This window comes from Amblyomma maculatum, chromosome 10 (genome assembly GCF_055883805.1).
Source record: "Amblyomma maculatum isolate TAMU_Amacu chromosome 10, ASM5588380v1, whole genome shotgun sequence".
NCBI lineage: Eukaryota > Metazoa > Arthropoda > Arachnida > Ixodida > Ixodidae > Amblyomma > Amblyomma maculatum.
Window position 1 is genome coordinate 73,374,461 of NC_139353.1, and position 121,896 is coordinate 73,496,356.

The following is a 121,896-nucleotide window of genomic DNA, read 5'->3' on the forward strand; positions in this document are numbered from 1 at the left end:
CGCCGAAGGCTGACGGGAGACGGTGATCCGGTCGTCGGCTGCGCCAGTAAACTTCTTTTTGATGTTTCTTGAAGTTCCTTTTTTTTTTTCTTCTTGTTTACGGTCCCGTCTCCTTGCTTCGCCGAAAGAATTTCAATGGGCCGAATTAAATTAACAAAGCGATTTAATTAAAATAATAGGTCGGATTGATGAACAAACACAGCACAGTTGAGAGAAAGAACAAATAAAACACAGAGTTGGGTCGCCCTCCGGCTTAGGACAGTCCGTCGTCCCAAGCGAGCGTACGGGAGAACGTCCATCTTCTCCTTCCCTCGGGCCGCAACTCCCCGGGCCACCCATCGCACCTCGTCGTTTTCGCGCGCTTTCCGTTTCCGTGAAAACGTCCTTGGTGTCCCCCCCCGTTCACACAGATTCGTGGAAAATCGTAGCCGAGGTCCAGGTCGCCGAAGCGTCCCAACCCCGGCCTTTCCACCACTGGCATTCCACTCTCGAGGACGCGCACGAGATTTACGACCGCGCTTTACACATACAAAATAAAAAACAACACCAAACGGACGCTCGACGGGGTCCGCCGACGGCGTTCGGAGCCTGGCGCGCTAACCACCAGGCCAAACACAGAACGGCAGAGTGCCTTTCAATGCGCGAGACCCCTCGCCCCTCAAGAAAGACACAAAACAGATAACGCGCACAAGCAGGGACACTTCACACTGTAACCCAAAAACAAGACAAAGCCCCCCCCTCCCTAGGTACGGGTGCCGCTCCGCCCGCGCGCCTCGAGGGCCGGCTGCCCGAAACTGTAGGAAACACAAACACACACAAAAAGAAAACTCGAGAAAAGATGCACTGTTGACGACCTTAAACGACAAATTTGAAAATGTACCATTAAATCTATTTTTTTCTACAAAATGGAACGACAGATATTTTTCCGCACAGAAACAATATCTGCTTACAGACAGTTCAAAGCCTTTAAAAGCCAAGGCTTTTTAATTGTGATAAGGTTACCACAACCGAAAGCACCCACAATGAAACGTAAGGTTTAAAAATACATTTTCAGAACATATCTCTCTATAAAGACATGCTTTATAAGCGGAAGTTTTAACTCACGTGCTGAGATTGCCCGAGCCTTTCTCCTCCGAAGAAAGTGTTTTTGGTGCAGTAAGTGTAGTTTTCTCGGACAAAATGTCCAGTAAAAACAATGGGATTTGATACCGCAAAAAGGATGATTGAGTCCCAAACCCGTCATCGAATTTCTCCGGATCTAGATCCCTACATACAGTGAAGGACGTCTGGGACTGAGCTCCGTTTTCGCTAAGAAAACATTCGTTGTATTTTGCTGGCATTAAAATTACAATGTTAGAGATGCGCCTATACACATGAAAGTGGGGATTTCATTTGTTTTTTTGTTGAACAACAGATAAATATTCTCATTATATTTAGCAAACCAATGTTGTTCCTAAAGCAATGACTCTCTGAAATTACTTTCTCACGAATGGGCGACGTCACATTTATTGTCATAACACAAGTATATAAACCTCGTACAATGTGGATGTACATACAACAAAATCCGAAGCAAGAGGATCAGGCAGCGCTCAGCACAATGCACCATACGAACGCGTATAATAAACTTAGCTGCCAATGACTGCACTAAAGGCGGAGTGCCATTCATTTACATAATAATAATAATAATAATAATAATAATAATAATAAGGGGTTCACAGGAAGGGAAAGGCGCAGTATCTGTCACACTTGTAGCTGTGGACACCTGAACCGCGCCGTAAGGGAAGGAAGAAAGGTGGGAGTGAAAGTGGACAGAGAGAGATAGGAGCCGTAGTGGAGGGCTACGGAGTAATTTCGACCACCTGGGGATGCGCTGACATCGCACAGCACACGGACGCCTCTTCGTTTCGCCTCCATCGAAACGCCATTCATTTACATGGGGCTGAGATTTAGTGAGCGCTTTGGGCTAAAAAAAATCAGTTGGTTTTAACCGATGAAGATTGAACTTCTTTTTTTATCCTGCTAAAGCTAGCTTTGAGCTTAAACTGAACAATAAAAAGACAAAGATCATGGCATCTTGCCCTATCAAGTCCTGGAGCATCAAGGGACAAGAAGTGGAAGCTGTGATAGATTTTCTCTACTTGGGCTCCAAGATCACCCCGGAACGAGACTGCAGCCATGAAATTAGGACACGCCTGCTTCTGGGAAAGAGAGCCATGGCTAGCCTTGACCGCTTAGTAAATAGCGGAAACCTTAGTCTGCCAACCAAGATCCGTATAACTCGTGCTATGATCTTTCCAGTAGTGATGTATGGATGCGAGAGTTGGACTGTGAAGAAGGCTGCCGGCGAAGAATTGACGCGTTTGAATTGTGGTGCTGGCGAAGACTCTTGAGAGTTCCTTGGACTGCCAGAAGATCAAATCAGTCGATATTGTCGACCATAAACCCTGAATGCTCATTGCAGGGTCAAATTCTAAAGTTAAAGCTCAGCTACGTTGGTCATCTGATGAGGAGAGAGGAGTCGCAGGAGAAGGGGTAGGCTGCGAACGCGATGGTTAGATGGCATCCTCGAGGCGTTGCAGATGAAGTTATGTGATGTTAGGAATATAGTGAGAGACCGGAAAGCGTAGCGTGACATGGTCCATAGGGTCACGAAGAGTCACTGCATTCGAGCGTAGATTTTAAGTTAGAGAAACAAGATTTATGTCATCATATTTATACAACTAACGCAAGGGAGCTCTCTGAAACACGGATTCAGGCCTGGACTATGCACACCTTCGAACACATACGAGCTAAGCTCTGCTTCGGTCCGGTAATATAGGGTCCATGGCAATCTTTCAGGCTTGTAGGAGTACGCACTTGACCTCTTTTAAGCTAAACAGGAACGCATGTTGTCAAAGGAATTCCGTAAGCGACAATAAAACGTTTTTCTTTACACCCGGCAGGCAAAGTTTGGTCCAGGAAGATGAATCGCGGCTTTATATCTCGAAGGTGCTCATTTCGGCTTCGAGTTGAGATTTTTTGTGTTCGTTGCTGTTTATGTATGGAACGGTATGGTGAATTTCGCTTAGTGGCATTCCATCACGTGGGTGTGACAGCGCATCAACTCAACTCAGCAGTAGACACCGATGTAGGAAGTCTCTATACTACGACTTTCATTTTTCTCACAACAAAAAACGACTATCACATACCTTAAGACATCACATGGATATTGATGTGCAATCGGTTTTAACGAGGCCAGTACCAAGAAGCCCAGCCATGAGCGAGAACGAGCGACGAGCGACGAGCACAAAAAAAAGCGGTGGTTCATACAGATTCAGTGCAGCCATTGAGAGAAAGAAAGTAGCTTGGGGCTTTTGTTTTGTCTCCTTAGTCTCCCAGAATAGCGTTTTAGAACAATTCAGTATAGACCTTGGCATTGGAGAAGCGTCCGAACAATGCTCGTGAATAAACATTATCAACAGAATAACTCGCTGGCTTCCACGTATCTGTAAACAAATGCGCACTGATATGGAAGTTTGTTTTGCCTTGGCTCCCTTAATATCTCACCCTTTTCATTTTCATGCAGTGCAAGAGCGCTAGCGTTTGTTATTTTTTATATCTTTATGTACGTGAATTCTTAAGTCAAGGACGGGAAAGGAAGAAAAAAAACGCCCACACGCTTCGTTTTTTTTTTTTTTTTTTTTTGTCAAGAAAGTAAAACGCTCAGTTAGTAAGAGAACGCGACTCGATATTTCCAAGTCACGAGTTCTGTTCCCACTATCGAGCATTGTTTTTTCTTCTACTTTGTATTTCAATATTTTAACCTAACTTGGTTAAGGTGCTAATTCTGGTCAATAGCCAATAAACAAATAATCTCTTACGCATTCTTTGGCCTTGCGGATAATTTGCTTGTTTCATTCGTGTATGATGAGGAGTCCCTCATTTTCCTTTCAGTTTTCTGGTTAATACCTGGCAAGTGTCTAAGTACTAGCAGTCCAGAATGCATAGATAGCGCAAGTGTGTTCTAGCTAAGCTACCGCCTTCCCTGTCGATCACGTCACACTCGCGGTAACCCAGAAAGTTACACATCGACCGCTAAGGAAGGGTGGCACTGGTGAACATTTTCAAGGCTCTGTTACTGGCAACATTAATACTCAGGAAAGTAGAAGGCTAGACACCCATCGATAAATCCCAGTTGGCATGACCACCGGACGCGATATTCGGAGGGCACGCGTTAGGTTTCCACCATCGGCGCGTTATTTTTCTATCTAGTTTGCAATTATCTTTCACCCTAAATTCAATGCAGAACTAATAAGGCTATTATCTAAAAATAAATTTTGTAAATTATCAAAGTTTTTTTGTGCTAGACCATTTTCGGCTTCTTTCATTCTTCAATCATAACGACCGCCTCTTTTCCTCTTCAATTTCTACTCAATTTTTTTGCAAAGGTCTCCGTTCTCGCGTTATTGAATAAATAGGTACAGCAAAAAAGTTCTCGCACAGCTTAATCTTTTTCTATCTATCATGTTTCAGTATATTCGGCGAGTACTTGACGTGCCAGTGCTTACACTTTGTTGCAAGAGCAGATTCACCGGAAAGTTCCACTAGTGGCAGCACAGAATATGCGGAGCGTGTTCTAGTGGTGTGCCCGGTGTATGCGCGCGAATGACTAACGCAGGCCGCTTCTTTGAATTCGTCAGACAAGAGGCCACTTTAGAAGAATTTGCCGACAGACGATTGGCCGGAGAGTGACAAGCTCTCCAAACAATATGGATTTTTTCAAGATTTTATTTGAATGACTCAAGTCGAGACTTGAGATTCTGATGCCAACAGTTGTACAAACAGCGCAAAAGCACGCTCGCCAGCACGGACCTAGAGTCTTCACCGATCTTATTTGTGTCGCCTCTCTGATTGGCTAAGCTGTTTTGTGAGGTCACAACCACGTGACCTTGCGCGGGTTATTCAAACTGGGGTCGGCATAGCGTCTTCACACATTATTCTCTCCGAGCAGTATTTACAGTTCATCAGACAACAGAGTGAGTGGTGGGGCATATTATTGAACAGCAATTGTCCATGATCTCTTGTTATGCTTTCACATTAGCAAAAACCGTCGGAATCGATTTGAACTGGTTGATTTTGGAACTTGAGTACTCGGATTCTCTACCCGAGCTCCTAAACTATTCAGCCACATTAACGCATATGTACGCTCACTGTAACCAGGTTTAAGTAGGGTTAAATGGTTAAACATTCACTATTTGAGGTGAATGAACAGCTTGAACAACGCCTTATTGTGTTTTCGCACTAATATTTAGTTTAACAAAGACACCCCTACTAACTTTTTCGTGTTCCGCTCAATTCGCAATTACTCATCACTAATCTATTCCTTCGGTTCCGCCTCTGTAGCTTGGAGTAACAGGCCAGAGATTCATATTTCCAGCCGACCTCACTACCCTACCGCCCTAAGATCTCTTTTATCAAGCCATTTATGATATGAATGAGTTCGGAGTATTCCGCCGTGAGGATGCCACTGCCTCTTCTTTCGTACAGAAAGGCTGAAATGACTGCCACAGCTATGCTTCAAGGTCCAAAACGCCCTTTCTTTTTACGCAGCCAATGCTCTCATGTGCATCGGCAAAACCGTTTGGCAGTACGAGAAAGTACCGCAGCTGGACCCGATCCCGGACACAGCGCTGGTAGTGGTCATGGGAGCAGCCCTATTGCAAGTGCACAAGGCCTGTCGAAGAGCGCGTGGTTCTGCGGATCCACATACGAGGAGAGAATATATTTAGTTCTGCGTATCTGGCATCGCAGCTTGATTGATCAAAGCCAGTAGACAACTCGTTCATAATGTCGCCAACAAACACTTTCTTTTTTCATCCTTGAGACAAACAGTATGAGTACGGAATAAATAGGTCTGCAAATTTCAGTGAGGGAGGCACACTAGAAGAATTCTAACCAGAATAGAGGGCGTTACTATTTCATGTGGCTACAACGAATCGCGCCATATTCAGGAACACAAAAATCTTCGGCCTTTAATATACGTCTGAAATAACAATGGCAATTTTGGCCGAAACAGAGGCAACATCGTTCTTTCTGCGCTAATGTCATTTTAGACAAACATTTTATTTGCTGAACAATAGTCACCCTCATCGTCATCAGCCTGCCTTAATCCACTGCAAGGTGAAAGTCTCCATCATCGTTCTCCAATTAACCCAGTCCTGTACTAGCTGCACGTACTTGATGTATGCATGCTTCATAACTTCATCCACCCGTCTACTTTTCTGCCGCTTCCTGCTATACAGAGAGCTATGGAACAGAAAATGTTTGGTGTAACTGTAAAAGATAAAATGCTTGAAGAATGGTTCAGAGAAATAACGCAAGTTATTGACATCCTAGTCGAAATCAAGAATAAATGATCATCGGCAGGTCATGTAGTGCTGAATTAGCATAACGGCGGCTAAGGGTAACGAATCGGATTCCAAGGGAAGGAGAACGTAGCTGGCGTGTGCAGAAAATTACGGGAACAAAACTGAACCCACTCTATACCTCTAAAGTTAGAGGCAGAGCCTATGACCTAGACAGAACTCAAAAAGAGGCAGCCAGCAATAAGTATATATGTTTTGTTGAGTATGCAATACAGTACATAAACAAAAATGCATATGCAATAAAATAGTTTTCTGGATTAAAATTCCTTGCAGTAATCCTCTGATCATTCCTGTTGCGCCCGTCGCGCCATCTTTAGTACGATGAATAAAAACGAATTTAACAATCACGAACAATCCGACCATTAGAGCATTCCTTAATTTAATTTCATGAATTTGCTTCCCAGCGTAATGGTTGCTTCAGATTTTACTGACCGCTCATAGTTACTAGGATTTATGCAGGAAGTTTATGCTTCGGTGCGGTTTTAGACAGTACGGTTCTCAAATGAGTACTTATATTCTGTTTCACGTAAGAGTCCATACAAGGGTTTGATAGCAATGCGTTTTACGCCACCGCTGTATCCTTCTTTATATTTTGGTCTTAAGGGCTATGATGTTCTAAAGAGGGTGCGCAAAATGCAGATTCCTCCTTGCACGAAAGCATTTTTCTTTAAATTACACTCCGAAGCTCTACTTGTTAGCACATGGCTCTATAGGAAAAATATTTTTGTATCTTCTGTAAACTGCCGACTGTGTGATGTGTCTGAAACAATTGGGCACTGTTTCATTAATTGCAAAGACGCAATTCTCTTTTAGGACGTGCTGCAAAGAATTCTAAAGAACGACTTTGTTCTAAATTCATACAGTGTTCGGTATCTTGCTATTACACTATCTGATTATGAACTTATGACATGTTTATCCATATTGGACTTCGTACCTTGTGGAAGACACGCATGTTGAATCGCAACACTAAACCTGTCGTTCAATCTAGATTCCACTTTAGCAGAATGATGTTGCAACTGATGGACATTTATGAAGAAAATGACTTTCAACCTGACTGGTTTCCGTCGGTGACACGGTGTTTATCTTTGCCTGCTTTTTAGGTGTGTGTTTTTTGTTCTGCAGCTCAGCAACGGCTGAGTGCTTTGTAAATAGTCTGTGTACATAACCCTTGCTGTACATAACCACGTGTAATAAATACCATGTCAGAAGAAAAAGAAAAAAAGCTTCTGTGGCGCAATAGGTTAACATCACAATCCTAAAACATGTTCGATCCCTGTATGTGCGATTAATTTTGTTTTTCATTCACAACATTAAAATAAATTACCAAAATATTTTTGAGGTGTTTTCTTTAGGTTCCCTAATGCGATGTTTTTTGTTCTGAATAGCAGCAAAACAAGCCGTTAAAAAAGACAGGATGTGACGGTGGGACAACGGTTATACTATACATATACACAGTTACCTTCATCCTAATCAATCCCTGCCTTCAGTGAGAGTATGTTAACTTTAGGTTACGTTCGCAGACTCCTCTCAAAGACAATCGCCGATTTTCCTCGCTTTAAACTCCTTTAACGGAATTACGCTTCGCCGATATTCAATTTAACTTATTCAACGTAGCAAAGATGGCGCTACGGACACCACCGATGTATTGACCTATTTACTGTAAGTATTCTATAATCCATAAAAGTATTTTAATAATATTACATTTCAGTTTCCGTTCTGCGCTTTATGTTCGAACAAAACGTTAAGTTGTCCTTTATTTTTTAGTGACGGCCCCGACACTTCTGTTGCTGGAGTTTTCAGGGAATGGCAATACGCTAGCAGAGTGCTTGCCAGTGTCGATGCATGCTTGTTTTCGCAGCCGTGGTATTCTTGACTGTTGTCTGTCTGTCGTCAAATATATAAAAGTGATAATAAACGCACTCATTTCACCTCTTGGACAACAGCTATCACTCAAAATTGATGGGGTAGGTTATTTCATAGTCATGCTGTGACCACTTGAGCAATGGCTTAAACGTCCGGAGTATCGGAGTAGCAGTCTGAGCGTTCGCTAAGCCAGCTGAAAAAAGCCGCAGTTGTCAGGAGTTACTATAATTGAAATATCCACATAGTATTAACATATATTGTCACGATATTGGCGACTAGGGCTAGGTTATCAGAGCCGGTGCAGGTGGAATTACAAGGTCCAAGCTTTAGGTACGTCCTTCTAGTCCGGAGCCGATTCACTTCGTCCTTTTTTTCTCCGAACCCCACTTCAACGTCTTTCGCTCCGAGCGCCCCCTGGCATTCCTCCCTCCTTAAGCGTGACGCACAAGGCACACGTGCATACGGGTGGACAAAAGCAAACGAAAAAAAACAGTTTGCAGATGCCGTCTTTCAGTTATCGCGTAAAATACGGCTTCATGCGTAGGACATGAACTGTCTCTGGACGAGGTAGCCGACGGTCTCTCTGCTCTGGGCCATCTGGGAGGACCTCATAGTTAACGTCGCTGAGGCGCCGCAAGACTTTATATGGTCCGAAGTAACGGCAAATCAGTTTTTTCTGATAGGCCACGGCGTCGAACAGGAGTCCACACCCACATCTGGTCCCCGGTGTTGTAGGAAGCTTGTTTGTGGCGGAGGTTGTACCGGCGTGAATCCTTGTCCTGTTGCTGAGCGATGTGGACGCGTGCTAGTTGACGTGCTTGCTCAGCATCTTGGGCAAAGTGTTCGGCGTCGGTAGAAAGCTCGGTATCTGTTTCGCAAGGGAGCATTGCGTCCAGCATCGTCCGAACCTCCCTGCCGTAAACTACGCGAAACGGCGTGAAGCGTGTCGTCTCTTGGACTGCCGTATTATACGCGAATGTCACATATGGTAGAATAGCATCCCAAGTCTTGTGCTGGGCATCGACATACATCGGCAGCATGTCCGCAATGGTCTTATTAAGCCTTTCCGTCAGCCCGTTGGTCTGCGGATGGTAAGCAGTAGCTTTTCGATGCGCCGTACCGCTGAGATGAAAAATTTCGGCCATCATTTGGGAAGTAAAGGCAGTCCCTCTGTCAGTAATAAATAATACAGGTCGGAGCAGCGTGCCGCAGCATGATCTGGTGTACAAAGAAATGGGCAACCTCCGATGCTGTACCACTAGGTAACGCTTTGGTCTCGGCATATCGAGTCAGGTAGTCTGTGGCGATGATTATCCAGCGGTTGCCCCCGGAGGATCGAGGGAAAGGACCGAGAAGGTCCATACCGACTTGATCAAACGGTGCGCGTGGTGGTATTATGGGCACGAGAAGGCCTGCAGGCTTTGATTGCGGAACCTTCCGACGCTGACATTGCCGACAGCTCTTAACATAGCGCTTAACGACAGTGGCAAGGTTGGGCCAGTAGAATGTCTTTCGTATTCTAGCAAGCGTACGAGTATAGCCCAAGTGGCCAGAAGTTGGTTCATCGTGGTACGCGGAAAGGATTTCCTCTCGCAGAGCTGCGGGTACCACGAGGAGGTAGGTTCTCGAATCGGATCTAGAGCTGTGCTTATAGAGTACACCACTTCTCAGGCAGAAAGTTGAGAGGCTCCGAGAAAAGCACTTAGTTATTGTGGCTGGCTGACCTTCTAAATAATCGATCAGGGCTCGTAACTCTGGATCAGCACGCTGCTGATGAGACATATCTGAAGCATCAAGAGCTCCGAGAAAACTGCCAGAGTCACCCGTGTGTGGCGAAGCGAGCTCGACGGGTGCACGAGAGAGCGCGTCAGCATCTTCATGCTTATGTCCGGACTTATAGACTATACTGAGGTCAAACTCCTGTAGGCGAAGGCTCCATCGCGCCAGGCGGCCGCATGGGTCACGCAGGTTGGCCAGCCAACACAAGGAATGGTGGTCAGTGACCACTTTAAATGGGCGACCATAAAGGTAGGGGCGAAATTTTGCAGCAGCCCAAATAATGGCGAGGCATTCCTTCTCAGTAGTTGAATAGTTCATCTCGGCGCGGGATAAAGTACGGCTGGCATAGGCGACGACTCGTTCCACACCCTCTTGACGTTCCACGAGAACCGCCCCAAGGCCAATGTTACTGGCGTCAGTGTGGATTTCTGTCTCACCGTGCTCATCGAAATGGGCTAGAATAGGCGGCGATTGGAGACGGAGACGCAACTCGGTAAATGCAGCTTCTTGCTCGTGACTCCAAACAAAAGGGGTGTCTCCCCGGGTGAGCCGAGTTAGCGGTTCAGCAAGATCAGCGAAGTTATCGATAAAACGGCGGTAATAACTGCACAAGCCGAGAAATCTGCGAACAGCTTTCTTGTCACGTGGAATCGGAAATTCCGCAACAGCAGTAAGCTTGTCAGGGTCGGGCTTCACGCCGGCAGCGCTTACAACATGACCGAGGAATTTAAGCTCTTGGTAGCCAAAGTGACATTTCTGTGGCTTAAGTGTCAATTTAGCGGATCAAAGGGCTTCGAGTACTGACCGCAGGCGCTTAAGATGTTGTGAAAACGATTCTGCGAAGACCACCACGTCATCTAGGTAGACTAGGCAACACTGCCATTTAAGCCCGGCGAGGACAGCGTCCATCATCCGCTGAAATGTGGCCGGCGCGGAACAAAGTCCGAAAGGTAGAACTTTAAATACGTAAAGTCCGTCGGGTGTGACAAAGGCCATTTTTTCACGATCTCGCTCATCTACCTCAATCTGCCAGTAGCCACTTTTCAGATCGATTGAGGAAAAGCACTTCGCACGCCGAAGGCGGTCGAGAGAGTCGTCAATCCGCGGCAAAGGGTAAACATCCTTCTTGGTTACGGCGTTCTGCTTGCGGTAATCGACGCAAAAACGTAACGTGCCGTCTTTCTTTTTAACTAGAACGACTGGGGAGGACCATGGGCTATTTGAAGGCTGGATAACATCATCTTCGAGCATTTGTTTAACTTGTGACTTAATAACTTCGCGCTCGGTCGAAGAGACGCGGTAGGGGTGCTGGTGAATTGGGCGCACATCATCGAACGTCACGATCTGGTGCTTGGCAATGGGAGTCTGATGCACTTTTGACGATAATGCAAAACATTCTCTGAATTCGAGTAACAATGAAAACAGCTGTTCACGCTGGCTCACCGATAGCTCTGAGCTAATATCGAGGTTGTCGATGGATGTGGGCGGTGGCATGGTTTCTGTGGACAAGCACTCGGAGACTTCAGATATGCGTTCCGCGAAAGCTACGGAAGTATTCCGAAAAAGGTTTCGATACTCGTGGGAAACATTGGTAACAAGTACCTTGGACTGACCACAGTTAAGATGGATCGAACTGCGAGCTACGCAGACTCCCTGCGTCAACAGTAACGAGAGGTTAGTTTCGGCTATTGCATCACCATCGTGAAGCACATTAACAAAGGTGCTGGTTCGGGGTGGCAATGTGACACTGTCCGCATAAACTCGAAGCACATTGAGTGGTCGCTGTGTACTGCTGAGGGCCACTGCTTTCTCAGTTGAAAACGAGACCTTAAAATCCCGGAGGTCAATAATTGCGCCATATTCACGAAGAAAATCTACGCCCAGAATTAGGTCACGTGAGCAGCTTTTCAGAACGAGGCAGCTTACCACAAATGTCGACTCTTGAATTTGAACCCTGGCCGTGCGCATGCCTAGAGGAGTAACCAGATGACCACCCGCTGTGCGAACGTGTGTGCCAGCCCACGGAGTCAAAACTTTCTTGAGAATTGCGGCGAACTGGCTGCTCAAAATAGAATAATCAGCGCCAGTATCCAACAAAGCTCGAACATGGCGACCATCCAGTATTACTGGTATGTCCAACGACAGCTTCTCGCGAATATCAGGCTTCTGAGTGCTTGACTGCTCTGCGTCGGTGTACGCGGTATGCTTCACCTGCAATTCGTCGTTGTTGCAGGCGCGTTGTTGCGGTGTCCGTTCTACCGGCAATTCTTCGTCGTTGCGGGTGCGTTGTCGCGTCATCTGTTCCACCGGCAATTCGTCGTTGTAGCGGGTGCATTGTTGCGTCGTCTGTTTCACCGGCAATTCGTCGTTGTTGCGGGTGCATTGTTGCGTCGTCTGTTTCACCGGCAATTCGTCGTTGTTGCGGGTGCGTTGGTGCGTCGTCGGTTCCACCGGCAATTCATCGTCGTTGCGGGTGCGTCGCGGTGGCGTCGAGGTAGCGTTATAATCGGCAACCGCGGACTTTTTCAATATCGATTCGTAGAGTTTGCGTGTCCGCGTCGATGGGGGGTCTCCCGCGCAGCGATGTCCAGCGAGCCTACCCCCGAAGGTCGCTGGTTTCAGTTTTCCCGCTGGGGGCTGGGTAATCGGCCCTGCGCTGCCCATGAGGACCTCGCAGCAAATGTCGAAGGGTGAACCCTGGGCGACGGTGATCGAGATTGCCGCAGACGAGACGGAACACCACGGCGCTGGTCATTGAGGAAATCTTCAACGGCTCGGGGCCGTTCGCCGTAGCGAGGCCGCGGAGAATCGGCGGAAAAACCTTCGAGGCCCAGTCGACGGTAGGGACAGCGCCGATATACATGTCCCGGTTCGGCGCAGTGAAAGCATAAAGGCCGTCGGTCGGGGGCACGCCACTCGTCTGCTTTCCGTCTAGACTGTCGGGAATCCGTTACGTACTGGATCACGGGGGCCGGTGTTGTTGGTGCAGCTACGTTAGCAGGAATGAGGGTCGGCGACTGGGGTGGCGAGTATTGTAGCACCTCGGCGTATGTGGGACGCTGGCACTTAGGTGGCGTAAGAGGAGGTGCAGGGTGATGTTCACCGCTTGGAAACGGAGGCCGGAGCGCTTGCTGCACTTCGTCGCGGACAACACTCGCAATGGAGGTAGAAGCTGGTTGATGTGCGCCATACAGCAGTCTGAGTTCGTCGCGCACAATCGAACGTACGAGCTCACGTAGAGCCCATGCGTCCATGTCATGCGATGGTAACTCGGCAGAGACGGAGGTGGCGTGGATGGTACGATTCTGTGCCGAAGCTCGCTGCCGAAGCACTTTTTCTATCGTGGATGTTTCCGTAAGGAATTCTGCGACAGTTTTCGGTGGGCTGCGCACCAGACCAGCAAAAAGCTGCTCTTTAACGCCAAGCATAAGGTAGCGCAGCTTTTTGTCCTCGGACATTGTAGGGTCTGCCCGCTTGAAGAGGCGTGTCATGTCTTCGATATATGCCGCGACGGTTTCGTTAGGCATTTGAACCCGAGATTGGAGAGCGCGTTCGGTCCGTTCGCGGCGATCTGAGCTACCGTAAGCAGCCGCAAGATGACGCTTGAACTCACTCCAGGAAGACAGCAGGTCTTCATGGTTCTCGAACCATGTCCGAGCGCCATCTTCAAGGCTGAAGTAGACGTTGCGAAGCCGGTCGGCGTCATCCCAGAGGTTGAAGGTAGCTACCCTTTCGTAGTGCTGCAACCAGTCGTCGACGTCTTCATAGGTGTCCCCGTGAAAGGTCTTTGGGACGCGGGGGTTCTGAAACGTCACGTAAGTAGGGGCCGCTCCAGGCATTGCGACGACGTCGTGGCTGCCGGTAGTCATAGCCGATGGGGAAAACTCAGGTGGTAGGCCTCGTTGCCTGCGGCTGGTGCGGTGAACAGGCGTTTCCTCGAATATATGACCAGCACTCCTGCTTAGCGGAGGGGTACGGGACATCAGACCTGACCTCCACCAGATTTGTCACGATATTGGCGACTAGGGCTAGGTTATCAGAGCCGGTGCAGGTGGAATTACAAGGTACAAGCTTTAGGTACGTCCTTCTAGTCCGGAGCCGATTCACTTCGTCCTTTTTTTTCTCCGAACCCCACTTCAACGTCTTTCGCTCCGAGCGCCCCCTGGCAATATTTATGTGGGCGAAATAAGAAAACAGTAGAGAAATGTATAAAGGTTCATTATTTTGAAGCTCGTTTTTATTAAACTGAGAGGTCCAGTGAAGAGATAGCACACTCTGGCAGTACTGCAGCGGTGACTTGGAGATTCAAGAATCTGCCTCGTACTTGAATGTACAAGGTATAGTGCGCACAGCCACTGCGTAGCCTATGGTAGTTTTTGTTTTCTTTTGCGCAAGTGCTTTTCCTCGGCATTCTGCTTCGAAGTACCAAACCTGCAATGCTTAGAAAAATGGGTCATTTGCAGCGCATCGTATTCACCAGAACATGTCAGCTGTGACACACGTTTAGTATTTTAGTACTTCAACATCAAGTCACCATCTGTCCTTGAGAAACTTTGAAGCCTCAAAACACTGTTCTTGTCGTTATACCTATTGACGAATGCACAGTGGTAAACGATCATTGGTTTTAAGGTACTGGTCTTTCCTCCCTCGCCTGTAGATGCTGTAATAGCCCATCTCTCCCCTCTGTAATAGTCTTGTCCAGCGCTTGCACAATCCGGATAAGTAGTCCTTCCATCCACCTCGGCAGCGATACGATGTGAATTTGCACCGGCGGTTGGTCAGAGACTCCGTGAACAACTGCGGGGCCCTACCGTGGCTGCAGCCGGTGATACCTGGGGGCAATAAGAAACGAAAAATTAATATTTCAGTTAATGGAAGTGACTAATTGAACACTCTGGCTCTCCATATTGAACGATGTCATTTTCCATGTGCTCAAGGAGAGAAATGCTGACGTCTATAGATGCACATGAAAGCACGCATAGGCACGCTCAGCTCTCCAAAGTATGTGTTTGCAACACATGCAGCTTCTCTGTCCTTGCAGTCAGTGTGGTATGTTTAATACACCTAGGCTGTCACATTTTTATGCTCTCCCTAATGAGTATTTCCTAGATATCCTAGGATGTCAAACTGCAGCCGCATCAGCACCAGTACATGTACACTATAAACCTTCAACTGGTATACGTCCTACGCACGTACCATGCCCCTTTAACATTTGACAAGCCACCAGGTATAACTTTAACCTCGCTCTTCCTGTAGACAGCTATTTGAAGTTTAAGACTAGCGCTTAAGACAATGACACAGCAAAAGGGACACACAAGCACTAGTCTTAAACTTCAAATGGATTCCAACCAACTAGCCCAGCTTTCTGCTTTGACTGTAGATAGCTACCATTATACTTCATGCATCTCGAGCATGCACCTTCTAGCTGAGAGCTGCCCGTCAATCAGCTCACGTTAAGCTCGGTCTCCTGCCGTGCGCTCTGGCGTGCGCTCTGGCGACTCCGTGCGCTCTGGCGACTCGCATGTTCATGCAGCCAGGCAGTGCGGGTGGTCTAAAATCAGGACGCTGATGGCACACCAAGCGAAAAATCCCCGCCTCACTTGAGCAGAGTGACACTTCCTTGAAGCTATCAAGAGTGATGGTTCTAGCGTCAAAAATTTATTCCCTGTACAAAATCCACACCCGTGCAACAGGAGAAGGTGGATTTATTGCACTCACTGAACTAATCCACTAGCGTTGAGCAACAAAGAGCTCGCAAACTCTCTATTCAACTTGATTGTTTACAGTCCCTTTTTCTGCGATCTTGCCTTGAGATGGCTGACAGTCGTTATCTGCATCCCTACCGGCATAAGGAGCGAGTCTAGCTGAATGGACTATAATCACACGCTGTACAGCAGACTGTTGTCCCTATCTAGTGTCCCTCACGCCATCATCTCAAACCTCGCGTGACAAATACGGCGGATACATAGATGCCTCTGGCAGTTTAATTTCAAGCAAAGTAACCTGTAAACACTGCCTTTCCACTGATTCTCACATTCAATGTACTTCACCCCTACCCCAATTCCTTCCCTGCCCTTACACTGCTCACGGCTTACACAATACATTCATTAGTCCAGCATAAAGTATATCATGTTATCATATAGTGTATTCGCAGCCATTCTGGTGTTTAAAATATTATTTGCGTGTACTGGAAACACCTTGACACATAACATCACCCACCGCCTTCCCATCTTCTGACATGTCTATTTTTACCCTATGTGCAAGAATCACGTACCTTACTCGCGCCCGCTACCTTTAAGGCATACTAGGTAGAACGAGGCCATCGTGCGCCAGATTTATGCATATATGGCACTGATGCTTTCTGTACGTCATCGGTGGCGTTATAAGCATTTGCCAGGGTCTGACACATGCAGGCTGTGGCGTTCCACAAGGGTGTTCAGCGGCAATTGAGTATTAGCACGGCAGGGCTTGCCTGCGGAAACGCTCATGAAAGTGGGCTGCAGTAGAACTGCGCAAACGACGGTGAAATTGGGCTATTGGACAACCGTTCACGGGTAATCTGCAATCTTTGCGACTATCGGAACAAAACTGATTTCCACTCCTTTCGTGCTTCTTCTACGTTTCTTTCTTATTTATGCAATATGCCTTATAGCAAATATTTAAAATAAAAACTATATATGGCAGGCTCGCATTCAATATCAGTTTTCGTGCAAACTTTCTCCGAATATATGAGTCACTGAACATTTTTCTTGCTGTTTGTTCGGAAACCTGCACCAACTAGTTTCAATTTTGGGATTTTTCTCGGAGGATGACTTTATTTATTGTTTAGAAATGTGAAATTCTTGTTGCCTATTTACACTTGGGCACATTTCGGAAGCTTTATGAAACGCTTTTGTGCTCTCAGCCGCCTTGAAAAAAAAAATGTTTACTTGTACCGTTTTGCTTGTGCGTGATTTCCTTGTAGCCCACCGTCTGATCGTCTGCTTGTTCCCACCTATATTATCTCTTCAGGCTTTGAACCTGTTTCCTAACCAAAGTTCAGGTATCTGACTCTTTGCACAGCTTAATTGTACTCCGTACATGTGCCCCCATAGTGCATTGTGTTTTTATGGCTGCAGTTCTTGTCGTTTTGAAAACACTTTCACACTTCTCTGTCACCTAAGCAACTTGTCTGTTTTCACTAAGTGCACATTCCTCATTTAGCTCAAAATTTTATCTCTACTTACTTAATGCCACGCAGCAACCCTGGGACAGGAATTTTAAGCTTTAGCTATGTCTGACGTCCCGAATATGTCCACTCTCATTACGTATGAAGAGTTCTTATCCATTTGATTGCTATAAAAAAACATTCGCACAGCCGTAAGACTAAAAAAAAACATAAAGCTAGGGCTCAGCTCTGAAATCTTTTCATTTCCTAAATCTAGTTCTTGTCTAGGAATAACTCGTGGCGTACACTTTTTCTTCCTCTTTCATTTTACACCTCATTCAGTACAAAAATACAAGACGGGGTAAAAAATATTGTCCAAACATCGTAATGTAAGCTATTTCGATAAAACCAAACTCTCACTCAGTCCACAGCCTGGCTGGTCATGTCCTCCATTTGGGTAAAAGTCGACGTGTCCGACGGACGCGTTGATTCCGAATCTCGCCGGCAATGGCATCAGCCTGCCGGCGTTGGTGTGAATTATGTCCACAAATTCGGCATCTCGTTTTGACACGCACGCATCAATGTCGTCGAAAAGAGGTCCAGCAGGATCTAAACCTAGAAAAAGGAGTGCATAGTAGACATTTAGTATCAACGCCCCACCCTAGCCTCAGGATGACGGGTACATAAAGCTCAGTGACTAAGTTGCGAAAACCTCTGTTTGCCTCCGTCGGAATAATCTACTCAAATTTATGTTAGAGATTGAATGTCCTTAAAATACGTTTCAAGAAAATTAGCTATCGGTTGCACCCACAGCCACTGCTGCCACTGCTTTCTTGGTCCACATCCACGCTTGGTAATCTACTCGGAAGCGGGCTACTCTGATTTCTCATTGTTCGATGGTCTCGGCAGCCTGTCTGACACGGCTACGGTCTCTCCTTTAGCGATATGGCGTATATATGTTAACGTTTTCGTCTTATTTAAATGAAAGAGCGGCAAAGATGGAACCAGACAACGTAATACCAGTGGTTAAGACACCCGGTTAAGGTATCGGATTACCCGGGTTCAAACCCAAACATGGGGAGCCGCGTTTCGATGGCGGTTAAACGGAGAGGCGTCTGTCTACTGTGCGATGCCAGTGTCGTTAAAAATCGCGAGTTGGTAGACAATACTCCTTTTCTCTCCATTACGAGACTTATTTTCACTTTCGTTTCCCCTCTCCTAACTTCCCTTACATTGCTGGTCAGGTGTCCGCGCAGGTGTCACAATACTGCTCCTTTCCTTGCCCGTAAACCAATTAAGATTTTAGAATGCTCAATGCACATCCCGAAATTTTTGCAGCTGGATCTTGAAGACATCAGTGTTTACTGCACAGCACATGAGTGAGTTGCAGTTATTCACTGCGGCGAGTGGATAGTGATCTCATGCTTGGACACAACAATGAAGACAACGATGTTTGCTGCGCGGCGCGACGGCTTGAGGTCAAACTTGCACCATTAAATTCATATTCGAGCAGGTATCTGCAAAAAGAATGAAGAGAAGGAAGACGAGGTCTAGGACTGGGTGCGCGCGGGGGTTTAAGTGCCATGTTGCTATATTGGAGGCCGTGGGGACAGCCGAGGACTAAACGCAATCAGGGGCGGGTTTGTGTCTGCCCAGCTTCTAAATGTTTAATGTCGATACCCAGAAAGGTATTGTGGACTCCTCCGTCTATCCTTCCTAAATACTAGGAGCTCCGCCAGCTAACCCCACCAGAGAAAGACAAAGAAGGCTTCAGCGTGACACCATGGACCACATCAAAAAGAACCGCGTCAATCAACGAGCTTTTCAGACCAGGCTGTGCCATGAGGCAAGTGAACGACTGAACTCGAACACAGCAACAATTCTAGCATTAATGATCATTCACGCGAGACTCGAAATCTGCAATGACAATTTACGCGTGCTAAATGAAAAGATGCTGGCTTTTAAAGTCATCGTTTCCGCAGAAAACGTCACAGCTATACAAGAGTAAGCGGAGACTGCCATACCAACCAGGACGCTACGAACTCTTACACATGTAAATTGTAATCTACAATGTAAATTTATTTACAGGAAATGGGAGACACTCTACCTGTCACATTTCTCGGTAGATATGGAAAGGAGGACAACAAGCAAAATGAGACGGATATAGAGGAAGGTGCGGGGTAGTGGACGACTCTGGAACAATTTCTACCACCTGAAGATCTTTGATGTGTAGTGACATCGCACAACACATATACGAATTTGCGCTTCCCCTCTATTGAAACGCAGTCGACGCGGTCGGGTCGAACCCGGGTACTCCGATTCTGTCATCATCATCAGCTGGAGTATACCCACTGCAGGGCGAAGGCCTCTCCTATATTTCTCCAATTAGCCGATTCCTGTGCTAGCTGCATCCACTTGACCCCTGCGAACTTCTTAACCTCCTCCACTCACCAAACTTTCTGCCGCCCCCTGCTATACTCTCCTTTCCTTGGAATTCAATTTGTTACCCTAAGCGACAGTCGGTTGTCGTCTCCTCTCTTTACATACCCTGCCCATGTACATTTCTTCTTGATTTCCACAAAATGTCAGGGACTTGAGTTATTTCTGTGACCCACTCTGCACGTTTCCTATCTCTTAACGTTATCCCTACCCCTTTTCTTTCCATAGCCCTCTGCGTTGTCATCAACTTAAGTAGAAGCCTCTTTGTTAGCCTCCACGTTTCAGCCCATAGGTGATTACCGGTAAGCTACAACTGTTATATACTTTCCTCTTGAGCGATACAAATAAGCTGCTAGTCATAATCCGACTAGGTAGTGATAGTTTTAACTACCCAGCCACTGCGGTGGGTCTTGTCTATAAAGGTCTGCAAATTAAATTGTAACTTGGCTTACAAGAAAGAAAAGGCGCAGTATCTATCACACATTTTCTTGGATGCCTGAACTATGCTGTGAGAGAAAGCAGGCAAAAGTGGATTAAAAGAAGATCAAGAAACAGGTGCCATAGTAAACGACTCGAAAATTATTTCGGCCGCTTAGGAATCTTTAACGTCACAATACTCGATTTTTATTGCCGAAGCAAACTCCTGCTATATGTTCTTTTAGAGGTACCCGATGGCACTAGAAATCGAAAGTGGCAGCTCCCGAATGCGAAGCGGAAGCTCATACACAAGACCGTTGCATCGGCATTGCATGATTCGAAGGGCATAATGCTAAACTGATAAAGGTCATCGAACGTTGTAAATGCAGTCTTCTCTTTGTCAGTTCGGTGCATTGGTATGTGCCAGTAATCTTATCTCCAGTCAACCGAGAAGTATGACGCTGAGTGAAGGTAGCGAAGCGTCGCCTATGCACTGAAGCAGAGACATCTTTTTGTTTACGGCCCCAAGTCGACGATAGTTTACTCATAACCACCATGGATTGTCACTATTTAACAAGGATAACTGGAGCCACCCTTAGACTTCAAAATTTGTGGACGCGCCACGTTGGCACATATCATGAACTTTATTGTTTAAACAGCTGAGTTTGGACGGCGACACACAGTTGGGCTGATCGGCCGAGTGGTCCCAGTATCAGTCGCATGAAGAATGCGATAACCTTCAATCACTGACGGCTGGCGTCATTTCACACCTGTAACGCACAGGTTGCGGGCGTCACCGATGAGATGAAAAGTTGCCAAGAACTTGTTCACGACGAAGACTAGAGTCGGACCTCCACTGCTAGTGAACCACCCTTTTGTGTAGACAGCTTTTTACCCATCCGCTGCGCCGAATAGAGCGGGTCGTATTGCATGCGGTCGTCTGAGTTCGACACCTTGTGAGCCGGAGTCCAAGAAATAGATTAGTACGGGGGCTCTGCCTGCAATGCGCAACCGCCAAGTTGGTCTTCATCTTGGCACAACTATAGTCCTCGTTACAGAACCGTTATTCTCGTACAATCCTGCTTGTCAGGTCAGTCATTAATGCAGGAATACCAGCATCTACACTCGGGACAGAAGTAACGTTGGTCACTCGCCCAAATTATCCAGTACGAAGGAGTTTGAAGCTTCGAACGTGCGGCAGTGCTTGATAACGTCAGCGATTGAGTTCAAATTATCTTTATCATCTGAAATGTCACATTCTTGTCCTGTTAAGGCATCTGTGGGTTCACTAGCTTGCACAGCTTTGCAATGTCATCTATATATGGCCGCAAGTTTCGAAGATACTTGGGCCCGCTGAAGAAATGTTTGCTGTCCGCACCTGTTCTGTGTAGCTGCATCGCCAAACCACTCTTCGAATTTCTCAGTGAAGCATTTCCATCTGGTTAGTGTTTTTTCAAGGTTTTCAAACCAAATTAGCGCAATTGCTTCCAAAAACAATGAAAAGTTTGTTTGTTTTATGGTAGAGTCCTATCGAGTTAACTGGATCACGCGTTCGTAAAGGGAGCGCCAATCATCGATATATCCATCAATTTAGCCAGAGAATGTCTGCAGCTCTACAAGGCGCTGCCCGTCATTCACCGCAGGCGTTGTTCGCTCCTGTTTAACAGAAAAGATGGTAAGCCAGTGAGTCAGCCGTACAATCAAATGCTAGAAGAGAGAGAAGATTGTTGGACTCCACAGCAAAACCCATCACAGCTATTGCGCAATACGTAGCGAGGTGTTTACACAATGGGAAACTGGGCGTCCCAGTAACACCACCAGCTTGTAATTCTTTCGCCGTTCTTCTTCAACGGCCCTTTCGGGACGACCTATTTCGACAACGTTTACTGATCTTCACTATACTAGACTGAACAACCTAACGAGCAGATATATCCGTCGCTCTTCGGCACCGCTCGTGTATCACCGGATGCCCGTTTCTGAGTTCGCGCCAGCTTAATGTATTAGAGGAATTTCAGCCCCCGAGGTGAGCGCTTTCTTCTTCTTGTCCCGGAAAATATGTGCACTCCTGTTCTTCAACTAAGACAGGATGACACCACTCTTGGTCCTTTGGGAGTAGCCCGGACATTCCGCCGCCCACAAGAAAGCTTTTACTGGCCAAAAATGCCCCATGCATTTTTATTAGTGGTGTGCAGTGCCAGCGGTATACGATTCATACATCACTTAGGCGAGGAACCCTATATCATGTAGCCCTTCCCGCTGGGTACCCCTTGCATAAGAATTTGCTTGACAAGTGACGCTCACATTTATATGCCTCATCAGTCTCAATGATACTGTGATTTTTATTACATATTTTTACATCTCTTTAAACCCTCTTAACCTGAGTTTATGGCTTTTATAGACGTTCTTGCGCGTCACGGAGATATTCGCGCAACGCAGCACTTGTGCGGTTGGACGCTTGCTCACCTATTCCTCGAGAAAAATGATAAAACACTGAGGGATCACTTAAACTGCGCCTTTCAGTGTTGTATGCGACGCTCCTTTAAGTATCCCCTGCAACTCCTCCAGCGGGCCCACTTTTGTATACATGCACTTTGCTACTCGCCTATTTTATTTTCTTACTTTGTGCCTAATTACTCGCACATGCTCCCTAGCATTCAGTCGTAAGCTACATTATTGTGTTAGCAACCACATGACAGAGTTGTAACGCCCTTCTTTAAACCGAGCCGTACAAAGTTTCCTCCGTGGCCTAGGGATGCAGTGTCTGGCCCGAGATCCAAGGACGGCGCTGAGTTTCATTTACGTTTAAACCTTCTGTGTAAAACACGTTGCCTGAAATTGCAGCTCCCTCTATGTAATGTGATCTCTAGACGTCACACAACCCGACATTGCTCGGTGCTCGCCCATTTCACCTGCCAGAGGAGAGGCGTGCCACAGATTTCTGCTCAGAACGCGATGCCGATTTCGGCAGCGCTAGCACCGCATTCTTTGGTGGATGGTGCCTTTAACTCTGCCGTCGTAATATGGTTGAAGTTAGCGTGAGCGATTAAAAAATAGAAACGAGAAAAATTTTGCCCAACTGGCACCACCAAAAGAGCAGCAGGCCTAATCAAATATAAAATAAAATAAGAGGCAAAAAAAAATTTATTCTAGAATAGAAAGAAAACGACAAAAAGCTTAAAAAGAAAGGGGGGATTGCATATCACAGCTATGAAGGTGTTTGAAACAGCGAAAAAATTTTGTTTCATTTCCTGGCACATCTTTATCCTCTCTCTTTTTCATATGAAAGTTACCTTCCCATTTGTTTATTTTACTGTTTCCATAATAATCGAAAATGGTATGAAAATTGAGTATTACTAATTGGAACGAAAGGCAATGGTTGAGTCATACACTCAGTTTTTAATTATTCTCCTATGATGTCTTGTTGCTTTCTTCTAATTGTATGACATAAGGTCTCAATCGTTAGTCATTACTGGATGTTATTTTCGACATTATAACCGCAATTGCGAAAAGGTTATGAGACAAGAATTTTTAGTTTTGTGACTTAGCTATTGCTACTTTACTGATCAAGACGCATGTCTGCCTCGGGGTTACTGCACATATTCATCCGCCCTGTAGGCTCAGGGTAACAATGGCCGCAACAGAGCTTGCTCGACCAGAGGGGAGTGAAATGATACCGACCAGTGCCTTGATGGCCCAATTTAGGAAGCAGAATAATGTATTGATTCGCTCTTAGGCGGAAATACGGTTGCCGGGGGAGGCAACCGCTTAATATCTCTTGCTCGTACCTGTGATTCTCCCGATCCTTCTTCCTGTGACCTTACGGTAGTGTCGGCCGCAGAATCCAGCGACCTGAGCACCCAGGCTGTATCCTATGACGTGCACTCTCCCGGGCGTCACCTGAGATGAGGAACGCCTGATGATCCTCCGAAGCAAAAGAGAAAGCTGAACGCCTGGCATAGGACTATTCCTGGCTGCTCTGTGGTAGCTGTTCCCTGCAGCCCCTTTTTTCCAGTCGACCATGATCACATTGCAGTCTACCTGAAAAAAAAAAATAATTTAAAAGCGTTTCACTATGTTCGAGCTTTCGGTACTCAGTCCACTTTTAAATAAGCAGGTGTGAAGTTAAGCAAACTGAATATTTGTTATTTCCCTACTAACGAGTTGTACTAGTATTCATGAGAGGGGGCAAGAATTCCTTCCTTACCTCATCAGCTGCTGCCAACCACCCTATTTCTATTTTTTTTCGCTCATTAGACTCCGATACGGTAAAGTTCATCAGCTGCTTTATCTCGTTGTAGCATGTTCTCTGCAAGATTTTCATTTCTTAATTTCATTGGAGGCATGATTTTATACGCTACGCGTTAACACGCCCTTCTTTCTCCTGCCTTACAGCTGCATTGCTTTCGTTTTCCTATGCATGGTTTAATGTATCACCATAAAGTCTCCCCAGACCCGCAGTTTCTGCATAAAAATTGTACTAGCAAAACACTTACATACAGGTCTTTCAATAGAGCCCACCACTAATTTTAATAGGCTTATTACAATATTAGGGCGGCTTCTACGGCAGAGTTATTCCAGTGCTGGAGGACATGAGAGAACGCGGAGTCATGGTAACTAGTAAGCCGATTAGCTAATTTCTGATAACTGGATTTTAACTATTAAAGTTTCTCATCTGATGCCAATAATACCTGTAGCCGGCCATTTGTGAGACACATCAGTTCTTAAAAATTCAAAAACGCATTACCCTCTATCCTCTCAGCAAAGTTTGACTCATCATCATCATGGTCATCAGCAGACTCATTGTATCAACTACAGGGCCAAGTCCTGCCAATATCAGTCCAATTATACCAATTAACCCAGTCCTCCGTAAGCTGTATCTACTTGATCCCCCAAGCTTCGTAATCTCTGCTCACGCTTTTTTTCACATGTAATCCAGTTTGTTACCCCTATTGACCGTCGATTAGCTTGCCTTTGTATTACATTCCCTGCCCAGACTCATTGCTTCTTGTCCCCTCCAAAATATTAACTCTTCTCTGTTCTCTGCCCAACTCTACATGCTTAGAGCCATATACCTGTCATTTCCGTTTATGAGCTCAGGGTTTTCCTCCCATTTAATCCTCGTCGTCAACTTCCAAATGTTTCCCTAAAGGAGAAGGCCAGTGGTATACAGCTCTTGTATATTTTCCTCTTGGTGGATACTGGTAAGCTTCGATTTAGGTTTCTGGGGTACGTACCCAACGCCCTCTTTCCAAAATGATTCCTCCTATTTTTCTCTTCTTTTGGTAAAGATCCGCGGCCACTACCTGTCCTAGACTTATTCCCTTCCACTTCCAGCGCCTTTGGCTACACGCTCAAAGACAAGCCTATTCGAAAAACCTGCGCTCTAAGCACTTTCCACCGCCGCCAGTAGATGACGTATATCCCACGCAGACTTATTAGGGCCACATGGACTCGGGAAGCTAGCAGCTGCGAGCACGTACCGCACCGAAAGAGGGATGGAGGAGAGGAAGTGGCATTTGTGATGTTATTACATCATCATCAGCCTGACTATACCCACTGCAGGGCGAAGGCCTCTCCCATATTTCTCCAATTAACCCGGTTCTGTGCTAGCTGCATCCACTTCACCCAATGTTAATACAGAGTTACAGCAAATAGCGCTCCGCGATCTGTTTTCATAATCTGCTTCCGCGCGTTCAATTACGCATTCTTGAACAATCTAGACGGCACCAGATGGCACGAGCCAGAGGACGGCGGCAAGTATGGCTGGCGTGTGGGACCTGTCATCGCGTGAACAGTGGCGACGCGCGGTAGCTGGTTACGTGGCAGATCGCGGATCGCACTATACCATGGCAGGGAATAGTGCTCTTCAGTGAGGCCTTTTGTGTGTTTATGAATGTCCAACACCTCATTGACTGACGGAGCCAGGCCGTCTTCACGCTTGATTCAGCCCAATGTTGCGGTGGCATATCGCATGGAGGCCCCTTGTCCGGATACGGCTCTCATAAGGCCCCTTGTACGGATAGGCTGTCATTTCCTTCCCTTTAACCTAAACGAATGCAGGTAGAAGTTTTCGTACTTTTGGCTTCGTTTTTTTTTTTGTGTGTGTGAATTCGTATTCATTTCTTGAATTTGTATTACTCGGTCATGATCATGTTGATGTTTCATGTATTTTTCAATGACATCATGAACTGCCTTGTTGTGATTTCGGCTCCTACATGCCTGTTTTTATATTTTTACTAACTGTACTATATCGCTTGCTTTTTACATTCATTTGCGTCTACTTTTCTCTCTCACAGCTATGCATATATAACTTAGAAGAATTGCGTTCTATTGCTGTATGCCATGATGCCATGTAGAAAAGAGCCGTGGGTCTAGTATCGGGCTTCATAAAGAAGACAGCAAAAAACTTTTATCTTACATGTTTGAGCAGAGCATCCCTCATTGCTAGTGCCCACGGTTCCCTGCCGCTTGAGATGTATCCGTGTATGATTGCAATCAGACGCCTGCGAAGGTTCACAGAATTCTTCGTCGCCATTTCTTCCCAATTATCAATGCTCACTTGTCGTCCCCAAGGAGTTTCTCTTGAGAAGAAAAAGAACCTTGTTCCGACCTCTTCTGGTGACTGGGGTCCACCGATGGATATTCTCATATTGTCTTTTAGCCTGAAACATCCCAATCCTCTGTAGCAAGGAGATCCACTTTCCCCTACGTGAATCCCCTGCACCTGTGTTAAATAAACGCAAAAACTAATGAAGTTAATCAAGAGCTTCGCATCACGTTCTTAACTTTTTATCAATTTTGCGCACCAAATTATCAGATAGGCCAACTTTCCCCCACATATGAAGGCAGATCAAGTACTCTGCCGCAATCCCCATAAACCGTAGGCGTTCCAATGCAGGTCCCTTCCTACCTTTCATGTATTCAACCTGCGCATTGTCCCTATTCCACGTGGCATGCCACGAACTGTCCACTAGGGACATAGGGTGGCATAGCTATGCATTCATAGTCCGCAACTAAGACGGGAAGAACTGCGGTCTCAGTTCACAGCCAACCAGCTTAACTTTAACTCGATCAACTCAGCTTTGGGAGTTCTTAGAGCATGCTTACATCCATCTTGTGGAAGATCTCGACATATATAGTTTACATCGGATCACAGGAGGCCCTTTAACATAGCACCTTCTTTTAGATCTTCGCTCGGCCCTAGAAGTTACTGCCGTGCCAATGCAATCACACCTGGTAACACATCGGTCGATTCCTGGCTATAAGATGTTCCCCTGCAGAGATCTTGCATATCAGTTCTCCCGCAAAATTCCTTACCAGGTGCCAGTGTCCCCGTGGTCAATCCCATCAACAGAAGACGAAAGCATAGTCATCAAAAAGATCACTAAGCTACACAACGAACGCATGCGACCACACCTAGCGAATCTCACTCTGCTGCATCCGCCCCTTCTAAACTAAGCTCACTGACACTATAGAATTCAAATGTATGTCTCCTAACCGCAACTAGGTTTTATTAAAACAAATTTGGGCAGCAGCTTGACTGCCCTAATTGATATTTCTCTTATGCTGACATAAAACGCAGTCTCTCTTCTCTCTTCCTGCCCCGTCTCCCTCACCTTTCAGAGCTCTCCGAAATTCCGTCGCCCATACCTGGGCCCCCTAGCTAGCGGACAGCATTGAGGACTCACAATTAGCCGTGGTCACCCTGGTCGACGATAGCTTACGCGGATAAATATTAAGACTCCCAATAAAAAGGTTTTACCTCCTCCCTCCTTCACTACTGCCGTTGCTTTGAATTATGCCGTTGTTTTGATAATATAAGCCCAAATAATAATGCCTGATATTGTCAGGAAATAGTAATAGCCTAGCGTAATTAAAGACTAGCGCATTATGCAGCATTTAAACTAATCTCCTATTAACAAAATAGTGTTAAACTGTCTTGTACAAAAAATTCAGTTAGCGTAGTCCGTATCATCGTTCTGAGCGGCAATTCACGAGGACCATGTAGCTGATGCCAGGTGGCATGTGGCATAGCTGGGCTTTGCTTATTACGCAGGTACTCTGACGTCACGAGACCCGGTTAGGTGTTTGGGATGAGAGGGTAAGATAAGAATTGAACCCTTCGAGAGTCTTGGATCTCGAATCGACATCCTGCCGCTAGGGTCCGCCACTGCTGCCAGTACCATGGCATGGTTTGGCTAAAGCGGTGCTGTATATCTCTGTAGAGTGGTCCTTCACAGAACGTAATAGCCTACGACTGTGTCGTAAATAGCATGCGTGGTATAATATCTGCTCAATCTAAGGGATTTTTCAATACTTAAGTAGAAATGCACACATACGCAAACGAACATTCAGAAAGAGAGCCGTACATGGAACCTGAGAGTGGTTTTGTTCCATGCCCTTAAAGGCGGAGTATAAAGGCCAAGCGAATTGTTTCGGGCTGGTTTACGGCCACACTTATAATTGAACAGCAGCGGGGTAGCAACAGGTGCTGATGGTCTTCGATGAGCGTAGTCACCACAGTTTGCGGTACCCTTAGAATAAAGGTAGCCAAAAGCGTTCGCGACAATGTAAAAAATCCCAATACATTCGAGACTATTATGGAACCACTACCGATAGTCTGCGAATATTTGGCTATCTGTCATCCCATCTCGTTCTTTGAAATACTGAAAGGCGTTCCGGCGACTTTAGACATAAATAAACAAACTTACGCTATTGTTTACACTATACAGAAAAATGGGCAAAAATGAACCGGCAATTACTCCTGACAGTTTACTCTAGAGAGAAAATGGGCGGAAATTATCCGGCCGTTATATCCAGAGATTTAGGCTCGACATAAAAATGGCGAAAAATGAACTGCTGCGTAAAAACAAACACAGCGCGCACATTGCTCACCAATATTGGTCTGCGCGGCGTCGCTGGAATTCTGTCGCTCCATCAGGACCTACTGTATAGACGAGTTTACCTTGCCGTGAAGTATTTTATATGACTCAAAATGTCACTGCATTAGTTTTTACCTCAGTCCGCAACGGCGAATGGGTGTCCACACCCAGTGTTTCGTATCTGGTTTGCATTGGTGGCAGAGGGGCTGCGCATTCCGCAGTCCCTCTGCCACCAATGCGAACCAGATACACCTACATCCACCCCAGATCACTTGTCACTCATTTCGCGGGCCACCGAACCTTGGTCGCTCGACGTATCTTGAGAGCAATCAGCAGTATTTTGCTCTTCTTCTTTGTTACGAAGTAGACTTGGTCCTTATTTCTCGCATTCCCGGTGTTGCTGGGCGTGCAGGGTGAGCAGTATGTTTCTGACTTAATTTGAGATGGCAGTGGCCCTTGTACAAAAACGACAAATATATGATGCAGCCACTTAGAGATGCTTCAGAAATGAGTAATGATTAATATGCATGTGCAAAATTACCTTCAGTGTTGACTGCACGGTGTACCAATTCCAGGCTTTAATATTGCCTCTATTTGGGTCCACTCTGCGTGCTCGAGAGCTCCCGACCCTGGGTGGTCTGTCGCGTTGGCCATCCGCGGTAAACACGCAAAGGAGAACAGTCGCCACTGCTGTGGAACCAGAAATTTGCATATTCCAGGTGAACATGAGCTGCCTCCAACACTGTTGCTATATTCACATCCTCTTTTGTAATTGAGCCCCTAGTCTATAATGTCGTTCTGACGATTTTTCGATTACCTATAGAGACAGCAGGCAGTGTAATCATATTTGTTTGTGACAAAATCACATTTTAAATGACCGCAGGAACGGAGTACATGTCAATAAAAAAATAAAAACAATAAAAGCAATCATATTCTGGAAACCACTCTAAGAAAATAGAAAAAATAGCGGCATGAAAGTAGGATATTATCGCTGATTCTGTGGCTAGAAAGAAGGCTACAATGAGAGGGCGTTGCTAAGCACTGTTATTCGAAATCCTCGAGCTATGCCGCGCAATTGATCCATCAAGTACAGAACCCGAATTTTGGTTCCTGGCAATACTTGTGGTGATCACCTGATGCATGTGGAGAAGACACTACCATACACGTTTCATTGCCGTCATTCAGGGCAGAAGATAGCGATGTGGGCTCTTCCTTGTGGTATGCATGGCGATGCCAGAACTAATCACAAGGACCCCTCACTGGTTGAAGTCCCTGAGATTTGAAACTTCGCGAGGACTTTGCGCACTTTCTATATTCACTTTTCGCATGGAGACCTGAACACTTTTACGAGTAATGACGAAATGACAGCTTTCTGAGAACCCTCTACAGAGCACAATCCCCACACGTTTCCCCTTAGCCTAGGTTACCATTCGTTCCTCATGAACGCCTGAGAAAATCTGATTTGTCATTAAAATTTTACAGTGATAAAAGAAATACAACGCAATATACTGAGTATTCTTTGCGGCTCTGATAATATAAGGTAAATATCCCGTCATTAAACTAGGATGAACTTACGTAAAATACGAGAAGCTAGCAGAGTCAGGCCTCCGCCTCGATTCCACTTCATGGTTTATGAGCATCGAAATGCAGCCTGAAATTTAGAGAGTGAATTGTGATTTCCGCTTGTTTTCCTGGCAGGGATTTTAAAATTTCCTTTCTCGAATCCCTTTTCTTTGTCATCGTTAAGGATCATCCTTTATTCAAACCCTCCACTAAATACCTGAAGGCCCGTTGTTTTGTATCCGGGCCTTTAGCCGTGGGCCTACAGCTATGATGCACATAGGGGCGGCCGACTGAGCTCTTCCTATTTTCTTAGGGCGTGTGATAAATTATAGACATCTGCACGTTCAGTAAGGCAACAAACTGCCGCAGATATATGAATAGCTTGCAGGCACCTCATAGGGGTTGGCAGATTAGTGAACAAAATTACGGGGAAGGCTGTGCTCTTATTACCGCGTCATGTCCCCCTCCTCCAATAAGCACTGTGTAAACTACGCATGACGCGCACCTAGCCTCATGCATCGCTGCCTAACCTCACGCGCAAGAAATTATGTAGAATACTTTTACATTTTTTTTGCCTGCGAATTACGAGTGGCATTTCATGGTCACTGCCTCCATTAACTCTTGCATTAACAACTGCCATGGCATAAGGGTATAGCGTCGTTTTAGCGACAAGACGAGTAAGGTAAAGAATGCGATTGTCGTAGTAACCGACCTTGCCGTGCATTACCAGTAGTGCCGGCATGTGCTAGGAATGACAGCTGACACTTCACGGCAAAACATCAGGCTAGTTTACTACACAAAAGTAGTGGACACAGAGCTCTTTCTCTCCTGCTCGTCATATACAGTTGAGTAGGAGGCAGAGGGGATAATTAAAAGCTGTCGAACGCATCTTCGACACGAGCGCCTGTCTTAGATGATCAGCCCCGTCACATGACCAGATATGCGAGTGAGTTGATTCATTTTTGGTGATGCCACACTTGCATGTTGACACTTCAAACAACGTGATAGGAACCCGGCTGTACACTTAGTAAAAGTAAACTATAAATGTTTGCACCGTAACCTTATTGCTTCGTTGACAGGCAAGTGATTTTTGTATCAATCGTTGCTTATAATACTTCCGCTTGACTTTATGTCACCTATAGTCAGCCTTTTTAGCATCGAACTGTGCGCCAGAACAGACTTCAATGCTTATCCGGTTTTCCAGGCGATTCACCTTCATTTTTCAGGCACAACGAGAGGCCAGAAAATTAGTATTACTTGACCTGACGGCATGACGGCTTCATCTGACGAACAGAAGAAAGGGAAACAGCCACAGTAGAAACTATTGACCTCCCAGCCGAATCAAAAAGATGGGAAAAGAATGGATGTAGAAATTCAGAAGGAGGAAGAAGAATGACGAACACAAATAAACAACAAACAAAAACGTTGGAATTCAAACAAAAGCAAATGCAAGAAAAATCTAATCCAGGAGTAGGAAAAGCGCTCGTAATGAGGCTTAGAGAAAAAAAACAGAGGTCCCAAGCGTAAGAAAGACGCATGTAACGCGGACAAAACGCAGTATGCAGAACTCGGCGAGCATTGGTAACACTTCAGCGAATGACGGAAACTCCGACAGGTCGTTCAAAGCTATTTACATCATCCAGAATTAATACAAGCCGTTGATTACACCTGGTAGAATCAGCTTCTCTCGGTAAGCATGTACTGAAGGGAGTACAATATATGAGGCGCTCTAGAAACTATAATGCGATGTGATCGGGAGGTGAGAGTCCTGACAGCGCAGCAGTGTGGAACGTACAAGATTTTTGTGCGCAAAAAATGGGTAGCCATTTATGATCGATAACAAAACTTACCTTTCTCCGTCTCGTTGACTTCTTCTCGGAAACGTACCCTGAGCACCAGGACTTTCGAAAGTTGAAGGCTGCGTACAAAAAAATATGGTAATATGCAGCTGTTGCAGGGATAGAATAGACATTGGAACAATACGGCGATCAAGATTGCGAGAAGTCTCGGAATTTTACAATAGAAAGAGCTGCGTTTGAGATTTCGAAAGCGCTCCAGAAATATATACGCTTGCTTGTCAAGAAAGATCTCACACGTGAGTCAATAACAAAGCGTTTTTACTGCGCTCGAGTTGTCCTTGTAGCGCAGCAAGGCCGCATCTCCGCCAACCGCAGCGGTAAATGCTAGCTTAAGGAATATTCAAAAGAGCTGCATGACTATGTTCGCTTTTTTTTTTTCTTCCATTTTCAGCGCTGTAAAAAACACGCTTCTCAAAATAGTGCACGACATAGTCGGGTTGTGGTCATTGACTTTTGCCGACCTTCCATCTTCGCTGTTCATCCCGTCCGTTATCTAGCATTGTCTGGTAAATGCTGACGCGAAAACGTGCAGCTCGATGAAAACCCCTTGTTTCGTAATTTTTTCTCAGCCATGTCATTGTCTTCATAATTGAGCAAGAATACCTGCTTAGAGTAGCTGTAATCACACTGCCTCCACAACCCCACATGCGGTGCAACTATGCCCCTCCGCCAATTAAGGATTAACCCATGATATGTCACCGATAACCACGCATCCGAGATGACAACACAAAAAACCGTTTACACTAGGCCCACTGGTCGCCATATCAGTCGTCGCAATGATATTGAGTAACATAGCCTCAAAAAGACTGCTTACCGTCTTGAACACGACAGTATACCTCTCTCTTTCTCTCTCTCGCTCTACCTCCGTCTTTCATCGTAGCATCGGGCCATTGAATAAGCTTATCACGAAATCTGCTTCAGTCACATCAGAAGGCAATGATCGAGAGATTTCCAAGGCAGGGGGACGCATAAATAGCAGAATGACTCTAGTCAAGCCATCCGGCTCAACACACTGCCAATAAAGATCGATCGATCAAACTGACTGATTGACAGACCGAGGGGCCACATCCCACCCCCCGTCCCATGGCGGAAAGGGATGGCCTGCCTCATCACTAGCAACTAGGCCCGCACTATCTCTCTATGAAGTGCCCGTTCCTTGAGGCACGGGTACACAAGCCTATCGCCTTCCTTTTCTTGAGTAACCTTCTCTTCAAAGTCACAGAAAACTGTCCGCGAGAACAGAAGAATCCACTCACTGTACCTAGCAAGGAGAATCGCAACAGGTTGTTTCGTGGACATCTATCACGGCAGGTGTGAATATTCTTGGCGTTCCACACGGTGGAAGTACCGTTCACCGGGCTTCCAGGCTGAGGTATCCAAAAGATGGGTTTGTATGCATGCTATGGCGGTATGTGTATTTATTTATTTATTTATTTATCACAAACACCTACAGCGCCCATTGGCCATTGTCGGAGGGGGGGGGGGGGGGGGGGTTAGTTGCAAACATAAAGCAAGCAGAACAGCTGAAGCGAAAGTATACAATCAGTTCAAAATAAAACGTTTTCACAAAACGAGTGGAAGCACATTCAATGCCAAGTGTAAAAGACACACCCAACAAATATGTGTGACTCAGTTTCACGATAAAGTACACTGCCTGTAATATAACACAGATTCATATAATGTTCTCGATGGCAATGAAAAATTGGGCGCAGATGCGACCTCATCCGGGAGTAAATTCCAATCTGAAATTGAGCGCAGAAAGAATGAAAACTTAAACGCATTTATGCAACTTTGATATGGCCTAATTTTTTGGAATTTTCTCGACTCTTAGACTGATAATGAGGTTGTTTTAAACATGTATTTCTACCAATTCATGTGTTACTATTGTTGATGTTGTTCAAAAGCTTTAACCGGAAGATTTTCTGCGTGCGGAGAGCAGTTTCCAACCTAGATTTTCCCTGATTTGAGAACCTCTAATTCTGTAGTCGTAGATAGCCGTGACGAATCTTGCAGTCCTTTTATGAGCACGCTCTAACTTATCTTCAAGGGTTCTTCAGCGTGTTTGCCATCTTGTATGCTACTATTTGCGCCTCACTGTCAGCCCACTTACTGCCTTCGGTGCCTGCGTGTGCGGTCGGACAGAAAACTTATTAATGTTAAGTTCCGAGCGCTGTTTCTGTAATGTACGTGGCTAACAAAACACGAAAAAACTGTACATTGAAGTAGGATGGACAGTTGGGCGAGTTGGTACAATTGCATAGTGGGCGCGCTGTACCACCCACTATACCAAAACCAGTATGTAATAGACCACGGGATCAGACTAACTCGTCTGACATTTCATTTTTGCGAGACTAGCCCGCGAAGAGGTGGATTTTATGTTGCCAGACAAGTTGTCAAAATAACTAAAAATGAAACACAGCTCCACAGTGTCTACGTTGTCGACGATGGGAAACTTAGCGGTATTGACTTATATAAACGCCGTCGACCCACGCCAATATCTTGACACGCTTGAGAACATATGCACTGCTGTTTCCATCGTCTGGAGAGATAGAGAAAACAGCATCTCCCTACTAAATGTTCTATCATAAATAACATTATACATGATTTATCAAAGATACAGCAGTTTTTTGAACAGATGTCATATAATATCATAAAATACATTTATACTTCATAAGAATGCGTAATTATGTAGCTCATTATATGACATTTAAATGCAATGTGTGTGCTTATAGCAACACTCAACATTTTTTGAGTCGGGCTCCTATGAGATAGTGATGGTATCGTGAGGTCTGTGTGATATTGTTTGGCTGCGCACCTCGATTATGGGTTTGTATCGACCCGGGCTCCCAAATCGTGGAGCCGTATTTCCTAGCAGCAGGCTGCCGTCTTTGAGAATAAATTCAGGGGTCCACACTGCATGGACATAATATCTCAGAGCCACGTATATTTGTTTTTTTTATGCAGTATGAGCCTCCTTCGAGATGTTATATACCCCTGGCTTGCAACTCAGCAGGTCCCTCAGGAAAGACTGCCTGTTTTGCTATTTCCGATACACGCCAATACATTCTGTACAAGCGCAGTTGTTTAACAGGAACTAGTTTATCATTGCGCTTTGTTCGCATGTCATGAACATTTAATATACATATCCAGTATGCGCTGATCTCCCGTCGTGTTTTGCATTTAGCCTTTCTGCAGTTGTCAAAACTATTCCTTATTGGCCCGTCTCGGTGGTGCAGTGGTAAGACGCCGACTACTGTGCCACAGTACCTAGGTCCAGAGCCGGTGGTTGCGTTTCGATGGAGGCGAAATGAAACGTCATCCGTGTGCTGTGTGATGTCAGTGAACGTTAATTAGCCCCAAGTGGTCGCAATTCCCGGAGTCCTCCACTACGGTGTCTCTCATAGCCTGAGTTGCTTTGGGACGTTAAACTCTAAAAAACCGAACCTATTCCTAATTGCTTTTCTATGACGGGCTTAACTACTGGATGCAAGTGAGGGGCTCAACCTAAATGAAAGAGTTTGCTGTTCATCTGGAGATGGATCATTCCGCACAATGTTTTCATAACAGTGTGTGTCAGTATACCACACCTGACTCGCAACTAAAACTGATGTTCAAGAAAGCCTGACTTGAGCAGGTTTACACTATCGGGCGCTTGCTGCGTCGAACAGGTAAGGTTGCCGCTAGCCTCCAGGCCAAATTTCTCGAGGTTAAGGAATTACTTTTGGGGTGATGACGGGAAAATTGTAGCTATACAACACGCCTAAACTGTGAAGTGCTCTTGCTATACCTGTACACTTTTTCAAGACCGTCAGACGAACCAGTTTTTCAGGTTTTCAGGCAAGCGTGCCTGGCCTTGTCCGGGTTTTTTTTGTTCTACAAGCACAGCTCAGTGTCTAGCATGGCACCGCCCTTCAACCTATTTTTGAAAAGTTGTATAGATCGTGGGCGGCTCTTTCCTTTCTACGCCACTCAATACTGGTCACTCTGTCACCAACGTTCAGGGGGTTTTTGCTCTCTAATCTTATTCTCTGATGATCGATGTTGAAGCATATTTCTGTTTTGGCCAAGATACGGCCCCGAAATTCGTATGAGAGTATGCCGTCGACAGAGTTGGCCCGACATGGATTGTCTTCGAACTGATTAAGCTTCCCTGTGAGGGTCGTGAAGAATCGATATGTATTCAGCCTTGCCCAGAAACGAAAACCTGCCCACCATGCTTAAGAAATATCATCATCATCATCATCAGCCTGATTATACCCACTGCAGGGCGAAGGCCTCTCCCATATTTCTCCACTTAACCCGGTTCTGTGCTAGCTGCATCCACTTGACCCCTGCGAACTTCTTAATCTCATCCGCCCACCTAACTTTCTGCCGCACCCTGCTACGCTTTCCTTCCCTTGGAATCCAGTTTGTTACCCTCAGCGACCATCGGTTATCCTCTCTTCGCACTACATGTCCTGCCCATGTTCATTTCTTCTTCTTAATTTCTACTAGAATGTCGGTAACTTGAGTTATTTCTCTGACCCACTCTGCACGCTTTCTATCTCTTAATGTTACCCCTACCATTTTTCGTTCCATAGCCCTTGGGTTGTCCTCAACTTAAGTAGAACTCTCTTGGTTAGCCTCCATGTTTCAGCCCCATAGGTGAGTACAGGCAAGATGCAACTGTTGTATACTTTCCTCTTGAGCGATACCGGTAAGCTGCTAGTCATAATCTTCGAGTACTTGCCAAATGCGCTCCATCCCAATCTTATTCTTCTTGTTATTTCCTTTTCATGGTCCGGATCTGCGGTTACTACCTGTCCTAAGTAGACATATTCGCCTACTATTTCCAGTATTTCGCTACCTAACGTAAACTGCTGTTCCTTCCCGAGGCTGTTGAACATTACCTTAGTAATCTGCATATTGATTTTCAAGCCTACCTTTCTACTTTTCCTGTCTAGGTCATCAATCATTATTTGCAGTTCATCCCCCGAATTGCTTAGCAAGGCAATGCCATCGGCAAATCGCAGATTACTGAGGTATTCTCCATCTACCCTTATCCCTAACTGCTCCCATTCCAAGTCTCTGAATACTTCTTCTAAACAAGCTGTGAATAGTACTGGGGAGATTGTGTCTCCTTGCCTAACACCTTTCTTTATGGGAATTTTGTTACTTGCTTTATGCAGAACTATGGTTGCTGTGCAGCCACTATATATATATCTTCCAGCACTTTCACGTACGGCTCGTCTACCCCTTGATTTCGCAATGCCTGCATCACCGCCGAGGTTTCAACTGAGTCAAATGCTTTTTCGTAATCAATGAATGCTATGTATAAGGGCTGGTTATATTCCGAGCATTTTTCTATCACCTGATTGATGGTATGGATATGATCGATAGTAGAGTACCGTTTCCGAAACCCTGCTTGATCCTTTGCTTGATTGCAGTCTAAGGTTGTCCTGATTCTAGTAGTGATTACCTTAGTAAATACCTTATACGTAACAGACAGTAAGCTGATTGGCCTGTAATTTTTAAGGTCCTTAGAGTCCCCTTTCTTGTGAATGAGGATAATGTTTGCATTCTTCCATGGTTCCGGTACCGTCGATGACACCAGGCACTGCGTATACAGGGTGGCCAGTTTTTCTAGCACGATATCCCCCCCCGTCCTTCAGCAAATCTGTAGTTATCTGATCCTCTCCAGCTGATTTCCCCCTTTTCATAAGAAATATGAATGCTATATCATTAGCGAAGAGATCATAACGAAATGGGATAATGGCAGCAAAGGGTGGCCGAAATTTGCAAATAAAAGATGTAATAGTGTCAGCGAAAGTGCCGCACCCTTCGGTACGCTGATATTGTTTCGGCGCAGAGGGCCAGTGCGGTTGCCTGAATAAATTTGGCTGGTTAGGTGAGCGCAAAATATATCAATAAACATGAGTAGGCGCACACGTACAACTAACCTCCAACCTATCAAATATCGCTGCATTCTTGCAGATAACATGAGTGAAATTGGAATATAATTTAAAAAGGAGCGACTTTTGGTGAAGTACGTAAGTGAAAGACTAGATCTGTTTTATTTGTGTTTTCTTTTTATATATGACGGGGGTGCATTGATGCTTGCATTGGGTATTGGTCATCATAGGGTTTTTGAACTTCCATAAATTCGCTTACTTCTGGCTAATTCACTTGAAAATATTCATGTCTGCAACCACATTGAGGCAATGGCTTTCTTTATCTTCCTCTTCTGCTCTATGCTCACTACCGATTTACTCAAGTCAGTGTGTTGCCACATGGCTTCGTCTGATGAAGTCACTGATTTGTTGAATGGTGTTTCTATCGAACTTTTTTTCATGCGGTATGGTGAGCTGCTTGGGGCTACGGTTGTACTGCGATCCAAAAGAAGCGATGCGTGGCTTTTGCGCTTCAAGAACTTGCCTCGACATCCTGTTCACTGTACATGTGCCTGCCCCAGACGACGTTACCCCTCAGCACGGACCATGCTATATTGGACCACGCCACTTCTCACGAATTGCCGCGATTTTTTATGCACAAGACAGTCTGTAATCTCGAGCACTTTCAAACGCTGACGCTACACACGTGGTTGAATGGTAGTAGTATGATTAATAGCCGTAGTAGTGAGAGAAATATTAGGCAGCATCGTTTGTCAGAAATAATCAGGGGCTCTGTAAAAAATCGTATCCAGGTAATTTGTGGTTCTACTGATTGATGTTTACAGGTGTGTGGTAGACACAACCGGCTTTATTAGTTGTAATATTAATAATAACTGTTTCACAGGAAGGGTGAAGTGGAGTATCTGTCACACTTGTTTCTGTGGACACCTGAACCGCGCCGTAAGGAAAGAGAGGAAGGTGAGAGTTAAAGTGGAAAGAGAGAACGAGGAGCTGTAGTGGAGGGCTACGGAGCAATTTCGACCACTTGGGGATCTTAACGTGCTGTCACTCTCCTGATGGGACTGGGACAGGTAGGTCACCGCTGCTTGCGGCGGGGGCTAGCCTGCCACCGAATTTTTATCTGTTCCAGGCCGTCATTACACCCGCCACCGCTTCGGTGGTGGACAACGGCTGTTGTTGCTGCGCGCGTCTTTCTCTCCCTCTTCCTTTTATTTCTTCTCTATTTTCTCTTCTGTCTGCACAAGTTTGATTTATTTATAGGAAGAGAGAGGCGCGGTAACTGTCTCACAGAAAACAAGTGAGACAGTTACGGCGCCTCTCTCTTCCTATAACTAAATCAAATCAAATCGCAGCGGAGGTGGCTCAGCTACAGAGCCAGTAGCAGGCCCGCGCATTTTCTTTTCCTTCTTCCTACAGCCACAACAACAACATCAGCGCTGGCATCGCACAGCACACGGACGCCTCTTCGTTTCGCTTCCATTGAAACGCAGCCACCGAGGTCGAAATTCGACCACAACGGAGGCGGAAGAGGTGGCCATCGCGCTAGCTCTAACACAACAACAGGTCAAAATTATAGTTACAGACTCGAAATCAGCGATTAGAAACTTTGACGCGGGCCGCATTTCGGCCATAGCAGCAAGAGTGTTGGCCAGTGGTCCACCACCGGCAGAGCAGGTCGCGCTCATTTGGACACCGGCGCACCAGGGGTTGAGGGGGAACGAGAAAGCGCACGTACTGGCCCGAGGATTAGCTACATTCCGGGATCCCAGTGACGACTTATGCGCAACCCCGTACCCCTTGCGCGATGAGGAGCTCGTACAGTTCGACGATGACCTTAACACCTACCAAGATATCCTAAATCATTACAAATTAGGCAGATCAATACTACCAAAAGCGTATAAGCAACTCACCAAAAGCGAGGAGGTTATGTGGCGTAAGCTACAGACTGGAGTATTCCCGAACCCCCAGCTTTACAGCAAGTGCCACCCGGAAGGTTTTAGCCCCAGGTGCAAACGTTGCGATGGCATAGCGGACATGATCCATATGATATGGACGTGTCCTAGATTTGGAGAACCTGACAGAACAGATGAGTCCTGGGAGGCACTACTTCTCAAGCAGGACGAAAAAGGGCAACGAGAAGTCATCCGTCTTGCTCTGGCCGCTGCTCAGATCCAAGGGATCCAGGTCGACGGCTGAGGGGGAGGACATGGTTGGGACAGAGCTTCGCCTCGGATCCTCGCCAACCTTTTGACGGGTGCAATAAATGTTATTTCTCTCTCTCTCTCTCTCTCTCTCTCTCTCTCTCTCTCTCTCTCTCTCTCTCTCGAACTCGAACTCGAACTCGGGTACTACGGCACAGTAGTCGGGCGTCTTACACTGCATCACCCCGGCGGGGCGGAAGTAACAAAACTGGTCGTGGTGATAGGCGACCATGATTTAATGGAATAATTGTAATTTACTGATGCATGAAAAATGAAAATAAAATTAAATAATTAAAATGTTGTTCAAAGGCGTCAAAATGCTCAGAATGAAGAGTCAATGCTTGATGATGCTAATTAAAATTGTCTATGTAATTTATTAATTCATTGTTTGGAATGATTAGACGAACGAACATTTTGAAAAAGGGGGATCAAAGGTGTCATAATACTCCGAATCAAAAGCCAATACTTCATGATGCTAATTAAGAAAATTTAGAGTGTTTACAATATCAGTTAATTGAAATAATTGAAAAGAGCTAGAAATTGGAAAAGGGCAGTTTAGTTTCAAAAATCAGTAAAATGACAAACTAGCGAACGCACAAACGCAATAAATTGAAACATGAACGGCGAAGAGACCATAATCAAGCCCTATTTCTTCTGAAGATTTTCAAATAACTGGTGAAAATATGGGGGCTTAAAAGCTCTGCCGTTAAGGGTATTACGCGATAGCGTTTCACTAACCCGGACGATATGTCTCGTTTTTGAAAATTTGTATTTTTTTAAATTATTATACACCGACACTTAGCACCAGCTAACATTGCCTTTACAATCTCAGCAGTTCGACCTCTTTAAACCTTTTCCCCGTTTTACGTCATTTTTAAATAATTGAATGTCAATTACACCATCCAAATTTTTTTAATTAATGTCTTTCCTTTCTTAAAAACCAATTCACGTTTATTTTTAGCGGACCCGAAGCGGTCGGTTAGGGCAGAATTCTGCCGTAACCAGCCGCTCTTAACCGCTGGTAACCATGGCGGGTGCTAACGCTTATGAAAGACACAGCTTCACTGGGCTAACCGCGGCGCATTTCACGTGCGCCGCAATTTGACCTTCAACCGCGTGCCTAGCTTCTCCACGCAACTGGCAAACTTCATTCATACCGGTACACGTCACCGGTCTCCGCAGATTCATTGATTGATTGATTGATTGATTGATTGATTGATTGATTGATTGATTGATTGATTGATTGATTGATACTTTATATTTAACTGATTTAGGAGACCCCCTACTCTTCTCTCCTGGCACGCAGACCTGAGGAATGGGGGCTGGGACCTCAGCGGCTAAGGACTGGCGAATATGCATTGGTTCTTACGACGGCTCTTACGAGGCTCTTACAACGGTTCTTACGAGGCGGATGGGTCGTTGCTGGTCAGCGGGAACCTCGCTTCGCAGCAAGGTCTGCAAAGCTTCCCTACATTTAATGTTGTCCCTAGCACTCGGAGACTTAGGGCATTCCCAAATTATTGGTCGAGGGTCCCCCTCGCTCATCTATTCTCTCATTTTTCCTCTCATCTATCAGGGTGTGAAACAACCAGAAGGGTTTGGAAAACTTCCGGCTTTTAATGGCCGCCAGGTTATGGCCTCTTTATTATTTAAGCTAGGATCTGGTGGGGGTATCAGACGTCTTCCTAATCTATAATTTTCGACGATTTCTTTATAGGTTTGCAAACTTTCGTCCATCTCCTGGCAGTCGGGTGGCTGCGCGTTTGCCCGGAAGTAGAGATCTCGGGCTAAATCATGGGCCGCCTCTTTGCCGGGTACGGACCTGTGTGATGGGCCCAAATTAGGGTGATTTTTCGATCGATTTTAGCTGCAGCTGAAAAAATTCGAGCGACTTCTTGCGAGACCCTGCCTTTTCCAATATTCCAGATAGCAATTTTAGTGCCGCTAAAGATCAAACTAACCTTCGTTCCAACGCAGGCGAGAGCTGTGGCGACCTCTTCAGCCATGTCTATGTTTCTGCTCCGGATAATGGCAAAGACGACTTGTTCGCGCCTCCATCGAATACCGCGGCGACTGCCGCCCCCGATCGGCCGCTTGCAGCTTTTATACGACCTCGTGTACTATCATTATTTTTTTTGCTCTTTTAACCAGTTCTTCTGCTTTCTTTTTCCTTCACTCCTTGTGGTATCCATGGTGCATATTGCGCGGGAAAGGACGCACTATCATATTATCGCTATATTGTGGTGGTAGGGAGACCTTGTCTCCTAAGGACCCATCTCTTTTTCGGCACACCCATTCTAAGATGGTTCGACCAGTGCTTGTCCTATTTATTCCCTCATGTTGGGCGACTCTCCTCTCTTCAGGAAGTGCCATCCAGCAGTTATGCGCCCACATTTCTAGAAGGCTGTCCGTAATGGAGGCGATGGGTAGACCCACCACCCTCTTGACGCAAAGCCTGATGAGCGCATCTATATTACATTTTTCTTTGGTCCTGATGTTGAGGAACGACGTGGCGCAGCATAGTAGGCCTGCATCAGTCTAAGGAAGCTTCTCTCTTTAAAGCTTCTACCTTTGAGTGCGATTCTACTGAATATTCCTGTACTTGCGCCGCGTATTTACTGATTTCTTTATAGTTACTTTGTTATACTCCTCCTTTTCAATAAAAAGTTCGAGGATTCTGATTTGTTAAACTCAAGGTACGGTTTTGCCGTGGACCTTAATTTCGAAGTTAAAGTCGTGCTTGTACCTCCCTTTTTTGGGGTTATACACGAAAAGTTCAGATTTTAGCGGAAAGCACGCGAGACCCCTTTCGACCGACAGTAGGCGTTTCTCTGTGCTACCGTCACTGCCATTGTTCATCGAGTGATTAACGCCGCCTGCGTACATGCTGAATTTTAGATCTTTTATGACCCTAAGAGCGACGGGAAGGCCCCTCATCGCCGTGTTAAAAAGGAAAGGGGAGAGCACCGAGCCTTGCGGCAGGCCTTTACTTCACAGGTGGACCATGTAAACTTTTAGATCCTGAAATTTTAATTTGAACGTCCTGTTTGCCAGGAAATTCATTATGCAATTATGTGTCCTCTCTCCGACTCCTAATTCATTCATTCCTACAAGAATTATCTCGTGTCTTACATTATCAAACGCTTTTGTTAGATCTAGTGCCAAAATTACCTTCGCGTCTCTGGATTTCGAGTCCGTGATGTCATGTTGCAAGCGGAGCATTACGTCCTACGTGCACAAACCCATGTGGAATCCGACCACCTCTTGCGGCCACAGGTCGTTTTGCTTTATGAAGCTCGATAGCATTGCTTGATTCACGCTTTCCGTGAGCTTTTCAAACTACGAGGTTAGAGAAATAGGTATGAGGTCTTCCGATTTCGGCGCTTTGTCAGGTATTGGATTTAGCAAGATGTTTACAGTTTTCCACTGCTGGGGGATACGACCGCTGCACCATACTTCTTGCATGTATTTGGTAAGTACCGTTATGGAGGTGTCGTCTAGCTATCCTAGAATTTTGTTTGTTATCCCATCAGAGCCGGGGGCTGATCGTGGCTTTAGCAATACGCGGGCTCTCCGAACGAGACCCTCGACGCGCCCATCACAGAGGCGGAGGTTCGAACCAATATCCTGAGCTTAACCCGGTCTCCGCAAAGGGCCGCGCGTGACGTCATCACATAGTTATGCGCCTCACTTCGCATGCGCGATGCCCTTGAGCAGCTGCGCCGCAGCGGGAGATATATGCCATGGAGCAGCTGGTCGCTTGCGAAGGCGTATATATACACTAAGAATTGCGGCGAGTCTGTAGCTTTGCCTTCGCATGTAGAGAAGAGTCATAATATGTTTCTGTCTCCGTCTATTATATGTAACCTTAATGTTGCTCTTTATGTGGTGTTTATGACGATCAAGATCCCCTGCAGAAAATAAATTCATCTCCAAAGACGATTCAAGACCAGCCCATTAGATTTGAAACCTGAAACAATAAGCAAACCCCGCCGCCGTGGTACAATGGTAAGACACCAGGCTACTGCGCCGGAGTACCCGGGTTCGATTCCGACCACTGGCGGCTGCGTTTCGACGAAGACGAAACGGAGAGGCCTCCGTGCGCTGTGCAATGACCACAGATCCCCAGATGATCGAAATTACTCCACATCCTTCCATAACGGCTCCTCTATTCCTGCCTCCACTTTCATGCGCGGTTCAAGTGTCCATAGAAAAAAAATGTGACAGATACTGTGGATTTTCTTTACTGCAAACCAATTTATTTAATGACTTCAATAAGCTTCTGTTAGCGGGACACCAAAAAGAGAAAGTGACTCAACTGTAGAGCCAGTTAACAGGTCCGTGCATTTCCTTTCCTTCTTCCTGCGGTCGCAACAACAACAAATAGGTGCTGCTTTGAAATTCCGGACGCACTATTCAGTGAAGAATATGTGAATATGATTTGAAGACTCGGTAATCATTCTCTTAATGAGGCTTGTAGTGACTGCACGGAATGAGACAAAAGATACAAAATAATAAAAAAGAAATTGTTTTAACACGATGCCGTTAAATCCTGAGATTATTTTTCTCACTCAGAACCATTTTGAATGCAACTGCTTGCAGTATCCCATTAAACCAGGTGGCCCCCTGAGTGACCCACTATGGCATCTTTGAAAGTCGTTGGTATGCCTGGGGAAGGGGCTAAGTTACGCGTTTACGAAAGCTAGTGTATTATAATGCCAATGTGTGAGAATATAAATTTACCCACTTGCTACATCCACAGAGGCATAAGCCATAATCAGGGTGACATTGCATCTACAGTTAACACCTGTTTCCTTGCTTAACGTTGCAGGGATCCTTGATTAATGCTTTGATGCTTTTAACATCCTGCTGCCCCCTTGTTATATCCTACGTTTACAAGCCTACTTAGATCAAGGCATTTTCTAACCATGCGACATGTTTCGGCACCTGTTTAGAAGCTGGAACACATCAGACACTTGACGCGAGACATGGACATCCAGTGACAATGACAAGATCTGGTATACAATGAACATTTATTGACAATAAATGAGAACGGTGGTGAAATGTAATTTTTGTGGATGTCATGAGACACCACGGTTGTGCTATTACCATTCTGGAGAGTATTTCTTCTGAGTAACGAAAAAGTATCATCGGACATCACTGCAGGGTTTCCTTCCTTACACGTCACAATTTTCAAAGTTAATCCTGTGCGTGACAGCAACAACAGCTGAACATGCTGACGGTTGCTTTGCCTTCAGCATCTTTCCAACAACCCGGTCATGCTGCGAGCCAGACCAAACAGAACTTTTCAAGCACATCTGCGAAAGCAAGCAGGCACAAGTTAGCTGCAAACACATGAGAGTAAAACCAAACTATACGAAAAATGTCCCTTTTCATTTCTCCCCCCCCCCTCCCCTGTCTCTTGCATTCCCAGTCGGAAAAATGTGAAAAATACGACAAAATATCCTGTAGTTCTGTCGTAACCATCAGACTTTTCTGTAGTTGTGTAGTAATTTTCTGTAGTATATTTTTGTTGTCTACAGTTCTGTAGCACTTTTCTGTTGTGACTACAGAAATTTCTGATGCAACTACAGAATGCTCTGTTGTCACAACAGGTTTCCCGTCAAAAACCGCACAGAAATTCTGTCGTAACATCAGAAAATGTTCTGTTGTTTTTTTCCGACTGGGTTGGCAAAAGGAAATATACTTCACTTTAAGTAGCTTTATGGATCACATTATCTTTGCCAAAAAGCACTGCTCAGTGAGCCCAGAATGAGTGAATAAAGTAAAGGCCTCCTGAGATCATCTCGCTAAGGTTATTAAAAAGCCCATTTTGAGCAGGCACCGGAGCACTTTCAACCACTGCAAAATTTTGTGTTGGTGCACTTAAAGGGCAACTCCGGGGGTTTTTTGACATTCGAATATTCTAATAAAATTTTTACTGTAGATTCTCCTCTCCGTCCTGACGCATACTACAAAATTTGGGCGCCGTACGATAATCCGTTCGCGCGCAACACGACTTAAAAATATGCTGTTTTCATGGCTTAAGTTGAGACTAATTCTGCCGGCAACACTGAGTTTCTGACGTCACAAACAGTAGACCGGCGTTACTGTCCACTTCTATTTCTGCCGGCAACACTGAGTTTCTGACGTCACAAACAGTAGACCGGCGTTACTGTCCACTTCCCGCATGATCATGATATTGTGAGGCTTATATTGAACTACTTCAGACATTTTGTGCAATGCTTCATGATTTCCATACTTTATTTTCACCATCCAACGCACGTACGAGTGTTTCTCTAACACTGAGTGTGACGTCACCATTTCGTCACCTGGGACTTCGTTTCTGGCCGTGAAAGCAGTTTCGGTTTCGATTTGCTGTTTTTTCATTATAAAAATACTTCTAATTCGAATTTCGAAAAACAGTTTTTTGGGTTCGAGTCAGGACGTGTCGAGGAATGTAATTCAACCAAAAACACAGAATGATGGAAAAACCACCGGAGTTGACCTTTAATTCTTTCGAAAACAAACGAGACCACTTCAAATATTACGCATGTAATTAGAGACATGGCCACTGAGTGGAGACAGATGTGCATTCGTTGAGCGGCCGTGTCAGATGCAAGTATCTTCAGTCGCATTAAGAACAACATTTTAGCATTGGCTTAGACGCGAGTGCGCAACTGAAAGCTTCAAATAATTTAATAGCGCACTTTCATTACCGCTTGTGGTTAATTATGATGAGCGAGCCCGGAAGGATTGTATACCGTTTCCCTAAAAGATACAGTGGGAATAAAAGCTCTATACATGAACTTTTTTTGCATCGGGTTTAAAGGCCAATGCAGTCGAGATGGCCAGCATTGACGCTGAGAACTCATGTTGAGCAGCTGATTGTAATAGCAGCGATGTTTAAAAGGTAGACATCTTTAAGACCTCTTGGATTGAGCCTTTACCAACAGCTGGAAACTAATAATGGATTGAAAGCGCTAAGTTCACTGAATAACAATTCCTGGTAGTTAAGAACTCCTGCAACGTCTGTCTCTTTTGAAATTTTTCACTATACCACTTTATAATAATCACTTCCTTAAATCAGAAAGCAGCTACTAAGGCTAGTTGGCGTACCTCCCCAAGGGTTTCGAAAAAGCCAGCCGTATACAAACAAGAGTTGCCCACACACGAGGAAGCGCTAATAACACTCGTTATTTCTCAGAATAAACGTGGGTATATATACGCACCACAACATCACATGAGACACCCCAAAAAGTACAATAGCACTAGGTTCATTCCTAATTAATGAGATGAAGAGAAAAAGAAAGAAAAATTAAGGAAACAACAAGGAAAGGAAAACCGATTCTGATAACACGTGCACCTTGTAACATCTAAAGGAGACGGTCTTTCAAGTACTTCAAGTGAAACAAGGCTACGAAGTCAAGGCCGATTTGTACTATATACTACCATAAATATGTCCAGCACATTTATAAAGTGTGATCCGTGGAGATGCAGGAACCAGCTCACAAAAAGGTCACTCGACAATCATAAGAGCGCCTCACATCACCCTAACACGTACCTTACTGCACTCCAATTCGTAGTGTACAGTCCCCGTCAGATAACATACATTCGAATACCACGTTTCTCCACCCTGTCCACGTAAGACGTGCTGTCCAAGACCACTCCAGGGCTCAGTACACCTCCCCTGCAACAGCGAAATTGTCACTTACAGAAGCCTGATTCGCAAACAATAGCTGTCTTACGCTTATGCAGCACAAGAACGTCTGTGCTGTCACTCAAAACTAAAATCGAAGCCTATGGTCAGTGACACCAAATAAGCAGTAAAACGAAATCAGCTGTTCTTATACACGCTTACAGAAATTTTAAACCCAGTTATTAGCTTTAGAACTATTCATAAACTCGCAATCATTGAGACAGTACACAAAAGCCAAACTAAGCAATTTAAGTCTTACTTTGGGGGTGCTGATAAGGTATATAGGCATGGAAATGTTCTTTTCTCAAAGTAATTTATTTTTTTACTTTTTAGCTATAACTTTAGCACTGAAGCTGCTAGCGCTCCTCATCCAAAATTTGATCTGATACACTTTTCTTACTTCTTTAATATGACTGAAAGCCGTTCGCAGCTGTTCATGCTCTGCCACAGCCTCAAAAGTAAAATCCCGAATTCACATTCATAATTGTGCAAGACAACAGGTTCACTATAAGCACGCTCTTCACACCATTCTACTGTAATACTTACTCGAGCTGCCCGTCAGGTCGGCTGAGTTCTGCTGACATTTAGGGAGTCAATAATGCGTGATGGTCCAGTAACAAAGGGTTAGTAAAACTTTCACCCTTCGATAACACGATGCGACGAAGGGAGCAGTGCACCTCTAGCCAGAGGAGAGTCTTGTGTACATATACGTGAGGTTACTCGGAAAAAGACATTTCATGTCCCACCATTTTTACTATAAGCAAACAGACTCACTTTATGGACATCCTGTCGAGCTCTTTCAGCACCACCAAAGCCACCTGCACCATGGAGGTGGCGGTCGTCACATATGCCGGGTCTGCAAACAATAAACACACTTTTTAATTGTGAAAGCTTCTATACAGGTATTCAGCTCCTTCAGCAAATGTAGCGTTGATAAAAGGATATTTTTATGAGTTACAGTCAAGGCGATTGGCGGCATGGCGTCCTCAAAATTTCAGCAGTAACCCGAACTACGTTTACGCATTTATCGGAGCTTCGCAGCGCAACTATGCCTAGGTTGCTAAATGTTCTCAAAAGGGACTCCACTTCTATTAGCCCTCATTTGTGCATACTGCTGGCTTATTTGCATGCACATCAATTTAACCACTTCCAAGCTAGGCTACTACACGACAGTGAGATGACTGACATGTGCTAAAATGAGAACATTCCAGAATACTAGGTGCAATACCAGCTGCACAAACATAGTAATATTACTGCCAAAATACAAAATAGTCTTAGCTAATATTCATCTAAACACTTCCGTACTCTTAGGCAGTCTATCCTCAAGCCAAGTACAGATGTGTGACATTTACTAGACCACGTCATTTTTTCCGCAGTGACTAAGTGATTAGGGCGCTCGGCTACTGAGTTAGAGGAGCAAAGTTGAAGCCTGGCTATGCTGCGCAAGATCTATACTTCAGTTCCGGAATCATTACTTTCTTCATCAGGTGTACGAGGAATATTTCAAACAACGCAAGAAAGCTGCCAGTATTGAGCAATCGCAGCAAGAATGCGGCGAAGATGTCTAGCACTGACTCTGCTCAGCAATGACGGAGCCCTCGCCATTTCATAGCATCACCACATGAAACGTTACAGCTTTGTGCGAAACGATGACGTCCAATCGTCTCATTTTAGTTCACACAAAGATCAGTACTAGGCCTTGCAAGGAGTATCGATGCGAGGTTCCCATGCGTAAATTTTGTTTTCACTATTTCCAACGATATTCACTGCTTCCCAGTTCACTCTGTGGGTACAGGGCCCGTTTTTATTGATTCATTCTCATCACCAGTCCTGTGCACCCAGTTTATTACAGCCCACCCGTAGTTGACCTCTGAACTCCACAGCGGTGTAGCCCAAGGCGCTGTGCGCAGCAGTTTGTATTTCAGTACGAAAGAATTGATTCACTGACTACATCGAAAAACAAGGAGATATGTGGAAAGTCTCGACCTTTGGCCTTCCTAGAAAAGAAAATCCATTAGAATGGATTCGAGCTCAAAACTTTCTCGTGGGAAACAAATAGGAGACATCATAGCTATCGCCACAGCCGATAACATCACGTATTAACTGCCACTTTCGCGCTGTGCATTGCATGTGTCGTATTCATCCGCTTCCATTCGGGCATGCGTTAAGCGGTTTCAAGCGTTTCTAACCTGCAACCACTAAGGTAGTGGTGGCGGTAGTGTTTTCTTGAAATAATAATCGAAAAGGAAGGAGAAGAATGTTGACGGCTGCGGCAACTGCTTATATCTGAAGCACCCTAACTACGGACGGCGGGACAGGGAGATCATAGCGAGGTGAAGTGCAGAGGGGAGCGATTGCAGGATAGGACAGCGGGAAATTTGTACATTTTTTTACAAAATCAAAATCGAACGAGTTCACGACGCTCGCATGCAAGTGTCTGAGCACTGTCCGCAAATTACTGTGCGCAAGTGGCCACTGCGATTATTTACAATATAGTATCAAGGCTGTATCCATTACGGTCCTCCATCACTGATTTTGCCGATCGTTGCTTGAATCCCGACTCAGAAACCACTTCCTCGAGCCAAATGCAAAATGAAACGTGACGTGCTTGCGCACACACATCGCACTTGGCTAACTTAGCTTAATCGGCTGCAACTATTTATTTTTTCCGACCGAAAACTTTGGCATGAATTGTGGGGCTTTGAATAATGAATTTTGATATAGTAACAAACAACATATTGTTACGAGGCACGTCGAGATGTTAGGAGCCAATGGTACGTCGTAGCCACAACAGTTCACCGTCAGGGACACACTCACAGGAGAACCAGACGTAGCTGCAGCGTCGTCTTTCTCCACTAGTCCAGCACTTCGTCATCGTCTCTTTCACTGCGTACCGTAACACTACCCTGCCCCTCCCCCCCCCCCCCCCCCGCCCCCGCGGAAGAAGCACAGTCCCGGTGCGTAGACAACACAGGTGAGCGCGAGATACAAGGTTTGAGACGGGCGACATGCACGACTTCTGGATGATGGTTTGCAGGAGAGTGGCGGTTCACAGGGATAATCTCGTACGTCACGTCGGTAAGTTGCCGCAAGACCTGGTAAGGGCCCATGTAGCGGGGCAGAAGTTTCTCGCACATGCCTACACGTCGAGCAGGGAGCCAGAGGAGTACGAGGGAGCCAGGAGGGTAGTAGACGTCACGGTGCTGGAGATCGTAACGGTGCTTTTGAGAACGCTGGGACGCACGAAGCCGGTCTCGAGTAATATGACGGGCGGCATCAGCGCGGGCGATGGCATCAGAAGCGTAACTGCAGGAGGAATTGTCAAGAGGCAGTAAGGTGTCGAAGGGAAGTAGAGGGTCGCGGCCGAAGAGTAGATAAAAGGGAGAGTATCCGGCGGTATCATGCCGTGAGGAGTTATAAGCGAATGTTATGAAAGGTAAAGAGATGTCCCAGTCACGGTGATGGTCAGAAACATACATTGACATCATATCGGTCAGGGTACGATTAAGGCGCTCAGTAAGACCGTTCGTTTGTGAATGGTAGGCCGTTGTGAAGTTGTGGCGCGTAGCGCATGAGCGCAGGTCATTAACATCTTTAGAAAAGAAGCAGCGACCGCGATCGGTGAGCAGTTGTCGAGGAGCACCGTGAAGAAAGATGACGTCATGCAAAAGAAAGTCTGCAACGTCGGAGGCACAGCTGGTGGGGATAGCTCTGGTTATGGCATACCGGGTGGCGTAATCGGTCGCTACGGCAATCCATTTGTTCCCTGAAGTGGATGTGGGAAATGGCCCAAGCAGGTCGAGACCAACTCGAGAAAAGGGCTCAATTGGAACTGCGAGTGGTTGCAGGGGCCCACTAGGGTGAAGAGACGGGGTCTTCCTGCGCTGGCACAGCTCACAGGCGGCGACGTAGCGACGAACAGAGCGGTAGAGGCCAGGCCAGTAGAATCGCCGTCGAACATTGTCGTATGTGCGGGACACTCCTAGGTGCCCTGCTGTAGGAGCATCATGAAGATGCGCAGAACAGCACAGCGTAGATGTGTCGGGACAACAAGCAAAAGGTGTACACCATCTGGGCGCATATTGCGTCGGTATAATGTGTTATTAAGCGGCACAAACATGCTGATGGGCGGATCGGTGCTGTCGTTGCGCAGGTGATCAATAATGGGGCGCAGGGAAGGATCACGACTCTGTTCGACGCCGATGTGGAGAAAGTTCGAAATGGACAAAACGCAGTCGTCAGCAGTATTGTCAGGAAGTTCAGGAGGGTCAACGGGGCGGCGGGACAAGCAGTCGGCGTCTTGATGTAGGCGGGCTGACTTGTACACAACAGTAAACGTGTATTCTTGTAATCGCAAGGCCCAGCGACCTAAGCGGCCAGTAGGGTCCTTAAGTGATGACAACCAACACAAGGCATGATGGTCCGTCACTACGCTGAAGGGCCGCCCAAACAAATAAGGGCGGAATTTGGTCAACGCCCAAACAAGTGCAAGGCATTCGCGCTCCGTAATGGAATAATTGCGCTCGGACTGAGATAGAAGGCGGCTGATATAGGCAATCACACGAGAGTGGCCGTGCTGGTACTGGGCAAGGATGGCGCCAATACCATGTCCGCTAGCGTCGGTGCGCAGTTCTGTAGGCGCAGACGGGTCGAAGTGCGCCAGTACAGGAGGAGCGGTGAGCGCGGAAATGAGCGTTGTGAAGGCCTGAGCTTGTTCACGGCTCCACGATAAATTCACGTTTGTCTGCAAGAGGGAGGTAAGGGGACGTGCTAGGTCAGCGAAGTTCCGAATGAAGCGACGGAAGTAGGAGCAGAGCCCGAGAAAACTTCGCACATCACTTGTATTACGTGGTGTAGGGAACTCGCGGACTGCACGAACTTTATCAGGGTCGGGCTGCACACCATTTTCGTCAACCAAATGTCCCAGGATTTTGATTTGGCGGCGGCCGAAGCTGCATTTTTTTGCGTTGAGTTGAAGACCGGCGCGGCGAAAGACTGTCAGTATTGTAGAAAGCCGTTCAAGGTGACTTGTGAACGTGGGAAAGAAAACGACAACGTCATCTAAGTAGCATAAGCACGTTGTCCACTTGAAGCCACGGAGAAGCGAGTCCATCATGCGCTCGAAGGTCGCAGGAGCGTTTCAGAGGCCAAATGGCATGACCTTGAATTGGTATAGTCCGTCAGGGGTGACAAATGCGGTTTCTCTCGATCCCGTTCGTCGGCAGCTATTTGCCAGTAGCCGGAACGCATGTCGATCGAGGAAAAATAGCTGGCACCATGCAAGCAGTCGAGGGCGTCGTCAATTCTCGGGAGCGGATAAACGTCTTTTTTAGTGATCTGATTGAGGTGGCAGTAATCTACACAGAATCTCCAAGTTTGATCTTTCTTTTTGACTAAAACGACAGGAGACGCCCAGGGACTGCAGGAAGGCTCAATAATATTATTTGTCAACATCTTGTCGACCTCCTTCTGTATCACGTGGCGCTCAGCAAGAGAGACTCGATAAGGCCTTCTTTGAATAGGGCCGGCATCACCAGTATTGATGCGATGGGTAACGACAGATGTCTAGGCCAAAGGTCGGTCGCCAAAATCAAAAATGTCGCTGTACGAAAACAAAAGGTCGGAGGGAGCACTGGCTTGCTGAGGTGTCAAATCCGGTGCTATCATGGGAGTAAAAAGGGTCGAACGAGAAGCTGATACGGAGAGTTCAGACAGAGGCACAGGCTTGAGGGCAGAAACTTCGCAGTCAGCCAACGAATGCAAGTCAGCGAGTGCAATGCCATGGGGCAAAACTTGGACAGAGCGGCTGAAGTTAAGGACGGGAAGATAGGTTCTGTTATCCGTGACGGTCAGGACAGTGTGAGGGAGTATGGCGTTACGGTGGAGAACAACATCGGTGATTGGAAAAGGGACGTATGTACCATCAGGAATAGCAGGAAACGGGGCCAAAGGAACATACATGGCAGCTTCGGGCGGTAGGCGAACAAACTCGACGGAGCAGAGGCGTGGCTTGATATCTGTGCGGTCGGAGCAGAAAGGCAGGTCTAAGCGAAGGAGGCCACTTGAACAATCAATCAGGGCAGAGGGCGCCGTTAAAAAGTCTATGCCGAGGATCACATCGTGAGGGCAGCGGTCGATTACAGTGAAGAGCACAGGGGTAGTTCGACCACAAATGCTGACGCGCGCAGTGCAAAGTCCCACGACGGCAGCGACGCCTCCATCGGCGACACGAACGGCTGATGAAGAGGCGGGTGTGACAACTTTTTTGAGTCGGCGGCGAAACGAAGAGCTGAGGACGGAAATTTGGGCACCAGTGTCAATGAGGGCGGTAACAGGCACACCATCTACACAGATATCTAGAAGATTGCGGCGATGAGCGAGGGTCAGCAGAGGATTTTCGGGCCGGGTCGTCAATGCAGCTTCACCTCCGGGAGCGGGAGCTGCATTGATCAGATTTCCGGGAGCGGGCCAGAGAAGTGAGGGGACGAGGAACGGTGAGGTAGGGGCGAGCGGGAACGGCGGGTCTGGGGAGACGGCGATCGGCTGGACATGCGCGGGGATGGCAGGTTAATGTCACGAGAGGGCGTATCACGGAGAGAGGTTGGGTGTGGTCCGTAGGCGGTGCTGCGATCATGATAGTAGCGAGGTCGAGGTGGCGGAACCCAACGGCTGCGGCAATGGCGAGAAATGTGGCCAGCACGTGAGCAGTTGAAGCAGATGGGTCGGTTGTCCAAGGTCCGCCATTCTTCTGGGTTGCGGTAGCGTCGGGTAGATTCGGGGTATCGCGTCGGGAAGGGCGCAGTCGGAGCCGCAGCAGCTACCACCGGAACGGTGGGCTGGACAGATGGCTGTGCGGACGGCTGACCAGAGCTGAGGCTTACGCTCGCATTAAGGCCCACGTTCGCGAATTCTTGGCGAACGACAGCTTGGATCAGTGCTATAGTAGCATCCGCCGGCTGAGGTGTGAATGCGACGGGGGCCATTGCCTCCAGCTCTCTGCGAACGATCCTGGTCAAGTTTGGCTCATGGGATGGCTGCTGCAGTGTTGGCAGATCTTCGCACGAGGACGTAGCAACTGTGTTTGGCAAGCGGTCGAAGCGGGGAGCAATACGACGATGTTTAGCTTGCTCAAACCGCCGGCATACCTCGAGGACGGAGTCAACCGTCGTACAATCTTTGCAAAATAGAAGGTTAAAAGCGTCGTCAGTAATGCCCTTTAAGATGTGGCCCATCTTTTCACACTCGGGCATGGCGCTGTTCACATTGCGGCATAGAGCTAGTACGTCTTGTATGTACGACAGATATGATTCGGTCGACGACTGTGCTCGCGATGCCAGGTCCTTTTTAGCGCCCAGCTTGCGTCCGATCGGCTTGCCAAAGAGATCCCGAAGCTTCTCTTTGCACATGTCCCAGGATGTTAGATCTTCTTCGTGCGTGTCGAACCAGACGCGCGCCGTACCAGCCAGGTAGAAAATGACATTTGCAAGCATCAACGTTGCGTCCCATCGGTTGTGCTTACTGACTCGCTCGTACATAGCGAGCCAGTCTTCGACGTCGATATCATCGGTGCCGCAAAAGGTTCCTGGATCACGAGGCTGCGCAACGACGACAGTGGGCGCTGGTTGTGCCGCTGTAGAGGTAGCTGCGTCGGACTGCATAGTGCTAGCACCAAGTTGACGGCCACTACGGAGATCCAGCTTGTGGTATTGGTGTCTTACCTAGCAGCTCCACCAAGATGTTACGAGGCACGTCGAAATGTTAGGAGGCGATGGTACGTCGTAGCTGCAACAGTTCACCGTCAGGGACACACTCACAGGAGAACCAGACGTAGCTGCAGCGTCGTCTTTCTCCACTAGCCCAGCACTTCGTCATCGTCTCTTTCACTGCGTACCGTAACAATATTCTGGACTTCGTGTCCACCCACTTTCAGTCCAGATATATTTATTATGTTTGTGAATTCTCGTACAAGTAAAACTTTCTCGATCAAACACTTTCGTTCATAATTAATACGTTTTCTGCTTGTTTCATCGATTTGTAAGCCATGACGGGGTGCAATAAATATATGCGTTTAAATTTATGACCCAGAGAAATTTTACAACACATCCCACTAGAAGTGATAGTTATACGCGGTAAAAAGAAACCCTAATAGACAGCTTTTACAAAAAGACTTCTGTTCCTCCCTGGTTCTTAAATCTGGCACAAGCAATTTAGGGCATGGACATTTATGTTGTCTAACAGGTGACATACCTGGTCCTTCCAGACGAATGGTAACAGAATGCTTGCTTTCGCCCACTTCGCGCTCACTATTCAACGAACGATTCTGCTTCCATCCGGAGCCGCACATGGTCATGGTGAACGAGCAAGACAATACCTGCAGCAAGCAGCATACAAACAGCGGAATTTAAAAATCACATTCACTTTTCAAGTGCGACCACCGCGCAGAAACAGCACGTCCATAAATTGTAGTCCTGCGGAACCTATTAAAGACGCCCCAAAGGGCATGCCTAGTAATGAATGAAAAATATATTTCACCCTGCGTCGTATTCCTTGCTTACTGACGATCAGCCACAACACCAATCTTCCAAACGCAGCAGTTTTTGGGTGCAAGCAAATTAATCCGAGCTCGAACATTGGTCTCTTTCTTATCTGCATACCGCTGTCATTTGCAGAGAACATCGGGGTGTTTCGTGGCGCTAACACTGCTTTTATTTACATGTTCATTTCGTTCACACAAAATAAATATCTCCCCAGCGTAAATGTAAGGGACATGAGGGTACTTCTTCACACGGTAAGACACCTGAGAGCACTGCTTCGCACGTTACTGTCAAGAAAATGAAGGTGACTTCGGCGAGAAGGTGCAAAATTGGCCACAAATGCGCCAGCATAAGTAGTGCCTACGAAGCATAAATGTGTTGAAAAATCCCGCACTTTATTACTAGACCTCAGGATCCACCTGCTGTTGCGTGCCTGTCTTGATATAGCGAAACTGAGATGGTAGCGACTTAAAGTGACGTATCTTGAAAACGGCATTAAAAATCCCTGCTGAAGGAAAAGTACTCCAACATGCAGTCTTAGAGTAACTTTTGGCGTCAAGGCCGATGAAGAACTACTACCTTTAGACATACCTGCACAAGTATTCGTTAGCGAAGGTAAAGGGACTAACGATATCTCATATCGTACTGTTCCGAATGCAACTATTGCGTATATATCATATTGAGTATGAAGAACATTTGTTTAAACGGTTTGTTTACGCGTGTTGTGCCAGATAAAGCGCTAATTTAAGAAAAGTATCCGCGCGTTGCTTTTCGTCTCATGTGAAATGTTTTAGTGAAAATGCGAAAAGGTTACGTACGTGACTCCGGAAGGCATACATCTTAGACTGACTGCACTTAAAGAAACTTTAATAATGTTGTGCGAATTCAACTACTTTCTTTTCCGCATATCCTTACCGGCTGTGAAAGAAAACCTGATCAAACTGGTCGTTAATATTATTTTAGGGGATAAAGTAAGACCCAGCGGCTTGAATATTCCCATAGTAAAAAGGGTACAACCATTCAAGTGATGGCCTAGACTCAGTGGCACCCTAAGGCTGCAAGGTTCTAAGAGACGTATTTCACTAACCTGCATGCTTTTTTTAGAACCTACCTCCGATGTTATCTTCACAACTTTAAGATTTTCTTAAACATGAAATGCTAAAGGCCACAAATTTCCTGAAGCTAACGTGACGGGCAAAATAGTAGCGCTGCGATGTACCCATCGTGTAATTAACCAACTGCTTGCCTGTGCCACGGTCCAGATACAACAATAAGTATTGCCCCCGTTAGAATAAATGCGTTTTATTTAGAGATTTCCTCCATTGTATTTATCAAAAACTATCACATCAGTTACCTCTTCTGAGGTCTCCTCCAATGCGAAAGCCCGCGGGCTCTTCTCTTCAGCACCCGTAGAAACATTCCAAATACGCGACAACATTTAAGGTCCCCTGCTGTACCAAGCGCAAGTAGAAGGAAATGCTGCCACATAGAACACCACTGCACCTATTCATCCTTGTATTAATGCTGTCTTGAAGCGTACCAAGTGAATCTTTACTCTATTCACTCTGAGATCAGAGCTGTGCGTGGAAAAAAAAACATAACTTCAACAAAGTCAACAATACTCTAGAAGGTGTGCCCACCTGTTCCCTTGTGAGATCGCCTCGCTTCACCTTGCCCGCAGAGAAGAATCCCGGAAACTGCAAGCGATAGGTGACCCAACGTTCGGCACTGAGAAATACATAGGAAAGGAGCTGCTAAGAATATCAGAACTTGTTTCATCATTGTGTTTGTGATAAAAATTCTTTAGTAAAATCAATACATATCTCCAGTTTTTTTTTTTTTTTTTAAGAATGGAAGCTACCAGATCACCACAACTTGCTGAAGCGCCATTTTCTGTCAACAAGAGTCCTAGACATCAATGTATGTATAGAGCATGAACTCAGTGCTAACAGCACATGAGAAGTCATTAGGCTCCTAACAATTAAATTATGGTCATCAGTGAGCATTCACTTGATATCGTCATCTCTTAAAATATGAAGTAAATAACAAACTTTAATAATAGATTTCGCACATCATTACTCCAGTGTTATTCCCATAGACTGCATAAGCCCGAGCCAACTATTATGACAGATAATATGCTGGGATATTGTTCAATTTAGCAAGGTCATAAGAGTAGAAAAGGGTATTTAAGGTCGGCGAAATTACGCCACTGGCAATCCAGACACGGCTCCATTAGTTTACTTTTCTCTGTGAACTGCCATACAAGCTGCAGCGTGGAATTTCGTTGGAAACGAAACATGTCCAGTATTGAGCAGTCTCAAGCACGTGCTTGTAACGGATTATACTCCCTACTGGGAGTTGGTAGGTTTCCACGTAGTACGTCGGCTAAAAGGATGATGCAAGAGAAGGGAGATGGACAAGACAAGTTAGCTTGGCTGCCCTCTTCTTTGTGGGCTGCATTCCTTAAAGCGGTCTTCAAGCATTTGTAGCTGCATATTTTTGCCTAAAGCGTATGAAGTTTGTATCCGCCTCTGAATTGCGTTGAACTCACCACTATTATTTTAATAGGAAGCTTATTCTCCACACTTAGCTACTTTGATGATAAATGTTTTCCGTTGCATATTTCTAAAGTATAAGGAATCTGGTATGTTCGAAGGTAGAGAACACAAAAAATTTGTGCAACACAATAGCTCGAGTTTTAAATACCTTAAGTACCAGAAATGCAGATGAAAAAAATACAACCTGCATTCCATCAAGCGTCACAAGCGAATGGACGATGTGATGTTCTCATTTCCCTGTTTTTTTTTTCTTTGCTCCACTCTGACTACATCGGAGATTAGGAAATGATTTGATGTATAGATCATATCAGATGCAGAATATTCACTGCATTTCATGTGAGAGGATCTTGTCGTCCAGTCAAGCTCCACCGTTTTAATTTGCCCTATAGCTTTTAATGCTCAAAGTTTTATAGCGTAAATAGAATAAAATTCAGAACGAAGTGCAACAGGCAGTAGACATGCAAAAAATTACAATTTGCTGTCAAACATGCGCCTTGTTTTGAAGGCAACTTCAACTTTCAAAGCGACCAGGTGAAAACATTTTCTGCCAGCCCTTCCCACTGCCCGAGACACAAAACCAGAATTTTTGTGCAGGTGCGTAGAAATTCTGCACAAGTGTTGCTATGATAATGTCAGGCAAGATACCAACCCAGATGCGATGTGCCAACCATGCGCGACAATTGACCCTACTGATGTGACCCTACAATCAACCCTACTCAGACTGAGAAGTACTGTGAGAACTAAAGGGGCAGTGAAACGGCACAATAGGTGAAGACTGTGTTACCTCTTTTTGGTGCGCTAAATTTGGGGTGCAGACTTTAGGTTGCCGCAAGTGATGATGAAACTGTCAAACGTGTTTTCTAAATGAGCAAAATAATCGTTTGATGAAGTTATTTCCACGTACTGGGTGCCACAACAAACTTGAGCCAAGGGCAAGAACAAAAATATTTGAGACAAGTGAGGAAAGCCCATTGCATAACGCAGCCAGCCACCTTGCGCACCACAGGCATTTTTATTTTACAGGCAAATTTGCCTGGATCACTAAATATTGACTGTAGAGAATAAAAAGGATGCTCAAAGTTTGAGAGTACATTCAGAAACCTTAATTCCATTGTTTCCGATAAGGAAAGCCTCATGTTGATTTTTTCCCAGCCCCGAAGAAACCCCGGGGAATAAAAAAAAAAAGCCGGGACTAGCGCGTTCGCGCGACATGATCTTGCTGCTCTCAACCATGGTTTGAGTGAAATAAATAAACTTAGGCCATGACTGAACGGCCTCGTTACAGCCGCGGGCCGATACGTGGCTTTGTCGCCCGTATCAGCCAGTTGAGCTTGTGACGAAGCAAGAACTGCGAGCACGGCTAGCTCCTTCCAACCACCACTACCCACCACCTGCAACTGCAAAGGGCCTTTCGCGTCAGGGTCGCAACTGATTTCGTTCGCTCAAACCTCCATTGAGAGCACAAGACTGTGGCGCGCGCATGCGCTAGTGAAGTGATTCCTTTTTTTATGTTTCGCGGGCTTCCTTTCAAGCTGGGAAATATACATACGTTAAGCTTTCCTCGTCAGAAATAACGGAAGGAGGGTTTCTAAACGTGCTAGTAAACTTTGAAAATACAATTTATTGTCTTTCTAGTGTTTATGCAAAATATAACCAATTAATTGCAAAAAAATAATTACCCGTGGTGCGCGAGGCGGCTAGCAGCGTATGCAACGCGTTTCTTCCGCCCGCCTCGAATATTTTATTGTTTGGCTCTAGGCTGAAGCTAGCTGGGACGACCACTATGTGAAGAAACTAAGCATTATTTACCTGTTTTGTATATGTGTCCCGGTAAGCAGCTCAACGACGAAATTTGCGAGACATTTTCCCATTTGAATATGTATGTTTTCCTTCGTTTTTTTTTTCCTTTTTTCAACAACTTAAAACACTTATTTACACTTCCTTGCACTTTAGTGACATGCGCATGCACTGTGCACTTTATAACACTTTGGGGGGGGGGGGGGAGGGGGGGGAATTTCTATATATCCGCTGAACCACGTAACCACTCTTACTGCGTAACGTTGCGCTATATTTTGTGTCCTATGAATAATTTTCATGAACATCCAATATATACCTAATACACTCAGCGCTTTCGCAAAACAAATTGCAGTCTGAAAAACGGAAAATACCGCACGGAACTAAAATTCATTAGGCATCCGTGTTTTCGCGAGTATATCAGTACAGACAACTGATACTTTAAATGTAGTGCACGACATCGGCCATCTCTAAAAAGCATTTAGCGCCAATAGCTCAAAACCAATTAGGTACAAGAATATACAACCTGTGCAGATCTTTCAATCTGTCCAAAAGTAGCTGTAAAGCTAAGCTTTCTGCACTTATCAGATCATTCATATATAAGACCTAGGTAATGTTTGGAAGCTAGGGATGATTTCTTTATACTTCAATACTAACTACTCAAAGTTCAAAGCACGTTGTAAAGCTGATCACGTTAGCGAAAATGGCTTCACATGCGCTTGAAGAAAGCCACCACCAACAGCACAAGATCGTGCATAGGGTGGGTAAGTGCTCACCCGTTCAAGAAGCCAGCGGCCAGCACTGAACAGGCTGAGCAAACCGAATATTGTTCCTAGCAAGAGAAGCCCCAGACCAGTGAAGAAGCCTGGTGCTCGCATGTATGTGTTGATTTGCACCTGCAACCAATAAATTTGTCCATAATTATTGGAAAACCTAAAGCAGAGTTACTGGCCTGTAGTGCTAATCTCACCTATCCAGATATTAATGTAATAAGTGAAGGTACAGCCTTGGGGGAATATCGGGTCGTATGGTTCGCCCAGCCGTTGAGCTCTTGCGATACTCCTGATGACTGATAGGTTTTGAAAGATGAGGATAAGAGGTCTCGGTATGATTGGATTTAGAAATTGAAGATCCCATAAGCTTGCTACTATAAGGGACAAAATCAGACTATGCGGCTTGAAAATTTTTAGACAAGGCTGTGCTTATTAAACGACTAGTGGATTGAAGCAAACAGGAGTTAGAATAGGGCATATGACAAATGCAACAAAAGTTAACGATATCCTGACTGAGCTTAAAGGCCACTGAAGAGATATTTACTAAAATTATGAAACGTTCACAAGCAATATGTTATGAAACGCTCACCGGTTCTTTGACTGGTCCCCTGTTTTTGGGCGCAATAAAAGAGTTCACCACCACCGCAACGCAAACATTTTTAAGCTTGCTTTATTAGCCCTGACGATATGTGCGATCGAAAATGGTGCTCCCTCTCTTGCCCTTCAACTCAGCCCATGCCAGCATGCAAGAATAAAACAAGAAAATAAGTCACGACGGCTTCCCATCACGCCGCATCTCGCCCGCGTAACTTTGCGAGTATCCAATGAGCGGGTGCGCTATATGCGCTATAGGGGAGATATGCATGCGGTGCGCACGGGTAAATGTTGCTCCAATCGCTCCCTAGCGGTAGCCAGGAGCACTTTTTAAATATTCTTTGTAAATTATACGCAACACGCAAAACTTTCAAACTTGACTCGGATACTCATAAGGACAATGAGTATGGATCTCTTGCATTAGAATATTAAAGCAAGCAGCATTTCAGGGGCCATTTAAGGAATGCTGACACGGCAGAGAATTATAGTACGAATGTAATATAATCTTTTATGTTTAAAGGCAAGGTTCCCAGAGGGGGTACTCGTATCAGGTGGAGAGAGGGGGGTTCTAGAAATCCAGATGGCTTTATATGACTGAAAAACTTGCAGAGATAAGGTGGCCACACTTGAAACACAATAGGATTAATTGGAATGATATGGAAGAGACCTTTGCTCTTAAGTGCTCATAGACTGATGATAATTCTGGCGACGTTAACAATCACTGGGCTCCTATTGCAAATATAAGCAACGTTTTTCGCTAACACATTTCTGTTTTTCTTTTCTTGTAGCTATCAGAGGATGGGAAGCACTACGTACATCACTTTGAGCTATCACTCGTGAGGCTTGTAGCATCACGAGGGAGCTCGTAACATCTGTCTTGTAGGGCACTACTGCACTTACTGGGCTGACCAGCTGGCAGAAAGTAAAAAATGAAATTAATTGTGGAAAAAATCGGTACCCAATACGATCCCCAAGGAGTTTGCGAGTGCTCATGTTGAGGAGCGCTAAAGAATGAACAGGACTGCCTAAACTCGCTCTCTTTAGCGACGAATCCCAAGACTTACGTTTTGCTGATGTGTCATATGTAATAATGAAGCCTCAGGGGCCGTTCGCCAGAATTCGGCGCTTTGCTAATTGGCTGTGTACCATGGGATGTCATGGGCGTAACCAAGCATACATTCACAATGCCTCACAGCCATTGTTGTTTTTTTTTTAATAAGTGCGCGCAGGATATTTACACATACGGGTTTCACGCCGAAGAGGTCTTGTCGGAGCATGTCGCTCTGATTCATCACGTAACGGTCGCTGCTCGGGAAAGGCAGGCACCAGCCACCGGCCACCTCGCTCCGGAACAGGATACACCTGCAACGCACGCCACGGCCCGCTAAGACTATCGTGCTATTTAGGTGTTTTTTGGTTCTATTAAAGACTCCCTTCTTGAATATCTTCTTGCATATTGGCCTTCCTCTAAGGGGTGTGTGAAAATGTTATAATAGCGGGTGAGTTATTTGTTGCATGCAAATATAAATATAACAACCGTGAGACCCAGTCGGAAAAAAAAAGCATAAACTCTTCTTTAGCCACGCTAGGATTTCTGTGCGGTTTTCGGCAGTTAACCAGTTGTGACAACAGGACTTTCTGCAGTAACATCGCAATGTTCTACAGAAATTACTACAGAACTACAGAAAATAGTCTCACTGGCAGGTACTACAGAACAACAGGCAACTCTGACGTTTACGGCAGAAATTTTCTCGTAAACATCATAACTACAGAATAGTTTGACGTATTTTTCACATGGTTCTGTAGATGTTTTCGACTTGGGAGATATGCCTCCCTGATCTGTGCATGTGAAATGCGCAGTGCTGCATACCTTTAACCCGTCACACCAAGTTAAGGGAACAATATTAAGCCGAAAGCCTTTTATGACTCCTGAGTTACCGGCGTGTCCGCGCGTCTGTCCGTGCATCCGCGACAGCTGTCAATCACCTTAAGAAGGATTAGGATAGTTTCTCTACTGATAGTTCATCAATTATGTAGTAGTAGGTGTATGAACTAAAGGTAATTATTATTAGCTAATTAGCCAAGGCTAATTAGTTATGGTCTCGTGCTATGGTCTTTCCAGTTGTGATGTATAGATGCGAAAGTTGGACTGTGAAAAAGGCTGACCGCCGAAGAATTGACGCGTTTGAATTGTGTTGCTGGCGAAGACTCTTGAGAGTTCCTTGGACTGCCAGAAGATCAAATCAGTCGATATTGTCGACCATAAACCCTGACTGCTCATCGGAGGGTCAAATTCTAAAGTTAAAGCTCAGCTACTTTGGTCATCTGATGAGAAGAGAGGAATCGCAGGAAAAAGATTTGATGTTGGGAAAGGTTGAGGGTCGCCGGAGAAGGGGTAGGCAGCGAACGCGATGGTTAGATGGCATCCTCGAGGCACTGCAGGTGAAGTTATGTGATGTTAGGAAGATAGTGAGAGACCGGAAAGCGTGGCGTGACATGGTCCATAGGGTCACGAAGAGTCGGACACGACTGAACGACTGAACTGAACTGAATTAGTTATTAGTGAATAATAATTAGTTAATTGGAAAGCTTTGAGATATCTTAAACACACGCACAGTGTACTGTCCTTGTGCTCAAACCTCGAACGAGACCTAGTAGCCACCACAACTGGGCACGCGCAATAACGTCCCAGTTGCGCAATAGGCTTTCGCCTCTGCGCACTTTAAATCGTCAAAGTGCCTCCTGATTTTTTTTTCCCTAAGTTAACTCGTCCAAATTCATAGTTTCGGAAGTTCCATGCCATCGATATCAGAGCTGCGTCTAGTTTTTAGATGTTCTGAATCCATACAGAGCCTCGAATTATGAATGAAACGTGTGTCTTCGCATGTTCGTTGAGTTGCTTTTCGAGCGCTCTAATTAATAAAATGGATCCCTCGAATTTCTAATGCAGCATACGAGATGTGGTTTGCTTATTTCGTGACCAAGAAGCAGACGCGATTTTGCGAAAATAACATGCGCAGCAAAGCCATTCTATACAAGACCACAAAAATCAATTGATGAATGGCAACAGAGAAGCCCTTAAAACCTGCAAGTGACCGTAAAGACCGTGACCATCGGGATCTTATATAGAAGTGCTTGTTTGAGCGCAATATATGTAAAAGCTCCAGTTTCGTGAGCTCTTACCTGTTAGCAATGAGTGCACAAATATGAAGTCACTGTCGTGATACTCACTGATGCGCAAACGCGTCTGCTTTGTTGTGCGTGCTATCACGACAGTGGCATTTATTTCAATAAAATGTCATTCGTGCAGAATTTTTGTTGCCGTCCTCTTAACTTTCTATGATTGCGTCCCATGATCAACCCTTCACTCTTCTTAGGTCGCAAGCAGAGTATTTTTTAACTGCCACAACATTCCTCTGCGAGCAACAGTGGGTACATTCAATTGTCGGTCCTATAGGCAGTTCCTGACTACTTTCTAACAGATGTCCCACGTTCGATTAGCACAGTAGTACTTGCTAGTGGGCTAGTTGGCTATACGACTCCGAAGACCTCTGGCGCTGCATGGTTATACACAAACATGTGATTAGCATCGGGCAGCCCAGAAGCTCCGGCCACCAATACAGCATCTGTACCAGAGACCGAGATGGAGTTAGACTCCCAGTGCTTTCTGAGTGCTTTTTTTGTTCCTGCGAACGATATCGTGTGCTAAACAATGACACAAGCCCCATACCTGGTCTCTATAAGCAGCTATAAGACGTTAAAACTTCCATCTTCGCTTTTCTGTCTTGGATTTCACTGCATACGGAAGCGTCAGGACCCCAGACACGGATTGTTTGTTGGTGCTGTCCGGCTTTTCACTTGTTTCGCGATCTTTTTAGTGCGCAGGTATGAAAGCGTCGCAAGCGAACCGCTGTGCGCTGGAGTAACTAATTCTTGTTGGAAACGCTTTTGCAAAAGTTTTCGTCTGCTTTCGAGCGCAGTGAGCCGGGCTCATATATAGAACTTCGCGAGCAACATTGGCAGGCAACCCCTGCCAAACCGAGCTCTGCAAAACGCTTGGCATGTCCCACTCCATTAGTAAAAATCGCCGATTTATTTGCACCTCTTCTTCTCATAGGCCAAAGCGCCAACGTGCACGCGGCGCCAGCTTGAAAGGCCTGAGTCGCGTTTACCATAATCGGCATGGTCTGCTAAAATCAAGCGATGGAGGAAGCTTGCAAGAACATGTGACCATGATGCTACTTCCTGTCAGAACGGAAGCCGAGACCTGTCAGCAAGTAGTCCGGGACTCGAAAATCGAATGCACCCAGTAAAAGCAAGAAAAGTACGATTCACCTGTAAATCAGCGCAATGCAAAAGGTAGTTTACCTTCTAGGCAGATGCCTCATGAGCTCCATCAACTCAGACCAGTTCCGTAGCCAGTGCATGATACTCTGCCAGGTACCGAAGTTGATTTTTATTCCCTGCGAACATAAGCGAGTGGCCAGATCCATTAGCATCATCCATCTCGACAGGGTATATGTACAGCCTTTGTCAAACATGTAGAGCCCAGAGGGTCTGGTTCTGAGCCGTATAGTGGCATTGGTTTAGCATTGGTGGAGGTCTTTCCCATCGAAGAGGATAGGACAAACAATCTTCGTTCCATAAACAGATTCCGGACACTAGATATGCATTACAAGCTGAAAGAAGTGCCTTAGAAGCAGACTCCCTGGGCTCTACACTTTTTACACAGACAGTACATACTATCGCGTTCAATATTGCTTACAACTAGCGAGCGTGTGGCAGCAGCGTTTTCTGGAAGCATGGTGAGGCAGACAAGCGGCGCGCCTGAAAACTAAGTGTACAGGATTCTGCTGTTGTAGCAGCCAGGTGCATCCCCTATGTTGTCTGCTTAAACAAAATCTGAGCTCGTTATTTATCCCAGGAGCCGGTGCGTTTAGCTTTGCAGAGGAGGGGTTTCATTATGAGGCCAATGGTTTTATCGGGAAAATCAGGTGCTAACAAAATGGACGAAGCAAAATCAAGTGCGACATGCGCCCAGCATTCGGCCCACAAGCACCGGCTATGCAATAACGCTATATGACTGTCGACACCAGACGGCAGGCTAGCACTAGAACAGCAAAATCATTTTCCTTTCGTTTTCAAGCGTGTCGCTTTTCCGCGCACCGCCACGCTTCCGGGAAGCGCTCCGGCCACGCTGCCAGGCGTTGCAAGTCATATTGAGCAGGGTATAGTACCTGCGCAGTGTGTCACTGCGTTGATAATGAGCGGAGTATACAATATCATGACCAATGACCCTCCTGTTTTGTACTCTAATCACAAATGTCATTTCTATTTAGTAGCAGTGATGGTCGCAATCTACATATGAACCCTTACGTGTAACTGAGCGAGAGCCGCAATTACATGCCTAGAGGTTCGGATATAGCACCCTCCATCGAAAACAAAAGGCCTGATGTGCGTTGGTGGGACAATGAGGGAGTGAAAGGCAATTATTTGATCTCTGCATGCTTATTTGTTGATCTTATTTTGCTATTGCTGCAATAGGCATCTTACCAGCTCACTGGCGCTGGCTGCAGATCATGGTATATTATGCTTTTAACAAGTTACTGAGGTAGTGTTTCCTCCTACGGCATAGAAAAGTTTTACATTTAAGTCGTACCGTTTAGCGCACTTTGTTTTCAAACGAGTGAGCCGTTCCATAGTTAGAAAAACTGTATGTACCTCAAGTTCATGGCAATGAAGCGGGGAACATGTAAAAATAGAGGCGTTAGATAATGTGACGACAGTATCTCGCTGACATTCATTCATGTTTTATTGCATTCGCCTTTGTTTTTTTCCTCAACGGACACCAAAACTTGAAAATAAAAGCAATGATTCTGAACAATATTTTAGCCCCCGGTCAATTGTCAGTGTACACTTTCAGGGTTAGTGTACAAGCGTCATATAAAAAGCAAGAGACAAGAATCCAGAGTGGCTTAAATGCACAATGCGCAGTTGCACTGACCAGATTTGATGATATTCAGATCAAAATTGAACCACACAAAATACAGAATTTGAAAAGTAAAACGAGCAAGCGTTACTCTGTTACAGTAAATCAGCATTCATTTTTAACCATCGAACATAGCAGTGAAAGCAGCACTACGCAATAATCAGCAGAATTTACTGGCTACTCAGTGATCCGTCTTGTCATCTCCCAGCTAGCACATGCTAGCGACGTGCCCGTGATATTTCGCTCAAAACGGCGACACCGGATTATCTGGAGAACAATGCATTTGCCGCTTTAGCGTTTATGGGAGTAGTGAGTGTCGCGCTTCAAGCACGTGGGCGTGGACCTTGAAACTGATAGCGTGTGGGGTGTGATTTCCAGGCTGCTAATGCGCTTCATCGCTTGAGTGTACCTACGATGCGTTATCGGCTGTTTCAGCGAGCACTTTCAAAAATAGAAAAAAAAAGAGTATTTAGAGGAACAAACTGAGTGGCGCCGGACGCAGTATGCTGCAAACCTGTTTTACTTGTTCATCTAAGTAACAAAAAATCACGATTTAACTTTTTAATTACTGCAATTGGAGGTTAGTCTCAATGCGGAGTTTGAACAGTTAGTAACGCGATGTCATATCAGGTTTTGAAACGGAAGTAAAACTCATTTTCTTAAGCCTGGCTGCACGAAGATAGCCGACAATTTTTCTCGTACAAAACCGAAACTGAGCACAAGACGCATGCAGAAACCTCTCTACAGACGCTACGTCCAGTGATGACGCGTGCAGTGGCTACGACGCAAAATACGAACTGCCTGCTCTACTGTCACGTGTCCTGCTCTTTGTCTCGCTCGGTAGCTGTCAAGAATAAAGACCACGCGGTTGGCAATCACTGACATTTCCCTTGGACAAGGCTGCAAGGCAAAAGAATGCACACGAAATGGCGCAATACCGGTTGCAGTTAAAATTGAGCGTCGTGGCCACTGCAAAAGTCATCAACGGACACACTGCACTGCACCGCTCCCCCAGCAAGTCTTATTTGGTAAGTTTCGCTTTCGCGTGGAAGAACACGTTGGATTTTCTCGCGTTGATAGGCTTGAGAAAAGGGTTTTCCTTTCAAAAACTTAATATCATCGTCTTCTTCACGGCTTTCAACTTCCTGATAAGAATAACCGCCCACCAACGATGATTAAGAAGTTAATTAGCGGATTTTTGCTGATTAGCTTGGTAGGTAGAATAGTTTTGCAATATATTGCGTCCGCTGTGGTTGAGACTTTGTTCCTGCAAAAACGTTCCTTTTTTTATTGTGAATACACCACAGCGAGGAATTTTTGAGTGTCCTCCGGTACACCCGGTATATGTGATACTTTTCTTAAACTTTGCGCGGAAAGCTTTTGTGCACGAGTAATTGTTTTTCAGCAATAAAACTGCGCCAAAAATTGAATTCAATTAACCTACATTATACTTTTCAAAAGTTAGGATTAGCATTTTGTTAGCAGCTTTATAACTTCCTTACAACCTGAAGCCACTGAACACTGTGCATACACAGTTGCAAGGTTTCCGACTTTTCGATCCCAATTATTTCACAGCGTCTCCGCAGATCTGATGTCCCTTTAACAACATACTCCTACTTTTCTCTCATTAGTTTGATTGCGTTTTCCTCCCTAGGACTCTTCGGATTCAATACCCTGCATGCAAATGCACCTGAATTTTTCAATAATACATGGTAAAAAGTGCCCTTTCAAAAAACGACGGTGAGAAAAAAATGGACGACAAAACAACTTTTGCGGTGTGCTTTCGCGTTCGTTCTTCTTCGTCGTAGTCTTTTTCTGCTCGTTCACAGTGAATATGTTCTAACGAGCCCAACTTCTCACATTAATGGAAATGATTTTCCCAGTAGTCTTGCTAATAAATCTGCAATGAAAACGCTCACTATTTTAGAGGTATACTATGGCCCTCTAGTAACACATTCAGCTCACTAATCGGCTAGCACACTGCAATGTCAGGCACACTGTGCCTGACATTGAGTTCGGCTGGAGCTACCAACTCGGGTCTCTCCATTCATATGGAAGAGTGACATTAGAATCTGCCTGCCAGGACTCTTGCATTCACGTTACCTCTGGGCCACTAAGGTACGTGCATACGGCTTGGTTAAAGTGGGGCTTTACATGTGGGCTATTAGCCTACGCTATCAGGTGATATTCTTATAGGCGGATCTCAAGTGGCCATCATAATATTTTCAGTGAAGCGAGTTACGATCCTGCTCAGCAAATGATTCAAGCTCTCCACCTTCTCCATGTGAACTAAATCACTCTTCTTTCCTTCGAATGATGTCAGACGCCCTCTGTATGGCGAATGCTATTGCGGCCTCTAAAAGATCAGGCATAATTTAACCACTCCGATAGCTTTTGCAACACTTTCGATATTGTTACAAAGCGTCACTTGAGGTATAAATGCCAGCACTACTTACCTGCGGGCCTTCTTTTATTGCCAAGAATGATTCCACTCGATCCAGGTCACCTACAATGAATGAATGAATGAATGAATGAATGAATGAATGAATGAATGAATGAATGAATGAATGAATGAATGAATGAATGAATGAATTTTTCATCGTGTTTGGCGCATGATGGATTCAGTAGCTTATGCGCCATAAAGTTCGGCACAAAACAAATGTATTTCCGTCAAGGCTGAGGGGCTCCAAAAAAAGTTGAAATCCTTCTTCTTGACCGGGTTCAAATCCCCTTGGTACAATTACAGACAATTAATACTTAAATTAAATAAGACATCTATTATTCAGGAAGGTACCAATGGTACATTGTTTATGTGCATGTCACTATCGTGCGATAAAAAAGACATTCAACGCCTAATTTCGCACATTTACAAAATAAATATTACAATCATTAAGATAATTAGGTAAAGTCGGAAAGCAACGATGAAGAATTTGTTGACCTCATCAACAACGAGACAAGGGTACTTTGCAAATTTCAGAAAAACGCAGAAGGTAATTGCATGTCTTCGGGGAAAATTTTTCAACTGACTTCAATAGGTTCCCGTAATTTCTGAGATCGTATTTGTACCTTTTCGCTAAATTACATAAAGACTGGGCTCAGAAATCAGGTCTAACTTTTGGAAAAGCAGACTTGTGTATGTGTTTCCTTCCTTGCCGGGGATAAGGCCAAACTTCTTTTCTGAAATACATGTATCTAGTTTAGGTTAGTTTCTATGATGTTGCCCCATACAAGAAAATAATTTATGTGAGAAAAAATATAGCATTTTTTATATATCACTTGACTGCAAGTGGTAGAAAAAACTCAAATTTGGCCTGTGTACCAACTGTTCTCACCTGACAAGAAATCACATAGTTTACGTGCTTATTTATGTCATACCTTTATGAAAATATGCACCAAGTGATTTTATTGCGTCCATAAGCTCTATGATCTTGTTGTCAAAAATAATATTTATGCTTAACGTTGCACCTGAGTTTCTAGGTGCAAAAATAATTGCTCGCTTTTGTCTTGTCAACATTATGTTTGGTTTACGCCATATAAAATATTTTCGCAATTAGAACTACATAACAATGGTGTAGAGTCGTCTGCGTACATTACGCATTCTTGAAGAGGGCTAATCTTGATTATGTGATTATTGTAGAAAATGTAAAGACGCCGATACACGGGTACGGGTATCAAACGTGCGGGTTGATATGCTGACAGATGGTGACAGTTTTCATTTGGTTTTGCAGGTATGAAGTAATTAAATTTAAGCCAATACCTCTTATGTCCTATAATTTCAGTTTTCTCACTAAGGTTAAATTATAAATATCTGAAATGGTTTCAAAAAATCTATGAAGGAAAGAAGCCAACAGTCGGCGAGGCCAAGGAAAGCGTTGGGGATGGTACTGTATGTCTTTTTTTAATTTTTTTTATGTTTACTTGGATAAGCACAGAAATTAGTAATGTAATCTCAAGGTTCGTATACAGACAACATAAATACCCAAGCAAGTAGCAGGGGGGACAGCGGCCGATGTAGCTCAGTTGGAAGAGCACCGGACGCGATATTCGGAGGTCGTGGGTTCGGTTCCCACCATCGGCACGTTGTTTTTTCTTCTACTTTGTGTTTAACTATCTTTCTCCCTAAACAGATTATATTACTAATTTCTGTGCTTATCCAAGTAAACATCAAAAAAAATAAAAAAAGGACATAAAGTACGATCCCCAACGCTTTCCTTGGCCTCGCCGACTGTTGGCTTCTTTCCTTCATGTATTATAACGAGTACCCTCATTTCCCCTTAATTGATCTGCTTGTAGCTTAGGGGGGTCTCGGTTCTGGCAGTCTTGAAGCCATAGGTAGCGTAAGAGGGTTCTAGCACAGCTGTCACCCTCGCTCTTGATCACGTTCTACGTGACGCTGGCGGTAACAAAGGACGTTCCACGTTCGCCGCTATGGCTGAGGGCGGCGCTGGTGAACACTCTCAAGGTTCGTATACAGACAACATAAATACCCAAGCAAGTAGCAGGGGGGACAGCGGCCGATGTAGCTCAGTTGGAAGAGCACCGGACGCGATATTCGGAGGTCGTGGGTTCGGTTCCAACCATCAGCACGTTGTTTTTTCTTCTACTTTGTGTTTAACTATCTTTCTCCCTAAACAGATTACATTACTAATTTCTGTGCTTATCCAAGTAAACATCAAAAAAAAAATTAAAGACATAAAGCACCATCCCCAACGCTTTCCTTGGCCTCGCCGACTGTTGGCTTCTTTCCTTCATGTATTATAACGAGTACCCTCATTTCCCCCAAAAAAAATCTAGTTATATGCCAGTCGCAAATACTGTTTCTCCAAAATATTTCAGAATAAATCTTTTGTGGGCACCGAGTGCAAACTCTGTTTACCTGTGTACTCAGATTCCGAATTGGGCTGGAGTGATAAGATTAACACGCATTTAGTCAATTTGACTTGCGGTAGCTTGCGTTTCTAGCTACAGCCTCTCGTTCACTATTTTGAAATCAAAGAATTGCTTAGTTGGATAAGCACATAACCGCAAGAATAAAAAGACGCTGAAAACTCTGGTCCGCAAAATCGAAGAATAATAAGTCTATGCTTTTACGCTATCATCTAGTATGTATTGTTCAGGAGCAGCACAGATGGCCGCCGCCGCCGCCGCCGCCGCTTCTGTGTCAGTACCGATAGCAACAATACTGATTTCAGTTATCGCTTCACATTAGGTTTAACCGAAGCTAAACCACAGCCATTTTTAATAACATCATGCAACAAGCACAACCTTCATGGAAAACATTCTTCAAAGTGTCCTAAAGGTATCTGAAATAAATAAATAAATGCATAAAAAAGAAGACAATGCATCGCTTAATGTAAGAGTTACGGATCAAAAAAGAAGGCATCCAAATTTTGTTTATAACGTGTGATATTTTAGACCCCTGGGAGGTAGTACAGTTCACTGCGGCACCTGTACTGGTGTAAAGCGTAAACATTCTTTGTGTTAGAAAAAAAGACCCGGAAGAAGAAGGGGCTTCCGATGTGTGACGTCACACTATGACGCAACATCTCATGGAAGCTAGGTGCCACGTAACTGCTCTTGGACGTCGACATTAATTTCTTTGCTATTTCGACATCTGATTAATTGTATTTAATTAATTACGTAAGTACTCCGCATGCACCAAATTCTCCCCCAGCGAGATTCTTTCATCTTCTATCTATCGCAATCATTTGTTTTCTTATCAGTCATTTCATTCAAACGTAATCCTGCCAACAAACATCTGGTGACACGATCTTAAAAACATACCCACTTAATGCTTACGCATTAATATTGCGACATCACCATGCACAAAAAAGCCTCTTTCCTCAGTTTTTTTGCTCTCCGGTGCTAGTTCCTGCAGTTAGATCTTTCACCTACAACAGCTTGCGCGGATTTACCTTGGAAGTGTTGCCGCAGAAAGGATAGGCACATCTCCGCAGGAATGCTGCCGAAACCGCATGCGCGCAGGACCAAGACGCCCTTCTTCCGAGCCTCGTCGTGGAACTCGGCCTCCATCTGCTTCATGAACTGCACGGGGTATCAAATGGTGCATGATCACTTGTTTTGAGGAGCAACCCAAAATGCTGAGCTATAGCTGCACACAGCACATAATATTTGGACAGCCTACAGGTATTAAGAGAGCAAAAGACTGCTCACCAGCCGATCAAGCGTTCGCACATCTATCGCTGCTGTAGAAACTGAACGCTCACGAATAAATACTACCCATCAAGTTTAGAAGATTGAGTGCATAGGGATCATGATTACATATGTGCTTATAAATTTCTTTCTCGTAACACCAAAAAATAATAAAGAAATATAGCACAGTTTCACTAAAGTATGATGATGGCCGGGATCAGTTCGTTGCGAATAAAAGCAAGGGCACAAAAGCTACGAATTAGCTCTGGCTACCGATTCCCTCTTGAAAAGCTGTTATCACCTCCAGTTACGTTCACTGCTGGACAAAGGACTCTTCCTTACCTCTCTAGTTAACTCTGCTGTGAAAGCTGCGGCCACATTGCATTTTAAAACTTTCTACCGTTAATCCACCTGACTCTATTCTGTTCCAAATATACGTTGCACTGCCGCCTCTCTACCTTACATACTTTGTCCCTGTCCTTTTTTTTCTCTGCTACACTTACAATCTAATAAAAAAGATGGTTGGCCATAGCCATAATCGGCGCAATTTCGTCCGCACTTGCACCTTTGCCAATGCATGCGATCTAAGTAGCTCTTGTCCAGATAATGCTGGTAAAAATATGATGGCAATCTTTTAAGGGCACGGGCTCCAATATAAGAGCTGGAAGGGGCTTCCTTTCGAAGCTGCAAGAAAAATGTCTGCAGCGTAGGCAAGTGGAAGCTATTTTCTGCACTCAAAGTGTTTAAGAAATTACGAAAATGAGCAATTTAGTGCAGCATTGTAGAAAGAAAACTCAGTAGCAAGGCAGACACGTTTTCAAGCTCGATAAATGTGCATCCCTTGAAGAGTGGCTTTGTACAATGCTTTGTACAATCCTTACAGTGCAGTGAGCACTTCTTTAAGGTGCAGCTAAACCCAACTCTTTTCCATTTTTGCTCAGCAAAGTGACACTAAATTGTAACAACTGCTGTACGCCATCGTAGAAGCTGCGGTGTCAAAGTTATTAACCAATTAAAAATTTACGTTAAGTACTACAGCCATGTCGATCTTGAGTAATATTAATGGTTTAGTTTGGTGTACTGCTCGTGTTAATTTAAGGGCGCTACACATTTACATTTTTGCTCAAGAGCACTAAGAATTAGTAGACCTACTTATGAATGAATTGCGACTAAAGGAGATAAAATTTCTACTTCTCGATGAGAACTGGAGATGAATGGTGCAATTCATTTTTTGCTAATATTAGGATGCGCACCACTGGATACCCCGCTCAGCAAAAGCTTGGAAAGAAACAAGTTGCGAGAACTATCCGCCATGAGTAATAATACGTCCAAACTTGTGCAAGGCGGATTTGGTAGACATGATGCGAATACTATGAAGGCTGTATGAGAACTAGATGGCGACGCTTTATTGGTAAAACGCTTTCGCGATAGGGCCTTCACAAAAACATGAATGTGAGGACAGAGGAATACTGTCGTTGTCCGCACCTTCAAGTGTGTGAACGGCATATCGTTTTACTGCTTAAGGTGAAATGCATATTTTTACTGGTTAAGGTGAAATGCAGAACCAAGTGAGAAGCAGAGAGGAAGGACACGTACCTGCGGTTCTGCACTGATGTCGATGTGATGCGTGCCGCTGCGAACGCAAGCCTTCACCACCTGGCGTCCATAGAAGCTGTACTGGGTAGAAGAAGGACGATATCCACAGCGACACCGCATCACCCGCAGGTAAGAAACGCAGCGGGAATTATTAAAGCAAAAAAAAAAAGCGCCAAAGTTGGTTTAAGGTATAATCCCTAGCACGAACGTTCACGTTCCGGGCCTAAATTCAAACAGAAATGCACAGCCATTTTGTGACGCTGTGAAATGCTATTCACTCACATTACCCATCGAAACGTTCATGACAGACAGTATATTCGGCAGCTAAAACTAAGGGAACGTGCGAGTAGTTATAATATCTATTTCTCAGAAGCCACTGAAGCCAGTCACGCTAAGTGTTGGAGGCATGGGAGGTAAATGCAGGCTTCATTCACTGGTATCAAGAAATGAACCACAGTTTAAGTGAAAAGCAGTGTTACAATTATTTTGAACCTCATCACATGCGTCCCCGTATTTTTTTGTCTTGTGTTCTACAAAAAGCTAGATACTGAGAGAGAAAAAAAAACAGTATCTCATATTAAATTTGTCTGCCCTAATATTCCTTATCTTACTCCACTTCAGTGAGCCCGTGTGCGGCGAACGCGTGGTGAGCATTTACGGCGGTCAGATGCTAAGATATACGACATGCGAACAGCACAGGATTCACTGCTGCGCAAGTAGGGTTGTAACCAAAAGACGGCGGCCGCTGGCATCGCTCGATACTGACCGGCCCGACGGTGTTGAGAACGAGGCGGGTACGTTGAGCCATTGCCAGCAGGGAACCCTCGTCCTCCGCGTCAGCCACTATCAATGGCACCTCGTCCAGCGCATTTTCTGCACATCATAAAAAACCAAGCACTGCACCATTCATACATCAACCCTGCACCAATTCACACATCAATCATTAAATTTCAGTCTTTGGTTGTTGGTAATTAAATAAAATAAACAAAAGAATGGCTTTTGAAACAAAAAATAAATATTTCATGAATTTAATGAAAAATTCGTACTCACTTTTTTTACCGCAGAAAATATAGTATGCGTGTCTGCATAGAGCGTAGACGACTGGAGGCTAATAAGACTAAAGAAGGTAAAATGACCAAACATAACGCGTACTAAGCACTCATCTGAAATCGCCAAACATGAACTTGACAAAATATCGTGCAGATATGAAAAACTGGGGCTTTTATATGTATGCGTGAATGACAAAAAACCTGAAAGTAACTTTTACAGGCTGTTCCGTGTCTAAGAGCAAATAATGCTGCAAGAGACGAATGCTTGTCTGCATGATAAGCTACGGTGAGAGTACTTCGGGAGATGCTTGTCTTACGTATTTCTTTCCTCTTCGAAAGGCAGACTGCCAAATCTATTTGTTACGGGGCTTTACCGCTTCACAGCTGCGTTTTGTTACGTATTGCTCACAAAGGCCACCAGCAACTCTCGAGAACTCCAAAATAATGTTTTTGTAATGTTCGAGGCACCTGTTATAGGCGTGTGAGAAATCCAAACTGAAACGCCTCCCGACCTTTCCCGGGGGAGAAAAAGACAGAGCGATTTTTTGATTAAAAACACGCGTAACATTTGCTTCAATGCTTCAATTTCTTTTAACAGCAGAGTAAAGTTTCAACAGCTTCATAAGATGTATAAGAAATCAAATACCATTTCGGACGACTTTTCTAACGTCACAGATTGCGGACACATTCTGCTAGATATCTTTTTGACCATTGAAGTTAGGCAGTGAAGCTGACTTTGTAGCTCTGCCATCAAATCTAAAGCACCGGCCAGAATGTTCTCTAGATTCGGCGCTGTCTTAAAAAAATGTCGCAAAAGCCTGCCCATCTCCGTACACCATTGCTCTTACACAAACCGAGAGAGAAACAGGCTTATTATGGCAGGCCATCAAACGCCGAGGATATAATGTGCCCTAGTCTCCAAACGTCACTAATACTTTGTCTGGTTCGAAGTTAGCCAGGCCTGCCACGTTAAGAGAAACGGGTGTAGTAATGTGGGGTCTTCATGGCAATGTCGCAGGAGAACAGGGAAACTTCAGGATTAGCTAAAAGTTACGGGGATTTGAGCAAACACGGCAAAATAGTGTAACAGTGGTTGGTTGGTTGGTTTGTGGGGTTTAACGTCCCAAAGCAACTCAGGCTATGAGAGACGCCGTGGTCTCAAACATATATTGCTGTACAGATCGCATTGAGGAAATTTCGTCTCTCGCAGGTAAAGGGATAAAAAATAATAGAAATAAAAATATATTAGAAAAATAGAAACAATAACTAAAAACAATAGAAGAGTCAGTAAAGCAATACATAACAAAAATATATATATAATGTATCATACGTCTCGTTCGACCACGCCCTCAATTCTTCTGGGGAAAGGAAAACGGCGTGTGCTTGGTTCTGCTAAACCTCGGACGAGCGCCAAGAAGAACTGGAGGAGTATGGCGGTTAATAAATGCAACAGTCACTTATCCTTAAAAGAAAAAAAACTGTAGACTGGGTAATAAAAGAGAGCGGGATAGTCAGACGCCTTGTTCTTGAAGTCAGGCTCAGTCCGTCTGACGTTCATGCAGACTAAGAAGCAAGCGCCTCTTTTCATTTCCAGAAAGAATGTGTACCGTTTGGGGACAAAGTTTTTACTTTGTTTCGATTGGAAAACATGTATGGTGGTAAAGCCGAGTCGAAACTGTCGCATGCTTTCGGAACAAAGGCTGAGTGAAGTGTTTGGAGCCGGCGGGCCACACCACAAAGCTCTCCGAGCCGCATACGGGCCACGGACCACGTGTTCCACGCACCACGCGGTGGCGTTGGAGAAGGAGGAGAAAATATCTATTGCCACTGAAATCATTTGAGAAAGGGAGGTGCGTGGAGAATCCCCTTGTATACGGTAACGGAAAGCTAGGGCAGCGGTGAGGAGTGCATTTAAGCAAATGCGCTGGAGACTTCGTTGTTGAGGAGGGTGGAAATGTAATTTATCAGGAACAGGATAGAGTACGAAGATTTCTGTAACGTTCGCATAGAGAAGATTTATTCATTATGTCCAACAGAGAGTTGTGTCCTATGTTGTTAGATAACACAAGCCAAGTCATGGTCGCCAACAGGTCGAAAACGATATCTTATGTGCTGGATACTACAGCAGTAATAGGAACAAGAGTAGTAAAACGTAGCAGCATACAGCACCGGTAGTCGTAGTGCAACATTAGTAGATATCGAGCAGTCGTAGCAACAAAAGTAAATGACAGCGTCAGCAGTAGTTTTGGCGGTAGAGGTAGAAACCAGGTGGAGCGCAAGCTACTCCGGAATTCATCCCGTCACCTGCTTCGTAATTTTCATCTTCCGCTTCAGAAACAGTGGCCGGTCTGACTGAAAACGACCATCTCGGAGTGTACTGGTACTTCTGTTGGTCCAACTGTTGCGCTTCGGCAGCCATAACTGGCTCTACTCGTGTGAATTTTTTTGTACATAATTTCGTTTCCTCGTGTTTAAACCCCGTGAGAAGATGTGTTCTTTCATTTCGCTTAAAGAAGTGTGACATAACAATTTTTTTTTAATTTTCATTTTGTGATATTGGTGCACCCACAAACCGGATATTGCTTAGTCTAAATAGTGCAGAACCATAACAAAATACCATAAAATATTCTACGGTTCTGTCGTGACGTGTGTAGTGTTGTGCAGTTCCGTAGTGTTTTTTCTGTAGTTCTGTAGCTTTTTTGTTTTCTCTGATGCTCTTATGCTCTTCTCTATCCTGTAGTTCTGTTGTACATTAACGTTGTAACAAGAGAAAATTCTTATGTTACTACAAAAATCTGTGTTGCAAAAACTGCACAGAAATTCTCTCGTAACGACAGAACATTTTCTGAGCTTTTTTCCGACTGGCAAACAAGGCTAACGAAACGATCCAGAAGCGACACGTTGACTTCTCATAAAAATTTGATTGCAATTGTCAGTTGTCATCAGATTCAGCGAATGTATACTTCTTTTCGTAGTGCGCTATCAGTGACTCATGGTCTCCGCAAAACAAAAAAGAAAACAACTCCCCACGAAGCAGCAGCATCAACTAGGATGCCTCTGGAATATTAGGAACATTTTTTGGCATATCATAACGCGGAGCGAGCATGGAAGCGCTGCAGGCGTTCGGCCAGGTTACTTGTACGTACTGCATAGCATAGCACGTAACACTGCTTCTGCTCTGTACTACGAGTTCGGAGCCGTAATTATTATAGTTTTAAATTTCAAGCCCAGCGTTGTCATCCACGCAAAACACGGTTACCATCTCTTGAACTCACAAGCCGTAAAGTGGACAATGCTCATGATGTGACCTGGTCTTCGGCATACCAATTGATGGTCAATATATACAGTCTCCAGTTTTCAATCTTTATATTCTACGGAGAGTATGCAGATGTGAGGTATTTATAATATTATGCACTCAAAACCGCCCAATATAAAATATCATACCCTACAGGTTTGTCAGTAATGAAAATTATCTTTTTTTTTACTCGAGGGCGTTGGTACCAACATATCGGGGAAAAAAGGCCCGTTGGCGTTGACCGTTTGAAGCCTCATACACCAACAAATGACGGGCGTGGCTGCTGTCCCGTAGTAGTTGGTAGGTGAACTCTCCGGGCACTGATTGGACGTCTAATTTTGTGACGTCACAGGATCACGTGACATCGCCGAGTTGGCAGGAACTCCTAGCTCGCGTAGCCCCTTTCACATGAAAAATTGAGATGTCAATCGAACACACCGGATCCCTTGAGCCGACTCCCGTTTGCATCGTCGAAGCCTCGGAAAACTGGCGGCATGTCTCAGGCAGGTAGTAGCTGGCCGGATGTTCCCTCGAAGGAAATCGCCACAGCGCAACAAATCAATGTCTCTAGTTTATATACATAGATTTGTTTGCACATCGTTCGCTGACATCAGCCGCTACCTTAGTTTTAAGAAATAGCTCTGCGTCATAAAGAAAAATAAATCACACAATTAGCCAGCGAGACCTTGCCTCTATCGAGGCGCGATTGGCTCCATTTAAAGCATGGTGCGGAGGCGAATAAATTGGACAATTGCGAATGAAAAGGAGGGATTATGACGAGCATTTTCGTCGTTAGTACTGTATGCAAACTCATAAACGTGGAGGCACAACATTTTATGCCTGGACTGTTAACCTGGCTCCTGATTATCAACAAAAAAAAAAAAAAAAAAGATTTTTTTTTACCCAAAACTGAGTCCCGAGGAGCATATACAGGTTGCGCAATTGCAGAACTTTCGTCAAAGCTGTGATGCTCGGTCAAGCATTCAGCACAGTCTTATACCGCTCGCCATGGCTCCGCAGAAGCTGTAAATTACGCTTGCAAATCCTTGCACAAAACTGTATATTAAAGCTACATTACCATTTTGAGACAAAAACATTTGACAAAGTGAGTAACGATGTTTCAGGCTAAGAGTTGCATATATTGCTTTTAAAAAGATTTCGTGTAATCCCATGTAATCTCGCGTAAAGTGCACCGCTCAATAATAATGCTAGCAATACGATAGAAATTTGCAGTTTAATTTTGGAGTTTGTTTAATAACGCTGTTTATATTGTCTCAGGACATAAATAAATATGCAAAACGAAAATTAAAAGGGGTATTAAACGACAGAAAAACGGTTGGCTGTTATAATGAAGTTCAAGAAAAAACGATGATAAGGTCATTGCGTCCAAGCAATGTAATAAAATGGGTTGTTCGGGAAAAGGCCCGCTGCCGTCAGGTGTCGATTTCTCGTCGGCTGCAGTGCCGGGAAAACCCACAAGTGGTGAATATCTGCCTCATGATTTTGTGACTTCAGACAGAACATCCTGACCGTTGATATAAATATCGGTATTGAGGCCATATTCGTGCTACAGCAGGTCTGAGGGTAATCCCGACCCGGATCTTCCATAGCGCTACCTCCTCAGCGCCCTACATAACCTATATCTACAGCCAAAATTGTCATCCGCACCGACGCCCTTCGGGCAACATGTCTACTTCACCGCGTCAGTCGCAACCCAGAAATCTGCCAAAATATACATTGCCTGGCGGCTCGCATTTGCAAACCGTGAATAGAGAGGGTCCCACGTGACTTGCTCAGTTCGTAAAAGTCTGCAGATTCCGCAACCCGCCAGGCGACTCTACCCTCATCAATGACATGCTTCCTCACTATAGATGATGCCGCCCTCCTTCTTACAAGGAAGGAACACCTCCAGCGCCGCACACGTGCTCTTGTCCCACCGAGTACGGTGACCCTCCCCAGCGGTTCATTAGTTCCGCGATGTTCAGTGGTAATTTACAGCAAGATTCATCTTTAAAACGCGCTTTTATTTAAATTCTCTGTTAACACGATCTGAAACATCGTGTTCTGTTGTCCTGTCCTGTCGCTGATGACACGCTGTTAGTCAGCCATCCTCAGGACTCTATAATCAATCGATTGTTAACCATCTGTCCTTTTCATTACGGCTAATTGGCTGTTTAACAATATATTAATTTTCCTCCATTCCAGAAAACAACTTAGTGGTATGTGTCCATAGTCCTCATACACAGATTTTAGTTACTATTTCTTGTTTCATTCAGGTGCTTGCTATAAGGTTCAGGACATTCCGACCAGTATTTAAGTATAGACTGATTCATATATATTTGGGAATACCCACGTTTTATTTTTATGTAAAAACATCAATCATCTTCATAAGCGTTCTATGAAAACACTGTGCCAGTTGAGAGTATACAGAAGCCCTATGTTGTGTCTGAGTGTTGCACGTATGATGTTATTTCCGCTGTTATTGTGTTTTAGGACACGGAATAGATAACAATATATTAAGGTCTATTTTATCCTCTACACATATGACTCAGTCCAAAATGATAGTGCTGAAGCGTACTCATAACTTAAATTGTCAGATTTACACGCGGTCTCAAGATTTTTATTTCATACGCACACTCTTTGCCGAAATTTACAGCCCGCAGTGCTTGTTTCTGGACCTCGCTGTTTGCCGCGTAATTCATAGCTAAAGTTCCAAATCCACCTACGGTGAGAGGACCTCTCGTCCTCACCGCATTCAAGATTTGGCAGTTGCATGAATGCTCTTTAGGGGCTCTTATACACATGTTAAAAGCGAAAATCTTGGACTGTACATTTTGACAGCAGCTGCCAAGATCTTTACAGCTCGCTGAACTCACTCAGCCTTCCTGTGTGTTACATACATTTAATAAATTCCTGGATGCGATGTACTGCTTCTATTTATTCCCTTAAAGAAATTATATGAATGTTGCTTGATTTAGACACATACAGCAAAACTTCATACAAGGTGCTTTGCGGACTCTGTATTCAGCTATTATTTCTATTTCGGCGCAGTTAATTCCGAAGCTGTTATAGTTTTGTTGTACCCAGAAATTTTCAATAAATTTCAAGCAAGGATATTTAACATAATTTCTTTCATACCAGGTGCTTTATGAGCTGCGTATTCAGCTACACCTTGTATTTCAGCGCAGTTATTGCTAATTTATTCGTTTTGTTATGCCCAGAAATCTTGAATAACTTTTAAGGAAGAATTTATAACGTAATTTATTTAATAGTGTAAATCTTCACCGTAACAAGTATTTTATCCGCAGATCCTCTGCTCAGTAGGTTTGCACTTTTCTTCTTACCGTTTCTTTTCCAATAAGCACCGCATTGGCCATCTATCGCAGTTTTAATTACTCATTGTGAGTGGACCAGAAACTTCAGAAGCCCACATTTTGCTGCACAGCTGCAGTTTGCACCATTTGATGTTCATAAAACATCCCAAATATCGCGCTGCTGCTTCTCAGTTATTTCTTGAAACGTATTCAGATAGTTTTCTGTGGCAGATTTACCTACATGGTAGAAGAGCAGTGAAAGATTAAAAGTAAATGTTGGCTACATATCGAAGCTTGGACTACTCCCATTGACATGTGCGTAACAGCGTCTTTCAGTATCTAACACTTGCTTCACTATCTACCAATTCTAGCATCACAATAAAAGTGCTCTCCCAGAAAGCCGGACTCGTCCACAGTGTGGTCCACTGGTAACGGCAACAAAAGATCACGTGACCGTAGCACTTTGCAAAGCCCTGCCGCCGACCACTGGCAAAACTGAACGGCACCAAGTGCATGTTCGGGGAGAGCAGATGGCCGTGTTTACTGCACATGCATCTTGTATGATCATTTGCCATGGGCTCTCAAGGGAGTGCTTTGTAAATAGCGGCAGCAACGTGACCTCATATCCTCTTTAACTGTGGACAGTACTGTACATCTCGGCGCTCGACCAAGCCAGGCGCCGACACTCAAGCTCCTGCTTCCGATTTTGCAGGCCCTCTACATCTTACATTAATGGTGTTGAGTCATTGCGACATGAATGTACTTTAGCGCTCTGCCTCAGGTGCATGAATGGGTGCCCTCTAGTGTACGACCGTCATTACAAAAGCGCCATAGAAAAGAGCAAGCTTTGGCTGTCGTGAGGCAAGTAAATGGAGACGCTCTTTAGGATTATATCCATTCAGAAATATAACGCAACAATCTTACCCTACTGATAAGAATCTAACGCGGTAAGAAGCTTAGGACGTTTGAAGTAGCTGCGGTTTTGTTTTCTTTTTTATCTGACGCCCGCCGCATACACATGCAACAACGTCCGAGGCAAAGAGTCTCTTGTTCGGATCGCTTCGAGTGTACGCATTTGTTCACCTGATAAACAATCACAATTATGTCCAGATAGGGAAGGGAACGTCTCGATATTTCTTCCCGTGTATGTGTGTGCGTGTGCGTGTGTGCGTGTGTGCGCGTGTGTGCGTGTGCACGTGCGTGTGCGTAAGCACAGACACTTTGCGCTTCCTCGCGCCTTGTGTTTGTGCTTCCTCGTGTCTGTGTCCCGTCCCTCTCGCTGTTCCTTGACCATGTGTGCTTGCCTGCATCTCTAACAAATGATGCACACAAAACAAAGAAGGAAATGCACAGTTCGCAGCATTCGCATGTCATTTGGCCGCGTCGACGCTGCATATTGACCAAGCATACAGGGTTTGTAAAAAGAAGTATGAAAACAAGAGTGACACAAACATGAATTAACAAACAGAAGAGCCTGGGGGATAGGAATGGATGGGCAGAAAACCTGATGTTCTGATGTTCCCATGAAAAGGTTTATGTGGTATAACTGCGCTTTTATTTCAAACGGCACTATTTCATTTACCGGCGGTTGACGTATGAGCGGATGTCAACGAACAAGAACCAGTCGACACTCTCCCTGTTGTATCTCCGCCGCACAAAACTTTCCGAGACAGCGGACCCGGCTTCAAGGTCGAACCGGTTCTTTCACTTTCGCTGGGTGTTTGCTGCCTGGATCGAAGCAAGCGCAGTGCGACCTGCAAACCTCGTAGCGGCCAGGAAGAGAGAGGGCGCAGTGGTGCTAGAGGGAACGGCTTGTTCCCTTTGCGTTCAGAACACGCACGCTCAAGGATGCACTCTCGACCAGCATTTGCCACCCGTACGCGGGATACACGAACAGGCCGACACACATTTTGCGGGCAGCCACGCAGATACGTGGGCAGCGAACTTAATTGTTCGAAAAGTTGCCAGACCATAAGCGGGACCAATCAAAAAATAACCCTAAGAAAAACCAAGAAATGTATTCCCGAATTTAGAAAGATATTGAAGAAGCTGCAACTTCCTAACTCTTCCTTTGAAATTTATCATAGTTTGTAGCTCCTTTGCGTACTTTTTCCTTATGCCCTTATGTTCTACTACCGTGAAAAACCTAAAGAAATATGAAGTATATGCCGGCAATTTTGTGTAGCCTCGTGTAATTTCAATAGTTTGCAAGAAGACCATAAATGGCCTAAACACTTCGGGAGTCCACGCACGCCGGAGACTTCGACGCTCAAAATTGCTGTTTATGCTTCAAAGAAAACGCATTCATGCCCAGTCATCTACTCTTTTTATCGTAGCTCATTGAATATAAAATTGGCCTGAAGTGCCGTTTAACAGAAGAGAAATATTGTAAGCACGATAGTCGCCAATGCGACATTTGAGTGCAGCTACAAGTATTTAAGCGTTTTTGCAATACACTGAGCAAAGAATTTGTAAGCTTTATTATGTATTTATGTACGTATGTATGTATGTCTGTACGTATGTATGTATGTATGTATGTATGTATGTATGTACGTATGTATGTATGTACGTATGTACGTATGTATGTATGTACGTATGTACGTACGTACGTATGTATGTATGTATGTATGTATGTATGTATGTATGTATGTATGTATGTATGTATGTATGTATGTATGTATGTATGTATGTATGTATGTATGTATGTATGTATGCATGCATGCATGCATGCATGCATGCATGCATGTATGTATGTATGTATGTATGTATGTATGTATGTATGTATGTATGTATGTATGTATGTATGTATGTATGTATGTATGTATGTATGTATGTATGTATGTATGTATGTATGTATGCATGCATGTATGCATGTGTGCATGTGTGCATGCATGCATGCATGTATGTATGTATGTATGTATGTATGTCTGTATGTCTGTATGTATGTATGTATGTATGTATGTATGTATGTATGTATGTGTGTGTGTATGTATGTATGTGTGTATGTATGTATGTATGTATGTATGTATGTATGTATGTATGTATGTATGTATGTATGTATGTATGTATGTATGTATGTATGTATGTATGTGCAGTGCCCGAGCGCTCTTTACTTTTCTCCCGAGTTCAAGAGAATTTTTTAGAAAAGGGAGAGAAGAGCCCAAGCGTGCGGCGCAGAGCGTGCGGAACTTCTCTCTTCAGAGAAATTCTCTTTTGTTCGTGTCTCCCTCGTGACTCTCTTTTGCTCGGTGACACCGAAACGGCACCAAAGACCGAACGGGCGCATCATAGCTGAGCTCAGTAGAATCGTTCCTTGCCGCGCCGTGCAACATGAAGACTTGAATCGTTATTACTTGGTATTCAAAAGTGGGTCTTCTTTCCAAACGGGCGGTGAACCTGCCATTTTGTCCAGCTGAAATTTTAAATCTACCCACCGTCACTCACCTCCTAAAGCGACGCAGGTCGCGGCAACGTTTTGAAAACGTCGCATACGCAAATGTGGAAAGCGCGCAGAAAGGAATTGAAGAAAAAATATGGAGAAATAGTATAGCGAAAAAATATTAGCGGAGACGCAAAGCAGTTTACCGGACCTTCCTACGCACTGGCAGTCACCACCATAATTTCGATGTCACTGGGTTATTTTGTAACATCATCATCATCATTATCAGCCTGATTATACCCACTGCAGGGCGAAGGCCTCTCCCATATTTCTCCACTTAACCCGGTTCTGTGCTAGCTGCATCCACTTGACCCCTGCGTACTTCTTAATCTCATCCGCCCACCTAACTTTCTGCCGCCCCCTGCTACGCTTTCCTTCCCTTGGAATCCAGTTTGTTACCCTTAGCGACCATCGGTTATCCTCTCTTCGCACTACATGTCCTGCCCATGTCCATTTCTTCTTCTTAATTTCCACTAGAATGTCGGTAACTTGAGTTATTTCTCTGACCCACTCTGCACGCTTCCTATCTCTTAATGTTACCCCTACCATTTTTCGTTCCATAGCCCTCTGGGTTGTCCTCAACTTAAGTAGAACTCTCTTGGTTAGCCTCCACGTTTCAGCCCCATAGGTGAGTACAGGCAAGATGCAACTGTTGTATACTTTCCTCTTGAGCGATACCGGTAAGCTGCTAGTCATAATCTGCGAGTGCTTGCCAAATGCGCTCCATCCCAATATTATTCTTCTTGTTATTTCCTTTTCATGGTCCGGATCTGCGGTTACTACCTGTCCTAAGTAGACATATTCGCCTACTACTTCCAGTATTTCGCTACCTAATGTAAACTGCTGTTCCTTCCCGAGGCTGTTGAACATTACCTTAGTCTTCTGCATATTGATTTTCAAGCCTACCTTTCTACTTTTCCTGTCTAGGTCATCAATCATTATTTGCAGTTCATCCCCCGAGTTGCTTAGCAAGGCAATGTCATCAGCAAATCGCAGATTACTGAGGTATTCTCCATCTACCCTTATCCCTAACTGCTCTCATTCCAAGTCTGAATACTTCCTCTAAACAAGCTGTGAATAGTACTGGTGAGAGTGTGTCTCCTTGCCTAACACCTTTCTTTATGGGAATTTTGTTACTTTCTTTATGCAGAACTATGGTTGCTGTGCAGCCACTATATATATCTTCCAGCACTTTCACGTACGGCTCGTCTACCCCCTGATTTCGCAGTGCCTGCATCACCGCCGAGGTTTCGACTGAGTCAAATGCTTTTTCGTAATCAATGAATGCTATGTATAAAGGCTGGTTATATTCCGAGCATTTTTCTATCACCTGATTGATGGTATGGATATGATCGATAGTAGAGTACCGTTTCCGAAACCCTGCTTGATCCTTTGCTTGATTGCAGTCTAAGGTTGTCCTGATTCTATTAGCGATTATCTTAGTAAATACCTTATACGTAACAGACAGTAAGCTGATTGGTCTGTATTTTTTAAGGTCCTTAGAGTCCCCTTTCTTGTGAATGAGGATAATGTTTGCATTTTTCCATGGTTCCGGTACCGTCGATGACACCAGGCACTGAGTATACAGGGTGGCCAGTTTTTCTAGCACGATATCCCCCCCGTCCTTCAGCAAATCTGTAGTTATCTGATCCTCTCCAGCTGATTTCCCCCTTTTCATAGTTTCTAGTGCTTTCTTGACCTCGTCCTTCGTCACTGGTGGAACGTCTGACTGTTTTTCCCTACCGCCAATCTCATTACGGTCCTGACTACTCTGGCTACTGTAGAGATCTGTATAAAACTCTTCGGCTACTTTGACTATCTTTTCCATATTAGTGATGACGTTGCCCGCCTTGTCCCTTATCGCATACATCTGGTTTTTGCTTATGCCCAATTTCTTCTTTACCCCTCTAAGGCTTCCCCCGTTCTTTACAGCATGCTCAATTTTCTCCATGTTATACTTCCTTATATCGGCCACATTGCGCTTATTGATTAGCTTTGATATCTCGGCCAAATCGATCTGGTCTGTTGGATTGGAAGCTTTTATAGTCTGGCGTTTCCTAATCAAATCTTTCGTCTCCTTAGACAGCTTGCCGGTATCCTCTCTAACTATCCTACCGCCTACTTCTACCGCGTACTCAGTAAAGATATCTCTGAAATTATTGTTCCTTGCCTCTAGGGTAATGTCGCCATCCTCAGTTAGAGCGGAATACCTATTCTGTAGCGAGACCCTGAACTCTTCTGCCTTCCCCCTCACCGCTAATTTGTTGATGGGTTTCTTTCTTACTAATCTGTTGCGTTCCTTCTTCAGATTTAGGCTAATTCGGGACCTCACCATCCTGTGGTCACTGCATCGCACTTTCCCGATTACCTCTACATCCTGCACAATAGCGGGGGTTGAACACATAATGAAGTCGTTTCATTTTTAGTCTCTCCGTTAGGACTTTTCCATGTCCATTTCCGGTTCCTCCGTTTGCTGAAGAAGGCATTCATGATTCGTAAGTTATTGCGCTCTGCAAACTCAACTAGTAACTCCCCCCTGCTATTCCTAGAACCAATGCCATAGTCCCCCACTACCTTGTCTCCTGCCTGTTTTTTCCTTACCTTGGCATTGAAGTCGCCCATTAGTACAGTATACTGCGTCTTTACTTTTCGCATTGCCGATTCTACATCTTCATAGAAGCTTTCAACTGCCTGGCCGTCATAACTACATGTAGGTGCATAGGCCTGTACAACCTTCAGTTTATACCGCTTATTAAGCCTAATTACGATGCCAGCAACCCTCTCATTAATACTATAGAATTCATCTATATTACCCGCTATATACTTATTCACAAGGAAACCTACTCCTTGTTGTCGCCTCTCTGGTAAACCTCGATAACACAGTACATGCCCATCCTTCAGTACAGTATATGCCTCATTCGGCCTCGTAACCTCACTAAGCCCTATGACATCCCATTTCATGCCCTCTAGTTCCTCTAACAGCACTGCTAAACTAGCTTCACTAGCTAGGGTTCTAGCATTAAACGTTGCCAGGGTCAGTTTCCAATGGCGGCCTGTCCAGCGGAGCCAGGCTTTCTTAGCACCCCCTGCTGCGTCACAGGTCTGACCGCCGCCGTGGTCAGTTGTTCCGCAGCCACTGGTGACTGAGGGCCGGGGTTTTATGGAGCTTATCATAGGAGGTTGTGGCCAATTACTGCACCAGGGTGGCCAACTCCTGTTCTGGTGAGGGAGTGCGTTGCCGGAGGTGTTCACCGGCATCAGGTCGCACCCCAAGCCTGTTTATGCAATTCCATCGACACGCGGATTTTTTTTTTTTTCATCCGGTGGAGAATTGCGCGGCACCGGGATTTGAACCCCGGTCCTCTTGCATGCGAGGCGGAAGTTCTACCGCTACGCCACCGCTGCACTATTTTGTAACAGTCAAATATTAATCATTGGTTTGTGGGGTTTAACGTCCCCAAGTGACTCAGACTATGAGAGACGCCGTAGTGAAGGACTCCGGAAATTTCGACCATCTGGGGTTCTTTAACGTGCACTGACATCGCACAGCACACGGGCGCCTTGCTCATCACCTCCATTAAAAAGCGGCCGCCGAGGCCGGTATTCGACCCCGCACCCTTGGGAACAGCAGTCTAGCGCCGTAACCACTGCGCCACCCCGGCTAGGTGAAATATCAATAATTGATTCTGCTTGCTGTTCAGCAGAGTAATGCACACGCCATGTACCACCACCCATATTTAGCAACTGCGGCTTTTATATAAATCGTATCCTACTATAGGACGCTTCTATTGTAGGAGAAATAGCACTTTATAACGCAGCTGCTCTGTAATGGGCATTGCACTTGTGCTTATCCCGTTTGCTATGCAGGTGTGCTGCGGAGCTTGAATGCAAGGAATGTATGTGGAAGCAGCTACCTGCTATTAAAGTTCCCGTCTTGTGCTCCGCAGACCAACACTCGAGTGCTCTAGACAGAGCCTGATACCGGCTTTGACATCAACATCTCAGTTTCCTCCGTAGATGACAAACTAAAATGTTGCATCTACAGTTTTAAGAGACTTATTTCTTCGGATTTGGCCTCTCGAAGTTATCCGTTTATTTGCTCCGCCCTGAATGGTGTTGCCTTAGCGGGTCAACTCACGTCTGAATAAGTAATGATGGCGATTTTTTGTTCGTTCGTTCGTTCGTTCCTTCGTTCCTTCCTTCCTTCGTTCCTTCCTTCCTTCCTTCCTTCCTTCCTTCCTTCCTTCCTTCCTTCCTTCCTTCCTTCCTTCCTTCCTTCGTCCGTTCCTTCGTCCGTTCCTTCGTTCGTTCCTTCCTTCGTCCGTTCCTTCGTCCGTTCCTTCGTTCGTTCCTTCGTCCGTTCCTTCGTCCGTTCCTTCGTCCGTTCCTTCGTCCGTTCCTTCGTTCGTTCCTTCGTTCGTTCCTTCCTTCCTTCGTTCCTTCCTTCCTTCCTTCCTTCCTTCCTTCGTTCGTTCGTTCGTTCGTTCGTTCGTTCGTTCGTTCGTCCGTTCGTTCGTTCGTTCGTTCGTTCGTTCGTTCGTTCGTTCGTTCGTTCGTTCGTTTGTTCGTTCGTTTGTTCGTTCGTTCGTTCGTTCGTTCGTTCGTTCGTTATGACAGAGAGGAAGGAGGGCAGCTTGCGCGTAAAAACCGCCACGACAAATGCAATTTTTCTATGTACTCAAAATCGGCTCAAAGGCATACTTTCCGAGCAATTCGCCTCAGTTAAGCCGAGCGCAAGGCTAGTGAAAAGCTTTTGCCTAATGTGTCACCGGTGGGCACCCATTGGCGGCACTGATGATCGAAGCCCGCACTATGCAAGAACTCTGGACCACAGGTGTTAATAAATATATTGCTACAAGTAATAATGCCGAAATCATGTCGGCAAGCATGAAGTAAGGAATCATCAATCACAGAGGCCAGACAATGCCAGAATCCATTTCTGGCCAGAGATCATGCATGATTCCATCCGAGTCGCTGAGGTTTCAAGCCATGTGGCACCGAAAAATACACTATTGTATTATAAAATTTTCCTAGTACAGATGTGTACATATTTTGTTGCGGAACAAGTATCAGCAGAGTCCTAAAGGACAGGCACTGTCATTTCGTAATCAACGAAAATTTAATGAAATTCTCTAAGTGTTTCTTAACGAGGGTAGCGTGTATAAACTTCAATGTAAAACTTCCCATCGTAAGCGGCGCCTACCGCGTTGCGCTTATATTCCGCTCTTGTTCTCGATCCGCTTGCAAAGGAGGCTCTTTTTAAACAGCAGTTATTGCCAGCATAAGTAAAAACATGGAAGCTGTGTCAGACTGTCGACCGTGCACAGGTTGTTGATACAGAACTTTTTTCCCTCGTCAAAGAGCTGCTACATTCTTATTAGAGATGTTTAAACAAATCTTTTTGTCGCGCTTTTGTAATGGAGAATACTGTATCCTGAATGACCGCGGATTCGTTAGACGGCTCCTTGCACACTGAGGCAGCTAATGAACATATACTTTCTGGCCAATCATAAATTGCTCACATAAAAATGTATACAGTAGCTTATGTGTGTACGAGCTGAAGGTAAGATGATAAGGGATCAAATCAGTGAAGCTAAGCGTAATAGATTAGCGCATTAGCGGCCAAGAGGCAAGCAATGAGTGCGGGAGGGGTGCCCTGATGGGGCTGGTGCAGGTTGGTCACCGCTGCTTGCGGCGGGGGCTGGCCTGGCACCGAATTTTTATCTGTTGTAGGCCGTCATTGCACTCGCCACCGCTGGTGGTGGACGACGGCTGTTGTTGCGGCGCGCGTCTTTCTTTCCCTCTGCTTTTCTTTCTTCTCTATATTCTCTTCTATTTGCACGAGGCAGCGGAGGTTGCTCAGCTACAGAGCCAGTAGCAGGCCCGTGCATTTTCTTTTCCTTCTTCCTACAGCCACAACAACAACACAAGCAATGAGTTTCGTTTTGTCAGTTCTCAAGCGACTAGGAGGCTGGGTGTCTCTCAGGCCCGCTTTAGCATTTCTAAGCTCGTGAGCGTACTCAGGCTTGTGTTTTGTATTTAGTTCGATAGCATCGATTGCTAAGCCCCGGCGGAAAGACCGCAACAGAATGGTGTAGACATTAGGCAACGTGCCTTTTCCTGGTCGCCAGAGCTTACGTGGAGCTGCGCCGCTGGTCCTCCCTTACCCGAGGAACGCGGACGCTTAATCTCTCTCTCCTCGGCTGTCCGCACTGCATGCACCCGCTTTCGCTGGGACGCGTGTCGACGCGGCATCCATGGGTTCCGCGCTAGACAAGGCCGCGATTCGAAACAAAAACCGTTGAGCTAACATAGCCATCAATCAACGGCAAACGTTCCACTCCACTAAATATACAAAAAGCTATAAAAGAATCCGTGGACCAGGACGAATTTTTCTTTAACTATGAAGTTTCTGAGAAACCTGTATAACTTTCCTTTCTATCCGTATGGCTGCGCTTGGGTGGATGTCAGTGAGTAATTATTCCTTCACTAAAAATTCACTACACATGGGGGATTCCATTCAGTATTCGGTTATACAAAAAAAGCTGTTCGCATCCCATTTTTATTGCGCTCGAAGAGTGTCACGTATTTGTCAATTGCTGAATCGTCAATATCTTTGATTTAAATGCGTATTCCCATTTCTTAACTACTCTCGACCAACACCAATCATCTAGTCATTCCTTATTTGTTGCTGTTAATGAATAACTCGCCATGTCCTGGCTGTGAATCAACAAGAATTCTTATCGGATTTCCGCAGCGACATTGGAAGGCCTAAAACTAGTTTTCAAAAAGAATAGGTTAGGATTAAAACTAACCCTCTCCGCGTTGTAACAGCTATTCAAAATGTGTTTCACATTCTTGGAACATTTCTATTTGTGCACATATGTGCGTGTTTAAAAACGTCTGCATAGTTTTCTTCCTTAGGCTTGTGCATGCTTATGCTAATACGTTTATTTGTTTCTTATTATTTTTCACTGCGCCTTTTTTGTTTCGTTTTTTTTTTCCCTTCTCGCACTGCACTTTATGGGGTTAGCGGCTCCTCAAGCCGTTGTATTGCGTCCTTCGCCTCCAGCATGCACACCCTGGTGTACGAATAAAATCGTGAATGAATGAATGAATGAATGAATGTGCTCGAATTGTTTCCCTGCCTTGCATGCAATTCGCGCCCACGAATTCTTTCCCAGCAGCCGATCCGGCTATGCGAGCGCCTGCTGAGATCGCGATCAGCGTAGCTTGCGGATGAGGCGCCATTCCATCGCAAGCTGGAGGTCCGGCTTGAGTGACGTTCACGATAGCGATTTATTATTTCGCTAGAAACGCTTTGTAGGGGCATTAGTAGAAATGAACGGATGCAATATTTCGCTGGGAAACCGTTGCGGGTATTACTGGTGAAATTATTTTACATCAAGCAGAAACTACAGTCGACGAAAGACTGACGCACAGGCTCAAGGGGCTCTAGGCTTAGTAATACTCATAGCAGAAGTGACTGCAGCAGCTCTTCAGCCACTAACGAAGCACGCCATAAAGACATCTCTCCTTTAAACTATACTGTAGCCTTGAAAAAAAATTCATCGACATGTACATGGCCTACAAGCTGGCCAGCAAAACTTTTGGCCACCCGCACAAGAACTCGCAGCTCAGCATCCGGAACGTACGAGTGGCACGAGTGATGTATAAATGAGATTTCTCGAGGAACGATATTTTGACGTCTGAAATGGCAATTAGCGTCGGAATGCGAATAAATCAGTGCGGATAACATACCCAAGAATAGGAAGAGCATCATAATTGAAGCGACGTGAAGCAAACGACAAAGAAAAAGGTTAGATCCAAACACGAGTGCTGAATCTTCTTTCGTGGGGTCGTTGTACGGCAGAAAGTTGAGAACCTCTAGTAATCAGCGGCATCGCTCTGCTGTGCTTGCTAGGAAGCCAGTTAAACGGTTTCACTATCTCTTCTACCATCGAGTCGGGTTCTTTGGCCAGGCTGTGGACTAAGAAATCGCAGTGTTTTCCCTTCAAATGAACGGACATGCGGACACCCACATGCATGCACGTCGAAGGGCGAAACGCGGTGCGAGCTCGTGGTCCCCACGTTTTCTGCGCAGTGCAAAGGCGGAAATGTTTTGAGACGTACTCAAAAATGTATTAGTGGTATCGCGTATACATGGGTGTCAGTGAAAAACATTTCCCATTGCCGGTCATAAAGCATGCACAAATAGAGCCGCCGACGTGCAAGGCAATATTTTCCGCGCGGGAAACGAACAGCCTGCTGACGCGTGATCGTCAAGGTTACTCGTCTATTCATTACTGACAGCTACAGCCGACAGACTATATTTGAGCGGAATGGAACCTGATTTATTTCCGCTAAAGAACTGCAGAAAGCAATTCACGAACGTAGGAAAAATATCCCGCGATTTGCTACTGAAAAGTAGTGTGGAATGAAGTACGATACAGTGCGAGTGCTGCTCCGGTAAATTTGAGGGTGGTTCGCAGCTTACGCACACATCTTCCATCGCAAACTAGAACAACGATGGTTAAAGAATTGTCAAGGGTATTAAGGTTCGTGACGTCATTCCACCGCAATTACATTGTACGTTTGAGGGGCAAAGAGCAACTGCGCTGAAAGGGAAAATGTCGATCCGAAGCTGGAACCGCTGTCCGTTGGCAGCAGACAAGAAAACGAGAGTCATCTCGGATGGACAGCACAGACCGCATTCATTTCGAAAAAGTGTTGCTTTCGCTCGAAAAATTCTATTTGGCCAACGACTGATATTAATCGAAATTCGTTGATATCCGACCACCGTTGTGGGCAGATAAATCTCTTCATCCAAGTTGCGTGAACCGTACGCATATCCGCAGGGCAGGTAGGCGTATAAAAAACGACTCGGCCAGGGTATAAGAAGGAGAACCCGACGCCGACACGAATCGGTTGCATCACGCTTTGTAACTCGCGAAACTAGTCGCGGTTGTTCTTGGCGCTTAGTTCTCCGCAAGGCTTATTACTATAGCCGCAACTCACACACCCGTTCTCTGAGGAAAAGTAGCCTATCGATGTATTACGTAAGAAACTCTTTCTGCCAGCGACCCGATGTAACGTCTCTCGGCAGTTAAGCATCCCTCTAGCGGGCTGCTCCTTTTCCTCCATCTGCGTGTGCACTTGGCACAGGCCTGCATGCCGCTGCCGAGAGCGGTTTATCTTGTACGGGGTCGTCCACTTCTAACTGAAACGCGATCGCTGTCTCCAAAGCGCCACAGCGTCCGACCTGGCTGCGCAGTGAAGCTGAGTGGCAGGCTGTGCGAAGCACAACCAGGTTGCTGTTTGCATCCCATTGCTTCCATACGCATTGCTTGCTTGAAATCAATGACAGTGTTTCAGCTAGAAGTGAATGACCCTGTACACTGATTTCGTGCTGCCACAAGGTAGAGCAGGAAAGCGTGTACGTGCGTCATGTGGTATCGCACTAAACCATGTGGCAGCTGCAAGCGCTTCCCATCTAAAGACGTATGCGCATGATTTCAAATAAAGTGCGGTGTATCCACCATCTTTTCACTTCCACGTAACTGGGGTTATATCCCCACTATGTTGGCTATGATATCGCACTGGTGAGCTGTGTTATCACGAAGGGACCCTCACAAGCTATTTCTTATACAATTGGGCCAAAAGCGGCTTGCATGCTTGGCATGTATACGTCGAGCAGAACTTACTTTCGTGTCAGACAGCAGGTGAATATTACACCGAGGATAACGCGAGAATTGAGTGGGCAAACACATGGCACGCGCAGCGCAGGTTTTTCAAAGCTATAGTACACTTTCGGATGCTCGCGATTAACAAACACACTCCAAACGTTATTTAATTCAAAAAAAAAAAACACGCCCCCTTTTACACAGACAATTTACACGCCTACCACCCACGTTAGTAGCGCCTAAATTGAATGGACAGGAGATGAAGGATCGGTGCAGTTATTTGACCAAAATAAACAAAACCAAACCCAACTTATAAACTCTGTCTCAGACAAGCTATGCTGAAAGCAGCGGCTTGATGCAGTCTTCTTGAGCAAAACTGAAAGAGCATCATAGTCGAGACATAGACACCATTGTTGCTTCGCGTTCATAGAAATAAAATAGCTAAACTTAAAATAGTTTTAAACTGATGCACTAATATACGCTCATGGGAGGCTCCGAGAGAGTTGAAAGAAGCTCTTAACTGAACTGTCACCAAAAATATAGCCACGGTGTTTTTCACTGTACGTTCGCGTCCGAAGCCGCGGGCCTGAATTGGTGACGCGATTCCTCTTTAGCGCAACTGCGGGATGTTTAAGATCGTCGTAAGTGCTGTCCACGCTCTATGTAGAAATTTCGTCCCTTTTTAACTTGAACGCAGTTGACAGAAGCGACAATCCCGATCATCGATGACTGCTCTGCAGCCGCCGACTTTTCTGTTTGTGGGTCACTGTAAGCCTAATGAACAGTTCGATTCCAACTCCGTTTATTTGTCGGCCTTCCACGTGCTGTCATCCGAGCAACGTGGTCATATTTTTTTCTTTCGAGTGTTTGCGTCCGCGATGCGAGAGCGCGATTCAACGCACAGCTTCAGCAGCTGCGGCAACAATAACGTGGACATTGTCAGCGCTGCGAGAGTTGTGCGCCCAGCTTCCCATACACGGTCTTCTTTGCTGAACACGTTCAAGTCATTACTGAACACTAGCAACAAGCGCCACTTGCTAGAGCATCAGCACAGAAAACCGCGCGAATACATCTGGCCCATTTTTAACACGAAATTTCCACAAAGCTGAATTTGAAAAGGTTCTGGGCGTTCGTGCTGATTTTCATGATCAGATTTTCCTCCTTGCTAAAAAATGTGACCTATAAAATGCTTTGTAGGCTCATGCCGACTAATTCTGACTGACCAGGATAATGAATGGAATGTACCAAACGTTAAAATTTCCAAAGTGTTAATTATCGCCAAGCGGCATGTGGTTTCAGTCTTGAAAGCTAAAAATTCTCCATCGGGACTTGCTTGTGGCGCAGCCGATGCGCTGCTTGCGAGATGTGACCAAGGTGGAGTGACTGCGACAAGCAGCGCTGCAGGACTTGAATGCATTCGAATAAATTTTGGATACCATCACAGTGCGCGCGAGATTCTTATTTTCCCGCTGTTATCCAACTCTGTACAATGATGCATTATTCTTTTTTTCTCTCTCTTTGGGTTTCGCCACAGATGCTTTTGTGCTCGGATCTTCTGATTTCTGCACAGCCCCACCGCGGTGACGCAGTGGTTAGGGTACCCGACCACTGTTCTTGAGTACCCGGGTTTGATCCCGATCGCCGGCGGCTGCGTTTAGATGGAGGCGAAACGGAGAGGCGTCCGCATGCTGTGTGATGTCAGTGCACGTTAACCTCTAGGTAATCATAATTACTCATAACTCTCCCTTACGACACTTCTTTTTCTCCTTCGGCCTTCACTCCCGCTTTTATATATATATATGCATGGTGAGAGATATTTGCGCATATTACGGACAGTTTTGCACGGAGGACCGTTCTTATTCAGTGTAAAAATGAGATTCTCAATTTTACACTGAAGAAGAATGGCCCACCGTCTGAATCTGTCGGCAGAATAAAATAGGATAATCGGGAACGTTTTATGAAATCCTTTTTGATTTTCTCTGGCCCATTAGTCGAAGGGAAACTATGTGTATATGTATGTATGCATGTATGAGAACGGTGGTATTTTTAATTCTGCTCTCGGGAAACTTTGGTACCTTAGAAGAAGACTAAAAGGTAATCCAAAAGGCACGAAGCTTCTAAAGTTCAGGTGCGCCTGGAATTATCCCGCTGCATACTTCTTCATGACTTGAGAACAAGCAACCACGCACCGAAGGGATATCTCAAGTTCACTCATGAACGACAGCAGCGCTTGTTGCTGAGTCAATTCCATCGCCAGGCTCATGGCCGTAACCGAGATGGCTACTCCCATCGCTCTGCAACTGGTTTGCCTGAGGAATTTACTTTTAAATGAGAAGTATGTGGCACCCAGACAAAACATCAGGAGTTGGCACACCTCGCCAACGCTGAAGGAAGCCCTTTCAGCAAGTTGGTCTTCCTCCTCAAGCACCAACCTGGCTGCTTCAACTGCCAGGGGAACCGGCACACTCGTGAAAGAGGTGTTAACATAAACCGAGACGGACACCTTATTCGAGTTCGCTGTCTCTCGCGAGAGGAATTCAACGACATGTCCTGAATTCCGTACATGGATGGTCGTACAAAATCCGCAGTTGGTTACAGTGGTACAGAGTGGAGAGGGCGCAGAAGGTGAGTGCTTAACCATTCGTAAAAGTAAAAGCAGAAAAATTTGGACTTTGAGTTTGAAAACCGGAGAAAGGAGCTTGTGCATCAAGGACATATATACATTTCTTGATCCTGTCGTAGGTGTGGCGCAGAAGACGGTCCATAACTTTGCGGTCGTCGTAATCGTGGTAAAGGGGCCCCGCTCACATTACCTTGGTTTAGTAGAAAAATTGAGATCTTCAAGTAAAACTGCGGCCGCCCTCTCCTTATCTATCTATGTGCTTTTACATCATTGTGAAATGTCTGTTTTCTTGAAGAGATGTAACCTTTTATCTTGACAGACAGTGATTTTCTCCTGATATTGTATCAAGTGGGTGTGCTTGCGTATTCAACATAAATGACCATGCTTCACGCGGCACATGACAATCATAATCGCCGCAACTTTGGTTCGAAAGTATACATGTAGCCAGCTTGAATCCCTTTCACTCGCTAGGCTACTTCTTGACTAGCATACGTATACTAAATACAACGATAAACCGCATGACACAACCCGGAACGCTGCACGACAAACTATTACAAAGCCATTTTTATAAAAACTTCTAGAAAGGCGCACAATTGGTGGTTCATATATGCCATCTGTTAGAATCCCTGTTGCGACATATAGCTAACAACTTAACTAGCAGATGTATGTTACATGCAACGGTAAATCATATGACCCCACCCGGAGCCCTTTACGACGAACGGTTGCTTTACACTTTATACGAAACTGTAAAACTGACACTTAATGGAGTTCGTGCCGAATGATAGACGAACGACACGTGCAGCATAGTCTGAAGTGGCCTCGATTGCGGGTAAGCATTGGTGCATCCAGCAATAAATCGTGGATTCTCGGCTTGTCATGTGCTAACGGAGCCAGACTGGGCGTAATTGGTTATCCATGCTGCCTTCGCGCTTCGTCTTCTCGGTGTCAAGTTTATTCCTTATCGTAAAGATTTTAGCCACGTCGAAAGCAGCTTGATATGTTCGTCATACGGCTGCTTGGTGACGTAACCCTATTTTTCTTGCCATCGCTGGGCAATCTCGCATCTCACAAGCCCGCAGAAAGCATTTCCTTTTTCCGAAGTGCGATAACTAATGATCATCATCAGCGTCACTACAACCACTGCTGGGAAAAAGCCTCTTGATCCGTATCCCTCCAGTCAACCTATTATTGTGACAGCTGCGTCCACTTGATCCCAGAAGAGTTCATGATCTTATCCACACCCAGCACTTTGCCGTCCCCTGCTACTCTTGCCTTCCCTTGATACCCGGTCTGATACTGTTAGTGAGCTCCGGTTATCTTGCCTTGTTCTTCCTAGGCCGATTTCTTCTTCTTGATTCCGACTAAAATATTATTACTTTCTCTATTATTATTTTTCTATTATCTTTTAATTTACACCTATAATTTTGTGTTCCGTGGCTTCTAAGCTGTCCTCAATTCGTGTTGATCTCGTTTCATTAGTCGAACATTTTCGTCCTGCACGAAAGTACCTGCAAGGTACAGCCTTTGCCAAAATTTCAGAGGCCAGAGGGTTTGCTTTTAAGCGTTATATTATTACTTCTTTAACAATCAGGAAAGTATTGTCCTTTGGGGATGGTAGGACGAAAAATCTTCTTACCTTCAGCCCGTTTGGAAACCTGACAATGCATTACGAGCCATTATGGTATATGGCTCAGAAGCGTACCCCTGGGCTCCCTTTGACAAAGGGTATACATGTGTTATATAATTTCCTTTTCAAGGATATATGCAAACTGCTTTTCATGATCTAAGAGAAGTTACCAGATGCGCTTCACTTTGCAGTTTCTCTTAGTTATTTCTCTTTCGTGGCCCGGATATGCGGTCACTATACATATTGAAAAAGGGTCTACATGCATCTTTACCACTTCAAGAGCCTCACTACCTGTTGTTCCGGTCTGCATATTTATTTTAAGACTACCATTCTGCCTTGCCCGTCAATGTCATCATTCATAGTTGCAATTCGTCTCCTGAGTTCCTAACCAAGGAAATGTCATCAGCGAATGGCAGTTTACCCTTATCTCTAACTCTTCCCATGTTGTAGCCAATGACATGGGCCGATTCTCATGATGCCATTAATTATCGCCTTAGACCGGCAAGCGGGACAATGCAGGGGTAATAGCTGGAGAAACGGGAGTTCACTTCAGCCTGATCGTAATAGTCACGCTGTACTAATTGGATGGGCATCCGCTGCTTCTTATTTTTTTTTTTTACTTTCAGATGACTACAGAAGTACGAAGGAAAATTTGCAGATTTGACTCTGAGTGGAAAATCGAAATATAGTTTTCCAAAATCACGCGGACCCACCCGCTGCAAGCTCTTTAAGGCACAGGCTTAACTTTTACCTCACATCTATTTTTGCTGGCAGCATCGCTTTCAAAAACACTTGTTTTCCTCGTTCGATATTAAACTAACAGCTCTTCATACTTCACACTTCTTCAGAATCCGTCACATCAACTCACAGCCTTGCAGCGTATTTGAGGCTTACAATATCATAACTCAACTATAGCGTCTGCTCTTGTTTGTGCACACTTGTATTACTTACTGAATGAGATGCTGTTTTCTGCTCTATTCTTTATTTGCTTTCCGGTAACCTGTACTTTCAAATGCGACAATGTTAAGTAAGTAAATAAGTAAAAATGCGGCATATTATTAAAACACGGGCCCTACATTACTGGTTGCTTCACCGGGGTGGTGTCCCAAATACACAGGAAAATTTATTTCTCGTAGTTTATAGCGAATGACACGCTACGTGGATGTGAACTCTTTCCTTTCAAACTGAAAAAAATATATAAATGGTCATAAAAAATGAAATTCGCATGAGTTGGGAGAACTCGTTACACAGTTTGTGTTTTCTGCGTGTGTTTTTTTTTTATGTATGATCGAATGTGTTGTCGTGACGGCGTACAGCCATATAAAGTAATGCAGGATAAAATAAACAACCTACATTTGCTTTTGTCAGGTTAATTAGTGGATGCACAATTGATTACACGACGTATAAGAATCTCGTGACATCAGTCATAAAAGGAAAGATTCACAGCGCTAACAAATAAGCAGTCACAAAAAGACACACAGGAAAGGCGCTGACTCCAACTTCTTTTTCGAAACAACACCGAATTGAAACTTCTTCAAAAAACAAATGCTCCCAGACCGTCGCCAACATATGTATACAAGTTTAGGCCTTCCCTATCTAAACAAAATTCACAATACGACTTTCTCCACTAAATAGCGATACTGAGATGTCACTGATGCAATCCGATTCTAGCCTTTTATATAAGAGGCTCCGAGCAACTCACGGGCAAGAGTGCCTCTGCTTCTGCTTAGAATCCTAATCTTTATGAACTTTGGTTCACACTTTGAATTGAAATCGCACGATTGGCAATGGGCGGATAGATGTAACCTCGGACCGTTTTTCAGAGAACGTTTATGCTCTGCAGCCCAAACATTCACTCGCCGATATTAAAGAAGTTGGAGTCAGCGTCTGCCCTGTGTGCCTTTTGTGAGTGTCTATTTGTTAGCGCTGTGAATCTTTCATTTTATGAGTCACGCACCAACTAGCTCAGCAGTTAGCTTTTCTTGTGACAGTGCCTGCCTGTAACGCCAAAGTAAAAGGCGAGATATTTAGGCCACACGTCATTGTTCTATCCTGGCGAGAGGGCATTCAACCATCGTTGCAAAGGAAAAACAAATTTAAGGAAGCTCCTTAGCCAAAAAAATATTAGCATCGACCGTACATAACCCAGTTCTGTACGGGCTGAAAAATCCCACTCCAGGCCCAGATGGGTGACGATATTGGAGTTTCTTAAAATAACCGAAACGCAAAAAAAAAAAAAAAAAAGACTCTACTGTCTCCCTATGCTGAGCTGTTCACCCATCCCGGGAAATGCTCGGGAATATGCAGAATTGCGGACCTTAGATTGGTTCTGGTTATACTGAACCGCAACAGCGACTATTCTGCCGCAAAATCAGCGGCAATGACTTCTACTGCACTCAGAATTACTGTTAAGTTTAAAGTGCGTTTTGTACTTGTTTACAAATTTGTCCCAAGCAATTGCTCTTTTCACTACGCGCACATAATTAGCGAAGCATTTTTTTTGCACATTTGTATAGGAAACAGAACACTAAGTTTTGCCTATAGCCGAAAGCTATCCAGTTCAGATGCCGATTTCCCGTTTCTCCTGCTTCAGGAGACCTGCTTATGAGGGTCATGAGGAAAAACAAAACACTTGGTTTTCTCCCGTACATTATTGTAGAAGGCTGAACTCTATTGGTAATGCAGTTAGAAACACATCGCATAACTTCACAAACACTATTCCTCATAATTTTAACCCCGCAGTCCATCGCCTGTATCTGTTTAGTCACCACAGAAGCATGGGAAATATTCGTTGGCGACTTGCGATACCGACCCCCCCCCCCCCTGTTATCTGCTTTTCTGAAGACGCTAATAGACATATATCGCCTCAACCCTGCTCCATGAAGCAGTCAAATTTCCTCCTAATTGGACTGCAATATTCCTATTGCTGGTCCATTTGCTTCTTGCTGCTTCATAAAAAATCGATAAGTTGGTCTTTAAGCAAAGCTAACTTCAAATGTCAACTTTCCCTGACACACAGCAAAAATTCTTTTTGGCCAAATTTATTTGCTCACACTTCCTGAAAAAAAAATGAAACGTTATCTCAATAGAGCGTCTATATCGCTGTTAAAGCACAGAGAAGAGAAAACAAACATAAACCCTGCAAGGAATAGTATCGACCAAACTGCGTATGTGGTGTGCCTGCCGCTATGAGCGAAAATCTTGTGGCGAAAAATCCGAAATGCTTTCATGCACAATGTGGCCATGGAATAAGGAGGCCTCGAGGGCACCAAGTCCGAAACGTCAAGGCCGCTTGTACGCGCACCAAAGTAGACACGCAACATCCATAACAAGCGCGGTGTTATGTCGTGATACGCTTTGCTGCCGACGCTTTTCGCGCCCGTCTCTTCGACGAAAGCGGTCCGTTTACGTCGAACCTAAACGTTTCTTTTGCAAATATCTCGAAGTCAACCCCTCTACAACAGAAAAATCCTTTCCCCTTCCGGAGATGTAATTAGTTAGAATAAAGGCGCTTTTACATACACAAGTTGCGAATTACAGGTTCCGACTAACCCCTAGCGACTTGTTAAGTTGCAGCTAGCCAGCTGCGTGCTGAATAAGTCTTTAGCTCAACACCAGCCTTGTCCCTCTACGACAACGCTCGCCACCATGGCAAATGAGGTTTTGTTACGCAGGGTACATGCGACCGGAAAAGCGTATTTGTTTCGTCGAGATCATAAAATGAAGGTGCATGTATACGTTCATGGTGCTGTACTATAATAAATTTAAGTGCAATGACTATTATATATTTTAATACAAGAGCACTAATCTTAAAGAGCCTTAATGAATATATATGTACAATATTTGATATAAGAAGCTGCCTGCTTGTCATAATATTCGCTGGACTGTTGTATACACCCGTGCTGTAAGCAAGGAGGGAATGGCAAATGCCAAACTGTTTGCAGGTTATTGCAAAAACTCAAAAAGTACTTACGGTATAATGCATTCAAAAGACACACTAGTAAATAATTTCTTTCGCAGCCCATAGTTGGTTCTGTCTGGCTGTTTGAAATATTTTGTGGCGATATTACAAACACGCATACGTGCTTTACGCATGCGTTCCCTTTTCAAAATACACTTTCACATGTATTTCCCGGTGGCATTGCCAATGCACACGCGAAAGTGATATCGCTGCCCCACATGCGATCTCGGTCTTTTTTTAGTGAATGATCTGCGCAAGCACTGCCGACAGTTTCTGGCGGCAAAACCTGTGCAATCATTTATGAATAATTCACCCTCACAAAGGAGAGAACCTGGCCGAAACGTTGCGAATAAACGTCTGTATTCTCTGCCGTTCGCGTGGCTTTACCAGATCCAACGTATTACCTGACGAAGGCCGGTCCCTACGGCCCACATATGCAAGGGTAGAGAAGGAATAGCTGCAAGTTAAACTGTTCCTCTTTGACATTGTGCAATAATTAACTATTTCATTCAGTTCAGTCGTTCAGTCGTGTCCGACTTTTCGTGACCCTATGGACCATGTCACGCCACGCTTTCCGATCTCTCACTTTCTTCCTAACATCACATAACTTCATCTGCAGTGCCTCGAGGATGCCATCTAGCCATCGCGTTCGCTGCCTACCCCTTCTCCGGCGACCCTCAACCTTTCCCAACATCAAATCTTTCTCCAGCGACTCCTCTCTTCTCATCAGATGACCAAAGTAGCTGAGCTTTAACTTTATAATTTGACCCTCCAATGAGCAGTCAGGGTTTATGGTCGACAATATCGACTGATTTGATCTTCTGGCAGTCCAAGGAACTCTCAAGAGTCTTCGCCAGCACCACAATTCAAACGCGTCAAGTCTTCGGCGGTCAGCCTTTTTCACAGTCCAACTCTCGCATCCATACATCACAACTGGAAAGACCATAGCACGAGTTATACGGATCTTGGTTGGCAGACTAATGTCTCTGCTCTTTACTAGGCGGTCAAGGCTAACCATTGCTCTCTTTCCCAGAAGCAGGCGTCTCCTAATTTCATGGCTGCAGTCTCCTTCCGAGGTAATCTTGGAGCCCAAGAAGAGAAAATCTGTCACAGCTTCCACTTCTTGTCCATTGATGCTCCGGGACTTGATAGGGCAAGACGCCATCAGCTTTGTCTTTTTAATGTTCAGTTTAAGCCCAAACTTCTCACTCTCTTCTTGTACGCGCATCAGAAGTCTCTTGAGTTCCACTTCACTTTCTGCCATTAAAGTGATATCATCCGCATATCTAAGATTGTTGATACGTTTTCCAGCAATCTTCACTCCAGCTGAAGACTCGTCCAGACCGGCCTTCCTCATGATGCACTCTGCATATAGGTTAAATAGGCAGGGCGACAGTATGCAGCCTTGCCTCGCCCCTTTCTCAATCGGAAACCGATCAGTAAGACCATGCCCAGTTCTGACTGAGGCCTCTTGCCCTTCATACAGGTTCCTGAGGAGACAGATGAGGTGAATTGGAACTCCCATCTCTTGGAGAGTTTGCCACAATCTTCTGTGATCTACGCAGTCAAACGCTTTCGCATAATCAATAAAGCAGAAGTAGATGGATTTCTGGAACTCTCTTGCTTTTTCCATGATCCAGCGAAGGTTGGCAATTTGGTCTCTAGTTCCTCTGCCCTTGCGAAACCCAGCTTGCACGTCCGGAAGCTCCCGATCCACATACTGCTGCAGCCTACCTTGGAGGATTTTCAACATCACCTTGCTAGCATGCGAAATAAGCGCGATCGTGCGGTCGTTGGAACAATCTTTGGCACTGCCTTTCTTTGGAATGGGGATGTAAACTGACCTCCTCCAATCCTGTGGCCACTGCAGGGTTGTCCAAATCTTCTGACATAATGTATGCAGAATGTTAACAGCGTCATGGTTGAGGTTTTGAAGCAACTCAGCCAGAATGCCATCAATTCCGCTAGCTTTGTTCTTAGCAAGGCTGACTAAGGCCCATTCAACTTCACTCTTCAGGATGCCCGGCTCGAGATCAGTAATCACAACCGTCTTATGTAGGGTTTGCACATTCGGGTCCTTCTTGTTTCATTATATCCTCTGTAATTCCTTACTATCTCGATTGTTGGACTTTAAACTTAAGTATGTATGTGATAGATGATTAATTTAATAAATAAAAATAGCACTTAAGCAACAAGTTGATTCGAAGTTAAAGAGAATAATCACTTATTTCGAGGTGACCTCCACTGACCCCTTCCGCACACAGCTGCCATCGTTGGAGCACATTCACAAGAATCCCGGCGACAATATCAAGTACACATCCATTCCTGCATGGGCTGCAGCTGCACCCACCTTCGAGTCCGAGGTTGGCGGCGACTGTGCGCAGCGTGTCAAGCATCTTGTCGGCATTTCGGCCGGCGACACCCCATCGCAGTCCCTCGGAGGCACGCTGCAACTCCTCGACAACGAACGCGCCCGTCACGCCCGTTGCACCGAAGAGCACGATGTCGAGCTCACGTGGGGAGCACATGTTTGCGCCGCCGCTCTGGGCGCAGACTGTTGCGAAGTGCGGCGCCGATACGCCGCGTCCCCCTCGCTGGCCTTCATCGCGCCTCGATACGCGCGCCCTCGGCCACTCGACGCGCGCACGGAGCGGCGGAGGGGGGCGTGCACATCGAAGTTAGGGTGCCTGGATGCTCTCTCTCGGGCGAGAGAGAGCATCCAGGCACCCTAATCGAAGTACCTCACCTTAACCTCACCTACTTGACCGTGTTCTGTGACGCCGCTGCGCGACGGCGTGAAGCCGGCAGTCCTTCAATAGGCACACTGCCTAGGTCGTGGCACTGCTCCGTGCTCGCTAAACAAAAGCGCTGCCACTCACCAGTGACCCTGTCCACTGGCGCTGGACAAAGATTCAGGTGCCCACTTTGAGAGGGTGTGTGTGTGTGTGTGTGTGGGGGGGGGGGGGGGGGGGTTACAGCTAACACTGCAACCAAACCTTTATGCTTTGTTGTCAAGGCTTCCCTTAATATTATAATTCTTAAGTCTGTGGCATTTCGTCAGGAAAACCATAGGCATGGGATCTACATGAACACGACAAAGGTCTAGTGGGGTCTGCTTTGAGAAGGAAAGGGTGGAAACAGAGAAAAAAGTAAAAGACCAGTCACGAATTTGCTGTTCAAAGCTCGCTTGTAATCAACTTGACTCAGATTCTGCCGAGTTCATGCATACAAGGCTACATATTACTATCCAGTCCCAGAGTGTTATGCAACATAAGTTTAGTGCTCCCTAATAATATTCCTTTAGTGTTCAGTGGAATAACTGAAAATCATAAAAATGCCGACATTTTTGATTGCCAGGTAACAGAATTGTCCTACGTTTTTCTCATTTGTCAAGTCATTATTTTTCACCTAATATAATTTATACACGCACAAAGTGTCTTTCCTTGAAATTTATATAGCATAAAAAGTTTAGCTCGACGCCAATAGAATTTCTCGGTTCTAGTTCCTTTTGTTTCATTCATTTGGGGATTAGTAGAGTAAAAGAAACGGTTCCCTTAACGCTAGTTGAACGTATTGTAGAAATAATAAATTTCACAAATTTAAGAAGCCGGCTGTGTAAATAGGATGTAAGGATCCTAAAGCTTTTCAGACAGCTCGTCCGCATATGTATAATTTTGTTTACTAACAACAGTATATTTACGCTGGGAGCGCACATCTTCCTCGTCCGATTAAATTTTTTTCTCGCTTGGTTTTTTCAATACCAAACTGGTTATTATCGTTTCATCATAATCGCCGAGAAATGAGATCAATCTTCTGTGTTAATCCACCCTAAATGCTCTGTAAACAATGTGTTAATTCACGTGCAAGCGATGGAAGGAACTCAGCGGCAGCGAGACAGTGAAATATTTCCAACGTGTTGTAAATGCGTTGCTATCGCCGCGCGAGCCGGCGCGACAGCCGAAAACAGGTTGTTGCATCGCCGCGGCAGAAATCTATATCGTTTCCGCTTGCATGTGAAGAAGGGTTTAGCCGCTGTATCTTTTGAATTCACAGGGCGCGTTAAGGGCTTCCTGTTTTTCAACCTTTCTAGACAGTCCCACCCAAACAAGTGTGGCAATACCCGGTGTAGGTTTAAAACCTGTAATCAGGAAAAATGTCAGTAACGTAAAATCATTCCGTAATAAGGAAATTATGAGCCTGTGCAATAAAAGTCTTTTCACCAAAAATGATTATTGGCACCACGGTTGTCTTCAAGGAATGCACTCCCTGCTTAATATTCTTGAATTGTTGTTTTTATTTATTTATTTATTTATTTATTTATTTATTTATTTATTTATTTATTTATTTATTTATTTATTTATTTATTTATTTATTTATTTCCATTATACAGAGTCGGAGTGAAAGTTAGTCTAGACTGCCTTTTCCAGCGCGGAGCCATATCTACAAGAAGCCACTTAAGTTCCTGGAGGAATTAGTTTGTATGTTGATCATGATCGTTGCTGTTAATGGTTTCTGTAAATGGAAGCTGCTCTACGAGACTACGGCCGCCTCGATCAGTTGTAGTGAAAACCTTTATCCAATGTTGGGAGCCTTAAATGATTACATCCCTGACGGGTCGGCTCTTGGCTTCGTGTTGTGGCCGGAAGTTGGTGCTTTCCAGCGACTCCCAAAGCCCAGTCCACCAGCCGCTTTTGAACGGCCGGGTGAGAGCTGCCTCGCATCCCTCGAGATTGGAGACTTGCCAAGTGGCTGGAGGGAGGAATTCCGAGCATTTGATCGACGCGCGCCGCCGCGCGCGCGCCGATCGTGGCGGCCGTGACGAGACTTTGTGAGGTCTTTATCTTTGCCGTCAATATTGTTCGGAGCGCTATTTAATTAACGTTTCATTAACCCTACTCAGCCTTAATGGTAACATGAGCTTGCCTCAAACATGGAACCTTTTCCGAGATCTCATAGGCCCATCTCAATCTGCAGCACCACAAATACATAACCTCAAATAACTAATTCACACTTCCCTTACACCGCCTTCAGAGCTACTTAAGGACCTCAAGGATATATACTTTTCACCTTACCAACCAACATCCCATCCGGACTATAAAGGACTCCCTAATGACCTAAGTCAGCCTATCACTGAAGCAGAAGTAATGGCAGAACTTCAGAATCTAAATACCTCCTCACCACCCGGATTAGACGGTATCACCAACAAAGCTCTGCGCTACTTAGACACCCCCTCCACAACAGCCTTAACCAACTACTTTAATGAATGCTGGCAACAAGGCACCTATTCAACCGAGTGTAAAGAGGCAAAAGTAGTCTTCATGCCAAGACCAGGCCGACCGCTTCATCTCCAACCTATTTTCCTCACTTCTTGTGTAGGAAAATTAATGGAGCATGTGATTCATACACGACTAAGCAGCTTTCTGGAAGAACAGGAGCTCCTGTACAACTATATGTCTGATATTCGTCCGGGTCTGGCCACTCAAGATGTATTCCTACAGCTAAAGCGCCATATCCTTGATTCGAAAAGTCGCTATACATGAGTTGATCCCAAAAAACATTTCAAATCAAATCAAAACAAAACAAAACAAATTTTATTTCTCTCCTAAATGAAGAAAGGGGGTAACGGAAAAAAGCTGCACGAAAGCAGCTTTACAAAGCCCGGCCCCCTTGGGCACAGTTCAGCAGCATTAAAAATATAAAAGCACTGAAATTGAGTTTGTGCATGCAGAAAATAGCTTTAAATACAGATTATGGTGTCAAAAATTACACAAGGGACACATTTGGTGGGCAACACTATACGGTGCACACGAGGCAACAAACAGTCACTACAAATATATATATATATATATATATATATATATATATATATATATATATATATATATATATATATATATATATATATATATATATATATATGTATGTATATATATATATATATATATATATATATATATATATATATATATATATATATATATATATATATATATATATATATATATATATATATATATATACACATACATATATATAAGAAATAAAAATACATAAAAGCATAAAAACGGGGACTCGTGGCTGCAGGGTATTGTTCAACAGTAGGCCACAGGCAATCAAACCTTTGTTACTTCATTTTGAAGAGAAATGTCAAGAACTAGGAATATTACATGCCCTCCCTGATATTGCATCGAGACACGATCCACTGCTGCCTTCCTGTTGTTTGTGATTTCACACTAACTCATTTTTGTAAACATAAAACACCACATGAACACATCCTGCAAGCAAAAACGGGATCTCGTGGCTGCGTCCAGAAAGCAAAAGATAAGGAACGAAAAGAAAGGCATTGCCGCGGAAACTACCAGGAAAGGAATGCATGGCTATAGAATTCAGGAAAAAATGATCGTGCAGATTGTGTATCGATATCGGCACCAACAAAAAACAAGGACGTTCAGGAGGGCGGCTATACGAAATTGATAAAGATTGATTTCCTTATTTTGTGCGGCAGAAACGCTCGATCCAAGAATTATTTTTCCTAGTATTATGGACATGACCGCGAGTTGCTAGGTTGAAAAATGTAAGAAAATACGTGTTTCTGGTGCGAGCGGCAGCCTTGTACTGGCAAATGAACGAAATGAATACATTGATGCAATCGGAAGTATGCCATAAGATGGGAAGTGGTATGAAGTATGATCAGGGCATGAAATATTCGCAATGACTCTAACAGCGCGTTTTTGGCACACTGTTAGTTTATGAAGGCTTGCTTGAGACGTGGCAGCCTAAACAAGATGGCAATCATTAAGTGTTGACAGAAATAAGGCGTTGTATATAACATTCTTCTTGCTCTGGTTGGTAAGCTATGACGGTGTCTATTTAATATTCCTGCAATTCTATTTCGCTTGCCGCAAACGTGTTCAATATGCTTATCCCATGTTAAGTTTCGGGGAAAAAAGACCCTAAGAGACTTAAAGTACTTCTATAGTTCAATTTCGTCATTTCCCAGGAACAAGTTTTCTGCCTTACTGACGTTGGTATTTTTTGTGCGATAAAATATTGCTTGCGTCTTTTTTTCCGTTAATTTTCAGGAAGTTATTTTCCGACCAACGCTTAATCGACTGCAATGCTATGTTTGCCATGAGTAGCATTTTATTCGGGTTTTCTCCCTTAATAAACAATGCGGTATGATCTGCATACCAGATCAATTGAACCTTCTTAAGAGTCAAGAACATATCATTTAAATAAAGGACAAATAACAGGGGACCCAGAACATACATGGCAAAATTACTTTTGAAAAGGAATTAAATTACATTACTAATTACTTTCCTGAAAATCGCAGAAAAGTAATTAAATTAGATTACTCATTACTGCTCCGAAAAAGTAATGAAATTACATTACAATTACTTCGACTGAGTAATTCAATTAGTTTTAAATTACTTTCTAGTTTTCATCCATGCAAAAACTAAGTAAAGCTAGTAAACTAAAACTAAGACGCACTATTCTGCTCAATTTTGTCTCCTTTTGCTGATCCGTCACGTTGGCTTCGGTTTGCCGAACGTCATTCCTGCTTTCGCGGCACTCTACTTTGTTGTCTATTGAAGGAGCAGTAGCGCACTTTAGTAAAAGTAATTTCGAAAGGAATTAATTACTTTTGATGCGAAATTACTGTCAAAACGTAATTCATTACATTACTAAATTACCAAACCAAAAAAGTAATTCATTACATTGCAAATTACCAGGAAAAGTAATTACATTACAGTAATTTCATTACTGTAATTCAATTACTGCCATGTCTGACCCAGAATACCCTCTCGAGGGACTCCGGCAGTTACTTTCTGGCAGATAGAAACTACATTATTGTGACTAACATACTGTGAACGATGTTGGAGGTATGATGTTAGGAGAGCATTGGATTTTCCGCGTATGGCGTATTGCTGAAGTTTCATTATCAATATTTCGTGATGTACAGAGTCAAATGCTTTTGAAACATCGAAATATATACCCGATGCAAGTTTATTATTCTCTAAGGCGTCAGTTATGGGTTCTTTTTGATTTAGGAGAGCTAGTTCTGTAGATTTAAATCAATGAAAGCCGTACTGACAAGGCGAAATAAGTGAGTGCTTCGCAAGAAACGAATAAAGACGAGTGTGCATAATCTTTTCTAATTCTTTAGATAAGACGGGGAGAATAGAAATGGGCCTAAAGTTGTTCACATTGTTTCTGTCACCCCATTTGTATATCGCAGTTGCCTTAGCTATCTGTATTAGTTCTGGAAAAGTGTTCTGTTCAAAGGCTAAATTATATATACTAGTCAAAAGCAGGCTATAAGATCGATAATGTACTTGATAGTGACAATTTGTATCTCATTAACGTCCCGAGATTTAGAATTCTAAAGATGATTGTATACGTGAACGACTTCATTCTCATCGGTAGGAAGGAATACCATGCTGTCAGAAATGCTAGTGATACAGTCAGAAGTGGGAGAGTAAGCTGCACCCGAGCTGTCGGTATGACCAATGGATATGAAATGCTTATTGAATGCACAAGACAAATCAGTGTTAGTGATAACTTCATTATTCATTTCGGTGCTAGTTATGATGGAGTTCATTGTTTCTGGTTGCCTCGTTCAGATAGGTAGCAAAGTATTCGTCCTTGGGAATTGTCATTTTTTTATATAAGCTATTCCTGTATGTTTTACATGTATTTAGAGCATTGATATCTTTGCTTTTGACAAATTTCCAGTAAAGGGTTTTTTTTACATTTATTTGGTTACGTAGCTCGCGTGTTACCCAGGGTTTTCGTAACTTTTTACACCTTCGTCGCACTGTAAAAGGAGAGTGTTTTCTGTAAAGGTTTGTGATATCCGACGCAAGAGCTTCGTACATGGCACTTACGTCCGTTCTTAAAAGAACGTGGTCCCAGTCATGACTATGAACTCGAAAAGAAGCTAAGGAAGAAGAGGTTACATTTTGTGTGTACAGTAATAGGAGCATCATTTCTGAGTGTGGAATGATATTTTGCATCAATTAAAGCGAAGGTAAGCAAGTGATCACTGATATCATAAAGAAGCACACCGCGTTAAAAAAACACTTTGATCGACATTAGTGATGAACAAATCGAGAAGAGTTTCGGACACAGACGTGACACGTGTAGGCACATTTATAATGTTTGAAAACCCGTGCGATCCTAAAATAGAAAAAAAAAACATTTTTGGCTTTGGCAGTTAATCATATCGCTGTTTAGGTCACCACCAAGGAAAAGCGATCAACACAATTCCCACTTTGAGTTATAGATTAATTCGCTCTCGCCCTGCCGTCAGATCTGCTGACCGTCCTGGTTAGCTCAATCGGTAGAGCGACTGCCCCGAAAAGGCGGTGGTACCGGGTTCGATTCCCGGATCAGGACGAATTTTTCTTTAACTACAAAGTTTCTGAGGAAGCTGTATAGCTTTCCTTTGTAGCCGTATGGCTGCGCTTGGGTGATATGCCAATGAGTATAATTACTCCCTTATTAAACAAAATTATGTTGCCGCCGTTCCGTGGGTAGCCTTCCGGCTGCTGGTCGTGGCATCCAGGTCACGCATGGCGGCGACTTCCGCTGCCCAGGTCGTAAGCCGCTGTTGAATATGCGGCTCCGAGCTGGGCAAAGCAGCCTCCCAGAGCTACGGGCTGTTTATTTGCCAGGAGGCGGGGGAAAGTGCGCTGGACAAGAGTACATAATGTGAGCATAGTCTGCTCGGGGAGAGCTGTAAAGCGTGCATTGGGGCGAGAAGGCACCGGGGTGGATAAGGGCAAAGCATGCAGGGGAGAGGAAAGTGTGGGCCTGTAAATGGCGCCATGTATTCTGTTCGATTTTAGATAGGGACTTGTGAGGGGGAGGGAGGGATAAAATCGGGAGTTGCGGTAATGGAGGGTGATGTGATGGAAGGCGAGGAGGGAGTCACGCGTGTTCATCCCGGGGTGGAGGGGGCCAGCTCGGTCGGTCATCTCGCGAGCGATAGAATTTGCCGCGTCATTTCGAGGGTGCCCTACGTGAGCCGGAACCCAGAAGAGTTGGATAGGACGGGAAGGAGGGGAGGAGTGCTTAAGAATATTGAGCGCAGAGGAAGAGATTCTACCCTTTGCAAAGTTGCGGACAGGGGTCTTAGAGTCGCTAAATAAGAAAAGGGCTGGTGTGCTGGCAATGACGAGGGCGATGGCTGCTTCCTCTGCGGCAGTGGAAGTGAGAGCAGGGATAGTGGCGGCTGAGATGGATGTTCGTGTATTGGAAACAGTGGCCAGGGCATTGGCGGGATGCGAGAGGTAGGGTGCAGCTTCAACGTACACGGCGTCAGACCGTGTACCGTACTGGCACCAGAGGGTGGAGGCGCGGGCGGATCGACGAGCGGCATGATGCTCAGGGTGCATGTTCTTGGGAAGGGGCTTGGCAGTGAGCATGGAGACGAGGGAGCTAGGCAAGGGATGGGTGACACAGACAGGAGAGACAGGGGTCAAGAAGGGAGGTAAGAAGGGCTCTGCCAGGGGTCGTGAGATAAACGATCGAGTTGTGCCACGCGATGGGTCTCTACAAGTTCTGACAGAGTATTGTGGACGCCAATCGCCAGCAGACGAGAAGTGGGGGTGGAAGTGGGAAGCCCGAGAGCCGACTTATAGGTTTGGCGGATGAGACAGTTCACCATGTCTTCCTCGGCACGAGACAGAAAGAGGTAGGGGAGGGAGTAGACAAGGCGGCTTATCACAAAGGCCTGCACAAGACGACGTAGGTCGTGCTCGCGCGTGCCGTAGTTTCGGTTAGCGACCCGCCGCATCATCCGTACCGTCTGCTGGACGGTGGTAGTAAGGCGAGAAAGGACAGTAGAGTGTTTGCCATTGGATCGGAGAAAGAGACCGAGAATACGGATGCAAGAGACAGAAGGGATGGGATGTCGGTCGATAGTGACGTTAAGGTTAGGAGATGAGGTTGGAACTATGCCTCGAGCCAGGAGGAGCAGGAGCTCCGACTTGGACGAGAACAAGCTAGCCCGGCCGTGCGAGCATAATCGGCGACCGTGTCCGCGCCCGCCTGGAGAGCGGCTTCCAACTCTCTGAGATTGCCGGTAGTCACCCAGAGGGTGATATCAGCGTAGTACGCATGAGAGAAGTTAGGTATGGTAGCTAGAGCACGTGCCATAGGGAAAGGGTGATGTTGAAGGGAAGGGGGGAGAGAACAGAACCCTGGGGGGTACCTGGATTTCCAAAAGGGAAAACGGGAGAGGAGAGGGGGCCGATTGAGATCTCAGCTGTGCGATGGGCAAGAAAAGCCTTGATGTAACCATGGATCCGGGAACCCAAGTTAAGGGTAGAAAGGGCTGACGCCATCTACGCCGTCTAGACGACCACCTCCTCACCCTCAAGCCAGGACCAGCCAGAGGGGAATGTCAACGAGTTCGAGCAGTGCTGGTGCGCGAGTGTGAGAGTGCGAGAGAGTGAGGTGACCAAGACACTCACACATAATCTGGCCTGCGCCTCTCATCTATAGAACATAGGGAAACAACCCTGTAAAAACTGGCGAGAAGTGTTTGTCGTGAGTCGTAAAAAGGAGACTGTTCCTCTAGTCAGTCTCCCACTAACTAACGCTATCATATAAATACTGTATATAAAGGTTTCCCATCTCACTTCAAAATCCGTTTTCCAGCCGCCTCCTCCTTGTTCCTGCCCCGACAGCCAGCCGGGCCTACAACACGCAACCTGTGTCACGACACCGGTGGGATTCACAGATACTGCGCCCTTTATATCCTGTAAATCAATTTCAAACGCCGCTGATGCCTGCTGTACTAACGCCTCCTAGACATCTGGGTCTGCTTCTCTTTTATGTGTGGTGCGGCCTTCGAGGAAGCGGTAAATGTAAGGCGCCGCACTGTGGCCTGGAAGCTGACCCCAGCAGGCGGCAGTTGTGGCAACCCTGTATTGTGGAGACGCCATAACGCTGGGCAGTTCGAAACTAAAAGCACACAAAAATGTTTCCGATGCGTTGTTGTTGTTGTCGTTGTGGCTGTAGGAAGAAGGAAAAGAAACTGCACGGGCCTTCTACTGGCTCTGTAGCTGAGCCACCTCTACTGCCTCATGCAGACAGAAGAGAAAATAGAGAGGAAAGAAAAGGAAGAGGGAGAGAAAGACGCGCGCCGCAACAACAGCAGTCATTCGCCACCGAAGCAATGGCGGGTGCAATGACGGCCTACTACAGATAAAACTTCGGTGGCAGGCAATCCCCCGCCGCAAGCGGCGGTGACCTACCTGTCCCAGCCCCATCAGGGAAGCGTCGGTCTACTCGGATTTCACCGACTCCGAGTACTGATTCGCCCTAGGCCCCCTCTCTCTCTTCCTTTCCTCCTCTCCGATGTTGCGTTGTGCGTGCCTGTGCGTGCCATGGTTGACAGTAAAGCTGCCCAGGTGGTCGAAATTACTCCGTAGCCGTCCACTACGGCTCCTCTTTCTCTCTTTCCACTTTCACTCCCACCTTCCTCCCTTCCCTTACGGCGCGGTTGCGGTGTCCACAGAAAACAAGTGAGTCAGTTACCGCGCCTTTCCCTTCCTATAAAATAAACCAGTTTTAAATCAGTAAAGCTGCAATGACGTCACGTGAATAAGCTATATACGCATAAATTCTTGGTGACGTCATGACCTGTCGTGACTGTACATCACGGACCCCTTGTCGAATGCAACCAGCATTTCATTGAAAACATCCAAGTTTACCGGCGTTTTATAATCCGTTTACAGGAAAGGAAAGCCGCAGTATCTGTCACTCGCGCAATACCGCTATCATCCTAACGGTAGACAAGGGGAATTATGAAGAGCGTTTTGCGATCCGGGGCGTGGCCGAATTGGTAAAGCGCTGCTCTAGGGATCCAAGCGATGGAGACTCGATTTCCGGTGGAGACGAAGCTTATTAATTTAACTCTCGCTCTAAAAAGCGTGACACCTCTGCAGACAACCTTCTGTCGACAATGGTGAGGCATGTTGTTGTTGTTGTTGAAAACTTTTATTGTCCAACAGAGAAGGACCACACCGCCTGGGCCGCTCTGTCTCACCCCCCTGTAAGGGGGAGGGGACTTAGCGGCCCAGCCGCACGGGATGGTCGCATTAGATGCTGGCCGGTTTGGTTTCGCCGGCGGCCTCTGCTGCCAGTTGGACGGCGGTGAGTTGGAGCTCAGGGTCTGAGCTTCGCAATAAGGTTTCCCAGGCTTCCCTACTGCTAATGTTTTGCGCCCTGCCTGGGGAGTAAGCGCACTCCCAAATTATATGGTCGAGGGTTCCTCTCGCCCCACACCTTTTACATTTATCGTCCTCGCAGTCCGATCGGATATGTTTATTTAGTACTGGGTTTGGGTATACTCCAGTCTGCAGGCGTCTCCACGCCATTGCCTGACCTCTATTTAACGCCTTGTTTGGTGGCGGGAAACGCCTCCGGCATTGCCTGTAGTGTTCTGTAATGTCTTGATACGAGATTAATCGCCCTTCTCTATTATGTTCTGCCTGAGCCGAGCCATCCTGTACAGCTCGGAGGTAGAGATCTCGAGCTGCACTGTGGGCCGCCTCGTTACCGCTGACAGATTCGTGCGCCGGGGTCCAGATGATGTTGATCGTCCTATCAATCACTCCTTGCGTTAAAATTTTGGTGGTGAGGGGGTTTACCCTCCCCCTACTGAAATTTTGGATTGCAGTTTTACTGTCGCTAATAATATATCTAGCTTTGGTGCCAACGCAAGCGATCGCTATCGCAGCTTCCTCCGCTATCTCGGTTTCTTTCCCTAGTATGGTAGCCGCCGTGATGAGGGTGCCTCCCCCATCTACCGCCGCTATGGTCATGTATCGACTGCGGCTGTTTCCTGCCGCATCTACGTAGGCAACTTCATTTGGGGGTTTGCTCCGATATATTGTTTCTATCGCTTCCGCCCTTTTCTGTCGCCTTTCCCTATTAAACTCAGGGTGCATGTTTTTGGGTAGGGGAGGGATTCTTAGGTGCGCCCTGATTTTCCTGTCAATGTCAACCCTTTCCTTTTGCCCCCTGTCTGTGGCTATTCCAAGGTTACTTAGCGTAGCTCTTCCCACTCGCGTCGTGCTGAGTCTTTCAAGTTGCGAGGTTTTAACCGCTTCCGTGATTTCTGAAATCGTATTGTGCAGTCCTAGGGCCAGTAGCTGCTCCGTCGATGTACATGTTGGGAGGACTAGGGCCTTTTTAACGCATTTTCTGATGAGCGCGTCTATCTTTCTCCTCTCATCTGCCTTTAGGTTCAGATATGGCGTGGCGTAGCCCACTCTGCTAATGATGAAGGCTTGTACCAATCTCAGGAGGTTTTTTTCCTTGAGGCCGCCTCCATTACGTGAGACCCTCCTGATGAGGTTTAATGTCTGGGTCGCGTGGTTTTCTAACTTTTTAATGGTGATCGTGTTCCTTCCGTGTGTTTGTAAGTGGAGTCCCAATATTCGTATTGTCTCTACTTTTGGTATCTTCCTTCCTTCCACGTACACCTGTGGGTCAGAGGGAGGTTTATTCCTGAGTGCCTTGTCATTATACACGCATGAAAGGCTTTTGCCTTATAGTATGATGCATTGCGCTACGCAAGTTCAATGTTTCCTCACACAGTTAATCCTCGCATTTTTCTCCTCCTTTAAGCATTAAGCTGTAGATAACCGCTGTGTGCGCACGAAGGTTCGAAATTCGATTAATATCAGTTTACCAAGTCAGAGTGAATGTGAATTAATTGAAACAAATATTTCGGTTTCCAACCGGCCTGCTTTCGCGCGCTTTCTTAAGAGGTACCAACCGAAAATGCATACACAGCTCGGCTCCGCAAAAAGTCCAGAGGCGTTAGGTTTGCGTGCCGCTGTGGTGCTCCAGCACAATAATGATAGAAGGGGGTAGAAGTTTTTTGAAGAATGGGGACACCCCATGGTGATCTTCAAAGAAGAAAACAGAAAACTAGAATTGAGATATATGCACTGCGACCCCGCCCCGGTGGGAACAGGCCGGATTGCATGAGCCCCTTGGCTGGGTAAAGCCCGCTCCCCGAAACAAAAAACCCCCCAAAACCTTATGGTACGGGAGGCCTTGCCTGGGGTAGCCGTAGGATGATGATGGTCGCAGGTTGAGGTCTGTACCCTCACAGGAGAATTGCACCTAGTGCATCCTTCCTTTCATCTGACAAGGCAATGATAGAATGAACCTTTAGGTTACCATTGTGCTTTATGGCATCACAGCTCATTTAGACGACGGTGACAATGCAGCGGCTGCACTATAGTGACTTGAAGGGGGCAATGCGGCGGGTGACGTATACGTGCCTTGTAAAGGGGAGGCGCGATCAGCGATGCAATTTCCGCCACCGCAAGGAGTGCTGAAATACTCTGCGACATTACTGCGGCCCGCTCAGTGAGCGCCTCACTCGGTGTAGGGCAGGGCGCCTCGATGCGCACGCCCCCCTCCGCCTTGGGGTAGGCCGAAGGTGGCGCTACTCGGAAACAGCCTCGCACACCGCCGACACGGCCTATAGGCGATGCGCAAAACGCCGACAACGCCGCCTGTCGCCAATGCCGCAAAGCGTAGGCGGGCTCGGGTCGGGCGCTGTTCATGTCAGCCTCTATGCGCGCGCGTCGCGTTTTCGTCTTTGGTCGTGGTTTAACTGATATAATGCCGCTGTCAATCTTTAGCAATGTCCGGGAAGAATTTCTGCGTAGTTGATTTTTCAAACAGACTTAAAACCTTGCCAGGAACACGTTTGTATAAGTTTCCAGTGATGCTTCACGAGAATGACGGCGGCCGTGAATCGTGGTTTTTCGACGCAGAAAGCAAGCAATTGCACCGAATGACATTTGTTCAGGTTAATGCCATTTTTTTTCGACGCGCTGCTACACGACCAAAGCTAATGCCATTTCCAAAGTATGGTAACTGCGATTGACATGCAAATGTTGGTGCGCCTTCAATATGTTGCGAATATCACTGCGCTGTAAACGAAAGCAGCCTTTAAATTGGCATTCCTGTCTTGCATGCCTTGTAACCAACCTGTTGATTAGGACTATCGATTACGAAGTCAGCGGCAGTGTCGGCGGCGTTTGTTTACGAAAGGGCACGGAAGGTGCGCACGTCTGCGCTCGACTGCGAAACGCGTACGAGTTTCAACAACGCATACACTTTGCGCACTAAAGCAAGTGTCAAGATCAACACGTAAAATAGGCAGTATCTAGTGTACTCGAACCTTCGAGTATCGCCCTATGGCGCAGCATACTACAGCCCCGTTGACTCCCGTACGTTTTCGCCAGATCGTTCGCTCGGCGTATTAAGGCCCGTCAAAAAATGCTTGTCCTCATCAAGAAAACATATGGCAAATTCGTAACGCTTGCCACATCGGATACCGCGAGCTTACCGCAACGACGCTTCCCGAGAAAGCAGCCGACGACGGCGCTCTGGCCGTGTGCTAGGCCCTAGTCGTCGCTATGCCTAAACGCCTAAACGGTTTCACATCAAAGCCGTAGCTGGAAGCGCTTTGGAAAGAGTAATTTTTTTTTATTCCTTCATCAAATTAGGCGCTTATTATCCATAATCAACAGAGCATGCGTTTCTGAAGGTGACGAAAGAAATTCGCCGTGTCGGCAACTCGGCGCCGACAGACCGCGGCAGCAGGAGCGACCTGTTCCGCCCGCGCTGGGTGCGGTGGCTACGGATTGGCTGGGAGCAATGGGTGCCAGTTTTTCTTTTTTTTTACGATGGTATTTGGCATATTTCACAAACATGACAAGCTGCACA

At 45.2% G+C, this 121,896-nt stretch overlaps 2 protein-coding genes, 1 long non-coding RNA gene and 1 other non-coding gene across 5 annotated transcripts; 1 reads left to right on the forward strand and 3 right to left on the reverse strand.

Annotated features, from left to right (window-relative positions):
- Positions 1-17,587: 17,587 nt before the first annotated feature.
- Positions 17,588-26,685, reverse strand: LOC146176796 (pancreatic triacylglycerol lipase-like). Its single transcript, XM_084581395.1, has 3 exons — positions 26,468-26,685; positions 23,835-24,087; positions 17,588-17,808 (listed from the first exon to the last, which is right to left on the reverse strand). Exons 1-3 carry the CDS (start codon positions 26,582-26,584, stop codon positions 17,588-17,590), a joined length of 591 nt encoding a protein of 196 aa, XP_084437521.1. The 5' UTR covers positions 26,585-26,685.
- A 2,793-nt stretch (positions 26,686-29,478) lies between these two features.
- Positions 29,479-32,834, reverse strand: LOC146176797 (uncharacterized). The gene is made up of 4 exons (XR_014701351.1): positions 32,815-32,834; positions 32,345-32,412; positions 30,507-30,582; positions 29,479-29,621 (listed from the first exon to the last, which is right to left on the reverse strand). It is a non-coding gene; the product is annotated as an uncharacterized LOC146176797 (long non-coding RNA).
- Positions 32,835-45,465: 12,631 nt separating this feature from the next.
- LOC146176798 (saccharopine dehydrogenase-like oxidoreductase) lies at positions 45,466-107,668 on the reverse strand. Of its 2 annotated transcripts, XM_084582960.1 has the most exons (13): positions 107,477-107,668; positions 76,902-77,008; positions 76,136-76,216; positions 74,302-74,431; positions 70,843-70,892; positions 66,766-66,860; positions 63,642-63,759; positions 61,807-61,926; positions 58,319-58,375; positions 56,392-56,515; positions 48,919-49,000; positions 48,010-48,135; positions 45,466-45,763 (listed from the first exon to the last, which is right to left on the reverse strand). In XM_084582960.1, the coding sequence occupies exons 1-12, from the start codon at positions 107,652-107,654 to the stop codon at positions 48,045-48,047; spliced, it is 1,233 nt and encodes a 410-aa protein (XP_084439086.1). In that variant the 5' UTR covers positions 107,655-107,668; the 3' UTR covers positions 45,466-45,763; positions 48,010-48,044. The 2 variants fall into 2 exon arrangements, with proteins under 2 accessions (XP_084439086.1, XP_084439087.1); XM_084582961.1 differs by lacking the exon at positions 61,807-61,926.
- Positions 107,669-114,451: 6,783 nt separating this feature from the next.
- On the forward strand, positions 114,452-114,525 carry TRNAF-GAA (transfer RNA phenylalanine (anticodon GAA)). The gene has a single exon. It is a non-coding gene; the product is annotated as a tRNA-Phe (tRNA).
- The last annotated feature ends 7,371 nt before the right edge of the window (positions 114,526-121,896 follow it).

Coding starts and splice junctions, on each gene's coding strand:
- LOC146176798 (XM_084582960.1), bottom strand. CDS start 107,654: ATGTGCTCCCCACGTGAGCTCGACATCGTGCTCTTCGGTGCAACGGGC. Junction 77,009..107,476: donor CGCCAACCTCGGACTCGAAG/GTGGGTGCAGCT, acceptor TATGATGTGCAG/AAAATGCGCTGGACGAGGTG. Junction 56,516..58,318: donor GCGATCTCACAAGGGAACAG/GTGGGCACACCT, acceptor TGCTTGCTGCAG/GTATTGTCTTGCTCGTTCAC.
- LOC146176796 (XM_084581395.1), bottom strand. CDS start 26,584: ATGGCGACGAAGAATTCTGTGAACCTTCGCAGGCGTCTGATTGCAATC. Junction 24,088..26,467: donor GGGATGCTCTGCTCAAACAT/GTAAGATAAAAG, acceptor TTTTTTTTTCAG/GTAGACTGCAATGTGATCAT. Junction 17,809..23,834: donor AAGGATCGGGAGAATCACAG/GTACGAGCAAGA, acceptor TCCTTTTTCTAG/GTTTAGATCCTGCTGGACCT.